Source organism: Bombina bombina, chromosome 7, assembly GCF_027579735.1.
Source record: "Bombina bombina isolate aBomBom1 chromosome 7, aBomBom1.pri, whole genome shotgun sequence".
NCBI classification, from domain to species: domain Eukaryota; kingdom Metazoa; phylum Chordata; class Amphibia; order Anura; family Bombinatoridae; genus Bombina; species Bombina bombina.
In genome coordinates, this window is record NC_069505.1 from 102168544 (window position 1) to 102312722 (window position 144179).

A 144179-nucleotide genomic window follows, 5' to 3' on the forward strand; every position below is an offset into this window, starting at 1 on the left:
TATATAGCAGGATTCTAAGATCAATGTATCCTCATAATGTTGATTTCAAGGTCAAGAGTTGATTATCAGCTCCTTATCCCACTCCCCTATTGGGGATACACTCTCTTGAACTTTGTGTGAGTTTTCCTTCCTTTTTGTTTCAAATTAATTAATATAATTGTTCACAAGCACGTAGCACTCCCCAAGCACAATCCCTATTTTCCTGGGGTCATACTGTAATTATTTTACTGAATCAATCACATCACATGCATCTAATATCATTTGTATTCATTTATTTTCACTTTATTCCTTCATACACTAAAGACAATCCACATCACATGGTACCACCCAACCTAACATAATTTGATACCTGGGTGAGTGTCATTTACCCAGTACACTTATTTTCATTTTCGCCCATTCACGAACTAGTATGGTTCTGGTAATTACCCAACTTATGGGGTCGGATATTAATAGATAAGGAACTGTCATCTTGACAACACGATTTACCCAGTCAACAACCATTATACCACATATAGGGATACTTAGAACCCGATATTCAGTGGACGACTGATGATATCCCACCTAAAATAATGATCTGATTTAGCTGCTCAACATTCAGGGAGGAATATTTAATTTCGAATATTTTATGCATTTACCCCATATTCTAACTGTATAAATAAAGTACCAATCGATCTACGATAAACACTGTCCTGGAAATTCCACGAAAAAATATGTTTCAAATATATCTTAACAAAGACTCTCATCAATTTTTACTAAATTGTAACATACATACAGTCACTCACGGGAATTGATGACATAAGATTAATTTATCTATTATTGCTTTACCAGAGGTATATAATTTGCAACCGGGACACATCTATGTTAAAAACTGACCCATGCAACACCATTACGATTGGGCAGAATTGACAGTAACAATATGTCCCTGAAATTAACTATTGACTCTTTACCTACATGCCCCCGAAATCAATTACTGATTCTCTATATTGAAATATGACTATCATTTATCCCGGATTGTCAACACAGACAGTATAAACAACGTGAGGGGTTGTTATGGTTGTTATGGAAACCCCTGAGAGCGTCACTCACATGCGATTGTGATTGGTCAGCCGCGCCCCTTACCTAGACCAATAGACGGCGCTTATTCTTCGACCTACCACTATTGAGAAATATACGTGACGTTATTTCTCTTTGGCCTATAAAACTCTTGATTTCAGCTGGCCGCCCCACCTTTGAAAAAGCCTCCGGCGAAACATGTTAGGGGGAGCGGGGACGTAATGTCTTGCTCCGGTTGTACTAAATAGTTGTTGTTTTTAAATTGCAGTAACGGTTATTGGGCTACTTGACTTAATTTAATTTAACTTAATGATACTTTGAAAAAAAGAAAAAAACAATATATTACTAAACTTGATGGTGGATGGCTATATATTAAGCCTTTATATGCTTTACTCTTCCTAAACCCAACTTTAACAGATACTGCTGTCCTGTATATATATTTTTTAAACGAAATGGAATAAAATTATGTTTTTACCCAGCAGTGGTGCTTATTCTTCATTTTTTGCCACTGTTATTTGCAGGTTTTTGCACTACGCTGGAATATTGTACAATTTGTGCAAACGAAGCCGCCCACGGATGGACTGAGAGCACACACCCCCAACACTAAAGTCACGTATTGATCACGGAATTTGGTGAGGGAGATCCAGACGGAGAATTATTTAGGTGAGCGGAAGGAAAAGGAGGGGGACCTGGTTCCTGTTACACTCCAGCTATACCCGCACACCGCTATCCGGAATGAGGAATTTAGAGCCGCAGAAAGATCCACACCCGGATGAGAGGTATGTGAGTTGGGCCCACCGTGGCATACAATCTCATATCAAGAAGACTTGAATTGAAAGTATTGGGCTATTGAGCCATATAGTACACACATGGTTTGCCTTATCATATGAGCAGCCACTTTTTGACAAACAAGTTTTGGGACACAACCATACCTCAGTAACGCCAGTATCAATCCGTATATACCGTGTAGCCTACCTGGATGGGATTTACACTAACAGGGGATAGTGCTCTCAGGAGGTCTTAACATATCCAATCACATATTGTGGACAGACATTTGTGACATATAGTCACATAGTATACCCCCAAGTATACTTTTCTTGCTAACCTTATATATTAAGACGGCCATAATTTCTTTTCCACCTTTGATATGGTTACCGGATAGGTACCTTTAAACCAGTAACGAATACAGCACAGAGTTTATTATTAGTTTATATCTGCTCCATAGAATAATAGCACCCGAGCCAATACTAGTAATAGTACATTTCAGCAATATAAAGTTTTATACTAAATACTAGGTACGAGTATTTACCATTAAAATAATTTATTTAGTAGAGGGATAATGCTAAAGTACTATAACTACACTAACTATACAATTGTCAAAAGTAAAACTGTGGAGGACGGTTCATCTAGACTGACCTAAAATCATTCACTGCTACATAGTAATTATTTCAGAATTCCAACCGCATAGAACGTACTTTACTTATTTGGAATTATATTCTAATATCGTAAAACTATAAAGAAAACAGGGTTGGCATTCAATATACAGACACATGGGGAGTAACATTCTGTAGCCAGTGATAGATTCCTAACAGAGTGATAACTTCTATCAAACTTTATTTTGAGTTATACAGATTAAATATTGGCAATCTTCACATTATAATTATTGAATATATATTCCAGCACTACAACTAAATAAAGGAACCTGTATAAACTAACTGATTATGTACTAATGTTTGTCAATATAGACAGCATTATAGCAAGATAAGCTATACAATTGTGTACTACAGTATAACAATCATCCTAGAATCCTGGCTACATAAATCAGTTCTGCCTTTGAGTAATACCGTAAAGACTATTTCTATAACGGTAAAACCTTGCTGAAACTAGCGTCAATTTTTTATATACAGCTATATGAATATTAGCACACCCTAGTCAATAATAGGAAATAACTATCCATCAGTTCAAGATTCAATTTAACAAATCAATAACATTGAATAATTTTACCTGATGTGATAAGAGTGAAAATATTGACAATCTCTATACCACATTTGTGGTGTATATAGTCCAATATTATAATAAAGAACTTGTATAAGCCTACTGACGGTGTACCAAAGGTCAATACTGTCAATACACATGTGAAGCACACTGATCTCCCTGTCAAGCACCCTATCCATGGAATATAGAGTCCAATGTCAAGAAAAATAAAGAGACCTATACAAGTTACTCATTATGTTGGAATCACACTATGAATGGTGGAATATTCAGACCATCTATATAATAGTTTGTTGCAGAACTACCATTATTTTTTACAAATCCCTGATGCACAAACTGACTTAAGTCAGTACACATGAACCTGTGAAATATTATTTTGAAATTTCATATTTCTTTATACTACATGGAGAGGTGTACATTGTAGCCATCTTTCTGAGTATATTGTTTATTATTACATCACATAGGAGACTACATTATCTCCCAGTAACCCTTTAGTTTGTTCTAGTAATAATATCCTGATAGGTGCTCTAATCTTATAGGGGCAGTCACCTTACCTGTGCTGTTCGCCCTCACATTCTTTAACCGGGACTGTGCTTTTAATACTTAGGATGTTGTTTGTGTTATTTTGTTTTTAAATTTACAGCAATAAAGGTTAAGTTTTATACATTGAAATCAGACATTTATATCATTTCCAAATGTATTCTGGCTAGTACTGTCAACTATAATTTAGCCCCAACGGTTGTTGAGTGCTATATATGTACACTCCTTTTCAGTCTTGGACTGAAACCTTTTCCTATGTATCAATTCTGTTAGGTGTACAGCACCCGCCCCATTGGATACTATTTTGAATATTTTTGGCCTATGTGAAAGGCGCAATAATATTTAAACTTAAGAGGGCAACAACCTTAGTAGTGCCATCGTTTGGTCCTTTTGTCTTGAACATTAAAACGATATTAAACATCGAAATGTGTAAAACATTTACTAATGTGAATGGATTATATTTAATAAAAATCAAATAAACAAATGTAAAATTAATATTTAACGGATCACGTAGTGCGTGGCATTAGAAAAATGTAGTAACAGCACCCCCCGGAGGTATGTGTATGGAAGTTACAAATATATGAAACTTTAAGGAACAGCCAATCAGAGTTCATCACACAAACCTAACGTGAGTCAGTATGTTCTCACAGACATGATAACAAAATTTCAATATTTTATCCAATCAGATGTACTGATACCATGTCCCATGGTGTATCTCATGTTTACTTCACCATATAAAAGTTCATTACACGTTGGCATTTTTGTCAGTTCTCTTATGCCTGCTGGCAGTTATATATATATATATATATATATATATATATTATTTGAGGGACTAGCAGGAATGACGTCTCCCAAGTTCACCAAGCCGGAGAGTGCAGCACTTGTCAACGCCGTTGAGGACTTCTATCCGCAGCTGTTTGGGAACAAGAAGAAGTTGACGAAGCAGAGCATTAAGAAGGCCCTCTGGGTGTCTATCACCAATGATGTTAATTTGGTGTGTGGCATCCAGAGGAAAACGGATCAAATCATGCAGAGGTTCGGGCATATGAGGTTGCGTCTAAGTAAGAAAGTCAACCTCATAAGGGAGTGGGTAAAAGCCCGTCGGAGGGATGGAAAGAAAGTTCCACCCCCACGGAAACTGTATCTGCTAACTTATGAGGTGACTTTCTGCGACCTCCTCAATCTCTGGGTCCCCCGCAGATTTAGATCCTCTCGCTCCTCGGCGAGGATTTGTATTAAATAACCTGATCGATATTGAAACATCATTAAAACGATATTAAACATCGAAATGTGTAAAACATTTACTAATGTGACTGGATTATATTTAATAAAAATCAAATAATCAAATGTAAAATTAATATTTAACGGTGGCATTAGACTAGACACATATCCGCATAACAGTCCGTTGCATTAGACTAGACACATATCCGTATAACAGTCCGTGGCATTAGACTAGACACATATCCGTATAACAGTCCGTGGCATTAGACTAGACACATATCCGCATAACAGTCCAATGAATTACAAAGAAGTCTACATGAAAAATGTAGTAACAGCACCCCCCGGAGGTATGTGTATGGAAGTTACTAAGATATGAAACATTAAGGAATAGCCAATCAGAGTTCATCACACAAACATAACTTGAGTAAGTATGGTCTCACAGACATAACAAAATTTCAATATTTTATCCAATCAGATGTACAGATACCATGTCCCATGGTGCATGTCATGTTTACTTCACCATATAAAAGCCCATTACACATTGCCATTTTTGTCAGCTCTCTAATGCCTGCTGGCAGTTATATATATATATATATATATCTTTATATATTATTCGAGGGACTAGCAGGCATTACGTCTCCCAGGTTCACCAAGCCGGAGAGTGCAGCACTTGTCAAAGCCGTCGAGGACTTCTATCCTCAGCTGTTTGGGAACAAGAAGAAGTCGATGAAGCAGAGCATTAAGAAGGCCCAATGGGAGTCTATCACCAAAGATGTTAATTTGGTGTTGGGCGTCAAGAGGAGCCAGGATCAAATCATGCGGAGGATCGGAGATATGAGGTTGCGTTTGCACAAAAAAGTCGACCTCTTAAGGGACTGGGTAAAAGCCCGTAAGAGATATGGCAAGAAAACTAAGCCATAACGGAAATTCTACCTACTCCCTTATGAGGTGACTTTATGCAACCTCCTCAATCTCCGGGTCCCCCGCAGATTTAGACCCTCTCGCTCCTCAGCGAGGATTTGTATTAAATAACATGATCGATATTAAAACATCATTAAAACGATATTAAACATCGAAATGTGTAAAACATTTACTAATGTGACTGGATTATATTTAATAAAAATCAAATAATCAAATGTAAAATTAATATTTAACAGATCACGTATTGCGTGGCATTAGACTGAACACATATCTGCATAACAGTCCGTGGCATTAGACTAGACACATATCCACATAACAGTCCAATGAATTACAAAGAAGTCTACATGAAAAATGTAGTAACAGCACCCCCCGGAGGTATGTGTATGGAAGTTACTAAGATATGAAACATTAAGGAACAGCCAATCAGAGTTCATCACACAAACATAACTTTAGTCAGTATGGTCTCACAGACATAACAAAATTTCAATATTTTATCCAATCAGATGTACAGATACCATGTCCCATCGTGCATCTTATGTTTACTTACACGTTGCCATTTTTGTCAGTTCTCTAATGCCTGCTGGCAGTTATATATATATCTTTATATATTATTCGAGGGACTAGCAGGCATTACGCCTCCCAGGTTCACCAAGCCGGAAAGTGCAGCACTTGTCAACGCCGTCGAGGACTTCTATCCGCAGCTGTTTGGGAACAAGAAGAAGTCGATGAAGCAGAGCATTAAGAAGGCCCTCTGGGTGTCTATCACCAATGATGTTAATTTGGTGTGTGGCATCCAGAAGACCACGGATCAAATCATGCGGAGGTTCGGGGATATGAGGTTGTGTATAAGTAAGAAAGTCGTCCTTATAAGGGAGTGGGTAAAAGCCTGTCGGAGGGATGGAAAGAAAGTTCCACCCCCACGGAAACTGTACCTGCTCACTTTTGAGGTGACTTTATGCGACCTCCTCAATCTCCGGGTCCCCCGCAGATTTAGATCCTCACGCTCCTCGGCATCTTCTTCTTCCCTCCCAGCTGCTGGATCTGAAAGTGCTGACCCAGAGGCCAGTGCAGCTGCTTCTCCGTCCGGTGGCCAGGGAGATGAAAGTCGAGAGGCTGAACCAGGTAAATATCAGACTTCATATGATATATTAATATTTGAGTATATATTTAAAGGGACACTGAACCCAAATTTTTTTCTTTTGTGATTCAGATAGAGCATGCAATTTTAAACAACTTTCTAATTTACTCCTATTATCATTTTTTCTTTGTTCTCTTGCATTCTTTATTTGAAAAAGAAGGCATCTAAGCTATTTTTTTGGTTCAGGACCATGGAAAGCACTTTTTTATTGGTAGGTGAATTTACCCACCAATCAGCAAGAACACAGTGTGTTCACCAAAAATGGGCCGGCATCTAAACTTACATTCTTGCATTTCAAATAAAGATACAAAGAGAATGAAAAGAATTTGATAATAGGAGTAAATTAGAAAGTTGCTTAAAATGTCATGCTCTATCTGAATCACGAAAGAAAAAAAATTTGGGTTCAGTGTCCCTTTAATCAATGTGTATATAGTCATATATTCAACCTAAATAGATCTCACAACACACGCTACATATGTTTAGATATCTGAATTTAGAATGGTCACACATGAAATAGGAATGATATTTCTTGCACTCTCCAGAATATGCGTCACAGAGCGAAAATGAAATTGCGCATCCGTAAAATCCCTATCATCCGCCATTTCATACATTGACTATCGAATCATACCACAGTTTCAAATATTAATTGTTATCATTCAATATTAACAAATATACGATTGGAATCTCGTAATACACCCAATTGGAAATATATTTGAAGTTATTTGAAGAATATATACTATATTTGAAATTATACTCATCACACTACTATATACAAATCAATTCAGAATCACGGATGCAAAATTACGCTTTGAATCATTGCGCAATGATCCCGAAAGATAGAATTGCGCACACACGTGAACATGTGTTTGCTGTAACAGTGGCATAACTTTAGACATGTTGGTCAAATCACGGATGCGCAATTCCGCTTTGAATCATTGCGCAATTCCGCTTTGAATCATTGCGCAATGATCACGAAAGAAAGAATTGCGCACACACGTGAACATGTGTTTGTTGTAACAGTGGCATAACTTTAGTTTATGAATGTGTGAGAGTAAAGCGCTTAGGTTCAGACCCACCTCTGTCGCTTCAATATAAGAGTGTTCTAGCTCACCCTAGTGCCACAATTAATAAACTGAATTATATAAAAGCGCCTATGAGGAGGTGTTTAAAACAAATCTTATTTATTAATACTAATCTTGTTTATTAATACAATATCCTATTATATTGGACAATTAATAGGTGTGACAATGTAGTTTGCCTTAATGGGTTAATACTGACCACACAAACCTATATATGGGAAGATGGGAACAGATATTTTGGGATTCCTGTCCAGCGAGCGCGGACCTGGTCCTCTATAAAAGATTCATAGATAACATCATAATCGTATGGAAAGACACATTAGATGACCTAATATACACCATACAAGTAATGAATCAGAATGAAGCAAATCAAAAATTTACCTATGAATGTAGCTCCAAAGAGATAAACTTTTTGGATCTGAAAATAAAAGTCAAAGATGGGATGGTGGAAACCTCAACATATTTTAAAGAGGTTGACAGCAACAACTACGTCCACCATTTAAGTTGTCACCACAATAAATGGAAAGCAAATATACCCAAGGGGCAATTACTTAGATTAAAAAGAAATTGCTCAAACAGTGAAACATGGGGAAAAGAAGCATTCATTCTGAAAGAAAGATTCTTAGAAAGGGGCTATGGGGATGATGAACTGAATAAGAGAATAAGTGAGGTGAGGGGCACAGATAGAAAAGACCTTTTAAGATATAAAAATAAAAGACACGAACAACGAGGGGAATATATCATAGATGTCCCTATGATCACAGAATACAGTGAAAATAGGCAGATCATAGAGAAGATCTTTAGAAAACATTGGCCAATATTGAAATATGACGATCTGATTGGAGAACATCTGACCAATCAACCTAATTTTGTGTATAGGAGGACCAGTAATTTAAAGAACACTCTAGCTCCCAGCATACCAGGAGTTAAGAGAAATACTGAAAGAGACTTCCTGGGCAAGAAACTAAAAGGTTTCTTCCCCTGCTCAAACTGCAAAGCCTGTAAATGCGGGATAAAAGCAAGTCATTTTACCGCAACAAACATGCAGTTAAAGATCTAATAAGGTGCCGTGATAGAGGGGTGGTCTACCTTATACAATGTACATGCAAAATGCAATATATAGGTCAAATATCCAGACCTTCTAATCGAAAAAGAGAATGTAGACACACCTCTATATAAACACTTTGCATTAAAACACCATGGCAACATCAAAGATATGAGCTATATGGGGATACAAAAAGTCAAAGAGAACTGGAGGGGGGGAGATTTTGAAAGAAAACTCAGAGCCAACGAATCCAGATGGATATTTGACATAGATTACCAACACCCAAGAGGCCTGAATCATAAGGAAGATCTTATACATAACAGTTCCCTAAAGACTACTATAGGAAGTAGTAAGAAAATTGAACAGCAAAGTAAAGTAAAAGTGGACAGAAAATTACCAATCCAGATATTAATTCAAAGGATGGTACTACGTTCCACTGAAAAATGAAAACTTTTTAAAACAATTTTATATTTCACATTTTTTTATACATTTTTTATACATCTACCCAAGAGGGAGACAAGAATTTTATAAATCTAACATGCAATAAAACAGTTGATATATCTGTACACAGGCAAAGTGTGTATAGTTTAGCATGTTCTAAGATGAATAAAGGTCAGCTCCATCGAAACGCCTCATGTACAATGGGGACAGTCACCTCATGGTCACCTTAAAGAATTGTAAAACTTCTGAAAACTTTTGGATATATATATCCCGGATAAACCATAAACATAGGATATACCCGGAGAGAAAAATATCTCAGGAAAACATCCCAAATATATGGGACAAGATCACCCCATGTGTCGAGGTAAAATAGCACACATATCTTCAAAAATTGACAACAAATATCTAATGTGTTCACATTGACAGCACATAAAAAGATACCTAATATGTCCACATAATTTTGACAGATTGAGCATGTAACAATCACTGAGACAGTAGATCAACAATTAAAATAGGGAAGCTAGGGATACATTTGGCGAATAGAACCTAGATTTATATGTGTTTTTACACTAATTTAACTGGGATATAGGAGCCAAATATGACATAGAACTATCAATATAGGAAAATAATTAATAATAAAGGAAAGGGACGGTAAAGAAAATTCTGGATAATATATGGGCAAAAGGACACAGACAGAATACCTGACAATACACAAGAAGAGAACAAATTTACAAAGAAGATAAGTGAAAATTTATCAGTAAGTAATTAGATACAGAATATAGGTTTTTAGTAATATAGATAGTGATACTACCCATCACTAAATTATATAGAAGAATAACACACACTTGCAAATCTGGGAATCATGTATGTACTTCTAATCAGATTTTTATTCAGATTTCTATTTTTTATTTTATTTTTCATGTTTTATATTTTATTTTTATTTTTTATGATATCACATTTTCACTACACTAAATATTTCACACTCCTCACAGTTTAACTTTTCATATCCAACACAAATTTATAAAGGAATTTTAAAAAATCTCATTTATTCTTTATTCTAAGTGGGGACTGGGAACACAAAAATGAAGAATAAAGGGGAAATACTAGATATTCTATAAGTTTATATGCAAATAGAACTTGGAAATAGGGTTCTAACAGGAAAATAAATATATGAGAATATATACAATCAGGACTTACGATATATAGGAACTGCTATGGGGTAGGTAAAACAGATCAATAGCAATGGAGCAAAACAGATGATAAGGAAATACAGTAAGAACAACGGGTTCTAAGTCACATGATGAGAGTTCCGGTCACAACATAGAAGGAACAAAACATGGGGAAAAGATTAATATAACACCTGATGAAAGTATCAGCCATAACTAAAAAGAAATGTAGGGAAAAGAGTGATGAAACACAGGAAATGACATCACGTAGTAAAACAACACCAAATGACAAGCTGAAGGCAAGAAAGGTATAGTGATGCCACTTCAGGTAGAATAGATGCAAGACACTTCCGGTATAAACAAATCCAACAAGGGGGAAAAGAATCACTGTAGCACAGGGAAATGAGGTAAACAAATACGAAATGGATAGTGAAGGAGTATGGGGAAGTATAACAGCGGACACCAGGAAACAATATGGAAACATTTTTGGCGCTAAAACTTAAACGAATTAACAATCCAGTAAGTGTATATAAGGCCACCAATAGGTAAGCAATTTAGTCTTGATAAAGGCCTTATGTAAAGGCCGAAACGCGTTGACGAATTGGTAAGCCTTATTTCAATCTTAAACATTGTCCATTAGCGTTATTGCACTATTTTTGTTTTTTATATATTAACAGATTTTGTCACTGCAACTGAGGGATCTGTATAAAGGACACCCACTGGAGGGCTGATAACACTCCACACGTATGGATAATCCATAAACTGGTGAAGTCAATTGATTCATTCTACTTCATATTATTGTTTGTGGACATTGATAAATAATATTGACACTATAGGAATACAAGTTTTAGGATTTTTTAGGATTTTTTTACACCGATTTTTAGACACTATTTTTTCTATTGCAAAGATTTTTTTATATTTTTTTATATTTTTTACACGGAGTACTTTTATTTTTATGCCTTTAGGCACACAATTTAATATATTTTTTTGGATCACACACATATTTTTTTGGATCACATGTTTGGAGCTACACTGCTGGACACCTGTTTTAAAAAAAACACACATATGTTGTCAATTGTTGTATAAATTCTACTGCTTAGGTGCATCTAGAATTCTTAGTGTTTGGTTGCTAGGCTACATGCAATGCTTATTAGTGATGTATGCTTGCTAACACCTGGTTTTGCACACAAGGTAATTAACGCTTATTTGAAACACATGTATGGTGAACAGGGTACAGGTATACCTCAGTCATACAGCGGGTTAGGGAGCGGAGCCCCGCTGTAAAGTGAAAACCGCCTTAAAATGAAAGAATGCGGTTTTAGTGTTTGTTCACTTGCCAGTGTGTTAAAAAACTTGAAAAAAATGTTTAAACTAACATATATTAGTTGTGCAATAGCGCTGTTTATTTTAACACTAGCACAGCATAGTATTTAATTCGTATTTAATAAAAACAATACCTGTAAAATAGTGACAATTACTGAAGTAAAATTTGCCAGACTATAACACGGAGACCCAGATTGCACTGTAATGCTGTAAAACAGAGTGAACTGCGCATAACAAAATGGTGCCAGTCACATTTCTCGCAATCTCACGATGAGTGCAGCACTGTTTTAAAATCCTTGGAGGTTGAACTTCAGTTCCACAAAGCGCTGTATTAGTGAAGCGCCGTAAAGTGAGGTATACCTGTATTTAAGGGAGGTTGTTGAGCATTTCATTGTTGTTTGAGTCTGAGGACGGGGGTAAAACCCCGAACCGTCACTCTGTTGGAATAAAGTTTTTTGCCACTTCAAACCCGGTGAGTGCCTGCTTTTGTTGGAGGTCTATGAAATATGTTGCTGAGCACCCCGGTCAAAAGGATTGTATCGTGAGTGCTAAACTGCTGTGTACTGGTTATATATATATATATTAGACTACAATGTGTGATTATGTAAAATTTTGGGATGGTGGTGTGCCGCAAGATTTTTTAATGTAAAAAATGTGCTGTAGCAAAAAAAAGGTTGAAGGTATAAGGTACATAAAACTTGGTGTTTCTCACCAATACTCAGTTTTTTTTACCTATTATTGGAAACCCCAGATTTTGCCAGGAATGAGTTCAAGTACATTTTAATACAATAGGGGATTTGTTAAACCCCCGAAGGAAAAATATATCTTTTCCAGAGCTTCACCTAACATTTAAAATTCCAGAGGCCCAGCATTTTGCTTATTGTCAGTTAAATCCTTATGGGAAGCACATCACATATTCAATGATTTATAAGACTCTGTTGGATTCATATGGGGGCAGGCATATATTAAATTTAATAGAGGATTGGACCAAAGAAACAGATGTCTGTCTGTCTATCTGTAGAGTAAGTGGACAAAAGTTTGAAATGTTTTCAAGTGACATGTGACGCATACCTGTCTCTTTCTACTTACTACGATTGTCAACTCCCAAATCTTGCCTATGTAACCCTCTCAATCACATTAGCTGCTCTTCTGCTAATACCCCATAATTTTCTTGTGCCCTTTGGAATGCACACTGTATGCAACACTGTAGGGAATCTCAAATTAAATTAGCACACCTAGGAGTGTTAGTAAATGGATGAATTGCAAAAATGAATGTATTAACTTTTTAACCCTAGCTTAAAACATTTTTGAGATTGTCCAAAGATTAAGCAACTCTAGGCCAAAGAAAGTTTTTGTCTGTCAAAGGTCTTTAATGAGAGCACAACTGGAGTTTACTAATATAGTTTATTTGGTAAATAAGGCCATGAAAAGATCAAGTGTTAACTTTTGCTATGGTGATTTTGTTGACTAGAAAATGCATCCTGAAGGCCTAGACTTCGACTAGCACTCCCAGTATCAAAGACATTTTAGCAATCTTAAAAGAACAAGTATCAATTCTTGTAGCTGTAGATGTCTCGCCTAACCCAAGTCCACTCTGTCTCTTTCTACTTACTACGATTGTCAACTCCCAAATCTTGCCTATGTAACCCTCTCAATCACATTAGCTGCTCTTCTGCTAATACCCCATAATTTTCTTGTGCCCTTTGGAATGCACACTGTATGCAACAAGCTCACCTCTATTCTTGACCAAAGTATTTCACAATCACTTTACCTGTTAGCCCTCACAGAAACTTAACTCTCCTCCTCTAAAACTACTGCTGCAGCCTCTCTGTCCTATGGTGGCCTGCACTTTAGTCACGCTCCCAGGCCAGGAGACAGGGAGTGGGAGTAGGCATTTTATCTATCTCCACTCTGTATTTTCAACTGCATTCTTTCACCTCCATCCCTTTCTCTCATCTTTTGAAGTTTATGCTACATGCCTCTTCTCCCTTATAGCTCTCTGTGTTGCTATTTTCTATCAGCCACTTCTAAAACGACTTTGAAGCTTGGCTCCAACACTTTCTCTCTTGTAATGTCTCTTCTCTCCTCTTAGGGGCCTTTAACATAGCAATTGACAATCAATCCCAACATGCCTGCTGCCTCTAAACTTCTATCTGTTACAACCTCTTTTGGCCTGTCCCAGTGTACATCTCCAACCCACTGTGAGATCAATTCAATTGACGTGGTCTTCATCAATATCTGTGACATTTACAAGTTTTCCTCTTTTCTGACCACATCTACTAACTTTCTCTTTTATTTAACTACAGCATCCTCATCTGCTCCCAAAAACCTACTACCTAACAGGAATGTAAATGACTTGGATCTTTCAGACTTTTCTTCTCAACTAAAAACTCTACCTCAACATTGTATCCCTCTCTTACCCAGACATTGTGGCCTTATAATAATGAATTCTTAATTAAAATACTAACTCCATACTTTTTAGATGAGATTGAGTTATGGAAATGTTGAGCATAAAGGGAACCCAAGTATTTGGAAACAGTTCTTGTATACAAGTAGATAACTTGAAAAAGTCTCAAGGTACATAGCGCAGAGGTATTTAACGTAAAGCTTCACTATAAACGATCATGGAGGTATAGGTTCCCTTTTTGAATCTGAGCTGATTTAGGATCTAAGAGTTCCAAAACAATGGTCTGTGGAAAAAGAGTAGCAGTCGGCTTTTTACTCAGTCATTCAATCTGCTACTTGCCACTTTTCAGTTTTGTTTTGTTTTTTTATGGGTCCCTTGTGGGGCCTCCTCCAAAGACTTAGTCCCAGAGAAGAGAGATTCAGGAGTATTGAGTCCTAAAACAGACATCTGGAATGTCTCCAATGCTTTGAAGGTTAGTTACTTGTGTGGAACAGTGTTAATTTTGACGGCAAATTTCAATTTAGTCTTATGTGAGGAATGAGCAACCTCTGCAAAAGGAGTCCCTGGGAGTGCGAAGTAACGGGAAGGGGCCTTGACCGTTGGAGGAATAGGCCTGGTTTGATCTGATTGGGTATTAAGGGGTAATGGGCGGGGTTAGCAAGCGCTACTGTGTACTTAAGAAAAGAGCGGGAGAATCTGTCATCAGCTTGTTAGTAAAATCTGAGTGGAAAAGTGCTTGTCGTTTTTCGTTATCGCTATGGCGCAGTTTTATGCTCTATTAGAGCAGCTTAAGGAGGAAGCTGTTAAAAGGGGCCCTACCTGGCTCGAAGAAAAGTTACGCCCCGCTGTTGGTTCCGGATACCGGAGAGAGTGCGGATAAAGAGGCTGCTTCTCCTAGACCGGTAAGGCGTTTTAGGCCTCCGGTTCGTCTGGATTCGGATTCTGAAGGAAGTAGCGGTGGCCGCAGGAGAACCAGCCCCAGTCCGGAGTTAAAGGCGACCATGAAGAAGAGAACAGGTTCCGGTTCTGGGAGTCAGCAGGTTGAAGCGGAGAACAGGCATCCTGCTATACCATCCAGCAGCAGTGTTTCTGTACCGGAGAAAATGAGAGTGTCTGAAAAGGAGGGGGATTCTTTGCCTAAGGGTAAGACGGCCATTGTAGGCCAGAAAGAGGCTAGTAAAGGAAGGAGGCAAGTTAATAAAGGTGACGGCTCGTTGAGGCCTAGCTTAGCGGGTGTTGGTAACGAGCAAGTTTGTAGTGTTAGGTCAGTAGGTGGATTAGAAAGACAGAGTGTCGAGGATAGAAGGGAGGCAGGGGTTCCAGGCTCGTCCATTTTATCTCAGGTGGTAGAGGCACAGGTACATAAAGTTTCAAGGACGGCCCAGGTTTTGAGGCCTAGTAGCAGTTTTGTGGGGCAGACTTATCGAGTATTAGATGAAAGAGTTAAGAGGGTTGAAGTAAGTGAGAATCAGCCTGATGCGGAAGCTTGTACTGGTGATGAGGAATTAACCTTCTATTTAGATTCCTCTGAGGAGGATTTTGTACCTTCTTATCCTCTCACGGTTGGTCCTCTTTGCCAGTTTAAGCCAAAAGTTAGGGCATCAAGAGATTTAATTTTAAGGGGTGAGTTAAGAAATTTGAGGGGTGGGAATGTTGATGTGGTTGAAAATTTGCCTGTTTCTAATAATGTTTATCTTTCAGAAGGGAATGAGATTGGGTCACGGCCTGTGAATCCTCCTGGTTTTCTGGTGGTGGGAAATGACGGCCTGAGTCGGGAAGCTTATGGCCTACAGGAATCCTGGACGGATATCAGGCTTGATATACAGGGAGTGCAGAATTATTAGGCAAGTTGTATTTTTGAGGATTAATTTTATTATTGAACAACAACCATGTTCTCAATGAACCCAAAAAACTCATTAATATTAAAGCTGAATAGTTTTGGAAGTAGTTTTTAGTTTGTTTTTTAGTTATAGCTATTTTAGGGGGATATCTGTGTGTGCAGGTGACTATTACTGTGCATAATTATTAGGCAACTTAACAAAAAACAAATATATACCCATTTCAATTATTTATTTTTACCAGTGAAACCAATATAACATCTCAACATTCACAAATATACATTTCTGACATTCAAAAACAAAACAAAAACAAATCAGTGACCAATATAGCCACCTTTCTTTGCAAGGACACTCAAAAGCCTGCCATCCATGGATTCTGTCAGTGTTTTGATCTGTTCACCATCAACATTGCGTGCAGCAGCAACCACAGCCTCCCAGACACTGTTCAGAGAGGTGTACTGTTTTCCCTCCTTGTAAATCTCACATTTGATGATGGACCACAGGTTCTCAATGGGGTTCAGATCAGGTGAACAAGGAGGCCATGTCATTAGATTTTCTTCTTTTATACCCTTTCTTGCCAGCCATGCTGTGGAGTACTTGGACGCGTGTGATGGAGCATTGTCCTGCATGAAAATCATGTTTTTCTTGAAGGATGCAGACTTCTTCCTGTACCACTGCTTGAAGGTGTCTTCCAGAAACTGGCAGTAGGACTGGGAGTTGAGCTTGACTCCATCCTCAACCCGAAAAGGCCCCACAAGCTCATCTTTGATGATACCAGCCCAAACCAGTACTCCACCTCCACCTTGCTGGCGTCTGAGTCGGACTGGAGCTCTCTGCCCTTTACCAATCCAGCCACGGGCCCATCCATCTGGCCCATCAAGACTCACTCTCATTTCATCAGTCCATAAAACCTTAGAAAAATCAGTCTTGAGATATTTCTTGGCCCAGTCTTGACGTTTCAGCTTGTGTGTCTTGTTCAGTGGTGGTCGTCTTTCAGCCTTTCTTACCTTGGCCATGTCTCTGAGTATTGCACACCTTGTGCTTTTGGGCACTCCAGTGATGTTGCAGCTCTGAAATATGGCCAAACTGGTGGCAAGTGGCATCTTGGCAGCTGCACGCTTGACTTTTCTCAGTTCATGGGCAGTTATTTTGCGCCTTGGTTTTTCCACACGCTTCTTGCGACCCTGTTGACTATTTTGAATGAAACGCTTGATTGTTCGATGATCACGCTTCAGAAGCTTTGCAATTTTAAGAGTGCTGCATCCCTCTGCAAGATATCTCACTATTTTTTACTTTTCTGAGCCTGTCAAGTCCTTCTTTTGACCCATTTTGCCAAAGGAAAGGAAGTTGCCTAATAATTATGCACACCTGATATAGGGTGTTGATGTCATTAAACCACACCCCTTCTCATTACAGAGATGCACATCACCTAATATGCTTAATTGGTAGTAGGCTTTCAAGCCTATACAGCTTGGAGTAAGACAACATGCATAAAGAAGATGATGTGGTCAAAATACTCATTTGCCTAATAATTCTGCACTCCCTGTAGAAGACGGCGTTTCGATGGCGGGACGTTCTAATTCGAGGGGAGAAGAAGCAGGGGTGAGTACGGCCAACAATTTTGGCCATCAGGGGAATTTGAGAAGGGGTCATAGCAATACATTTAATAGTTCGGTTAATTCTGTTCAACGTCCAAACAGGTCTGGGAATGGGAGAATACAATGTAGAGGTAGACAGCGCAAGAGGTATGGGGACTCAAGGGTGGAAGTGTCTGAGGTTACAGCTCCTAAGAAGGGTAGAGGGGTTTTGGTTGATAGCGGGTTGGGTATGGCTACGGCTAGTAGGGGTATTGGTGGTTGGGTATGGCTACGGCTAGTAGGGGTATTGGTGTTTGGGCACCATCGGGGGGTTTGTCACATGTTTCTGTTTTACAGGCTGAAAGAAGTCAACAAAGGATGGCTATTACGGAACCTAGCGCTTCTGGGTTCCAAAGTAGGGAGAAGGCCACGGCTGCATCTCAAGTGGATCAGTCTCCTGCGGCTCAGGATCTTGGAACAGGTAATGGGGGATCTAGTGCTGTGGAATTGAATGTTGGGGTTGAAAAAGTTGGGGTGAATGTTGATCCTATATCAGTAACTGTTGTAGCGGGTTTAAGGGAGTTGTTAGCCAAGTTAGAAGGTGCTAAAGTTCCAGGAGGAGTCGCCAATTCTTGGGTTCCTCCTGGATCTTCATTGCAAAATGTGTCAGGGAGTTCTGTTGAGGGAACTAAATGCGAAGGTTCAGTAATTCAGGTTCAAACAGTTGGATTGCCCCAGTCAAAAGTGGTTAATGTTGAGAATAAAGGGTTGGGGGGCCCTGAACTTAAAATTGCTGATACGGCTTTGGCTAGGTCTTGTTTGTGTTCTATCGGGCCTTTAGGTATGCATTTGACGGTTGAGTTAAGGGAAAAGATATGGAAGAGAGAATTTATTGAGTTATTTTCTCTGTTACCGCTTGACCAATCTTTTGAGATACTTGAGGATTCAAAGAAAGATGCGTCAAAAAAGGAGGAAGAGGAGAGGAAAAAACGGTACAGAAAGCTTCCTAAAACCTTTACTAATTGGTTTCAAGCTTTTGTTATTTATGCCAGTGTATTTGATGGTAAGTTTCCTGAACAGGGAGCAGCTCTTTTTTGTTATTTAGATGAAGTTGCTGCTGCTCAGAGAACATATGGGGGTATGGCTTGGTGGGTTTATGATGAGCAATTTAGGCAACGTTTGTCGGTTAAGCCTGAGATGAAATGGGATGATCGGGATATGGATCTTTGGCTCAAGATAATGACCCCGTTAAGGTCTTCGCAGCCTTTTCGAGGGGGAGCCGGCAGGTCGATCCAGAGTGGGTCATCGGCAACAGTTAGAAAAGGTTTCTGCTTCGCTTTTAATGAGAAGATTTGCAAATGGGGATCTGCCTGTAAATTCAGACATGAGTGTTCAGGGTGCGGGGGTGTTCACTCATTCTCCAAGTGTTTCAAAAAGAACAAATTGGGTGGAGCCCAGGAGTTGTCTGAAAAAGGGAGTAACTCCGGTGAGATTAAGCGGGATGGAGCTGTGGCTCATCCTTTACGCTAAACAAAAGGGTTTTAGGGAGAAAGCTTTGCTATTGTTTCATGGTTTTGAATATGGTTTTAAAATTCCATCTTCTGGCGGAGTTTTTCATTATAGAGGCAATCTGAAGTCAGCTAGGGAATGGCCAGATGTTGTTAAGAGTAAACTTGAGAAGGAGGTTTTGTTGGGTCGAATGGCGGGACCTTTTAAAGTACCCCCAATCCCCCATTTGCGTATTTCACCTTTGGGTGTGGTCCCTAAGAAAGATCCGGGTAAATTCTGTCTTATTCATCACTTGTCTTTTCCAAAGGGTGGGTCTGTGAATGATGGCATTCCAGATGAATTATTGTCACTGTCTTATGCATCTTTTGACCTGGCGGTTAAGATGGTTAGGGAAGCGGGTCAGTTTGCTTGGCTGGCCAAGGTTGATATAGAGGCAGCCTTTCGGTTGCTTCCGGTTCAGCCTTCTTCCCACTATCTCTTGGGTTGCTGTTTTGATGGAGTTTTTTATGTGGATCTTTGCCTTCTGATGGGATGTTCCATTTCCTGTTCATTGTTTGAGTGTTTTAGTTCCTTTTTGGAATGGGTAGTTAAAGTTAAGTCAGGATTTTCTTCTATTGTACATTATCTCGATGACTTTCTTTTTGTAGGTCCTCCTGAATCGGATGTTTGTTTGAAGTTGAGGGATTGTTTTTATGTAATGGAATCTGAATTTGGGGTTCCTATTGCAATGGAAAAATCTGAGGGTCCAGTTATGGCCCTTAATTTTTTGGGGATCACAATTGATTCGGCTAAGATGGAATGTAGGTTGCAGAGGGAAAAGATTGTGGATTTGTCGGAAATGATTCAGCGTTTTCTTGGTGTTCGTAAGGTGACTTTGCGTGAAATGCAATCACTGTTGGGGAAATTGAATTTTGCTTGCAGATTCATTCCTATTGGGAGAGTGTTTTCTAGGAGAATGTCATTGGCCACAACTGGTGTAAGCAAGCCTCATCATTTTGTGAGAGTTAAAAAAGGTCACAAAGATGATTTGAGGGTTTGGTTAGAGTTCCTTAAAAATTTTAATGGAGCTGCGATCTTCATGGAAGCTCAGATCTCCAACGTTCAGTTGGATTTGGTAACTGATGCAGCTGGTGGTGTTGGTTTTGGGGCTTATTTTCAGGGTCATTGGTGTGCGGATGTGTGGCCTCAGGATTGGGTGGGACTCGGTTTAACTCGAAACCTGGTATTTCTTGAACTATTCCCGATATATGTAGCTTTATTTGTTTGGGAGAGTGACTTGGTTAATAAATCTAAATTATTCTACACGGATAATATGGGTGTTGTTTCTGCTATCAATTCGTTATCTGCGTCCTCATTGCCAGTTTTGCGTTTATTGAGAGTACTGGTTTTGAAATGTTTGAGTATGAATGTTTTTGTCAGGGCTAAACATATCCCTGGGAAGTGCAATTTGATAGCAGATGCTTTATCTCGTTCACAGTGGATCTGTTTTCGGGAGCTCGCACCTCAGGCAGATGCAGTCGGAGCGAATTTCCAGGATCAATTATGGAGGCTTGGGGTGGAGGATTGGCTGAGTTAGTTAAGAATTCTTTGGCTCCAGGTACTTGGTCTTATTATGTGTATCAGTCTGGAGAGAGTGGGAAACGTGGTTAGATCAGGCTGATCTTAAGGAAGGGTCTGATGATGTCACAGGTTGTTTATTGGAATGGATGTGGCATTGGGGAACTTCGGGTTTGTCAGCATCTAATATGGATAAAAGATTGGCGGTCTTAGCTTTTAGATTCCGTTTATTGGGTATGTGTGACATTACAAAGGTTTTTTGGGTCCGTCAGGTCCTTAAGGGTTTGAAAAAGAAGGCGAAGTATACAGATAAGAGAAGGCCTATTACATTTACATTGAAGGAAAAGATTTGGGTAGTACTGGCTTATATTTGTTCATCAGCATTTGAAATAACATTGTTTCGAACAGCCTTTGTTTTGGCCTTTTTTGGGGCTTTCAGGATATCCGAATTAGTAAGCCCTAGCAGGACAGTTTCTGGGGGTTTGCAAAAAGAAGATGTGATATGGGATGAAAATAGGGTGGAAATTTTATTGAGGAGTAGTAAAACTGACATTTATAAAAAAGGCAAGAATATAGTTCTGTTCCCTAGTGGGACAGTGGTGTGTCCTTGTCAGGTATTGATGCATTATGGGTCTATACGGCCTTCGCAAGATGGCCCGTTATTGATTCATTCTGATGGTTCCTTTTTGTCACAGTATCAATTTAGAAGGGATCAATTAGGTTATTGGGTTTTAATCCATTAGAGTTTGGGTCTCATTCATTCCGTATAGGGGCCGCTACTGAGGCTTCTATTCTAGGTTTGAAGGAAGATATAGTTAAAAAGATTGGTAGATGGGGTTCAAATCGTTATAAATCCTACGTTAGGCCTGATTTGAGAGTTTAAAAAATAAATAAAATTGGGAGAATGTTGTGGGAATGCCTGAGCAAATAGTATCCTGAATGTTTTTTCTTTTATTTCTTGTATTTTCAGATGTGAGGATCGTATGGGTGATGGGGCATTCATTTATTTATTGGGCCAATGGCAGCCTGCAGCTCGGGTGTCCAGTTGGTCAATGGGAAGTCAAATGGTTTGGAATTAGGGGCATGTGTTGGGAGCTTTTGTTTCCAGTATTTGTTGAATACAGCAAGGTTTTCCACCATCCTGATGTTTTAGTGTTGCATTTGGGTAGGAATGACTTGGGTATTATTCCTCAAAAGGAACTAGTCAGAAGAATAAAAAGAGATTTGGGCAATATTTAAGATCTTTACCCGGAGATAAAGATAATTTGGTCACAGATTACTCCACGACTAGTGTGGAAATCAGAAGTTGCCTCTCCATGGGGTGAGCAGGCAACTGGTTTATTATAGGGACAAGGGGTTCCCTATTAAAGTGGAGGTGTGCTTGGTACGGACTCAACGTGGATATAGTTGAGTCCAGTTTTTTGAATGACGGCCATCTTGTTGTTTGTGGGTTTGGGAACTAGCACCGCTGTGGGGAATTGGCAATATGTTTTAATGTTTAATGTTAATTAAGAACATCAGGTATGTTCTGTTTAAAATGTTTAAAGATGTTTTAGTATATTTAATATTTAATTTATGTTATTAATAAAATGGCTGCGGCCAATTTTATACCAAAGTTATTTGTGTAAGTCTTATTTATATAAGTAATGTATTTTATAATGTTATTATGTTGGGGCCGGGGATTGAAGACTTTAAAGGTCAAGATTAATATGTGTTTTGTTTTATGAACTACAGCTACTGAGATACAATGTAATAGTTTTGTAGCAAGCAGTCAAAAGAAATGTCACATAAGTAACTGTTTTAAAGTTATGTGATATCTCAGCATGACTACCAAAGCATTTGATAGTTGGTTGGTTGAAATAAGATGTACTATGGCTGCCACCTGTGAGTGAATCACTTATACTTTGCAGCAGTACAACCTGTAACAACAGCCAATAATAATCAACTCATATAAATATAATATCGTAAATAAAGCTTAACAGAAATTACACAGCAAGCTTAGATTGAAAGAATGGTAGTTACCTGCAGGTATATATGTTAGCAATTGCTAGGAAGGAAGTATCAGAGGAGCAGGCAGCGTGTTTGACACGGATGAAAGTTATAGCTCAATAGCACAAAGGTGTCGGCATGTGACGTCACCGCAAGAAGATCCGATGTATCCTTGCACAACAGCTGTGTGAGTAGCGTGCAGGAGAAAGATAGGGCGATAATCTTCTGGAAGGTGACTAAGGTAGACTGAGAGTCAGAGCCAATCATGCAGATAGGTCAGCACAGGAAAAAAACAGGCAATTGGAGAGTGGATCCGTAGGCTGTTATAGCTGCTGGAAGGTGCATCACTTAAATGCGCAGTCGGTGGTATAAGGGAGCGAAGGAAAACATAATGATATGATGCTGAAAAGGGGTAAAACATGACATCTTAGTTTTAGTCTTTTGACTAAATTGCCATTTTAGTTTTAGTCGTATTTTAGTCATCTGAATTGTTTCGTATTTTAGTCATCTGAATTGTTTTAGTTTTAGTCTAGTTTTAGTCTAGTTTTAGTCGACTAAATCTCCAGTAGATTTTAGTCGACTAAAATCTAAGGGGTTTAGTTAAAGTGTAATGCATTATTTAAGCATTTCTCTATAATTTGCAAACTGATTATATACTCCAGGAGTAAACATAACACATGTTAATATTTATGGTATTAACAGACACAGATTTAGCCGTTGTGATAGGTAACATCTTTATTAAACTTAAAATTAAATAAAACCAAGTTTCATAAACAAACAGAAGTGCAACTTTAAAATATAAAAAAAACATGCAATACAGATTTAACAGATTTAACTGTTGTGGTATATAACGTGTTTATCTTAAAATTTAATAAAATTAAGTTTCGTAAATTTTACAAAAGAGCAGTAATTGGATATGGATTGATTAAAACACCTTGCATAAAATGTTTTTTGTCAGCAAATTTTGATTTAGTTTTAGTCAGTCTTTTGAATAAAATGTCATTTTGATTTAGTTTTAGTCAGTCTTTTGACTAAAATGTCATTTTTAGTTTTAGTCGTATTTTAGTCATCAGAATCTCTTTAGTCGACGAAATTAACACTGGCGTGGAACCAGCAAATGAACGAGAAAAATGCTCTCTCAAGGGGATCTTTTTATTTCTCAACATAGTAGTAAAGTAAGAGAACTTCTGTCTGTGCTGGAGGGTCCGTGATGAAAGATCATCATAAAACTGCAGAATATTCCCCTGAAAGAAAAAAAGTTGTTTATTAGAATATCCCAAATCCTTGTTTTGAAAGTTCTTGAATTTGATTATTATATCCCTATGAGAAGTTTTATCGGATGGTTTCAGTCGCAAGCACCTTATATGCACTCATTCCCATGTGATATATGTGATACCCAGAAGCCCAGCGTATGGATTTCATCTGCCAACTCCTCCCGCATACAAGTTCAGACAATTTCAGCAATGTCTTGTTTGGATGCAAGGGATGACAATACTGAAGCTGGGAACTGTTCTGCATCTTCTGCAGTTAAAAGAAACTGATTTATTTTATAAAAAAAAATGGGGGGGAGACTAATTATTTTTAAATGTTAGATTTGAATCCTATCAAAATTTGTTTATATATTATTCCCTGGCTCCACTATCTGCTGACTTTTCACCCACGCTAGGCATCTAAGGCTCTGTCCCCACCAGCCCCACATGGTTTCCAGGTACAAAAAAGCTAAATATTAGAGGAGGTATGCAACCACTTTTTAGTGTGCACCTAAATTTCTCCTTATAATGTTTTAATAGTTTCTTATCAGTCTCTGCATATGTTACTAAAGAGAAAAAAATTAGAAAATTAAATAGTTTTAAAAATATTCATGTAACAACTGTAACTAGAAAGCTGTTAAATTTTATATAGGATAATTAGGGACCGATTATCAAAAGTTATTAAGCAAAAAACACAAGTAGCCTCGCAGGTACAAACTTTGTGCAATTATCAAAGAAATTTGGCTGTCCCTGCAAGTGGTGAGATGCCTCCCACAGAAATAATAAAAGCTCTCTACTATGTAAATATTTGAAATGGAGAAAGAAATACACAGGAAGAAACCGGCGTATGTTTAAAAAGTAATATTACGCCTTATACAAATCAAAATATGCTGTTTTCAGTGCACTGTGCCCTAAATTCTCTGTTATTTTCATATGCAAAGGCTTTCCTGTAATTTGTGTTTTGAATATTTTGAAAAAAGCTTGTAACAATTTAAGCTGCAAGAAAAAAAAGAGAACTATAGGAGATAAAAAAGAGAACGTTTAGAGAATTACTCTGGGAAAAACAATTCCATACATGCGCATGGAACACCCAATTTACAAAAAACAACTATTACGCTTTGTATTTTGTACTTAAAAGTACAATTTCTATGGGGTTTTTTTGTTTGTTTTTGCACATCGAGTGTACTTAAATTACGATTTATGCTGTGCTTATTTAATACAATTCATTCCTGTATAATTTTCATACAAATTTAACGTTTTTGATAAAATATGATAATTGAACAATTTTTGACGCACCTTTACAGCACAATTTTTTCCTGTTTATTTTTATGCAAAAGGTTCAATTATTCATTTTGTATATTTAAAATTACGATTTTCATTGTGCACTTTTGTAATGTATCTCCTTACTATATGAAAATGCAGTTTTAGCCCAATTGTGAGACACCCTACTTTCAAGGTAAAGAGAGGCTTTTAGATAACTCCAACAGGAAAATAGAAGTACTGGCGAGCATTCTTAAAGGGATAGTAAACCCTAAAATTTTCTTTTATGATCCAGATAGAACATACAATTTTAAACAACTTTCCAATTTAATTCTATTATTAAATTTTCTTTATTCTCTTGTTATCTATTGCTGAAGGGACAGCATTGCACTACTGACAGGAAGCTGAAAATATCTATTTAGCCAATCACAAGAGACAAATGTGTGTAGGCACCAATTAGCAGCAGCTCCCACTAGTGTATGATATGTGCGTATTCATTTTTTAACAAGGGATACTAAGAGAACAAAGCACATTTGACAATAGAAGTGAATTTAAAAGTGTCTTAAAATGACATTCTCTATCTGAATCATGCAAGTTTAATTTTGACTTTCCTATCCCTTTAAATAATCTTGGCAGCCCAGAGACCTTTAGATCATCAGGCCCTTAGTGACAGTGTAATTGGCCAAACAATTATAACATAGAGTAGGCTATAAACCAATTACTTGGCAGGATTTAGGCTGTTCCCTGGACAAAAGTAAGGACAGCAAGACAACTGTAAAACCAGGACCACCCGGCAGATGGGAGCTCTGTGGTCATGTAGTTACCCTAATGTTTTCTCTTTGGTTTTAGCAGAAAAGGGTACTGACAAAGTACCTTAAAAAGCTCAATCATTTTGACACGAACATCCTGGCTCATTCCCACTGACAAGTTATTGTGTTGTAGAAGTTTTATAGTTACACTCACAAGGAAAGTGTAAAATATATTTGTAATTCATTCCCACAATAAAAGCAGCTTCAATCTCTTGATTCTTGTACCGATTTATAATAAAATGCTGCTATTCCCAGTACAAATTTGTAACTGTGAAATTACCCAGTTAACAGATTAAATTAGCATTAAAGGGACAGTTAAAGGGACATTAAACCCCATTTTTTTCTTTCATGATTCAGATAGAGAATGCAATTTTAAACAACTTTCTAATTTACTTCTATTATCTAAGTTGCTTCATTCTCTTGATATTCTTTCCTGAAAAGCATATCTAGATAGGCTCAGTAGCTGCTGATTGGTGGCTGCACATAGATGCCTCGCGTGATTGGCTGACCCATGTGCATTGCTATTTCTTCAACAAAGGATAGCTAAAGAATGAAGCAAATTAGATAATAGAAGTAAATTGGAAAGTTGTTTAAAATTGTATTCTCTGTCTGAATCATGAAAGAAAATGTTTGGGTTTAACCCCTTAATGACAACTGACGTACCAGGTACGTCATGCATTAACAAGCAGTTAATGACAATGGACGTACCTGGTACGTCAGTTGTCTAACAGAGTGCTGGAAGTGATCACAATCACTTCCAGCAGCTCTGAGGGTATTGCAGTGATGCCTCGATATGGAGGCATCCTGCAATACCCCTTTACAAGCCTCCGATGCAGAGAGAGCCACTCTGTGGCCCTCTCTGCACCGGTAGTGATGGTGCCGATGGTGCCTTTGCCCAGTGGGAGGAGGGAGCATGTGCGCGCGCGTGCACGATGCGCGCGCGTGCACGATGCGCGCTCGTGCACGATGCGCGTGCACGGGTGCGCGCGTGCACGTGTGCGCATTAGCCACACTGACACCAATGAAGGAAGGGGGGGAAAAAAAGTTAAAAAAAAAAAAGTTACATTTTTTTTTTTTTTTTTTTTACATATAAAAGGATCTGGGAGGGGGGGGGGGTGGGGGTATTGTGGGGGGCTGCTACACTACAGAAATAAATTTGTATAAAAAATACAAATAAAAGTTATAAATAAAATTTAAATAGTTTGGTTTGTGGGGCCAAACTGGGTACTGGCAGACAGCTGCCAGTACCCAAGATGGCGGTAATTAGGTAGGGGAGAGGGTTAGAGAGCTGGAGGGGGGGATCAGGGAGGTTGGTGCTAAGGCAGGGGTCCATCACAACTAAAATATTTTATAATTTTTATTTAAAAAAAAAAAACTCTTTTATTTAGTACTGGCAGACTTTCTGCCAGTACTTAAGATGGCGGTAACAATTGTGGGGTGGGGGAGGAAAGAGAGCTGTTTGGGAGGGATCAGCGGGTGGGATGTGTCAGGTGGGAGGCTGATCTCTAAAATTAACCCTGCAAGCTCCCTACAAGCTACCTAATTTAACCCCTTCACTGCTGGGCATAATTCACGTGTGGTGCGCAGCAGCATTTAGCGGCCTTCTAATTACCAAAAAGCAACGCCAAAGCCATATAAGTCTGCTATTTCTGAACAAAGGGGATCCCAGAGAAGCTTTTACAACAATTTCTGCCATAATAGCACAAGCTGTTTGTAAATAATTTCAGTGAGAAACCTAAAATTGTGAAAAATGTAAAGTTTTTTTTTTTTATTTGCTCGCATTTGGCGGTGAAATGGTGGCATAAAATATACCAAAATGGGCCTAGATCAATACTTGGGGTTGTCTACTACACTACACTAAAGCTAAAATTAAACCCTACAAGCTCCCTAATTAACCCCTTCACTCCTGGGCATAAAACATGTGTGGTGCGCAGCGGCATTTAGCGGCCTTCTAATTACCAAAAAGCAACCACAAAGCCATATAAGTCTGTTATTTCTGAACAAAGGGGATCCCAGAGAAGCATTTACAACCATTTGTGCCATAATTGCAGAAGCTGTTTGTAAATAATTTCAGTGGGAAACCTAAAGTTTGTGACAAAATTTGTGAGAAAGTGAACTTTTTTTTTTTTTATCGCATTTGGCGGTGAAATGGTGGCATGAAATATACCAAAATGGGCCTAGATCAATACTTTGGGATGTCTTCTAAAACAAAATATATACATGTCAAGGGATATTCAGGTATTCCTGACAGATATCAGGGTTCCAAAGTAACTAGCGCTCATTTTGAAAAAAAGTGGTTTGGAAATAGCAAAGTGCTACTTGTATTTATTGCCCCATAAATTGCAAAAAAAGCAAAGAACATGTAAACATTGGGTATTTCTAAACTCAGGACAAAATTTAGAAACTATTTAGCATGGGTGTTTTTTGGTGGTTGTAGATGTGTAACAGATTTTGGGGGTCAAAGTTAGAAAAAGTGTGTTTTTTTCCATTTTTTCCTCATATTTTATCATTTTTTTTAGTAAATTATAAGATATGATGAAAATAATGGTATCTTTAGAAAGTCCATTTAGTGACGAGAAAAACGGTATATAATATGTGTGGGTACAGTAAATGAGTAAGAGGAAAATTACAGCTAAACGCAAACACTGCAGAAATGTAAAAATAGCCATTGTCATTAAGGGTAAGAAAATTGAAAAATGGTCCGGTCATTAAGGGGTTAATGTCCCTTTAAGTCTAATATGTCCTCCTTTTTAATGTGTTCCCAATTATCTATTTTACCTACTTGTGTGTGTGTAAAACTGTTCACAAATTACTCCTTCACCATTATTATCTCAATTGAAATAGCTGATTTTGCCTGTTGTATCCCCACCCATAATGAACAATTCTGAACTTAAGTTCTGATTATAAAAAAAAAACATGAACAAAAATGTTTAGAAAAAAATAATACTCCCAGTGGGGGCTATGACAGAGGTATTACAATTGTTTACTTTCCATTGTTCTCTCTAAAGGCACGATGATCTAAAGGTCTCTGAGCTGGCAAGATTATTAATGAATGCTCGCCAGTACTTCTATTTTCCTGGTGAAATTATCCACTTTTTACCCTGAAAACATGGTGTCTCGCTATACAGCATTTTCGTATGAGATGCGTACATTACAAACGTGCACAACAAAATTCGTATTTGAAAAATCTTGCAAAACAAATAATTGAACTATTCACAAAAAAATATGCAGGAATAAATTACATTGTTAAAGGACCAGTCAACACAGGTGATTTGCATAATCAACAAATGCAAAATAACAAGACAATGCAATAGCACTTAGTCTGAACTTCAAATGAGTAGTAGATTTTTTTTCTGACAATTTTAAGTTGTCTTTTTCCACTCCCCCTGTACCATGTGACAGCCATCAGCCAATCGCAAATGCATACACGTACCATGTGACAGCAATCAGCCATTCACAAATGTATACACATTTATTCTTGCACATGCTCAGTAGGAGCTGGTGACTCAAAAAGTTTAAATATAAAAAGACTGTGCACATTTTGTTAATGGAAGTAAATTGGAAAGTTGATTAAAATTGCATGCTCTATCTGAATCATGAAAGTTTAATTTTGATTGAGAGTCAAATTCTTTACCAGAAATCGTAATTGATCAAAAATGTAAAATTTGCATTCAATTACACAGGAAAATATTGTATAAAATATGCACAGTGTAAATCGTAATTTAAGTACAATGGATGTGCAAAAATCACTTACAAATTTGTACTTATAAGTACAAAATACAAAGCGTAATTGGGAGGTTTTCATAAAAATGCGCAGAACATAGGCGTATATAAAATTGTCTCGAATTCCAGCGTAATTCTGTAAAGATTTTTGCAATACAGAGCGTAGAGCTAAGTGTCCTTTTCCAGCGAGCTCCATTACTTTCTATAGGATACATCACGACATTTGAAGGACTGCCTATTTTTTTAATTACACTAGGGCAGGCCCATGTGAGGGTCGGCATGAACAACCACAACTGAACTTGCAAGGTTTAAATTATGGGCTCTAAGAAAAGGGCTTTTGGTTAAACAGTAATACATAAGATGAGGACTATGTGTAAATAATTAGATAGCATACTGAAGTATTCTCTCCCTACAAGATCGGTCCACTGTATTGGGTTGTGGTTTTAGTTAGTAGAAACTGTTATTTCATTTACAAAAATATACATTTATTATAAACTCTGAAGCTGGCATAACAATAATTGTAAACAAGTTATGGAGAAAACTATTTTACAGTACACTGTCCCTTTAAACAATACATAAATGCTTCACAGAATGATGTATTCAAAGCAAAGATGAGCCTGAGAATAAGCAATTTTTAAAAAAAAATTTTTAACTATATTAGTTGTTTAAATATTGGGGGGAAAATAAGTGTAAATGTTTAAAGTTTAATAGTGCAGAATGTGAAAACTTTTTAAAACAAAATTTCCCCTTTGAATTTAAAAAAAAAACTGCCGTTTTACAGACCCGCTCTCTGTGATCTTCTGAGCGGGTCTGTTTTTTTCAAACAGCGCATCGGGCCAGCTGTATAGTCACAGTCCGGCCCGCCGGCGCCATAAGACTAAGTGCAGCTCGCTCCTGCTGTCTTACACTATGTGCAGAATTATATAACATTATTTTTAATGTTTACTGACACTTAAAGTGTCAAAAAAGCAATGAGCGCCATGTAATCTTCTCTGCTAAGGCCAATTAGGGTCAGTTATAAATGGTTCACTAGAGTGTGCAACCAATAACTTTCTGGAATATAGTTGTGAGATCTGGAGTCTGCACTTCCACTTCTGACATGAATCCTTATGTAGATTTATACAATCGTTTATTGAAGAACCAGTAGGCCCCAAATACAGCAGTTTTGTTTCCTTCCATTATAAGCTTCTTGTCATAAATGTTCAGGTGAATATAAAGCCACGGTTACCATGTCAAATTCCTGATACACACCCTATTCCAGTTATCAGACGTGGACTGAATGATTGCACTGATTAAATATAAAATGTTATCTAACTACCAAAACAAGATTGTATGTTATAATGTTTTACACCGACAAAACTATAAAAAGAGCTATAATATAACGTTTGTTGGCAACTGTGACACTTGGATCTGTGACAGAAACATTTCCACAAAGCAAAAATAAAAGTATTCCGCTTTAAGCTCCTCATTTAACAACAAAACCAGGCACATTTGTAATGGGACTATGCTGTATAGCTGTCTCCCGACCAATGACTTGCAACCCACCTGAAGTTAGACACTTTTTCATTATTCAAAAGCTTATGGGGATTTCAATGTTAAATAAAAAATATATAAAATAAGATTTGTGTCACTTAATGACTACTACCCAACCATACTCCTGACTGAGCATAACAAAATAATATCAAAGTTACAAATTTAACTTGGGGATAGGACCCCTCAGGAGCCCCTTCAATACACTGCCCCTATCCACTCTCATCAGTGATAATGCAAATACATACATCGTAGAAACATCTGCCCTATAAAAACTAGGTTTTGTGTCACTTAGTGACTACTGCACAAGTATACCCCAGACTAATCAGAATCCATTGACACCAAAGTTAAGACCCTAACTTGGGTATAGGACACCTCAAAAGCCCCCTAAATGCACTGCCCCTGACCACTCTCATGGGTGATAATGCAAATGCACACATCATATAAACATCTGCCTTATAAAAACTAGGCTTTGTGTCCCTTAGTGACTACTACACAAGTATACCCCATACTGAGCATAATCAAATGACACCAAAGTTTAGACCCTAACGTGGGGATAGGACCGCTCTAGAGCCCCTTGAATGCACTGCCCCTATCCAGTCTCATAGTTGATCATGCAAATACATACATCATATAAACATCTACCCTATAAAAACTAGGCTTTGTGTCACTTAGTGACTATTATCCAAGCAACCTCCAGAGAGACCAGAATCCAATGACATCAAAGTTAAGACCCTAACTTGGGGATAGAACCTTGAAAGAGCCCCCTACATGCACTGCCCCTATCCACTCTCATAGGTGATACATACATCATATAAACACATGCCCTACAACAACTAGGCTTTCTGTCACTTAGTGACTACTACACAACTATACCCCATACTGAGCATAATCAAATGACACCTAAGTAAAGACCCTAACTTGGGTATATGACCGCTCAAGAGCCCCCTGAATGCACTGCCCCTCTCCACTTTTATAGGTAATAATGCAAATACAGTACAGTATTGTATAAACATCTGACCTATAAAAACAAGGCTCTGCCTCACTTAGTGACTACTACACAAGTATACCCAACACTAAGCAGAATCCAATGACACCAAATTTCAGTCCCTAACTTGGGGATAGGACCCCTCAAAAGCCCCCTGAATGCACTGCTCATATCCACTCTCATAGGTGATAATACAAATGCACACATCATATAAATATGTGCCCTATAAAAAAAACTAGGCTTTGTGTCACTTAGTGAATATTATCCTAGTAAAACGCAGAGAGAGCCGAATGCATCAAAGATAGGACCCTAACTTGGGGATAGGACCCCACAGGAGCCCCCTAAATGCACTGCCCCTATCTATTCTCTTGATTTCAGATAGAGCAGGTTTGCTAAGTCCCTTATATATAGGCTTCTATTGTAGCTCTCTTAAAAACCTATGTCAGTTATCGTTCGAGTACTAAGTCAAAGGTTTTCTAAGCTGATTGTCAAATCAAAGATTTCATATATACTTACACACATTTATACACACATACAATAACAAACACACACACACATATATATATATATATATATATATACACACACAACTTAGCCCGTATATTGTTTAAATAATAAAAAATAATTTTACATTTGTGGTGAAATCTCTTCAGATTACCTCAACAAATTGACAACTAGAATGCCAAAGGTCTGCAAGGCTGTAATTGCTGCACATGGAAGATTCTTTGACAAAAGTAAAGTGAAGTGAAGGAAACAATTACTTAAATTCACTTAAAATTCATTATTTCTAACCGTGTCAATGACTATATTTCCCATTGTTTTCATGAAAATAAGGAAACATGTAAGTGACCTTAAACTTTTGAACGCCAGCATATGAGTGAAATATTTTAATTCCATATATTTTACATTTGTTTTGTTATGCATATATTCAAGCGTTAAACGCTTTACAGGTCAAGTTTTCCAGCGCTATTTTGTGTTGCACATGAGGAACACAGAACTCAGCACTTGTAATATGAGCAAAAAATAGAGCACTGTCCCTTCAAAGTATAGGGCACATTAAAATATATTGTCCACATTAAAGGAACGGAAAGGACAAAATTGAAAAGTGCATGGGTGTTTTAAAAATAGTAAAAAAAAATCTTAAAAGTTATTAATTTTTTTAGCACCATACTCACATATGCTGTGAGTGTCCGTGAAACTGTATTCAAGCTCAGAGAGCTAATAACTTTAAATAGAATAATTTTTGCTAAGTATAGTGCAAAAACCTATTTTACAACTTTTTTTAAGTCACTTTTAATAGCAAATTGTACACTATCCTTAACCCAGGGTCACAATAAGGATAACACAATCTGTGCTATAGGTTGCACTCCACTTGTAATATAGCTCACATCCTTATTTTCTTATTTTTTTGGGGGGGGAATTTAAGATTAGTGTTGTCTTATTTTTTTAATGGGCAGCAAAATAGCTGAATGCCCATTTTTAGGGGTAATTGTTTTATTTTTTTATGCAAAACAGCTTTTACAAGGGGCCCTTTTAAGGGCTATTGGTACTTTATTTGTAATAAACGGTTTTATTTTTATTTTGTGGGGGTTTTTTGTGGTATTTAAATAGCAATTTTTTTATTTTTTGTAAGGGTATTTTTTATTTTTTTGTAATGTAGCTTTATTTTTTGTTTTTAAAGTAATGTTATTTTTTTTTAGCTTAAAGGGACAGTCAACCCAAAAATTAATGTAACTTATTTAGATTCGTTAATTAATGATCTTTACAGTAAACTGTAGCACAATTTTCATGTAAATAAACTTTGGCAGAAAATAAACTTACTGATCTCATCTGGCAGTTTTGAAATGGCCGCCTGAGTCCTCCTCCTCTGTCTGCCAATAGCTCCAACTAGTACAGGATCCTTTTCTCTAGTCTCGTCCCTGCGCGCTCCTGTGTCTAATTCAGTTCAGTGAGACACATGCTGTTACACGCAGTGTCCGGGTAGGGGGGACGTGTGGTGGTGATACTGGATAAGATCACTCGGTTCCTCTTGTAATCTGGTCTGGGGGGCTGTGGGGGGCTCTTGGTTTTATTGTTACCCAGGCTGAAATTTATTTAACCATTTTGCCATGATCAGTCCGGACAGTTCCTGCTGTGTGATCTCTTGCAGCAGCTGATCCGCTGACACTCCTCCAGCACGCTGTGCGGGTCCGGGTGTAATCCCAGTAATGACATAGATTCCTGCAGAACTGGTTGATTTAATTAAACTGTAATCTGGAGCGTTTATATACCTGTGTCCATTTATAAAGGAGTTACCTGCTTTTCTCCCTCGGTAGGTTTACAGCTGAGACCTCACAAGTGTGCACCCACACCCTTTACAATATTACAACTGGAATTTAAAAACATATTGCCGCGGGTTACTAAGAAACAACCTAAAGATTGCACTGTAAAATGAGTATTCTGTGCACAGCGCTGTGCAGATGGCGCCTATGCACTGGTATCCCTGTATGAGGTACATGTGTGCACACTTTCGTCACTGAGCTAGTAAATTAAAGCATCTACTTGTTTTTTTCTGAATACAGGATATTTGTTATTACTTCACGACACCATCTAAAGTATGAATGTACCATCCATTCATATATACTGTTATCGACCCATTAGTTGTGTACACTGCAGTCCATTCCACATCCATCCGTTATAAAACTGTGTGCACTGACAACCATCCCTGTTATAGTAGTATACATGTGCAGTGTAATGATTACGTGTAATCGGTACTACATAGCCGTGTATATGTACCAGCTAGCCAGTGATTTGACAGAATGTATATGTGTTTAACTGTATACTAGGAATGGACTGCAGTGTACACAACTAATGGGTCGATAACAGTATATATGAATGGATGGTACATTCATACTTTAGATGGTGTCGTGAAGTAATAACAAATATCCTGTATTCAGAAAAAAACAAGTAGATGCTTTAATTTACTAGCTCAGTGACGAAAGTGTGCACACATGTACCTCATACAGGGATACCAGTGCATAGGCGCCATCTGCACAGCGCTGTGCACAGAATACTCATTTTACAGTGCAATCTTTAGGTTGTTTCTTAGTAACCCGCGGCAATATGTTTTTAAATTCCAGTTGTAATATTGTAAAGGGTGTGGGTGCACACTTGTGAGGTCTCAGCTGTAAACCTACCGAGGGAGAAAAGCAGGTAACTCCTTTATAAATGGACACAGGTATATAAACGCTCCAGATTACAGTTTAATTAAATCAACCAGTTCTGCAGTAATCTATGTCATTACTGGGATTACACCCGGACCCGCACAGCGTGCTGGAGGAGTGTCAGCGGATCAGCTGCTGCAAGAGATCACACAGCAGGAACTGTCCGGACTGATCATGGCAAAATGGTTAAATAAATTTCAGCCTGGGTAACAATAAAACCAAGAGCCCCCCACAGCCCCCCAGACCAGATTACAAGAGGAACCGAGTGATCTTATCCAGTATCACCACCACACGTCCCCCCTACACGGACACTGCGTGTAACAGCATGTGTCTCACTGAACTGAATTAGACACAGGAGCGCGCAGGGACGAGACTAGAGAAAAGGATCCTGTACTAGTTGGAGCTATTGGCAGACAGAGGAGGAGGACTCAGGCGGCCATTTCAAAACTGCCAGATGAGATCAGTAAGTTTATTTTCTGCCAAAGTTTATTTACATGAAAATTGTGCTACAGTTTACTGTAAAGATCATTAATTAACAAATCTAAATAAGTTACATTAATTTTTGGGTTGACTGTCCCTTTAAGCTTAGGTTTTAATTTAATTTTCATTTACAGGTATTTTATTATTTTTAAGGTAGTTAGTATATATTTTATTTAATTTATGTGTATTTTAATTGGGGTTAAATAAGGTGGTTATAGGTTCGGGGTTTAGTTATTAGTTTAATACTTTGCGTTGTAGGAGGGTGGCGGTTTAGGGGCTAATAATTTTACTTAGTCTTCGCGTTGGGGGATGGTGGTTTAGGGGTTAATCGTTTTATTTAGATACTTTGTGATGTGGCGGGATTGTGATTTAGGGGTTAATAAATGTATTTAGTGTTTGTGGAATGGGGGTGGCGGTTTAGGGGTTAATAGTTTTATTTGGATACTTTGCGATGTGGGGTGGTGGTGGTTTAGGGTTCAATTGATATATTTAGTTTTTGCAATGTGGTGGGATGGAAGTTTAGGGGTTAATAGTTTTATTTAGATACTTTGCCATGAGTGGGGATGGCTGTTTAGGGGTTAATTGATTTATTTAGTGTTTGCAATGTTGGGGGATGGCGGAGTAGGGGTTATTAGACTAGGGGTTTATGGTAGGGTGTTTTTGCTACACTTTTTTCCCCCATTGACTTCTATGGGTAATGCGAAAATGTGATGGCGATTTCACAATCGCGGGTGTTACGTTTTCCTAAATTTTTTCTCCAATAATCTCTATGAGGGAATACATGCACGCCAAGTCGGAACTTGGTTTATGCGCAGTATGCGTGTTCACGTGCGCGTTAATATGGCTGCGCAATGACAAATGTGAAAAAGCCATAACGCATGCAGGGTTTTTGCAACTGATTTGCCATGTGACTTGTGATCTTTCCTCAAATGTGCACAGCCTTAAAGCACACCCATATATAGTCTTAAAGGAACAGATCACAGCATACACAAACATATAAAGACTTCAAGTGGCAGCTCACTTCATTAGTCTAAGAGGCACAGGCACACACATATACAGTCTTTAAAGTAATATTATAATTATATTGTTTTATTATTAAAGTGTATATATATATATATATATATATATATATATATATATATATATGAGTATAATAGTTTATTTTGATATGTTTTTGATGTGTGTTGTAATTTATTTATTTTTTAACCCTTACACTTTACTTCATGTCTCAAGTTGTGCTATATTTTCTAGCAAAGTTTATTTATTACTTTCAATGAGTGTGTTCGCAATCTCCATTGAAAGCATAGGTTGTACTAGAGCCATATTGACTGCACTAACCCTTGTATGGTAAATGTCATTTACCATGGACTTGTAATCTTTATCAAGTTGTGCACAAATGTTAGCGTGGTCCAGCAATATTGCTTATGAGAACAAAGCCATCATTAGCGCACCACTTGTAATCTAGCCAATACTCTTAAATGGGAAGTACTCACAAACACCCACACACCCTTAAAGGGAAATCTCACACCTTCTTAAGGGATAGGTACAGACACATAATTCGCACAGCTTTTAAAGAGACTATTCATCAAGCACAGCCTTAAAGGCAAAGATCACAATACTCACAAACAAAGCACATACAGCCTTAGAATGCTAGCTTAGCCCACACTCACAATGCCTTAAAGGAACATGGACTCACACAATGTGCACCGCCTTTAATGGGACACATGTCACACGAATACCCAGGATTGTGTGTATGTAATGATCTGTCTCTATATCTATGGAATGCAGAGGTTCAAACGGAACCCTTTGAAGAACCTTAAGAACTAAATTTAAACTCCATGGCGGAGCACCAGGTTTAAACACAGGCTTGATTCTAACTAAAGCCTGACTAAACGCCTGAACGTCTGGAACATCCGCCAGACGCTTGTGCAAAAGAATAGACAGAGCAGAAATCTGTCTCTTTAAGGAACTAGCTGACAATCCCTTCTCCAATCCTTCTTGGAGAAAAGATAATATCCTAGGAATCCTGACTTTACTCCATGAGTAACCCTTGGATTCACACCAATGAAGATATTTACACCATATCTTATGATAGATTTTCCTGGTGACAGGCTTTCGAGCCTGAATTAAGGACGTTTTGATAAAATCAAGCGTTCAATCTCCAAGCAGTCAGACGCAGAGAAATTAGATTTGGATGTTTGAATGGACCTTGGAGTAGAAGGTCCTGTCTCAGCGGCAGAGTCCATGGTGGAAGGGATGACATGTCCACAAGATCTGCATACCAAGTCCTGCGTGGCCACGCAGGTGCTATCAAAATCACCAAAGCTCTCTACTGCTTGATCTTGGCAATCAGACGAGGGAGGAGAGGAAATGGTGGGAACACATAAGCCAGGCTGAAGGACCAAGGCACTGCTAGAGCATCTATCAGCGTTGCCTGGGTATCCCTTGACCGGTAACAAGGAAGCTTGGCGTTCTGACCAGACGCCATCAGATCCAGTTCTGGTTTGCCCCATAGTTGAATCAGCTGGGCAAATACCTCCGGATGGAGCTCCCACTCCCCCAGATGAAAAGTCTGCCGACTTAGAAAATCCGCCTCCCAGTTCTCTACTCCTGGGATATGGATAGCTGAGAGATGGCAAGAGTGAACCTCTGCCCATAGAATTATCATTGAAACCTCCAACATTGCCAGGGGGCTTCTTGTTCCCCCCTGATGGTTGATATAGGCTACAGTCGTGATATTGTCCGACTGAAATCTGATGAACCTGACCGCAGCTAGCTGAGGCCAAGCCTGAAGCGCATTGAATATCGCTCTCAGTTCCAGAATGTTTATCAGAAGGAGGGCTTCCTCCTGAGTCCACGAGCCCTGAGCCTTCAGGGAGTTCCAGACTGCGCCCCAGCCCAGAAGGCTGGCATCTGTTATCACTATAGTCCACTCTGGCCTGCGGAAATTCATTCCCCTGGACAGATGGACCCGAGATAACCACCAGAGAAGAGAATCCCTGGTCTCTTGATCCAGATTTAGTAGAGGGGACAAATCTGAGTAATCCCCATTCCACTGACTGAGCATGCAAAGTTGCAGTGGTCTGAGATGTAGGCGGGCAAATGGAACTATGTCCATTGCCGCTACCATTAGGCCGATTACTTCCATACACTGAGCCACTGACGGCCGAGAAGTGGAATGAAGAGCACGGCAAGAAGTTAGAAGCTTTGATAACCTGACCTTTGTCAGAAAAAATTTCATTTCTACTGAATCTATCAGTGTTCCTAGGAAGGAAACTCTTGTGAGAAGGAAGAGAGAACTCTTTTCTTCGTTCACCTTCCACCCGTGAGACCTCAGAAAGGCCAGAACAATGTCCGTATGGGACTTGGCGATTTGAAAAGTCGACGCCTGTATCAGAATGTCGTCTAGGTAAGGAGCCACTGCTATGCCCCGTGGCCTTAGAACCGCCAGTAGGGACCCTAGAACCTTCGTAAAGATTCTTGGTGCCGTGGCTAACCCGAAGGGAAGAGCCACAAACTGGTAATGCCTGTCTAAGAAGGCGAACCTGAGGAACTGATGATGATCTCTGTGAATCGGAATAAGTCCACGGTAGTCATATATTGACCCTCCTGGATCATAGGAAGGATGGTTCGGATAGTCTCCATCTTGAACCATGGTTCGGATAGTCTCCATCTTGAAGGATGGGATCCTGAGAAATTTGTTTAGGATCTTGAGATCCAAGATTGGTCTGAAAGTTCCCTCTTTTTTAGGAACTATAAACAGATTTGAATAGAAGCCCTGCCCCTGTTCCTCCCTTGGAACTGGGTGGATCACTCCCATAACCAGTAGGTCTTGAACACAACGTAAGAATGCCTCTCTCTTTATCTGGTTTACAGATAATTGTGAGAGATGAAATCTCCCCTTTGGAGATGAAGCTTTGAAGTCCAGAAGATATCCCTGGGAAACAATCTCTAATGCCCAGGGATCCTGGACGTCTCTTGCCCAATCCTGGGCGAAGAGAGAAAGTCTGACCCCTACTAGATCCGGTCCCGGATCGGGGGCTACTCCTTCATGCTGTCTTAGAGGCAGCCGCAGGTTTCTTGGCCTGCTTCCCCTTGTTCCAAAGCTGGTTAGGTCTCCAGACTGGTTTGGACTGGGCGAGATTTCCCTCTTCACACAAATGTTTAAGCTAAGCTTAAGGATAGACAAGTGCGCCTATAAAGGCTAAAAGTATCACAACACCAATATAAAAATATACATATATGTTTAATAGAATACAGTGTAAATACAGATAAAAAGGGACGTCTCCCTATACTATAAAGGCAAACAGATGGACTATAGCCAATAAGTAAAAACGAAGTTTGAAGTTAAAAGCAAATAGCATCTGATAAAAAACAACAAAAATTGGTAGACGTTATATAGCATCAAAGGATTATAAACCAAGCAATCTTGCACAATCCTTGCTAGATCATGGGTCTGGTAATAGGGCACAGTGTCCAGTTTGTGCAGCGTGTGTATCTTATACGGGGCGGCAATTGGTATGAAGACAAGGAGGAACACTCGTAGGTAAGACTCTTAGGTGATTTATGTAGTATAATAACCAGAGTTCATATAAAGCATATAGTTCATATATGATGAAAGTGTTCAGAAAGCACTTCAGGTATTGGTTTGTAGTACTTTACCGTATTCAGATGGTAGGTCTCGGTCAAGTCTTGGACCGTTAGTGCGGCTAACAGCCGCTCTCCCAAGCTATTCTCTGCAAACCTGCTCACGTGTCGGACGGCGTCGGACGTCATACCTTACTCCTCGAATTCAAAGAGGTGTTACTGCGCGTGATCAAACAGCTGTTTGGAGACTTCTACTTGGTAACTTTGTGTAATGAATTAATTCACTGTATCAATTCAATCCTTTGTATGGATCACAACTGTGGATGATAGGTTTTGTATCACTTAGCTGTAAATTAACATATGGATAAATGTTAATTTTAGGGCACAAAGTGAGTTTATATGGAATTCACAAACTTGGATTAATATGTGAATAGGTGTAGAATCTCTGACTATGTTTATACTTGCAAATTAATAAAGTATAAATTTTCCACACTGGAAAGATAGCAATGAAGATTTTATGCTGGAATATAATTCTAAGTACAGCCAAAATGTTTAGGAAACCTCTGAGACCACACTACCTGCATATAGAGACTAGCAGGGAAATGTTCTGTAGCAGCAGAGCGTGTGAATCAGTGAGACAGGCTGAGACAGAACGGTAGAACAGCTGATATGAGGTCTGCTTGTAAGCTGAGCCGTCTGGGATAGTTGTGATGTCACTGCTTAGGAATGTCTTGCAGTGAGCAGCTCCGTGTTTGCTGAAACTTGCAATGCAGAGTGGCAGTTGAATTAGAGGTAAACAGCTTACCGGGAATTGTAAGTATCAATCTTGCAAATTGTGACAAGCAGGTCACGCTGTTGTAGTGTCAATAAATCACTTGATAAACTTCAGCAGTAGCGGAGCAGAAGTAGCAAGTTCTGCCTAGGCAGAAAGCAATCCAGTTTCCTTGTAGAAATTCAGGTTAACGATTTAGGAATAAACTTTCTAAGGTTTGAAATAGCTGGAGCACAAACCATGTGCAGGGAGCTCAGTTAGGTTAATTTCTTAATCACTAAGCACCTGGCTGGCCTCAAGAGTAACTTTAAATAGGGTAAGGGGTTGGCCTGAGTTTGTAAAGGTGGTATAGAGAGAATACAGCTTTCTGTAAAGGTGGAACAGAATTCCTGACAGAATGCCCCCTTCAGGCATGCCGTCCCACGGCTTGCATGCGTGGTCTTTCGGGATTCCGTCGATGGAACCGAGAGATAAGTCTTGGGGCATTGACATGGTTAACGGGTTCCCATGTGTCCTCGTCAGAGGAATATACTTTCCACCTAACCAGGTACTGAAGTTGACCCCTGTTGATGCGTGAGTCTAGTATGTTACCTACTTCATAAATATTATCCTCTAGAATTTGTGTTTTTGGAGGTAATACTTGGGTGCTGTTAATAGCTGCTGGTTTTAGTGAGGATACATGAAAAGTGGGATGTATACTTAAAGATGAGGGTAAGCGAAGGGTTATAGCATTTTGATTGACGACTTTAATAATCTGGAAGGGTCCAACAAACAGAGTAGCTAACTTCTTACTGGGAAGTTGTAGTTTTAGATTTTTCGTGGAAAGCCAGGCCCAATCTCCTATGGAATATTGTGGAGATGGTCTTCGTCTGAGGTCGTAGTATTTCTTTTGTACAGCTTGAGCTGTCTGGAGGTTTTCTTGGAGTAACTTCCAATTCTCGTGTAAATGGTCAGCTAAATCTTCAATGTTTGGATTACAACAGGATTCCGTTGTTGTTAAGACCATCTTTGGGTGAAATGCGTAATTTGCGTAGAAAGGTGTCATTTTGCTAGAGGAGTTAAGGGAGTTGTTGTAAGCAAATTCAGCTAGAGAGAGGTATTTATTCCAATCCCCCTGATGGTAGGCACAGTAACACCTCAAGTACTGTTCAAGCCACTGGTTTAATCGTTCCGTTTGGCCATTAGTCTGGGGGTGGTAAGCAGTACTATAACGATGGTCGATTTGGAGTTTCTGGCATAAGTTTCTCCAAAAACGAGAGGTGAACTGCGTGCCTCTATCGGTGGTGAGAATCTCTGGAATTCCATGGTACTTTACTACATTATCAATGAATAACTGAGCTGTTTCGGCTGAGGTTGGGAGTTTGTGGTGAGGTACAAAATGAGCCATTTTAGTGAGGAGGTCTATTATAACCAAGACTGTATTCATTCCGGCTGAAGTAGGTAATTCAACAATGAAGTCTAGGCCTAAGTGAGTCCAAGGTCTTCCAGGGACTGGTATTGGCATGAGTAATCCGTATGGGGGTCTTTTTTCGGATTTTGATGTGATACATCTAGTACAAGCCTGTACATAGAGGCGAATCTCCGGAGCCATTCCTGGCCACCAGTAAGCCCTACTTATCAGCTCTTGAGTTCTCTGGATCCCAGGGTGTCCAGAGAGAGGAGTATCATGATGTTCTCTAATGATGTATTGTCTTAAAGTAGTCGGAACATACAACTTATTTTGTTTGTAGTAGAGACCATCCGATCCTATACGTAGATCAGGTGGAAGTTCCTGTTCAGTTTGCAAGGCTTTTCTAAACTTGGAAGCTGTGGTGGTAATGCTTCCAATGTATGAGTCGTGTGGAATTATAGCCGAAGGGTTTTCGCTACAATCGGGTTTAGGGTCTCTACGGGATAAAGCATCTGCCTTACCATTACGAGAGGCTGGCCTATATACTATCTGGAATAGGAATCTACTGAAATAGAGACTCCACCTCACTTGTCTTGAGGAAAGAGTCTTATTCCTTTGTAAATATTCCAAACTATTATTGGTAGTTGAGTTCCTTCTAGTAGATGTCTCCAAGTCTCGAAAGCTCTTTTGATGGAGAGTAGTTCCTTTTCGCCTATGGGGTAGTTTCTTTCGGCAGGGGACATCATCTTGGAAAAGAAGGCTATTGGATGTAATGGATGCATTAGGCTTTTTCTCTGAGAAAGAACTGCTCCCAAAGCATAATCAGATGAGTCTACTTCGAGGAAGTATTGGAGATCAGGATTGGGGTGATGTAAAATGGGTGCTGATGTAAAAGAGGATTTCAAATATTCAAACGCTTCTGCTGCCTTTTCATTCCAAAGAAATCTGGAAGTGCAACCAGTAAGCGAGGTCAATGGTTTAGCTATACCAGAATACCCTTTAATGAATTTTCGGTAGTAATTACTAAACCCTAAAAACCGCTGTAGATCCTTGCGGCTTTGTGGGGTAGGCCAGCTCTTTACCGCTTCTACTTTGTCTTGTTGCATTTGAATGCCCACGGATGAGATATTGTATCCCAAGAAGGAGATCTTTTCAGCATGGAATATACATTTTTCGGCCTTGGCATATAATCGATGTATTTGAAGTCTGGATAGAACCCAGCTGACGTGTTTGATATGGTCTTGTAAATTCTGGGAATAAATGAGAATGTCGTCCAGATAGACCACTACACATATGTCAAGGAGATCCCTGAAAACATCATTGATGTAATGCTGAAAAGTTGCAGGAGCATTACATAATCCAAATGGCATAACCAGGTATTCGTATAGGCCATATCTCGTTCTAAACGCAGTTAACCATTCATCTCCCTCTCTTATGCGAATGAGGTTGTAGGCCCCCCTGAGGTCCAATTTGGTGAATATCTTAGCTTGATGGAGTCGCTCGATAAGTTCAGGAATTAAGGGGAGTGGATACCTGTTTTTAACGGTAACTTTATTGAGCTCTCTATAATCAATGATCGGACGTAGTGATTTATCTTTGTTTCTAACAAAGAACATACCAGCTGCCGCAGGAGACACGGACGGCCTGATGAACCCTTTTTTTAGGTTTTCGTCTAAATAGCCTTTTAAATGTGCTAATTCAGGTTGGCTTAGAGGGTAGAGATGACCATGTGGTATTACTGAACCAGGTTTCAGATCTATAGGGCAGTCATAGCTACGGTGTGGAGGTAGTGTTTCTGCCTCCCTCTTACTAAATACTTCTGTATATTGTGAATATACTTCAGGTATATCTGTAGTTTGTTCAGCTATGTGGATGGTATGTGATGAATGGTAACAATTTGTTTTACAATGAGAGGAGTTCAAAGTGACTTTTAGGGTTTTCCAATCTATGGAGGGTTCATGGAGGCGTATCCACTGAATACCTAGAACGATTGGAAAAAGAGGAGAAGGTAAAACATCAAATGACATGTATTCAAAATGGCAGTTTTGAGTGGTAACCATTAAAGGAACCGTGTGGTGTGTTATCGGACCGCTAGCTATGTATGTACCATCCACAACACGAATGGAGACAGGAGAGCTCTTTTTTTCAAGTGGTATTTTATTTGCCTTAACAACCTCTATGTCTATATAATTCCCATGTGCCCCAGTGTCGAGAATGGCCTCAGAAGATAGGCGTCTACGGTCCCACTGCAAAGAGAGAGAGATGAAACAATAATTAGGTTTGTTCTGCTGTGAGGTAGTACAATTGGTTAGCAGACATTTACTTTTCTTGTTTTTCAGAAGAATGGGGCAGTCCTTGACTGAATGTGCTGGACTAGCACAATAAAGACACAACGAGAGAGTTTTTCTTCTTTGCTTTTCCTCAGTAGACAGAGGTCCCCTCAAGAGCCCTATTTCCATTGGTTCCTGAGATGTCCCACCGCTACCTATGGGTACTGCGGAAGTGGGGGTCTTACGATAAGTAGGTTCTGGACCATGGCGTTCAGACTTCCTCTCCCTTAGGCGCCTGTCTATTTGCATAGATAATCTCATCAATGCTTCCAATGTGTCAGGTAGCTCCACTCTGGCAAGCTCATCTTTAACACTATCAGAGAGTCCCAGTCGGAATTGATTTTTCAAGGCTACCCTGTTCCATTGAGAGTCCGTTGAATACTGTTTGAACTCAGTAATATACTGTTCAACTGGTTTCGTACCCTGTTTGAGGGCTCTCATCTTTGTTTCTGCTGTAATCTGTGAATTTGTATCAAGGTATAGCTCATCCATGGCCTGAAGAAAGTCTGGGAGAGAGAATAGAATGGGGCTGTTAGATTCATAGTATGAGTCTGCCCATATCCTGGGTTCTCCGCGCAGATAGGAGATCATAGTCAAAACCTTTAAATGGTCGGTAGGATAAGTCTTTGGTTTGAGTGTGAAAGTGAGCAAACAGGCATTTTTGAACTGACGATAAGTTCTTCTGTCCCCAGAGAATAAATCAGGACTGGATATTTGTGGCTCAGGATGAGTGTCTTGTGATGGTGTTTTGTGTCCTATGGAATCTCTAATAACCTTTCTTAGAGTTTCATTTTCTATTTGTAAACTGTTCATAGCTTGACCTAATTGGTCCACCTTCTGTGACAGTTCATAAACCACCTGTGGTAAATCCACTGGATCCATCTTACTGGCTTAGTGATTCTGTAATGAATTAATTCACTGTATCAATTCAATCCTTTGTATGGATCACAACTGTGGATGATAGGTTTTGTATCACTTAGCTGTAAATTAACATATGGATAAATGTTAATTTTAGGGCACAAAGTGAGTTTATATGGAATTCACAAACTTGGATTAATATGTGAATAGGTGTAGAATCTCTGACTATGTTTATACTTGCAAATTAATAAAGTATAAATTTTCCACACTGGAAAGATAGCAATGAAGATTTTATGCTGGAATATAATTCTAAGTACAGCCAAAATGTTTAGGAAACCTCTGAGACCACACTACCTGCATATAGAGACTAGCAGGGAAATGTTCTGTAGCAGCAGAGCGTGTGAATCAGTGAGACAGGCTGAGACAGAACGGTAGAACAGCTGATATGAGGTCTGCTTGTAAGCTGAGCCGTCTGGGATAGTTGTGATGTCACTGCTTAGGAATGTCTTGCAGTGAGCAGCTCCGTGTTTGCTGAAACTTGCAATGCAGAGTGGCAGTTGAATTAGAGGTAAACAGCTTACCGGGAATTGTAAGTATCAATCTTGCAAATTGTGACAAGCAGGTCACGCTGTTGTAGTGTCAATAAATCACTTGATAAACTTCAGCAGTAGCGGAGCAGAAGTAGCAAGTTCTGCCTAGGCAGAAAGCAATCCAGTTTCCTTGTAGAAATTCAGGTTAACGATTTAGGAATAAACTTTCTAAGGTTTGAAATAGCTGGAGCACAAACCATGTGCAGGGAGCTCAGTTAGGTTAATTTCTTAATCACTAAGCACCTGGCTGGCCTCAAGAGTAACTTTAAATAGGGTAAGGGGTTGGCCTGAGTTTGTAAAGGTGGTATAGAGAGAATGCAGCTTTCTGTAAAGGTGGAACAGAATTCCTGACACTTTGTTATCCAAAGAGGTATATGTTCAGCCCTTAGAGGTATCTTATGGGCTCACCGCATAAGATAGTATATACAGATTCTTCCTCACTTCCAATGAAGTAGTTCGAAGATTAACCCGGGTTAAAGATGCTGTATCGAGTATGCTTCAGATAAAAGCTGCAATGTCACTTAAACAAGCGACGCGTTTCGCCCTCCCTTGGGCTTTATCAAGATGTTTGTGACATGCAGTTCAGACTCTTATGTAGGATGTATTCTTGTGTGATAGGTTTGCAGGTTAATTGATAAGTTACACCTTCTTTTCTCTTAAGGTGGTATGTGTTCCTTTAATCCATTGTATTCATCGTTACACCTTTGATATAATGCTTTCAAGGTGGAATTGTGTAATTGTGTCACCCATGATCTAAAGTCTTAGTTACCTTGGCATACAAATAATTAATTCTGGTGTAATAAATAAGTTTGAAAAGAGAGTGATCCCTCATATGATATAAGAATTTGCGGATCCTAGATGTATTGCTATACATATATTTGACATTCTTCCTATTCATATGATATCTATGTACATATTACTTGGTTATTTTCACACAAATATACTTAATATTCCACTGTTGGCATTAACAGAATATAAAGATAAAACATGTATACATACAGATAAAAAAGGAAACGATAAAATAAAATAAAATAGAATTAAATACGAATAAAAATAAAAATAAAAGTTAAATTGGGATATATGTATCAATCTTTACTCTGTGTAACATTAATATCATATGGTAAAGTGTACCTTCTAAAAAAGTGATAGAATATATTATTCATTAAGAATATATTAAAATAGTGCCAGATATAGTGTCTCTATTTTTTCTTACTCATACCATATAGTTTATATTTATGTACTAAACAATATAAAACTATAGTTCGTGTGAATGTGTATATAGTGTACTATTTGCAACTTAGCTCCTAGTCACGTGTTGGGCCATAGATACTATACATAAGTGTAAGTGCATATAAAGTGCAATAACAGTGTAATTATTCAAATAAAAACGGTGAAAGGTCTAGTTCCGAATTAAGACCTTTAGGAAATAAAGTATCAAACTTATATATTAATTCGGCCTCTTTTATTAAAAGTGTCTTTTCTGTGTTACCCCCTCTCCAATGTCCCCTAAATGTATTTCATAGAGATTTCCCTCTTGTTTTGCATTAGAGGAAACTGAAGCTGCGCCACTCTTGAAGTTTCGAAAGGAACGAAAATTATTCTGTTTGGTCCTTAACTTATTGGACCTATCCTGAGGAAGGGCGTGACCTTTTCCTCCAGTAATATCAGAAATGATCTCCTTCAGACCAGGCCCGAATAGGGTCTGTCCCTTGAAGGGGATGTTAAGAAGCTTAGACTTTGAAGTAACGTCTGCTGACCAGGACTTAAGCCATAGCGCTCTACGCGCCAAAATGGCAAAACCTGAATTTTTAGCCGTTAGCTTGGCTTATTGAAAAATGGCGTCAGAAATAAAGGAGTTAGCTAACTTAAGAGCTTTAATCCTGTCTAGAATATCGTCTAGCTGGGTCTCCACCTGTGGGGTCTCCACCTGTAGAGCCTCCTCAAGAGACTCAAACCAAAAAGCCGCTGCAGCAGTAACTGGGGCAATGCATGCAAGAGGCTGGAGAATAAAACCTTGATGTATAAAAATTTTCTTAAGGAGACCCTCCAATTTTTTATCCATAGGATCTAGGAAAGCACAACTGTCCTCGACTGGGATAGTTGTATGCTTAGCTAGGGTGGAGACTGCTCCCTCCACCTTAGGGACCGTCTGCCACGAGTCCCGTATGGCGGCATCTATGGGAAACATCTTTTTGAAAGCAGGAGGGGGAGAGAACGGCACACCTGGTCTATCCCATTCCTTAGTAATAATTTCCGAAAAACCTCTTAGGGACTGGAAAAACATCAGTGTAAACAGGTACTGCAAAGAATTTGTCCATTTTACACAATTTCTCTGGAACCACAATAGGGTCACAGCCATCCAGAGTCGCTAAAACCTCCCTAAACAATAAGCGGCAGTGTTCAAGCTTAAATTTAAACGCTGTCATTTCAGAATCATACTGAAGTAACGCCTTCCCGGAGTCTGAAAAGTCACCCACCGATAGAAGCTCACCTGCCTCGGCTTTTGAGCATTGTGAGGGTATATCGGACACAGGCATTAAAGCGTCAGAAAGCTCTGTATTAGTTCTAGCCCCAGAGCTGTCTCGCTTTCCTTGTAGCCCTGGCAGTATGGAGAATACCTCTGAGAGGGTAGCATTCATAACTGCCGCCATGTCCTGTAAGGTAAAAGAATTAGACGCGCTAGATGTACTTGGCGTCACTTGAGCGGGGGTTATAGGTTCTGACACATGGGGAGAGTTAGATGGCATAATCTCCCTCTTTTCTGTCAGAGAATCCCCTGGAGATAAATTTTTAAGCGCCATAATATGGTCTTTATAGTTTATAGAAATTTCAGTACATTTGGTACACATTATTATTTATTTATTTATTATCGGTTATTTGTAGAGCGCCAACAGATTCCGCAGCGCTAAGAGGGGGTTCCACCATGGCTTCCAAACATATTGAACAAGGAGTTTCCTCTATGTCAGACATGTTTAACAGAATAGTAATGAGACAAGCAAGCTTGGAAAACACTTTAATAAATGTGAAACAGTAATTAAACAAAAACTTTACTGTGCCTTTAAGAGAAAAAAAAAACTAGCACTTAAACTGCAAAACAGTGTAAAAATACAGTAAAGTCTTTGAAATTTTTACAGTGTGTGTAAGGGACTAAAGCAACATTGCACCCACTTGCAAATGGATGAGTAACCCCTTAGGCCCCAAACCGAATTGAAAAACGTTAAAAAACGTTAAAAGTCAATTGAGCACCTTGCCACAGCTCTGCTGAGGCTCCTACCTGCCCTTAAATACGATTTTGTGCAGAAATAACCCCTTTGAAATGGTCCTCAGATGCCAGAGGACTCCTCTAGGGAAGCTGGATGTCTCAGTCTGAATTAAAACTGCGCATTTAGAGCACTAAAATAGGCCCCTCCCACCATGTACTGGATATCAGAGGGGCCTTAAGAAAATACTCCTGGGAATATCTGACTAGCCATGTGGAAACTAGGCCCCAAATAAAACTTATCTCCCTCAGAGAAAAAACGTCCTATTTATGAAGTCATGTAAACTTTTTGTCACTAAGTAATATGAATATTAACATGAGTATTACCCTGTTTTGTAAGCATGATCCCAGTCGCTGTTAAATCACTGCATCAGGCTTACCTCAAATACACAGGCTCTGTCAGCATTTTCTAGAACTTATTAATATCTCTAGAAATAAAAATACTGAACATACCTCAAAGCAGGTAAACTGCAGGCCTTTCCCCCAACTGAAGTTTTCCCATATTCATCAGTTATGTGTGAGAACAGCAATGGACCTTAGTTACAAACCGCTAAGATCATCAAACCTCCAGGCAGAATTCTTCTTCTAATTTCTGCCTGAGAGTAAAACAGTACAATGCCGGTACCGTTTAAAAATAACAAACTTTTGATTGAAGGTAAAACTACACTAAGTCACCACATATCTCTTGAAACTTCCTTTCTTGTCGAGAGTTGCAAGAGAATGACTGGGGGTGGCAGTTAGGGGAGGAGCTATATAGACAGCTCTGCTGTGGGGTGTCCTCTTGCAACTTCCTGTTGGGAAGGAGAATATCCCACAAGTAATGGATGAACCCGTGGACTGGATACACCTTACAAGAGAAATTATATTTAATTTCTACCCCCAAAAAAGTAAAAGCATGTAGGCTCTACGTGCGGTAGAGCCTACATGCCCATTATATACTCATATTACATTTTCCTGCAGGCGCCACTTCCAGCCTCCAACCCATCCCTATACAGGCTTAATCGCATAGTTCAGCCTGTGCGAGTGAGGTGGTGCTAAGCCTAACGGTCCGGATACGCCATAACTCCAGTCACATGATGACGCTTGACGAGGCTCCTCCCTCTCAATGGCGCGAAAACTCATTGTGGATATAGTCGTTAAGATGAGAGGAGCTCATTTATTTGCGCAGTTAGTTTATTGACCAAGTTGGTGGCGTGGACTGAACTCTTTGAGATATTGTTTTTGTTTACTTAACAGCATATTAATTTTAGACGGAGAGACTGAGGGAGTGGAGTGGACTGAAGAATATTGTTTTGGTTACAGTAACAGCATATTAATTTTAGACAGAGAGACCGAGAGGCTGAGCAGCAGACTAGTTTTAATTACTAGTTGACCGTTGACGGCTGTCACGGCTGCTGTCTGCTGTAATTATACTAGTTAAAAGTATTTTAGTTTAGAATATTAGCAGATTGCAGAGTCTGAGTTGTTAAAAACAATTTTAAAGTTTTTTTTTTTTGTTGTTTTTTTGTTTTTTAAAGCAGTCAACTGCTGCAGATAGGCAGTATTTTAACTTTTTATTTTATCCCCACTGACTCCTATATTTAACTTTATATTATTATGATTTAGTTTACCCCTGACTGCTATATTTAACTGCTGCAGTGCAGGAAGGAAGCCTTTTTGTATACTCTTTGTTGTTGGATGGTGGGACTGGAGGGATAGCTGCTGAGAGGAGCTCCTTTATTTAGCTGGTTAACACAGTTATTTTAAAGTACACCTAAAAGTTATATATATATATTATAACAGCAAAACTACTTGCTTAAAAGTTATATAATTTATAACCGCAAAACTACTTGCCTAAAAGTTATATAATTTATAACCGCAAAACTACTTGCCTAAAAGTTATATAATTTATAACAGCAAAACTACTTACCTACTACAAGTTATATATTTTATAACAGCAAAACTACTGTGAACCCCCATATGAATAACCCACGAGCCGCCACTCGAATATGAGGAAAGTGATGTTTTGATTAATACCAATTATGATAACCGGGAAATCCCATCATGCCTAAATGATATAACTGAAGCACATAATGATGATCCATGCTCCCAGAAAGAACACAGTGTTTGTAAAATAAAAGAATTTACCGGTGAAGAAATGATGGTGAAAGATAGAAGAGAAAATTATGTCTGAATATCATTTATCAAAATTAGAATGGAAGATAATGAGGTACTGGTACAAGAAGAGGTACGTCACATTCAAAGTCAAAGGCGAAAGTTCAAATTTATGTTAACATAAGAGGAATGGAAGTGCATAAAACCAACAGGTAAACAGAGATGCTTAAGGAAGGGCTGGTCAGATCTTTTTTATAAAAAAAATGTAATGAACACAATAAGTCCTGTGTATCAACTTTCACACAAAATTGTGCAAAGAAATCAAATAGCCGTAAAATAAATGTGCCATCCTATATTGTTGTGGGAAAATGCAAATTCATATTAATATACAGGTGGCCCTCGTTTTACAACGGTTCAATTTACACCGTTTCAGAATAACAACCTTTTTTCCCAGTCATGTGACTGCTATTGAAAAGCATTGAGAAGCAGTGCATTTATTAAAATAGCCAGTAGGTGGAGCTGTCTGTTTGTGTCGCAGCAAAGCCAAGCAAGCTGAAATTAATCAGTTTAAACAGACCTGAGCTATCGAGCAGCTTTCAAAATAACAAGGTCTTCCTGTCTATAAGTACAAAGAATTATAGGAGCGCCAATAGAGGCTAAAGTAAACTACAGGTACCTTAATATATAGATTACATAAAACGATGTCACCAATTAGATGAATCCAATAAGTTTAAAAACAATATCCCCAAATTGGATGAATCGATAAAGTTCAAAAATATAACAGAAGAATGAGTAAAATATATCCTTTTTAATAACACACACTAGTTTTAAAGTATAAAATCACAGTTTATTAATACGACCTGATCAGATAACTATACTGATCACTACTTTATTTATAACATAGAGGTCACTTATAGCATAAGAAAACTACTATTCTGGTTTTTTACAGCCAATTGGAGCAACTCTGTATGAGCCTAAAAAGTGCATAAAGATGATGATTGAAATAAATAATATAAATGATGATTGAGATAAAATAATATCAATTCTTAAGTGGGTGTGCAATAGACACGCAAATTTGTGAGAAAAAAAGGAGAAAACAAATATATTCACTTGTGAAAAAAACAGGTTTCCGGAGACCTTTGGACCCAAGAATTATCTTCATCATCTGGCTGTTATTTGGATTAGTTATTCATTGGACTATGGACTTTGCTTTTTAATATTTTGTTGTTCTCCCACTAAATTGGGTTTTAATATTGTCAAAACTTTGTTTTACTATTTCCTTTTTTATTTTATTTTTTATGTCATTCCTAGATGCTGGCATATATTGTATTGTGATATTTATAGCATTTAGAAATTTGTTTAGGATACTTACAGCTTTTGATAGTTATAGCATTCAGAAATTTGTTTAGGAAGCTTCTGATATAACCAAACCTGGTTCTTAGATAAAACAGCTAAGGACAGCTCTGGTTATCCACCTGGTCTCTCAGATACATATGTAATTCACATTTTTGTGTTTGATTTTATTCACAGATCATACCGGTATTAGATCGTATTATATATATATTTTTTTTTGGTATATATATATATTTTTTATATTTTTTGGTATATATTTTTTTTTTTGTACACACATTTTTTGGTACACATTTTATGGTACATTATTTTTTTTTCACAAGTGAATATATTTGTTTTCTCCCTTTTTTCTCACAAATTTGCGTGTCTATTGCACACCCACTTAAGAATTGATATTATTTTATCTCAATCATCATTTATATTATTTTATTTCAATCATCATCTTTATGCACTTTTTAGGCTCATACAGAGTTGCTCCAATTGGCTGTAAAAAACCAGAATAGTAGTTTCTTATGCTATAAGTGACCTCTATGTTATAAATAAAGTAGTGATCAGTATAGTTATCTGATCAGGTCGTATTAATAAACTGTGATTTTATACTTTAAAACTAGTGTGTGTTATTAAAAAGGATATATTTTACTCATTCTTCTGTTATATTTTTGAACTTTATCGATTCATCCAATTTGGGGATATTGTTTTTAAACTTATTGGATTCATCTAATTGGTGACATCGTTTTATGTAATCTATATATTAAGGTACCTGTAGTTTACTTTAGCCTCTATTGGCGCTCCTATAATTCTTTGTACTGTTAAACTCCCCAGGACCTATTAGGGGGTCCTTTATAGTGCAGCAGGTAAACAGATCTAGGCGCTGTTCTGAACTCCATTTCTACGGATCTTCCTGTCTATAACTCAGTCCAGATTGGAATGCATAGAAAGAACTGTTTGCAGAAAAATGCAAGTGAAGTCTGTGTTGTGTGATTATTTTATCAGGTTTATAATGCTGTCTGGCAAATGTTTTTGTTTATTTAACTTAAGTTTAATTATATATTCTGTGTTGTGTGATTATTTTATTAGGTTTATAATGCTGTCTAGAATTTAAAGTCTTCATTTCAAAGCTTTTAAAATAATGTATTAGGTGTTACTTATGACAATTTTGAGAGGGGCCTGGAACCTATCTCCTTCACTTCCCATTGACTTACATTATAAACTGGGTTTCAATTTACAACGGTTTCGATTTACAACCATTCCTTCTGGAACCTAACCCCGGCGTAAACTGAGGGCTACCTGTACATTTAAAATTATGCAAAACCCAAGAAAAACTTAAGATATCTATGTAAATGTTAATTTGGAAGACTATCACACAGACTGAAGTTCAAAAGCGTCACACCAAAAAACCTCAAAGAGAAAAAATTGCACAAGAATGTTTAGCATCTGGTACTGCTAATTGGTACTATCAAAAAATATTTGAAATGGATCAAACGTCAAAAAGTGCAGAAAATGTACATGAATGCAAAAAAACTTAATGTGCTCCATAAAATAATGTCAGATTATAAAAAAAATTATATCTGTGATGATTTGCTTCAAGAAGTAAAATTGCTGCAGGAAGTATATTGTGAAATAGACTGTTCAAAAAATATGCCTGGCTACATTCAATATTTTTCATGCAACCCAAAGTAATAATGTTTACTCAAAAACACATAGAGGAATTTTTAGAATCAGACAAAGTTCTCTATTTAGATTTAACTGGGTCTCTCATTCAACCCATGCCAGGCCAAAAGAAGCCAATATATTATTATGCTTTTGTAATGGAAAATCCAATAAAAAGTAGGAAAGCAATACCTCTTGCAGAAATGCTTAGTAACGACCACCATACAACTGAAATCCAACATTTTCTTTGCTGCATACTAGATGCATTAAATTTGATAACAAGAAATCAAAATCCAAGTCCTTTTGAAGTTTATTTTTCATGGCCAATGATGAATGCAGTCCAGGGGGGTATTTAATTTTTAAAATATATATCATTACTTATTCTTCTCGAGAATTTATTAACAATACTGATCAAAATAAGCTGAAAAACTGTTCACTTCCACACATATGTACAGCTCATATAATGCACAACTTTGTTCAAAATCTGAAAGAAGTTAAGGCATCAAAAAATATTTCTCATTTGGTGCTTCATACTATGGCTTAACTGATCCAATGTCATTCTCTACAAACTGCAGACACAATCTTTAAGGATCTATGCTGTATTCTCAGTTCTCCATCAGCAAGTGACCTGGTTAGTATGTCTTCCTAAACAACTGCAAGAGCTCATTAGCAATGGTAAGAGTGATGTGTATGATGATTATGAAAAAAACAGATGAAAAGGGATTCATTTCTGGAAAACCCATTAGAGAAAAATCTCCATTTTACCAACATTTCCTCAAAATAAGTCAAAGTTTTACAGAAAAAGAAAAAACATTTCAAACTCAGAATATTAAAAATGATTATTTTAATCCTATTATAATATTCCTCATTCTGTGTCATTATCTAAGTGTGTTTCCTCTGTGGAGTTTTCTATTGTTTGGCACACAAATCTTAGACAAAAATGTAAATGATATCTCATAAGAAAACTGAAAAAAGATTTACTAACAACCTTGTTGATAACTGGATTGATAAAATAAAAAAGACACCTTACCAAAGAAAAGATACAGATGCCACCCAGGGGAATTTGTAAGAAAGCAATATGTGTCTATTATTGCTAGACTGCATGAAAAAGATATATATTGCCCCTTCAGGAAAAACAAAAGTAAGTAAGTCAAGAGAGGAAAGGGGGTGTCCATGAAAAATGGCAACAAAAGTGTTTAAACACCCCCAAAAAAAATACTTCAAAGTTACTAATCTACAGCTCAAAAAACTCCCCACAAATAAATAATATAACAGAAGACATTTCAGTTACTGTGATACAAAAAAAAGGCTTTTTAAAACAAAAAAAAAAGTCAGGATACAGTAGTAACAGATTCAGCAGAAGCAGTTGAGAAAAAAATACAGTACATATACCACCCTAAAAGTTATTTTATCCAACCCAAGAAATATCACATATTCAACTTTAGTTGAACGCTCCAATCTGGGGAGGATCTGCAAAATATAATAATGATACTATAACACTAACAAATACACGCTCTATTGACAATTTGCTCTTTATTTTTTATCTCATTTTCAAATTTTATCCAGACATTATGCAGCTGATCAAAATTGAAAACAATTTTTTGTGATCAATTCACAAAACTGCATCCTCTAATGGAAAACGGACAGTGGGATCTGGTAAAAGTTCTGTGGCTAGAAACATTCTGCAACTTTAAAACTGAAGTAGGTGCACACACTAGGAATATCTATGGAAGTGAATATGAAAACGTTGTACAGCATTTGAGAGAAATACAGGCGTCAAAGCAAACTTCTAAATGTTCAAATTTCCACTGCCCCCAGCCATTGGGGAGCACTTCATATATGGATATTTCACTGAGGTGATAACATTTTTAAATGACTTAAATATTTTTGTAAATTTAGATAAATTTAAAGTCAATTATTGAATTACGGGCATAAAGAGTAGCATAGCTTCAAAGATTTCACATTTAATGACCAGGTATTCCTATGACATCCAACTAAAAACTGTTTATTGACTTCACTTTTTTGTTTCTACTAGCTATGAGAAATCTGAGAGGTTTCTGCATTCTGCAGTGGATGGGGGCAGTGCATTTAGGGGGCTCTTGAGGGGTCCTATCCCCAAGTTAGGGTCCTAAGTTTGGTGTCATTTGATTACGTTTAGTCTGGGGTACACTTTGGTATTAGTCACTAAGTGATTCAAAGCCTAGATTTTATAGGTCAGATGTTTATATGATGTATGTGTTTGCCATTATCACCAGAGAGTGGATAGGGGGGCAGTGCATTTAGGGGGCTCTTGAGGGGTCCTATCCCCAAGTTAGTGTCCTAAGTTTGATTTCATTGGATTCTGCTCTTCCTGGGGTTTACTTTGATAATAGTCACTGACACAAAGCCTAGTTTTTATAGGGCAGATGTTTATATGATGTATGTAGTTGCATTATCACCTATGAGAGTGGACAAGAGTAGTGCATTCAGGGGGCTCTTGAGGTATCCTATCCCCAAGTAAGGGTCTTAACTTTGGTGTCATTGGATTCTGCTTAGTGTTGGATACACTTGGGTAGTAGTCACTAAGTGACACAAAGCCTAGTTTTTATATGTCAGTGGTTTATACGATGTATTCATTTGCCATTATCTCCTGAGAGTGGATGGGGGCAGTGCATTTAGGGGGCTCTTGAGGGTCATATACCCAAGTTAGGGTCCTAATTTTGATGTCATTGGATTTTGCTCTCTCTGGGGGTTACATGAATAAGTCACTAAGTGACACAAAAGCCTATTTTTTATAGGGCGGATGTTTATATGATGTGTGCATTTGCATTATAACCTATGAGAGTGGATAGGGGCAGTGCATTCAGTGGGCTCTTGAGGGGTCTTATCCCCAATTTAGATTTGTAACTTTGATAATTTGTTATGCTCAGTCAGGGGTATGGTTGGGTAGTTGTCATTAAGTGACACAAACCTTATTTTTCATTTCTTTCTTTGTTTTTATTTAACATGGAAATCCCGTAAGCTTTTGAATCATGAATAACGAAAAAGTGTCTAACTTCAGGTGGGTAAATCAGGTACATTTGTAATGGGACTATGCTTTACAGCTGTATCCTTATTCCCATAACCAATGACTTGCACACATTTTCTGTTCTTAGTTCCTTTCCTCCTCTTGTCATCCCCTTGAACCCCTCTAGCATGTAGGAGGAATATAGCAGTTTATCTAAATAGTTCTATTTTCTATACAAATTACCCCACCCCTCATCCTTTTTTTAATTTTACTTTAATGCTTTTACAGTGCAAGCACTACAATCACAGACCCTTATACATTTCATAGAACATGTATTTATGAATGAATAAAGCCTAACAGTTTATCAACCCACTGAAATTTACCAGTAAAAAGAAAACATTTTATCTTTTTGGGGGGGGGGGGGGTTTGGACTTTCATTGCTGGTGCAACAGCGAGGCAGGAGCATAAACATCTATCACTAACATAAATGACTAGCATACTTTGTTGCTTCTTATTAGTAACCCCCCCCCCCAAAAAAAAAAAGTTTACTAAGGCATTATTAGTTTCCATAAGCAAGATATTCTTTGCCAAATTTGTTAACCATGGCATACTTCTGAACTAAAAAAAATATCTGCAATGTTTCTATGCTTACAAATTAATACTTTGCTTTCCCATTGCTTTGCCCTTATGCATTTTATACTTAATTTATTCCCTAATAGCTGTTATCACACAGCTTAGGTTTTCTTTATTTTCCAATCTATAGACAAAAACAGTTTTTGTTTTACTTCACTTCATATTTTTGCATCTTCAAAATCTTACTTCCCACCCACTTTTTAAAGATTAAAATAATTTGTCTTCATAATTTTCCCATTTATTCCCTTTTAACCTAAAGTGCAGTTTTCTTTCTCCCAGAAATGCTTAATTTTCCTTCTTCGTTTTTCCACTTCTTTTAAATTAAAATTAAGTTTTTCTTCATTTCCCCACTTCTACTCTATTAGATTAAAATGAACTATTTTTTTTCTTTGTCTTCATACGTCTATTTACATTGTTATCCCGCTTCTTTAACTTGCTGTTTCAACTAGTTTCTACTTTACTGTACTACAGTAAAGTATTTCCCGCCAGTTCCACGTTAACAAAATATGAGCCCTCCACCCATTACTACGATCGTCAACTGTAACTGAACAACTAACGCGTAACGATTTGCGAAAGGACTATTTATACTTACTTTCGCTTTTACTCGGAAACCAATTAGCGCAAAACACGAGATTTCCCTAGCCAATCACAACAGACTAAGGGGCGTTCTGATACCTTGTAACAGCGCCGACTCGGCTCGCCTGTGCTAGTACGCAAGGTTTCATTTTTTTTTCAACAATCTTTATTAAAAATACAACGGGGCTGTAATCCCTGTGCATATGCATTTGAGAATTTCAGTTTTCACCGTATCTTTTATCAATGAAGAAACGAATGCCTACAGGACCGGGTGGTGCTCCAGACCGGCTCACTAAACCCAGCTGTCTGATTGTGCTTAGCGCGGCCGCTGGAGGTGACATTTTGGGGCGTGGGAGTCATGTGACTTAAAACTGCAGGTTGAGGACTGAGGGGAGAGTGTCATATGATTGGGAATTGAGTCATGTGATGTACAATTATTGTTTTGTTGGGTCACTTGGGTGGATGACTATATTTAATGAAATTATTTACAGTTAATATGTTTTTTAAAGGATCATGTGACTTATTGCATTGCCCAACTTTGTGTTGAACACGGGGTTACAAAAATGCAAATAAAGTTGAGTAAATTACTATTTAAATGAAACCATGTGGTTTTCACAAACGTGTTTAGTCCTGCAGACAGCTTATAATATAAAATACAAAGACTTGTTTAGTTTATATATACCAAGGGGGAGAGAATATGTTGGGGTTTGAATGTCCTGTCTTTTTAAAAATGTGAGAGATACGTTTTAATACTTGAACAGTCAAGCAAACTTAATATAAATAACTTCTGTTCCAGATAACTATGATGCATGAACAAATATGACAGAAATTATTTATACTACATTCATAAAAGCTAAAATAATATTTTCAGTAGTTTATTACTTTGGTTTGTGTAAAGTTTGCCAGGTTTTTTGGACACCCTCAGTGACAGAATATGCTAAACATTTGCAGTTATTCAAGGGACATAATAGAGAAAAATTTAAATGTGAATGACTTCAATCCTATTTTTATATGTATTATTTTTCTATAGGGAAAAATACTTCTAGTAAAAGTTATACTGTTAAAGGGGCATTCCAGTTTAATTTTTTATTTATTTATTACAGAAGTCACAAATTTATTTTTAATGAGATATATATTAAACAAATTAGTGAAACATAAAATATTGTTCACTTTACACAAAATGCCTTTTCCAAGTCCTCACTACAATTTTCAAAATGCCCCTCCATGAGTAACCTTATTTTCAGTCTTTTGTAGGCTGCTGCTGTTGTCCAATCATTTTTAGTATATAAATTAGATACTATTAGCACGAGTGTGCGCATCTTCATGCGTATTAGCAATTGTTTTTCTTCATTTCTCTAGTTATATAACAGGAAGTGGTAGGGAGGTGCCATGACCACATTCTGATATATTTCTGTAAAAGTATGGTGTGTTTTTTCCATAGTATTAATAATCATATATTTACATTTTCTGCAAATCCCTCAAAATGCATCCATGACAAATAATAGATTAGAAGATCTGACTCGGATCAACAAACACTCTCCAGCGTTATATAGCACTTGAGTGTTTGTTGATCTGAGTCAGATCTTCAAATCTATTATCAGCCATGGATGCAGTAGTGGAAATTACAGTTTCATGTAGGTTTGTCATGGGTAGCAGGGGGGAGACAGTGCTCTGGAGTCCCTGTTATTGTGCTTTTTTGAGGTGCTGTTGATTGCAGAGGAGGAGATGCAGCATAATGATTTTACTTACTGCTGCTTTTTGCATGTCTTCATAATAGCGATGAGCCATGAAGCTTAAACAAGTTTTAAACCATTTTTAGCACGCCCTCTTTTTAGTCTGCACAGCCTGGGCATACAGTATTAAATTAAGTTGAATGATTTAACTAAATATTTACATAAAATCTGTAATTAACCTCTTAAGGACATATGACGGAATTTTTCCGTCATAAAACAATTGAGCAAACTGAAAGTTGTGTCCTTAAAGGGTTAAAAAGCACTGGAATGTTCTTTAAGGCATGATGCACACACATGCTACGTGTATCCAATGCACCTGTATACAAACACCATTTCTGTTGCTATGGCCACTCTTTTCAATGTTCCTAATGTGTTCTAGGATTAGACACATAAACATTGTATGTTTTGCCTACACAGAATGGTGGTCACTAAACATAGTCCTAGTTTACATTGTTGTTGTAAACTCTAAACCAGTGTTACCATAAAACATCTCCATAGACTTAAATGAAGATACTGACATACAAATCCCTCAACTGCACTGCTCCCCCCTACATCTCAGAACTTGTCTCCAGATACTCTCCCTCCCGTCCCCTTCGCTCTGCTCACAATCTCCTACTCTCCTCCTATCTTGTTACTTCCTCACATTCCCGTGTACAGGACTTCTTCAGACTGGCCCCCATCTTGTGGAACTCTCTGCCTCGCTCCACAAGACTCTCCCCTAGTTTTAAAAGCTTCAAGTGCTCCCTAAAGACTGTACTGTTCAGGGATGCATACAACCTACACTAACCTTTCTTACCTCCATTGCTTTCCTCCTGAACCCCATAGAATGTAAGCCTATGAGCCCAGCTGTTTGCAGATCGCCTTCATAAGAGCTGACTATAACAGTGCAACTCTCGGCAGGGCCCTCTACCCATGTGATCCCTATAAATGTTATCTTGTATACTGACTGTTTATAGCGCTGCAGAATCTATTGGCACTCTACAAATACCTGGTGATAATAATATTTTTTACCACCAGTTTTACACAGTTTACAAGAGCAGTAAAAAATAGCCCACAGGCGTTTTTGGTATATGCAGGATCTACAACACTTGCGAAGGAAACAGCCATGTTTCCATGGGATTTTAACTAGCCAATTGGCGATCACTTGTGTTCTCACATATTGACTACAGACCACTTTTTCTAATACTCAGTGGATCTGTTAGCAAGCGTTGCCAGTATTTTGTAAGCATACTCCTTATATTATTCCACCCTAATTTAAATTAAAGTGATTGTAAAGTTTTATGAATAAGTGCCCGGTATCTTAAAATACTCTTAAAAACAGGGGCACTATAATTCATTAAACTTTACAATGATGCTTCTTTTTTTTTAAATACTTACCTTTGATTTATGGAAAGCACACTGGCAATCCTCCACCCGCATCTCCTGCTGTAGTTAACACATCAATGACGAATCTGGCTTCCTCCAATCGTTGCATACCCCACGAGCTGGAAGCCAAAGGGGGCACACAACGATTGGAGGAAGCCAGATTCATAATCAATCATCTGCTAACTACTAAGTATAATACTGTACATTTTATTTTAATTTCTATACATGTTTTGGTTTTATTACTAAAATTACTGTGTCAAATGTTTGACCTTATTTAAGTCTGTATAAATGATTTCATTAGTATTTCCTCTTTTTATAAATCTTTGTTTAAATGTTTTTACTTCTGTTAGAAATTGCCTGTGTGAAGAATAAATATGCTTTATCTAGACAAACTCTCCCACATCTGTGTACATAAGTGATGGCTGTTGGCCCTGAAATTATTTTTAGGTCTCCTTTTATAATAGAAATGAGTAGATAACATATTTTTATATGTTGTTTTTATCAGCAGCCCTAAATAAGAAATTAACTTCTGATCTATAAATGTAAATTTGAGATTAAAATCTGCATTGTTCAGAATTGCTTCCAAGCATCTTATGAGGAAAGCTGGAATAGAGGGTTTCCACATTTACTGAGGCTAACCAGGTGCCATCATCAATCACTAGATTGATCTTTGTAAGTAAGCCGAGCATATATCTCATGAAAGGATAAAATGTTTGCACAAACTGCTGTAGGTGTGTAAAGGATTAATAAATACTTAATAAATCAAAATTACATAATCAACCAGAGACAATGCAATGACACTTGAGGCCCGATGAGCTAAACTTTGCCAGATCAGACAGTTTTTCTCGCCGAACTTCGCAGGGTTTGCCCTGGTGGAATTATCATACAAAAGGGTCAGTCCCTGCTAGTGGCAAGATGTCTCCTACTAAAAGTAATTGAGCTCACAGGAAATGGACTCTTCGCTCTGCTTTTTGCTCGCTGGTTGTTAAGGGATTGTGTTGCTATAATAGTGTGGGTATTTAAGGGGTTAATAATCTCGTCAGCCTAGAGACCTTTAGATCATCAAGCCTTTACTCTGAATTTCAAGATTAGTAGATTTTCTTTTCTTTTTTTTCTCACAAATTTAAAATTATTACCATTTTACCTGCCCCCCCTGAATTATGTGACAGCTATTAGCCAATCACAAAGCGTATATACTGTGAACTTTTGCACATACTCAGTATGAGAATGTGCCACAGAAAGTTTGTATATAAAGAAATTGTGGATATTTTGCTAATGGACGTTTTTTTAAAAATAAAACTGAATGCTTTATATGAGTAATTAAGTTTAATTTGACTTTAGTGTGTATATATGTGTGTGTGTGTGTATATATATATACTTTCTAATAAGCCACCAATTCCTATAATAACAGGAAGAACTCCTGAATGGTACTAATGTTCCTTAGAATTTTTTTTAATAGAATAAAATAATATTTAGTTAGAAGATATGCCTTCTCTTGTCTACAAATGGTACATTTACATCCCCCTTATTATGTATTATTATTATTATGTTTTCCGCTACTTGATAACTTATTATCTTATTATAACTTACTCATGTTTTAAACTGTGTCCCATCCCTCAGTTGTCAATAGCATTCCATGTAATACTTGTCACTATCCTTAATAGTCACATTGCCCCCTTACAGCAGCACTTTTATTGCAATATGGTCATCAGGAATAAGTAAATTAAAGGGACACTAAACCCAAAATTTTTCTTTCATGATTCAGGTAGAGAATATAATTTTAAACAACATTCCAATTTATGTCTATTATCTAATTTGCTTAATTCTTTAGGTATCTTTTGTTGAAGAAATAGCAATGCACATGGGTGAGCCAATCACACAACACATCTATGTGCAGCAACCAATCAGCACCTACTGATCCTATCTAGATATGCTTTTCAGGAAATTATATCAAGAGAATTAAGCAAATTAGATAATAGAAGTGAATGAGAAAGTTGTTTAAAATGACATGCTCTTTCTAAATCACAAAAGAAAAAAATATGGGTTTCATGTCCCTTTAACCCCTTAATGACTGAGGACGTGCAGGGTACGTCCTCAGAAAAAAGGCAGTTAATGCCTGAGAACGTACCCTGCACGTCCTCAGTCTGGAAAGCAGCTGGAAGCGATCCTGCTCGCTTCCAGCTGCTTTCCGGTTATTGCAGTGATGCCTCGATATTGAGGCATCCTGCAATAACATTTTTAAGCCATCCGGTGCAGAGAGAGCCACTCTGTGGCCCTCTCTGCACCGGAGATTGTTGGCTTACCGGCGTTGGTGGGTGGGAGGCGGGTGGTGGCCATCGATGGCCTTGGCGACTTGCAGGAGGGGCGGGATCGTGGGCGTGGGCGGTCGGGGGTGCGCACTGGCGCGCGCGTGCACGGAAGGGCGGGGGCGGGCGCGTGCACGGGGAGGGAGCGGGTGGGAACCGCTACACTACAGAATAAAGTAAAAAAAAAAAAAGCATACAAAAGGGAATACAAGTTTTTTTATTTATAAATCAATTAAGGTGTTGGGGTTTGTCTGTTAGGGGGGGTGAATCTACACTACAGAATTTATATTTTTGTTTTAAAAAAACACGTTTTTTTCTTGAAACTGGGTACTGGCAGACAGCTGCCAGTACCCAAGATGGCCCCCAATAATGCAGAGGGGGAGGGTAAGAGCTGTTTTGGGGGTGGATCAGGGAGGTTGGGGGCTAAGGGGGGATTCTACAAAGTAGCATATGTAAATATGCTAAAAAAAAAAAAAGAACAAATTAAAAAAACCTTTTATTTTAGTACTGGCAGAGTTTCTGCCAGTACTTAAGATGGCGGGGACAATTGTGGGGTGGGGGAGGGAAGGGAGCTGTTTGGGAGGGATCAGGGGGTCTGATGTGTCAGGTGGGAGGCTGATCTCTACACTAAAGCTAAAATTAACCCTGCAAGCTCCCTACAAACTACCTAATTAACCCCTTCACTGCTAGCCATAATATACGTGTGATGCGCAGCAGCATTTAGCGGCCTTCTAATTACCAAAAAGCAACGCCGAAGTCATATATGTCTGCTATTTCTGAACAAAGGGGATCCCAGAAAAGCATTTACAACCATTTGTGCCATAATTGCATAAGCTGTTTGTAAATAATTTCAGTGAGAAACCTAAAATTTTGAAAAATTTAACGTTTTTTTAAATTTGATCGCATATGGTGGTGAAATGGTGGCATGAAATATACCAAAATGGGCCTAGATCAATACTTGGGGTTGTCTACTACACTACACTAAAGCTAAAATTAACCATACAAGCTCCCTACATGCTCCCTAATTAACCCCTTCACTGCTGGGCATAAAACACGTGTGGTGCGCAGTGGCATTTAGCAGCCTTCTAATTACCAAAAAGCAACACCAAAGCCATATATGTCTGCTATTTATGAACAAAGGGGATCCCAGAGAAGAATTTACAACCATTTATGCCATAATTGCACAAGTTGTTTGTAAATAATTTCAGTGAGAAACCTAAAGTTTGTGAAAAAATTTGTGAAAAAGTGAACAATTTTTTTTATTTGATCGCATTTGGCGGTGAAATGGTGGCATGAAATATACCAAAATGGGCCTAGATCAATACTTTGGGATGTCTTCTAAAAAAAAATATATACATGTCAATGGATATTCAGGGATTCCTGAAAGATATCAGTGTCCCAATGTAACTAGCACTCATTTTGAAAAAAAGTGGTTTGGAAATAGCAAAGTGCTACTTGTATTTATGGACCTATAACTTGCAAAAAAAGCAAAGAACCTGTAAACATTGGGTATTTCTAAACTCAGAACAAAATTTAGAAACTATTTAGCATGGGATTTTTTTGGTGGTTGTAGATGTGTAACAGATTTTGGGGGTCAAAGTTAGAAAAAGTGTGTTTTCTTCCATTTTTTCCTCATATTTTATAAAAAAAATTAGAGTAAATTATAAGATATGATAAAAATAATGGTATCTTTAGAAAGCCCATTTAATGGCGAGAAAAACGGTATATAATATGTGTGGGTACAGTAAATGAGTAAGAGGAAAATTACAGCTAAACACAAACACCGCAAAAATGTAAAAATAGCCTTGGTCCCAAACGGACAGAAAATGGAAAAGTGCTGCGGTCATTAAGGGGTTAAGTGCCAACCTCTCATCTGAGTTAATCATCTTGATGGCAACCTGAGATACTTAGAGAGACATTAAAGGGACATGAAACTCAAATTTTTTCTTTCATGATTTAGAAAGAGAATGCATTTTTAAACATCTTTCTAATTTACTTCTATTATCTAATTTGTTTTATTTTCTTGATATTCTTTGCTGAAAAGCATATCTAGATATGCTCAGTAGCTGCTAATTGGTTGCTGCACATAGAAGCCTCATGTGATTGGCTCACCCATGTGCATTGATTTTTCTTCAAATAAGGATATCTAAAAAATGAAGCAAAATAAATAATAGAAGTAAATTGTAATGTTTTTTTTAAATTTGTATTCTCTATCTGAATCATGAAAGAAAGATTTTGGGTTTAGTGGCCCTTTAAACCCAATTTCTTTCTTTCACAATTTAGAAAGAGCATGCAATTTTAAACAACTTTCTTATTTACTTCTATTATCTAAATGGCTTCATTCTCTTGATATTATTTGCTGACAAGCATATCTAGATAGGCTCAGTAGCTGCTGATTGGTGGCTACACATAGATGCCTCGTGTGATTGGTTCACCCATGTGCACTGCTATTTTTTCAACAAAGGATATCTAAGGAATGAAGCAAATTAGATAATAGAAGTAAATTGGAATGTTGTTTAAAATTGTATTGTCTATCTGAATCATGAAAGAAAAAAATTGGGTTTAATGTCCCTTTAAATTCCGTAATACATAATTTTGTTCAATTCAGCTTTATTAGGAAAATAATTCATTACAAATCAATAAATACAATTTTTAGAAGAGCCTACTACTTGTACATACATAATAAAACTAACAAAGATTATTCAGTATACCTAATATGCTGGGGTTAAACACGTTTATAAATACACAGACGCGGGTACAATTTGTTTTATTATTTTTAATTAGGCTGTTTGATTCTACTTTATTGCAGGTTTTCAGTTTATCAAATAAACCATTTGTAACCCTTGTTTTTTTGTAGCTACTTTAGTAACCAAGGGGTTAAGTGGTCATTATGTATAATTAAATGTACGTTTATGTTTAGTGTGCTAGCTTGCTCCTTGCTGAATGAGAGGCTAATGTGTTAAAAAGTATTTAATTTTTTTTCTCTGCAGCAGTTGTAGAAAGAAAAAAAGGGAATATTCTTGCATTAGTTTAAAGGTCATAAAATCCCAACATGTTCTTGTATGATTCAGATAGAACACACAATTTAACCCTGGGCTTTAGCAACAAAGGACGAAATACAACGTCCTAACCGCTTGGCTTTCCTGAAGCCACTGGCACTTCCCTGATGGGATCGCGGTCTGGAGGGCGTGCCTAGCATCATAGGGACCCCCCCTGACGTCATCCTATCATGCACGATCGCGAGATTTCAGTTTGTTTACATCGCAACAGTTGTTCCGATGTAGACAAGTTAACCCCGGCACAAAAGGGTTAAACAACTTTCCAAAGTACTTTTATTATCGAATCTTCTTTGTTTTTCTGCTATGCTTTGTTGAAAAGCCAGGATGTAAGCTCGGTAGTGTGCATGTGTCTGCAGTAGTTGTGCAACAATGTTATATATTAGCAAGAGCACTAGATGGCAGCACTATTTCACGTCATGTAGTGCTTCAGGCATGTGCACGCTAGCTTCACCAAAGAATAACATGAGAATTAAAGGGACACTGAACCCAATTTTTTCCTTCTGGATTCAGATAGAGCATGCAATTTTCTAATTTACTCCTATTATCAATTTATCTTCATTCACTTAGTAGCTTTATTTGAAAAACAAGAATGTAAGCTTACGAGCCGGCCCTTTTTTGGTTCAGCACCCTGGATAGCGCTTGCTGATTGGTGGGTACATTAAGCTACCAATCGGCAAGCTTTACCCAGATGCTAAACCAAAGATGGGCCGTCTCGTAAGCCTACATTCCTGCTTTTTCAAATAAGATACCAAGAGAACGAATAAAAATTGATAACATGAGTAAATTAGAAAGTTGCTTAAAGGGACACTGAACCCATTGTTTTTTCTTTTGTGATTCAGATAGAGCATGCAATTTTAAACAACTTTCTAATTTACTCCTATTATCAATTTTTCTTTGTTCTCTTGCTTTCTTTATTTGAAAAAGGCATCTAAGCTATTTTTGGTTCAAAACCATGGAAAGCACTTGTTTATTGGTAGATGAATTTACCCACCAATCAGCAAGAACAACACAGTGTGTTCACCAAAAATGGTCCGGCATCTAAACTTACTTTCTTGCATTTCAAATAAAGATACCAAGAGAATGAAGAAAATTTGACAATAGGAGTAAATTAGAAAGTTGCTTAAAATTGCATGCTTTATCTGAATCACAAAATACAAATTGTTGGTTCAGTGTCCCTTTAAACACCTCAATGTAATGAGGTAACAAATTCAGCTTGTACTCCTCCAGGTTGTTTACACACCGTGAGTCAGCAATAGTTTCCAAACAGTTTACTAGGCAAGTTAAAGGGACATTAAACACTTTGTGATGGTAATATAAAATGATAAATTGTGCATATATAAAAAAAAAACTCTGCAATATGGTTTTATTATTTATTTTGTCTCCTTTTCCTGTAATTCCATTCTGAAATTGTGAGCTTTTCAGTTCCTGTTAGAAATGGAAGTGCAGAATACTGTTATATTCCCCACAGCCATTGGCTGCTTAATGTAGTCGCCTATAACTGTCCCTAATTGGCTACAGCAGAGAAGGTAACCTAAGTTACAACATGGCAGCTCCCATTGTTTTATAGACGCTAAAACATTACACTTACTTTGTCAATATTTAAACAGCTAATGAAACTTTAAATAAATCTGCATGTTATTCTCAGACTAATCTTTTCTTTGATTACTTCATTCTATCTAACATTTATTTAGTGTTTAGTGTCCCTTTTAATATAAAGTCAGTTCTTGAAAGAAGTTCCTTGGGCGTTTCGAAGGTGATAAAACTTTTTTCAGGGTAAGCAATGTTTCTTTATATTACTAATTATATTAGTAAAGAGTGTTTACCTAATTACCTTTTTTATTTATTCATGGGTAACTTTTTATTAAAATAATGAATTCATAGCTTTTCCTTTTGTTTTGTTCTTATACACTTTCTTTTTTCTCTTACATTTCTTTAGGTATCTCTGCTCAGTCTTTTCTCCACTCATTTAATCTAGCAAGTTCAGCGTTCAATCTACAAGTTGCAACTCCTGGGGTGAGTGAAGTGGTTAATGCCATGTAGAATTAACAAAAGATGGCAATCCCTGTACCCATGGCTATATAACAAATTACAGTATTCTCCACAGGGCCTATTTACTAACCACCTGGCTAAACAGTAAGCCAATATTGAGCTAAAATTACCTAAATATTGTTTTCAAATTTTCATACTCAAAGATGCTATCCACCTAGTTGTTGTTTTTTTTTTTTGTTTTTTTTTAACAGCTTTTGTCAACAAAATAACTTGCCTTTAATCATGTCAGTCAAAATCAATCTCTCCGCCTTTTTTCAATTGTCGGGCTTCAGCGATGTGACGTGCAGAGTGGGTTGCACTGCCATGCACGTCATTACAGGGTGGAGAAATTTCAAATTTGATAGACATCTCTCCCCAAACATTTTCGTTCCGTGCGTTCTGGATTCCAAGTAAACACTTAATCGCAGTAACTACGATTCAGTGTTCACTCTTACGTCACTGTGTGGTGCCCCAGACCGCTACCGCAAGTGTCTGTAAATCACAAGAACGTGCATATGGAATGATTAATATTATTGGACGGTTGGATTTGATCCAAAAGATTGTTGAGCGCATGTGTGTAAAGAGCTATTTACTTTTACATTAAGTTTAGCCTGTAAGTTGCCATGCAATTTGATTGGCTGGTAATAAACACCTGACAAAAAAAAGTTCTATAGAGTGGGGCTGGAGCGGAAACGATGCAGAGAAATAAATACCAAGGTATATTGTGAAACATGTAGGGTACAAAAAAAACCCAGTAATTTTATTTGTGATCTACTTTATACTTTATCATCGTTTACCATCACTTTAAATTTATACAAATAATCCGCTCTTTGGTTAGCTTAAAACCCAACATTTATGATTCAGAGCATACTATTTTAAACAACTTTCTGCTATCAACTCAATGCTCTGTATCATTTGTTGCTGGAGCAGCAGTGCCCTATTGGAAGCTATCTGAACACATCGGGGAAACCAATAACAAGAAACATATGCAGCCACCAATATGCAACTAGCTCTCAATAGTGCATTGCTGTTCCTGAGCCTACCTAGGTATCCTTTTTTATTAAAAGATACCAAGAGAACAAAGCAAATTAGATAGCAGAAGTGAATGGGATTTTTTTTTTTTTTTTAATTGCATGCTCTAGCTGAATAATACAATTTTAATTTTGACTTTACTGTCCCTTTTTAAAGTAAAATTTTATAAATAGTATAATATGTTATAATATTGCAAAGTGTTACACTGTACACACCCAGCTGCTTCATAATGCCACTTAGCTTCCTCTGAACAAGGGAAATGGCTACCCCAGACAATCATTTTGGCCTTCTTTGGATCTCGTCAGTGAGGTGCAGCAATTTAGCCCTAAGCACATTGGGCAAGGAGTCCATGTCTGGTTTCCCCATCACCCCCAGGGTCAAAATACAAACAGGAGGAGAAAGCAGTTTGCCAGGATGAACAACAGCTCAGTGGCTTGTTCTATGGCCGGTTACCCTTTTAGCTTAACCCTTTCATGACAGGGTTAAAGTGTCTACATCGGAACACCTGTTCCGATGTAGACAAATTGAAACTACGCGATCGTGCATACGATCGCGAGATTTCAATTATTGGATCGCATCTGGGGGGCGTCCCTACAACCCTAGGAACACCCTCCAGACCGCGATCAAGTCCTTGAAGCACAGAAGGCTTCAGGACAGCCGTTTGTTATGACGTTCTATTCCGTCATAACGGCTTTAAAGCCCAGTGTAAATATGACGGAATAGAACGGCATAACGGCGTTAAAAGGTTAATTGTACTTTTCACATAGGAAACCTTTCCTGAAGTACATCTGTCTGATCCCACCTAACAAGGTCAGTCCATCCCCGAAATACCAGGCAATTCTACTCTGAACATGGACCTCATCAGTGGGGTTTTGCTGTTTCTCTCGTTCAGAGAGGGATTGCCTGGTATTTCGGGACTAGACTCTACTGTTTAGTCAGGATAAGACTGATATACTACAGAAACGTTCTTGTCTGTGAAAGGCACATGTTGAGCAAAAAGAGACTGCTCCTAGGAAGGTTACTAGCCATAGAACAAGCTATTATGGCAATGTTTGTTCCCACGTTAAGCTCCTTCTCTTTTTTTGTATATGCAAATTAAAGTGAATATTCAAGTTTGATGAATCAGTGCCCGGTTTTTAAAAACAGGGGCACTTTCATTAATCAAACTTTACATTTTACTTGTTTTGTTAAAATACTTACCTTTTTAATCTTGAAAGCCGCACCAGCACTTCCCCCGCCCGTCGCAAGCCTCTTCATATGTCAAAAATGACGAATCCGGCTTCCTCCAATCACGGCGTTGCCTCAGGCAATGATTGCCCTGGGGGGAAGCCGTGATTGGAGGATGCCGTATTCGTAATTGCTGACATATGAAGTGACGAGTGGCAGGAGGGAAAATCTGGAGCCGCTTTCAATATTAAAAGGTAAGTATTTTAACAAAACGAGTGAAATGTAAAGTTTGATGAATGAAAGTGCCCCTGTTTTTAATAGGATTTTTAAAAACCGGGCACTGATTCATCAAACTTGACATTCCCTTTAATTTATCAATATTGTCCTAAAAATGTTGCATATTTCTTTCAAGTATAATACTTTAGTTTTAAATTGTTGTTTTGTATTACCCATTTTGTTGTGTAATCTTAATTTATATCAGATCCATACATGGCAAAGAAAAAATGATTTCATCTAAAATATTTGCTAGTTGCCCTCTTCTGTGGCAAAAAAAATAGATATACCATTAAATTAACAAAATAAGAAGTAATGAGAACAAACTATTAAGCACTTAAATTATAGTTTGTTCTCATTAGTTGTCATATTGTTAATTTCATGGTGTACATGTTTGAGTCTAAAAAGGACCACCTATAACTAATTAATATTTTAACTGAAAACCTGTATGTTGTGACTGGACCTAAATTAAGATTTCATATTGCACCAAAAAATGGGCAATAAAAAACAAAATGTAAAACACTGTACTTCTCTGTTAAAGCGTTTAACCATTTAACCCAGTTCTGATACTAAAATCCACAGGAACTCTCTTCTTCATTCCTTCTTGCTGGTGTTCTTTTTGGTCTCTGGTTAAATCATTGCCAAAAGGTTAAATCAGTCTTGCCATCCAACCAGAGGCAAGAACAAAACATTATTTTTGTTTTGTGAACAAACAAGGGCACAATGTTCTTTTAAATATTTAAAGAACCTCTAGAACATATGTTAGATTTAAATCCTGATAGGGCCTCACTTAATCACCATGATACCCAAACTATTTATGTGTAACAAAAGTAATCTTCTGGTTCTCCATATCTCCAAAAAACATAGTCTCATCTACATTACTTGCAATTCTGTCTGGAAAAAAAAAATACTATGTTTATCTTTCTGGGTAAAATAAATAGATTGAGAGGGCAGCAATACAAAGTGATAAAATATTTGTTTTTTTTGTATCCATTTAGGGAAAACCTTTGGATTTTGTTGGTATCAGTGAATCAGATGCAAGATGGATCCAGGATTTCCAACTCAAGCCGTATGCAAATCCTGCAAGACTAGAGTCAATAGATGGTGAGGCATGAGTCCATTCCATTCAGGACATATTCATTTCTTGATGTACAGTGGAATAGCTCATTAAACATTCCTCTCTTGACCTGCAGTAAAAGAACTAATAAAACAGCTCAAAAATTAAAAATGGTTGTCTTACATTGTTTGTCAGTAAGGCAGAAAATGGTACTGAAGCAGTTTCAAATAAGTGCTTCCACTCCATTAAAGACATCTTAATAGCTAGTAATTCTGTATTTGCCACATTGTAATTCACGTATAGATATGGAAATTCATCTTAAAGTCAATATGCTCAGGTGTGCATCATGGGCACCCGTTAGTCCATGATGGGTCACATTGTGTCACCTACTCTGGGTCCATAGTTGGCCTGTATGTAATATAAGACCTGGAAGGAACCCAACGTTTAGGAAGTGACTGTATACACACTGTCCCAGTTGCCAAGGATGGGGCCTATCAGATCAGGGTTATACAGAATTCACTGTCAAAGTCAGCTATAGCTCACTAGATCAAGTACAGAATCAAAATCCAGAAGCAGACAGAATTCAGTAACAGGCTGAAAACTATAGTACAAAATCAGAGTCGCCATAAGCAACAACATAATTTATTATTTAAAGGGTAGTATATTCAGGAATTATTTGAGGAAGCACTTCTTAACAGGAAGGGTTATTGATTCATGGAATAAACTTCCACAATAGGTAGTAATGACAAACACTGTGGGGGACTTTAAGAACGCCTGGGGAAAGCATACGGCTATCCTATAAAGCATACGGCTATCCTATATACTAATTAATGCCTGGAATGAGCATAAGACTATCCTATATACTCATTAATGCCTGGGATAAGCATAGGGCTATCCACGTACTAGATACGTTTATACTTTTAGGAAATATCGGGCAGACTTGCTGGCCTATAGATCTTATCTGCCGTCAATAAATATATATATATATATATATATATATATATATATATATATATATATATATATATATATATATATATATATATATTATAGTGTGTGTGTTCAAAAATTATTTGTATATGACAAAAAAAAATGCACTTCAGTTTTTTTCTTTTTCCTTTATTAGGCTCTCGATATCATGCACTTCTTATCCCTCACTGCCCAGGGGCATTGACAGATTTATCAAACAGTGGATACCTGGCCAAGATCCTGCAGCACTTTACAGCTGAGAAGAGTACGTATTGGCGGTTGGGATGTATAACATACAGGACATTTTGTTTGTCTCTTGCAGTACTTTGTTGCACAGACATTCCTATCTTCCCATACTACGGGGTTAGAAAAGCAGAATCTAGTCCTAAAATTAGACACTGACATGTAGAAAGGACCCGCAGAATAATTAGGATATGATACTTAAAAGACTGACACAATCCATTTTTCTGAATAACATTAGTAATCAACTCATAACTGCAACAAAATTTGGAAAATAGCGTTTTAATAAAATAATACATTTTCTTTATTTGCGTATCATTTTAAAAAAAAAAGAATTGTTAGCCTGACCTGTATTGGTCTCTTACATCTGGGCTTTTTATTTGTTTTATTTTTTTTATTTTTATCTAGGAGGCAGCCAAAACACGTAGGAGACAGAAACCTTATTTAACCTAATTAATTTTCAAGAACACATGGTAGTTAAAGGGACACTGAACCCAATTTTTTTTCTTTCATGATTCAGATAGAGCATGAAATTTTAAGCAACTTTCTAAATTACTCCTATTTTCAAATTTTCTTCATTCTCTTGGTATCTTTATTTGAAATGCAAGAATGTAAGTTTAGATGCCGGCCCATTTTTGGTGAACAACCTGGGTTGTTGCTGATTGGTGAATAAATTCATCCACCAATAAAAAAGTGCTGCCCAGAGTTCTGAAGCAATAAAAAAAGCTTAGATACCTTCTTTTTCAAATAAAGATAGGAAAAGAATGAAAAAAAATTGATAATAGGAGTAAATTAGAAAGTTGCTTAAACATGCATGCTCTATCTAAATCACAAAAACATAATTTATGTAAGAACTTACCTGCTAAATTCATTTCTTTCATATTAGCAAGAGTCCATGAGCTAGTGACGTATGGGTTATACATTCCTACCAGGAGGGGCAAAGTTTCCCAAACCTCAAAATGCCTATAAATACACCCCTCACCACACCCACAAATCAGTTTAACGAATAGCCAAGAAGTGGGGTGATAAGAAAAAAGTGCGAAAGCATAAAAAACAAGGAATTGGAATAATTGTGCTTTATACAAAAAAATCATAACCACCACAAAAAAGGGTGGGCCTCATGGACTCTTGCTAATATGAAAGAAATGAATTTATCAGGTAAGTTCTTACATAAATTATGTTTTCTTTCATGTAATTAGCAAGAGTCCATGAGCTAGTGACGTATGGGATAATGACTACCCAAGATGTGGATCTTCCACGCAAGAGTCACTAGAGAGGGAGGGATAAAATAAAGACAGCCAATTCCGCTGAAAAATAATCCACACCCAAAATAAAGTTTAAATCTTATAATGAAGAAAACTGAAATTATAAGCAGAAGAATCAAACTGAAACAGCTGCCTGAAGTACTTTTCTACCAAAAACTGCTTCAGAAGAAGAATACACATCAAAATGGTAGAATTTAGTAAAAGTATGCAAAGAAGACCAAGTTGCTGCTTTGCAAATCTGATCAATCGAAGCTTCATTCCTAAACGCCCAGGAAGTAGAAACTGACCTAGTGGAATGAGCTGTAATCCTTTGAGGCGAAGATTTACCCGACTCGACATAAGCATGATGAATTAAAGATTTCAACCAAGATGCCAAAGAAATGTCAGAGGCCTTCTGACCTTTCCTAGAACCGGAAAAGATAACAAATAGACTAGAAGTCTTTCGGAAATTCTTAGTAGCTTCAACATAATATTTCAAAGCTCTAACTACATCCAAAGAATGCAATGATCTCTCCTTAGAATTCTTAGGATTAGGACATAATGAAGGAACCACAATTTCTCTACTAATATTGTTAGAATTCACAACCTTAGGTAAAAATTTAAAAGAAGTTCGCAACACCGCCTTATCCTGATGGAAAATCAGAAAAGGAGATTCACAAGAAAGAGCACATAATTCAGAAACTCTTCTAGCAGAAGAGATGGCCAAAAGAAAACAAAACTTTCCAAGAAAGTAATTCTATGTCCAGTGAATGCATAGGTTCAAACGGAAGAGCTTGAAGAGCCCCCAGAACCAAATTCAAACTCCAAGGAGGAGAAATTGACTTAATAACAGGTTTTATACGAACCAAAGCTTGTACAAAACAATGAATATCAGGAAGAATAGCAATCCTTCTGTGAAAAAGAACGGAAAGAGCAGAGATTTGTCCTTTCAAGGAACTTGCAGACAAACCTTTATCCAAACCATCTTGAAGAAACTGAAAAATTCTCGGAATTCTAAAAGAATGCCAGGAAAAATGATGAGAAAGACACCAAGAAATGTAAGTCTTCCAGACTCGATAATATATCTTCCTAGATACAGATCTACGAGCCTGTAACATAGTATTAATCACAGAGTCAGAGAAACCTCTTTGACTAAGAATCAAGCGTTCAATCTCCATACCTTTTTTAAATTTAAGGATTTGAGATCCTGATGGGAAAAAAGGACCTTGTGACAGAAGGTCTGGTCTTAACGGAAGAGTCCACGGTTGGCAAGAAGCCATGCGGACAAGATCCGTATACCAAAACCTGTGAGACCATGCTGGAGCCACCAGCAGAAAAAACGAGCATTCCTTCAGAATCTTGGAGATTACTCTTGGAAGAAGAACTAGAGGCGGAAAGATATAGGCAGGATGATACTTCCAAGGAAGTGACAATGCATCCACTGCTTCTGCCTGAGGATCCCTGGATCTGGACAGATACCTGGGAAGTTTCTTGTTTAGATGAGAAGCCATCAGATCTATTTCTGGAAGTCCCCACATTTGAACAATCTGAAGAAACACCTCTGGGTGAAGAGACCACTCGCCCGGATGTAACGTTTGGCGACTGAGATAATCCGCTTTCCAATTGTCAATACCTGGGATATGAACCGCAGAGATTAGACAGGAGCTGGATTCCGCCCATACCAGTATTCGAGATACTTCTTTCATAGCCAGAGGACTGTGAGTCCCTCCTTGATTGATATATGCCACAGTTGTGACATTGTCTGTCTGAAAACAAATGAACGATTCTCTCTTTAGAAGAGGCCATGACTGAGGAGCTTCTGAAAATTGCACGGAGTTCAAAAATATTGATTGGTAATCTCACCTCCTGATATTGCACAAACCCCTTGTGCTGTCAGAAACCCCCATACAGCTCCCCAACCTGTAAGACTTGCATCTGTTGAGATCACAGTCCAGGTTGGAAGAAAAAAAGAAGCCCCCTGAACTAAGCGATTGTGGTCTGTACCACGTCAGAGGGTGTCGAACAATCAGTTTTAAAGATATTAAATGAGATATCTTTGTATAATCCCGGCACCACTGGTTCAGCATACAGAGCTGAAGAGGTCGCATGTGAAAATGAGCAAAGGGGAACACGTCCAATGCAGCAGTCATAAGAACCTAGAATTTCCATGCATAAGGCTACCGAAGGGAATGATTGAGACTGAAGGTTTCGATAAGCTGAAACCAATTTCAGACGTCTCCTGTCCAACAGAGACAGACTCATGGACACTGAATCTATCCGGAAATCTAAAAAAGGTTACTCTTGTCTGAGGAATCAACAAACTTTTTGGTTAATTGATCCTCCAACCATGTTCTTGAAGAAACAACACTCATAAAAAGCTGGAAAGGATCTTTCCATTGAAAATGAGCAAAGGGAATTGAATCCAATGCTGTTAAAACTTATATGCATATATAGCAACTGAAGGAAATAATAGAGACTAAAGGTACCGACAGATGGAACCCAGGACAAATTGTCCCTTGTCTGATAGAGACAAAGATAGTGACATAAACCATCTGGAAACCTAAAACAAAAAGGTGACCCTTGTGTGAGGAATCAAGAGCTTTTTAAAAAAGATCCTCTAACTATGTCCTGAAGAGCAAGTGAAACATATGAGAATCCGCATCCTCAGGAAATAATCTGAATGAAAACAGAAAAATGAAGAATACGCATTTATTGTATCTAAAGAAAACAAATAATGCTATCAATGACCACAAAAAGGCAAAATAGTTTGAATAAAACTCCAAAACCCAGTTCCAAGAAAAGGAACTGGAATAAAAACCCCAGAAGATTCCAGGTCTGAGCAGCGCTTGAACCCCATGGGTACCCAGCCATGCCTCAACAGTATCCAAAATATATAGGACAGAAACACACTAAAAGTAAGTGTTAGCCTTACTGGAATAAAATCAAAGAAATTTGGACAAAATAGAACCAAATAATTTTCAAAGAAGTCTTAACCTGCCCCTTACCAGCCAAGCTGGAATACGGCACATGCATCGCAATACTAGTGAGCTAATTTCGAACCCCAATTAAAAACATGTTACTTGGGAAAGAACTCAGGATTTGTTCCTTAATAAGAACAACCAAACTAGTATAAGCTTAAAGTTTTAGTCTTAGAACTCAATCTTGAAGCCCATAGTAACAGTTAAGAATTGAATCCAATTATAATTGATTATCTTAGAACAAAAGAAATATGGATTTTCCTTTTTTTTTTTTTTTTTTTTTTAAAAAATCACAGAATTCTTCTAGCTAAAATAGCTAAAGACATAGATTAACCCTCATTTGCGAATATATTCAATAAAATGAAGACACAAATGAAATCATTAGCATGATAGTCCAGTTTAAAGGACCAGTCAAAACAGAGGACTTGCAAAATGCAAAACAACAAGACAAATGCAACGGCACCTAGTCTAGTAAATGTTGTCCCTTAACAATGCTAAAATAAATCATGATCTGATACTTGATCTTAAAGTAAACAGAAAAAATGAAGCAATTGCAATATCACAGGACCAAGAAAAGTACCTGATACTAAATAATTTTCCAAAAATAAGATACAACTATATAAAGGAAAATAAATACTATTTTGCTATAAAAACAATAGCATAATTAGTAGGAGTAGAGATAGCTCCAATAAATTGGAGAACCCTCCAAATTGAATTTAACTGCTGACAAAGAATATAGTTTAAAAATAAAAGAAAATTCTCAGCCTATTCCATTCCCTAGTATGGGGAATTGGAAAGAAAACCTCTGAAATCACAGAAGAAATAAAAAGGCAGAAATAGTGTCAGCTAGTCTTAAAGAACTAGTTACCTTAATATCCAAAATAATCAACACCTCTTCAACAAAGAACAAATGTACTTTAATAATAAAAAAAATATATAAAAAAGTAGATTTGTTAGTGTCAATATCTGATGAAGAGAATTTCTGAAAGAGAAAAAAACATCAGAGAAGGATAAATCAGTATGTTGTTGGTCATTTGAAACTTCAATAAAAAAAAGAAGTGAAAAAGACCTAAAAATCATATTAGAAGGCACGAAGTCAGACATAGCCTTAATCAGAAAAAATATTTCTTATAAATCTTCTAAACATTTCTTGCACTTAAGAATGGAAATGTATAAAGCATAAATACTAATGGAATCTGCATGTAAAAGTATATCATAATAACTTATTACAAACCATAGCTAAAGATAAACATTTATAACATTTAAAATAAATGAACTTAGCTTTGGTAGAACTGAAACTCAGTTAAGCATTTTTCCAGAAGTGGCTTCTGACTCAGGGACAAACGGAGACATCTTGCAATATGTAATAGAAAAAACAACATATAAAACAAAATTGATCAAATTCCTTAAATGACAGTTTCAGGAATGGGAAAAAATGCCAGTGAACAAGCTTCTAGCAACCAGAAGCAATAAATAATGAGACTTAAATAATGTGGAGACAATAGAGACGCCCATATTTTTTAGCGCCAAAAAAGACGCCCACATTATTTGGCGCCTAAATGCTTTTGGCGCCAAAAATGACACCACATCCGGAACGCCGACACTTTTGGCGCAAAAAAACGTCAAAAAAATGACGCAACTTCCGGCGACACATATGACGCCGGAAACAGAAAAAAAAATTTGCGCCAAGAATGACGCAATAAAATGAAGCATTTCAGCCCCCGCAAGCCTAATAGCCCACAGGGAAAAAGTCAAATTTTAAGGTAAGAAAAAAATTGATTAATTCATATGCATTATCCCAAATATGAAACTGACTGTCTGAAATAAGGAACGTTGAACATCCTGAGTCAAGGCAAATAAATGTTTGAACACATATATTTAGAACTTTATATAAAAGTGCCCAACCATAGCTTAGAGTGTCACAGAAAATAAGACTTACTTACCCCAGGACACTCATCTACATGTAGTAGAAAGCCAAACCAGCACTGAAACGAGAATCAGTAGAGGTAATGGTACATATGAGTATATCGTCGATCTGAAAAGGGAGGTAAGAGATGAATCTCTGACCGATAACAGAGAACCTATGAAATAGACCCCGTAGAAGGAGATCATTGAATTCAAATAGGCAATACTCTCCTCACATCCCTCTGACATTCACTGCACGCTGAGAGGAAAACCGGGCTCCAACCTGCTGCGGAGCGCATATCAACGTAGAATCTAGCACAAACTTACTTCACCACCTCCATAGGAGGCAAAGTTTGTAAAACTGATTTGTGGGTGTGGTGAGGGGTGTATTTATAGGCATTTTAAGGTTTGGGAAACTTTGCCCCTCCTGGTAGGAATGTATATCCCATACGTCACTAGCTCATGGACTCTTGCTAATTACATGAAAGAGAGAAAACATTTGGGTTCAGTGTTCCTTTAAGGTTAAAATATTGTTGCCAATGAAAACAATGGAAAAATGTTTAAATAATGAAAATACCAAAAAGAATTATAAAAAAACTCAGAGGTAAATTTCAGAAAACTTAGGGAACGCAAATAATGAAAATACACTGCAGTAATTTTTTTTACTAGGCATTATTTAACTTTTTTTAGGGAATTTTGTTTTACATTTTATGTTAAATTTTAGTAATGTTCTTTTACTATCTTTTTTGTAGAAGCTTGTATTTGCCCCAATAGAGGAGATAACATTAACATATTGCAGTGCGTATTTGCTGCTATATACAATGCATATTTAAATACTTTATATAACATCCAAGTTTACAAACCATTTAAAACAATGACTTCTTGCAACCAATAAGTATATTTAATGTAGAAAATAATGGGAAATAATTTCAAGGGCTAAAGAAAGTACTTATGCAGAAGAGGCCACCAGGGTTCCATATGTGTCAAACAGTAAAATATATCTACTTTTTGGGTAACAAAAATATGTCCCTAGTGCACAGTATTTAAATGTTAACCATTATATGGATACAGAGGACGATTTGTTTCCTGCATTTGTTGTTAAAAAGCCACAATCAATTTCCTCGATACTTTTCAACAGGTTATTACACACTTGATACTTTTGCACTTGATAAAGTCCTGAAATTACATATATATATATATATATATATATATATATATATATATATATATATATATATATATATATATATATATATATATATATATATATATATATATATATATATATATACAATACATGATATCCCATACAGCTAACAAGATTTGTTGGAAAAGAGAGAACATAGAAATCATAACCTCAACCAAAAATATGATAACCGAAAAGAAGGGTTGCTAGAACTCTGCGTTGAGAGAGCCTAAAAACACAGTTTTCATGGCACTCTATGCATCGGATTTAGTTGTAATATGTGCCTCTAGCTGAGATAGACTGGGCCATTATAGCTTAACTGCCATCTTTTACCTTATCAGACTTCTTTACTAAATTGATTCAGATATATACAGCAAACTGATATCTGAATACGTTGTTTGTAGAGTCTGGGAAGTCAGTATAGCATTTGGTCTTAGGAACTGTAAGAACAGAAAATATGTTCCAGATAATACTAAAATGTAGCACTCACAATAAAATAGCAGTATATGCTGCACAATATGTCCTATGTATTAGCTCTTCAGCTGCGTAAATTGTGCAACAATGAAGATGGATGAACTTCACTAAAGATACATAACAAACTTGCAGAGAGCACAAGCGCACATAAAATATCCCATCTCTAGCTATACCATCCATGAAGTATTTATCTTCAAAAATATTTTTAAAGGGACATTAAACACTAAATACCATTTTATAGAAATAGTATTGAGATTTTTCCCCTGCCTCCTCCTGGTCAAAGGTGCTGCCATGTTGAAATATGTTGACGTGTTTGCACATATGCAGTAACTCTCCTTCAGATACCTGCAGTGTAACCTAGGTTCCAAAATGGCAGCACCCGTAATTAGAGGGAGGTCCGTGAAATGTATTTAGTGTTTAGTGTCCCTTTTTAAAAGGGTAAAGTTCATATTAATCACTAAACCTGATTCTACACAGTGCAGGTGAATGAATGTCTGCACTGATCATTTTTAGCATACTGACACATGATTAAAGTACCTTTTGGGTGCCACAGTTAGAATCCTTAACCCCTTGAGTGCTAACGACGGCTCTGAGCTATCGCAGAGTTTCCCACTCTGGTGCTAACCGTCGCTAGCACTCTCCCACCTTGAGGAAGATCTGGGGGCTTCCACCCGCTCCTACCCCGGTGATCGGGCCTGTATAGTGACAGGCATCGCCGGGACTTCACGTTTTGCGCAGTGTGTCACGCGCAATGATGTGATGATGTCACCGCACAACTTTATTAAAAAATGACAAGAATAGGGAAAGGGGGCATGCTGCTTAGAAGCCTGTATCTCAAGCATCTAAGCAGCTACAGACTCCTAAGACCCACAGTTGGAAAGGTTATCGCCTAACCTTTCCAACGGTGTAAGTCTTGGGGATTTGAAAAAAAAAAGTTACGAAAAAATATATTTTAAAAAAAAAACTTAAATCAGCTTAGCACCCAGGTGGGTAAAGTGCTTAGGACTCAAAGGGTTAAACCAGGTAGACTATATTGATCTTGATTAATATTTGCCCGGAAAAAAGGTGTCCATGAGTTTCTCTTCACTTTTTGTGCGTTTTTTTTTATATTATAGTTCAAAGTTCAGATAATTGGGCATATAAACAACTCTCCACAACAGCTTGTAGAAATATAGACAGTTACATTGATATTGTTTTGTTAATGATACAGCAAGGTGGCTAATTTCAGCTTTTTTCTTCTCTTCCCAGAACCCATCTGTGCAGTTGGGCATGGAGTTTCTGCTCTTTGTTGTGCCACAAAAGAGGACAGAACATGGGTGTTTCAAGATTACAGCCTAACTGGGGTGAGAGCAGTCAGAGATGAATAGTGTCTGTAAACACTTTTAGTTACCACATGCTAGATTGTAAAACCTCTCTTAAAATAAATATTTAGCATGGTTCATTTGTGTTTAACACTGAAAACTTTGAATCTGGTATCTATTAAATCTGGGAGAAGAGTATCAGAGCATAAGTATTCCGTAGAGGGACCATATTTAGTGTTCCACCAGGACAATGTGATGTTAAATACAGTTCTGGATTTTTTTAGCTGAGGGTTTTATCGTACAGGTGACAAGCTATTATATAGGCAAGATTTTTCAGATACTTACAAATGTATTTAAAGAGAGCAACTAAATGGAGAGAAAAAAAAATTGTCAGCTAATGCTACCATTTCAAGTACAGATCAAGATATATCAGCAAAATGGGAGCTCCAAACCTAAACCCGTTTAGGGCTCATTCTGCAAGGACAGTTTCACCCTCCTGTTTCATTTGAGACAGATGCATCTGTTTCTTAACTTTAATGACACAAACAGAAGCTGCCTGATGGTTTAGCAGTAAGATGTACAAAAAGAGAATATGACAAATTGAAACTCAATACAATATGATGGTTAAAGCAGTATGATGACTCTCGGTGACTCGGCTTACGATTGTATTAAATTTTAAAAATGGTACCAAAAATGGCTTAGATTTGTTAATCCATGGATGGACACGTGCGGACATCTCTGCCCCTGTTTGCCCAACATCGCAGCTAATGGGCAGGAATATGCTGGCCGCATTTATGATTGCTGCTTGCGCACATCGGCCTTCTACTTGAGTGCGGCCTATCACCCCGGGTCGGAGAAGTCCGGGGGATTGAGAAACACCACTTTATAGTTAGCGTAGTAGGTTAAGAAGCCGCTTCTTAACTAGCGGCTGCAGGCTTGATCAAGGCTGCATTTTCACCTTCTTAAATGGAGCCCATCTGTGTAACTACAGTTTTTTTATACGGCAAAAAACACAATTAGACATGAATTATCTTTATATGCCAATTACAACCAATCAATACAAATTGAATATCATTAAGTCCCAGATGCTGTTCTGAGCTTAACTCCTAAAGGAGAAAACTATATAATTAAAATGAAGCAAACCAATTTCTTTCATGTAATTAGCAAGAGTCCATGAGCTAGTGACGTATGGGATATACATTCCTACCAGGAGGGGCAAAGTTTCCCAAACCTCAAAATGCCTATAAATACACCCCTCACCACACCCACAATTCAGTTTTACAAACTTTGCCTCCGATGGAGGTGGTGAAGTAAGTTTGTGCTAGATTCTACGTTGATATGCGCTCCGCAGCAAGTTGGAGCCCGGTTTTCCTCTCAGCGTGCAGTGAATGTCAGAGGGATGTGAGGAGAGTATTGCCTATTTGAATGCAGTGATCTCCTTCTAAGGGGTCTATTTCATAGGTTCTCTGTTATCGGTCGTAGAGATTCATCTCTTACCTCCCTTTTCAGATCGACGATATACTCTTATATATACCATTACCTCTGCTGATTCTCGTTTCAGTACTGGTTTGGCTATCTGCTATATGTAGATGAGTGTCCTGGGGTAAGTAAGTCTTATTTTCTGTGACACTCCTAGCTATGGTTGGGCACTTTGTTTATAAAGTTCTAAATATATGTATTCAAACATTTATTTGCCTTGACTCAGAATGTTCAACTTTCCTTATTTTCGGACAGTCAGTTTCATATTTGGGATAATGCATTTTGATTTGACCATTTTTTCTTACCTTAAAATTTGACTTTTTTCCCTGTGGGCTGTTAGGCTCGCGGGGGCTGAAAATGCTTCATTTTATTGCGTCATTCTTGGCGCTGACTTTTTTGGCGCAAAAATTCTATTTCCGTTTCCTGCGTCATACGTGTCGCCGGAAGTTGCGTCATTCTTTGACGTTATTTCGCGCCAAAAATGTCGGCGTTCCGGATGTGGCGTCATTTTTGGCGCCAAAAAGCATTTAGGCGCCAAATAATGTGGGCGTCTTATTTGGCGCGAAAAAATATGGGCGTCGCTTTTGTCTCCACATTATTTAAGTCTCATTTTTTATTGCTTCTGGTTGCTAGAAGCTTGTTCTTTGGCATTTTTTCCCATTCCTGAAACTGTCATTTAAGGAATTTGATCAATTTTGCTTTATATGTTGTTTTTTCTTTTACATATTGCAAGATGTCTCACGTTGCATCTGAGCCAGAAGATACTACAGGAAAATCGCTGTCAAGTGCTGAATCTACCAAAGCTAAGTGTATCTGCTGTAAACTTTTGGTAGCTATTTCTCCAGCTGTTGTTTGTATTGATTGTCATGACAAACTTGTTAAAGCAGATAATATTTCCTTTAGTAAAGTACCATTGCCTGTTGCAGTTCCCTCAACATCTAAGGTGCAGAATGTTCCTGATAATATAAGAGATTTTGTTTCTGAATCCATAAAGAAGGCTATGTCTGTTATTTCTCCTTCTAGTAAACGTAAAAAATCTTTTAAAACTTCTCTCCCTACAGATGAATTTTTAAATGAACATCATCATTCTGATTCTGATGACTCCTCTGGTTCAGAGGATTCTGTCTCTGAGGTTGATGCTGATAAATCTTCATATCTATTTAAAATTTAATTTATTCGTTCTTTACTTAAAGAAGTTCTAATTGCTTTAGAAATAGAGGATTCTAGTCCTCTTGATACTAATTCTAAACGTTTAGATAAGGTATTTAAAGCTCCTGTGGTTATTCCAGAAGTTTTTCCTGTTCCTAATGCTATTTCTGCAGTAATTTCCAAAGAATGGGATAAATTGGGTAATTCATTTACTCCTTCTAAACGTTTTAAGCATTTATATCCTATGCCGTCTGACAGATTAGAATTTTGGGACAAAATCCCTAAAGTTGATGGGGCTATTTCTACCCTTGCTAAACGTACTACTATTCCTACGTCAGATGGTACTTCGTTTAAGGATCCTCTAGATAGGAAAATTAAGTCCTTTCTAAGAAAAGCTTATCTGTGTTCAGGTAATCTTCTTAGACCTGCTATATCTTTGGCTGATGTTGCTGCAGCTTCAACTTTTTGGTTGGAAACTTTAGCGCAACAAGTAACACATCGTGATTCTCATGACATTATTATTCTTCTTCAGCATGCTAATAATTTTATCTGTGATGCCATTTTTGATATTATCAGAGTTGATGTCAGGTTTATGTCTCTAGCTATTTTAGCTAGAAGAGCTTTATGGCTTAAAACTTGGAATGCTGATATGGCTTCTAAATCAACTTTACTTTCTATTTCTTTCCAGGGTAACAAATTATTTGGTTCTCAGTTGGATTCCATCATTTCAACTGTTACTGGTGGGAAAGGAACTTTTTTACCACAGGATAAAAAATCTAAAGGTAAAAGTAGAGCTAATAATCGTTTTCGTTCCTTTCGTTTCAACAAAGAACAAAAGCCTGATCCTTCATCCTCAGGAGCAGTTTCAGTTTGGAAACCATCTCCAGTCTGGAATAAATCCAAGCCAGCTAGAAAGGCAAAGCCTGCTTCTAAGTCCACATGAAGGTGCGGCCCTCATTCCAGCTCAGCTGGTAGGGGGCAGGTTACGTTTTTTCAAGGAAATTTGGATCAATTCTGTTCACAATCTTTGGATTCAGAACATTGTTTCAGAAGGGTACAGAATTGGTTTCAAGATAAGGCCTCCTGCAAAGAGATTTTTTCTTTCCCGTGTCCCAGTAAATCCAGTAAAAGCTCAAGCATTTCTGAAATGTGTTTCAGATCTAGAGTTGACTGGAGTAATTATGCCAGTTCCAGTTCAGGAACAGGGGATGGGGTTTTATTCAAATCTCTTCATTGTACCAAAGAAGGAGAATTCCTTCAGACCAGTTCTGGATCTAAAAATATTGAATCGTTATGTAAGGATACCAACGTTCAAAATGGTAACTATAAGGACTATATTGCCTTTTGTTCTGCAAGGGAATTATATGTCCACAATAGATTTACAGGATGCATATCTGCATATTCCGATTCATCCAGATCATTTTCAGTTCCTGAGATTCTCTTTTCTGGACAAGCATTACCAGTTTGTGGCTCTGCCGTTTGGCCTAGCTACAGCTCCAAGAATTTTTACAAAGGTTCTCGGTGCCCTTCTGTCTGTAATCAGAGAACAGGGTATTGTGGTATTTCCTTATTTGGACGATATCTTGGTACTTGCTCAGTCTTTACATTTAGCAGAATCTCATACGAATCGACTTGTGTTGTTTCTTCAAGATCATGGTTGGAGGATCAATTTACCAAAAAGTTCTTTGATTCCTCAGACAAGGGTAACCTTTCTGGGTTTCCAGATGGATTCAGTGTCCATGACTCTGTCTTTAACAGACAAGAGACGTCTAAAATTGATTTCAGCTTGTCGAAACCTTCAGTCACAATCATTCCCTTCGGTAGCCTTATGCATGGAAATTCTAGGTCTTATGACTGCTGCATCGGACGCGATCCCCTTTGCTCGTTTTCACATGCGACCTCTTCAGCTCTGTATGCTGAAGCAATGGTGCAAGGATTACACGAAGATATCTCAAACAATATCTTTAAAACCGATTGTTCGGCACTCTCTAACATGGTGGACAGATCACCATCGTTTAATTCAGGGGGCTTCTTTTGTGCTTCCGACCTGGACTGTAATTTCAACAGATGCAAGTCTCACGGGTTGGGGAGCTGTGTGGGGATCTCTGACGGCACAGGGAGTTTGGGAATCTCAGGAGGTGAGATTACCTATCAATATCTTGGAACTCCGTGCAATTTTCAGAGCTCTTCAGTTTTGGCCTCTTCTGAAGAGAGAATCGTTCATTTGTTTTCAGACAGACAATGTCACAACTGTGGCATACATCAATCATCAAGGAGGGACTCACAGTCCTCTGGCTATGAAAGAAGTATCTCGAATTTTGGTTTGGGCGGAATCCAGCTCCTGTCTAATCTCTGCGGTTCATATCCCAGATGTAGACAATTGGGAAGCGGATTATCTAAGTCGCCAAATGTTGCATCCGGGCGAATGGTCTCTTCACCCAGAGGTATTTCTTCAGATTGTTCAAATGTGGGAACTTCCAGAAATAGATCTGATGGCGTCCCATCTAAACAAGAAACTTCCCAGGTATCTGTCCAGATCCCGGGATCCTCAGGCGGAGGCAGTGGATGCATTATCACTTCCTTGGAAGTATCATCCTGCCTATATCTTTCCGCCTCTAGTTCTTCTTCCAAGAGTGATCTCCAAGATTCTGAAGGAATGCTCGTTTGTTCTGCTGGTAGCTCCAGCATGGCCTCACAGGTTTTGGTATGCGGGTCTTGTCCGGATGGCCTCTTGCCAACCGTGGACTCTTCCGTTAAGACCAGACCTTCTATCACAAGGTCCTTTTTTCCATCAGGATCTGAAATCCTTAAATTTAAAGGTATGGAGATTGAACGCTTGATTCTTGGTCAAAGAGGTTTCTCTGACTCCGTGATTAATACTATGTTACAGGCTCGTAAATCTGTATCTCGAGAGATATATTATAGAGTCTGGAAGACTTATATTTCTTGGTGTCTTTCTCATCATTTTTCTTGGCTTTCTTTTAGAATACCGAGAATTTTACAGTTTCTTCAGGATGGTTTAGATAAGGGTTTGTCCGCAAGTTCTTTGAAAGGACAAATCTCTGCTCTTTCTGTTCTTTTTCACAGAAAGATTGCTATTCTTCCTGATATTCATTGTTTTGTACAAGCTTTGGTTCGTATAAAACCTGTCATTAAGTCAATTTCTCCTCCTTGGAGTTTGAATTTGGTTCTGGGAGCTCTTCAAGCTCCTCCGTTTGAACCTATGCATTCATTGGACATTAAATTACTTTCTTAGAAAGTTTTGTTCCTTTTGGCCATCTCTTCTGCTAGAAGAGTTTCTGAATTATCTGCTCTTTCTTGTGAGTCTCCTTTTCTGATTTTTCATCAGGATAAGGCGGTGTTGCGAACTTCTTTTGAATTTTTACCTAAAGTTGTGAATTCCAACAACATTAGTAGAGAAATTGTGGTTCCTTCATTATGTCCTAATCCTAAGAATTCTAAGGAGAAATCGTTGCATTCTTTGGATGTTGTTAGAGCTTTGAAATATTATGTTGAAGCTACGAAATCTTTCCGTAAGACTTCTAGTTTATTTGTTATCTTTTCCGGTTCTAGAAAAGGCCAGAAAGCTTCTGCCATTTCTTTGGCATCTTGGTTGAAATCTTTAATTCATCTTGCCTATGTTGAGTCGGGTAAAATTCCGCCTCAGAGAATTACAGCTCATTCTACTAGGTCAGTATCTACTTCCTGGGCGTTTAGGAATGAAGCTTCGGTTGACCAGATCTGCAAAGCAGCAACTTGGTCCTCTTTGCATACTTTTACTAAATTCTACCATTTTGATGTATTTTCTTCTTCTGAAGCAGTTTTTGGTAGAAAAGTACTTCAGGCAGCGGTTTCAGTTTGAATCTTCTGCTTATGTTTTTCGTTAAACTTTATTTTGGGTGTGGATTATTTTCAGCAGGAATTGGCTGTCTTTATTTTATCCCTCCCTCTCTAGTGACTCTTGTGTGGAAAGATCCACATCTTGGGTAGTCATTATCCCATACGTCACTAGCTCATGGACTCTTGCTAATTACATGAAAGAAAACATAATTTATGTAAGAACTTACCTGATAAATTCATTTCTTTCATATTAGCAAGAGTCCATGAGGCCCGCCCTTTTTTGTGGTGGTTATGATTTTTTTGTATAAAGCACAATTATTCCAATTCCTTATTTTATATGCTTTCGCACTTTTTTCTTATCACCCCACTTCTTGGCTATTCGTTAAACTGAATTGTGGGTGTGGTGAGGGGTGTATTTATAGGCATTTTGAGGTTTGGGAAACTTTGCCCCTCCTGGTAGGAATGTATATCCCATACGTCACTAGCTCATGGACTCTTGCTAATATGAAAGAAATGAATTTATCAGGTAAGTTCTTACATAAATTATGTTTTCTGCCGTATATAGGGCAGGCTGAAATGTATTTGCTTTATCTTACTTTACTTTCCATTTGCCAACTTCTTTCTTTTACTGCTGTGTTCGCTCCCCTAACTGATGATGAAGTTCCAGTGTATCGGCCAGGAATACTAGGGAGGGGCTTTAAAGACAGGTGTTTTGTGAGGCTTTTCAAAAAAATCTCTTTACGGAAGTTAAGCCATCTTTGTTTTGTGCCCCCTTTTTTAGGGATTCATTTATTTAATTATTTTTCCTAGATTATAGAATAAAGGTGAAGATTTAGTTGGTTAACCAGGTATTTTCATTTTTCTCCTTCATTTTCTCTAATTTAAGATGTTTTAAATATGACTCGTCAAAGTTGCCCACCATGCTTAGATGATAGGATGTTTAGCACATGTCAACTACAATCACAGCTTTGAACAAAAATGTGCTATTCCCCCCCCCCCCCCCCATTTTTTATGAGATAACTGTTTTCTGTATGTTTTATTTTACTAAAGAAATAGGCCTCTCATCTTGTTGCATTTCATTCTTCCTTATCCAGCCCTCAGTATTTGAGCTAGTCCGTCAGCCAGAATATGCCAGCTTGCCATTAATTTTGGAGGATTTTGCAAAAGATTCTGGGGCAACATTTAGTGGTAAGTTTTTGTATTTGTTTTTTATTATTTTTTATATTTATCTTTCAATTTTGATTTATTTCGAAAGTTATGAATAGCCATATTTCTGCTTAATATTGTCAGTGTACTATATACAGTGGCATGTTGGATCATAGCACACTGTGTTGTACACCCTTTCTTCTTGTGTGTGTGTGTGTGTGTTTTTTTATTTATTTTTTTTATTGTCTTATTTGAGATTTGGTAATCTAGAGTAGTTACTAATAGATGATTTTTTTTTTTTTTTTTAGTTTACCGTTGGGCAATTTCAGCTTTGATTTTGTATTCTCCTACCTATATTTAGACTTTCTTTTGTGGACTCTTGTTTATATTCAAGTGCTAGTTCTGTAACTGTTAGTAATTCTCTCATTTTGACAATAATAAGAAAGAAGGTTTCACCAGGAATTGACATCTAAAAGGGGTTTTATATCTTATTAAAAGCCAAAAAGAAAATCTATACATATTTTAACCCTTTAATGTGAATGACCACAGATGGTCATCAATGTGTTTATTCTGGATGATGACCATGTATTGTCATCCGGGGGGCACTGTAGGAGCTAATCATGCTCCCCCCCTCACCCTCATATGAGGTAGCCAAGTGGCATGGCATCACCGGGTTTGCACCAGCCCTGGTCACCCAGAAGTGCAGGCTACAGTAAGAAATGTAATTGAGCTGGTTGGAGGGGTAAGTATTCAAACCTCTCAACCTCAGCACCCTCAAGCACTAGAAACCCCCTAGATCCACCATTTGAAAGGCAATTGGTGTGTGCCTTGGGTATGTAAAGTTAAAACATAGTTTAAAAAATAAATAAAACCAAACATATTTAAATACATTTACAATTAAAATTGGCTACCAAAAAGGCCTAGAGACCCCTAAGACTACTTGTTTTAAAGCACAAAATAAAATAAATGTGCACTTGTTTAAAAGGACATAATACCCAAATGCTGAAGCACATGAAAGTGATGCAGCATAGCTGTAAAAAACGGACTAGGAAAATATCACCTGAACATTTCTATGTAAAAAAGGAAGATCTTTACCTCAAAAAAAGTATTCACACCCCATTGTAATGTCCCAGGACTTGCAAGGGAGTGAGCATCTGGCATGTGCAGACACAGGTTATTAGCCTATTCTGTTTAAGGAAGTTTACTGTCAAATCTCATGAGAGCACAGCATAGCATGAGCTCAGCCCTGCTGATGCTGATTAGCTATTGTTATTTTATTTGTTCATTTTTTGTTTTGTTTTTTCAACTTGCAGCTTTACAGCAGCTCTAACTGTTCACAGAGCACTTATTCTGGTGAGCTGAAGAAATGTATAAGTAAAATATCTTCCTTTTCTCTTGTTAAGTGTATACAGTCCACGGATCATCCATTACTTGTGAGATATTCTCCTTCCCAACAGGAAGTTGCAAGAGGATCACCCACAGCAGAGCTGCTATATAGCTCCTCCCCTCACTGCCATATCTATTCATTCTCTTGCAACTCTCAACAAAGATGGACGTAGTAAGAGGAGAGTGGTGTATTATAGTTAGTTTTTTAACTTCAATCAAAAGTTTGTTATTTTTAAATGGTACCGGAGTGTACTGTTTCATCAAAGGCAGTATTAGAAGAAGAATCTGCCTGTGATTTCTATGATCTTAGCAGAAGTAACTAAGATCAATTGCTGTTCTCACATATTCTGAGGAGTGAGGTAACTTCAGAGGGGGAATGGAGTGCAGGTTTTCCTGCAATAAGGTATGTGCAGTAAACATATTTCTAGGGATGGAATTTGCTAGAAAAATGCTGCTGATACCGGATTAATGTAAGTTAAGCCTTAAATGCAGTTATAGCGACTGGTATCAGGCTTATTAACAGAGATACATACTCTTATAAAAGTGTAATATAAAACGTTTGCTGGCATGTTAATCGTTTTTATATATGTTTGGTGACAAAACTTATTGGGGCCTAGTTTTTCTCCACATGGCTGGCTTGATTTTTTGCCTAGAAACAGTTTCAAGAGGCTTTCCACTGTTGTAATATGAGTGGGAGGGGCCTTTTTTAGTGCTTTTCTGTGCAGATAAAAATACTGACAGACATTCAGCTTCCCTCTGCATGATACAGGACATCTCTGAAGGGCTCAAAAGGCTTCAAAGTCGTGTTTGAGGAGGCTAACAAAACTGTGGCCGTTGTGACTGTTTTTAAAAAAAAAAAAAAAGTTTTTGTCATTTATTATTCTGTTTTTGTTATTAAGGGGTTAATCATCCATTTGCAAGTGGGTGCAATGCTCTGCTGACTTGTTACATACACTGTAAAAATTTCGTTAGTGTAACTGCCTTTTTTCACTGTTATTTCAAATTTTGTCAATTTGTTTCTCTTAAAGGCACAGTAACGTTTTTTATATTGCTTGTTAACTTGCTTTAAAGTGTTTTCCAAGCTTGCTAGTCTCATTGCTAGTCTGTACAAACATGTCTGAAACAGAGGATACTTGTTCATTATGTTTAAAAGCCATGGTGGAGCCCCATAGGAGAATGTGTACTAAATGAATTGATTTCACCTTAAACAGTAAAGATCAGTCTTTATCTATAAAAGAATTGTCACCAGAGGGGTCTGTCGAGGGGGAAGTTATGCCGACTAACTCTCCCCACGTGTCGGACCCTTCGCCTCCCGCTCAAGGGACGCACGCTAATATGGCGCCAAGTACATCAGGGACGCCCATAGCGATTACTTTGCAGGACATGGCTGCAATCATGAATAATACCCTGTCAGAGGTATTTTCCAGATTGCCTGAATTGAGAGGCAAGCGCGATAGCTCTGGGGTTAGACGAGATACAGAGCGTGTAGATGCTGTAAGAGCCATGTCTGATACTGCGTCACAATATGCAGAACCTGAGGACAGAGAGCTTCAGTCTGTGGGTGACGTCTCTGAATCGGGGAGACCTGATTCAGAGATTTCTAATTTTAAATTTAAGCTTGAGAACCTCCGTGTATTGCTTGGGGAGGTATTAGCTGCTCTGAATGACTGTGACACAATTGCAGTGCCAGAGAAATTGTGTAGGCTGGATAAATACTATGCAGTGCCGGTGAGTACTGATGTTTTTCCAATACCTAAAAGGCTTACAGAAATTATTATTAAGGAGTGGGATAGGCCCGGTGTGCCCTTTTCCCCACCTCCTATATTTAGAAAAAAAATTTTAATAGATGCCACTACACGGGACTTATGGCAGACTGTCCCTAAGGTGGAGGGAGCGGTTTCTACTTTAGCAAAGCGTTACCTCTATCCCGGTTGAGGACAGTTGTGCTTTTTCAGATCCAATGGATAAAAAATTAGAGGGTTACCTTAAGAAAATGTTTATTCAACAAGGTTTTATTTTACAGCCCCTTGCATGCATTGCGCCTGTCACTGCTGTGGCGGCATTCTGGTTTGAGGCCATCCATACAGCTCCATTGACTGAAATTGTTGACAAGCTTAAAACTCTTAAGCTAGCTAACTCATTTGTTTCTGATGCCATTGTTCATTTGACTAAACTAACGGCTAAGAATTCCGGATTCGCCATCCAGGCACGTAGGGCGCTATGGCTCAAATCCTGGTCAGCTGATGTGACTTCAAAGTCTAAATTACTCAACATTCCTTTCAAGGGGCAGACCTTATTCGGGCCTGGTTTGAAAGAAATTATTGCTGACATTACTGGAGGTAAGGGTCATACCCTTCCTCAGGACAGGGCCAAATCAAAGGCCAAACAGTCTAATTTTCGTGCCTTTCGAAATTTCAAGGCAGGTGCAGCATCAACTTCCTCTGCTTCAAAACAAGAGGGAACTTTTGCTCAATCCAAGCAGGCCTGGAAACCTAACCAGTCCTGGAACAAGGGCAAGCAGGCCAGAAAGCCTGCTGCTGCCTCTAAGACAGCATGAAGGAGCGGCCCCCTATCCGACAACGGATCTAGTAGGGGGCAGACTCTCTCTCTTCGCCCAGGCGTGGGCAAGAGATGTTCAGGATCCATGGGCGTTGGAGATCTATCTCAGGGATATCTTCTGGACTTCAAAGCTTCTCCTCCACAAGGGAGATTTCACCTTTCAAGATTATCTGCAAACCAGATAAAGAAAGAGGCATTCCTAAGCTGCGTACAAGATCTCCTTGTAATGGTAGTGATCCATCCAGTTCCGCGGACGGAACAAGGACAGGGGTTTTATTCAAATCTGTTTGTGGTTCCCAAAAAAGAGGGAACCTTCAGACCAATTTTGGATTTAAAGATCCTAAACAAATTCCTCAGAGTTCAGTCATTCAAGATGGAAACTATTCGAACCATTTTACCCATGATCCAAGAGGGTCAGTACATGACCACAGTGGACTTAAAGGATGCCTACCTTCACATTCCGATTCACAAGAATCATCATCAGTTCCTGAGGTTTGCCTTTCTAGACAGGCATTACCAATTTGTAGCTCTTCCATTCGGGTTGGCTACAGCCCCAAGAATTTTTACAAAGGTTCTGGGCTCACTTCTGGCGGTCCTAAGACCGCGAGGCATAGCGGTGGCTCCTTACCTGGACGACATCCTGATACAGGCGTCAAGCTTTCAAATTGCCAAATCTCATACAGAGATAGTTCTGGCATTCCTGAGGTTGCATGGGTAGAAAGTGAACGAAGAAAAGAGTTCTCTAGCTCCCCTCACAAGGGTTTCCTTCCTAGGGACTCTTATAGATTCTGTAGAAATGAAAATTTACCTGACGGAGTCCAGGTTATCAAAACTTCTAAATGCTTGCCGTGTTCTTCACTCCGTTCCGCGCCCCACGGTGGCTCAGTGCATGGAAGTAATCGGCTTAATGGTAGCGGCGATGGACATAGTGCCATTCGCGCGCCTGCATCTCAGACCGCTGTAATTATGCATGCTCAGTCAGTGGAATGGGGATTACACAGATTTGTCCCCTCTACTAAATCTGGGTCAGGAAACCAGAGATTCTCTTCTCTGGTGGTTATCTCGGGCCCATCTGTCCAAGGGTATGACCTTTCGCAGACCAGATTGGACAATTGTAACAACAGATGCCAGCCTTCTAGGTTGGGGTGCAGTCTGGAACTCCCTGAAGGTTCATGGACTCAGGAGGAGAAACTCCTCCCAATAAATATTCTGGAGTTAAGAGCAATATTCAATGCTCTTCTGGCTTGGCCTCAGCTAGCAACACTGAGGTTCATCAGATTTCAGTCGGACAACATCACGACTGTGGCTTACATCAACCATCAAGTGGGAACCAGGAGTTCCCTAGCGATGTCAGAAGTCTCCAAGATAATTCGCTGGGCAGAGACTCACTCTTGCCACCTGTCAGCGATCCATATCCCAGGTGTAGAGAACTGGGAGGCGGATTTTCTAAGTCGTCAGACTTTTCATCCGAGGGAATGGGAACTCCATCCGGAGGTGTTTGCTCAATTGGTTCTCCGTTGGGGCAAACCAGAATTGGATCTCATGGCGTCTCGCCAGAACGCCAAGCTTCCTTGTTACGGATCCAGGTCCAGGGACCCAGAAGCGGCAGTGATAGATGCTCTAGCAGCGCCTTGGTTCTTCAACCTCGCTTATGTGTTTCCTTTGCCCCCTCATCTGATTGCCAAAATCAAACAGGAAAGAGCATCAGTGATATTGATAGCGCCTGCGTGGCCACGCAGGACCTGGTATGCAGACCTAGTGGACATGTCATCCTTTCCACCATGGACTCTGCCTCTTAGACAAGACCTTCTAATACAAGGTCCTTTCAATCATCCAAATCTACTTTCTCTGAGACTGACTGCATGGAGATTGAACGCTTGATCCTATCAAAGCGTGGCTTCTCCGAGTCAGTAATTGATACCTTAATACAGGCACGAAAGCCTGTCACCAGGAAAATTTACCACAAGATATGGCGTAAATATCTTCATTGGTGTGAATCCAAGAATTACTAATGGAGTAGGGTTAGGATTCCTAGGATATTGTCCTTCCTCCAAGGGGGTTTGGACAAAGGATTATCAGCTAGTTCTTTAAAGGGACAGATTTCTGCTCTGTCTATTCTTTTACACAAGCGTCTGGCAGACGTTCAGGCATTTTGTCAGGCTTTAGTTAAATTAAGCCTGTGTTTAAACCTGTTGCTCCTCCATGGAGCTTAAACTTGGTTCTTAGAGTTCTTCAAGGGGTTCCGTTTGAACCCCTTCATTCTATTGATATCAAACTTCTTTCATGGAAAGTTCTTTTTCTGATGGCTATTTCCTCGGCTCGAAGAGTCTCGGACTTATCTGCCTTACATTGTGATTCTCCTTATCTGATCTTTCATTCAGATAAAGTTGTTCTGCGTACAAAACCTGGGTTTTTACCTAAGGTGGTTTCTAACAAGAATATCAATCAAGAGATTGTTGTTCCATCATTATGTCCTAATCCTTCTTCAAAGAAGGAACGTCTTTTGCATAATCTAGATGTAGTCCGTGCCTTGAAGTTTTACTTACAGGCTACTAAAGATTTTCGCAAAACATCTAACCTGTTTGTTGTTTACTCTGGACAGAGGAGAGGTCAGAAGGCCTCGGCAACCTCTTTCTTTTTGGCTTCGGAGTATAATCCGTTTAGCCTATGAGACTGCTGGACAGCAGCCTCCTGAAAGGATTACAGCTCATTCTACTAGAGCTGTGGCTTCCACCTGGGCCTTTAAAAATTAGGCCTCTGTTGAACAGATTTGCAAGGCTGCAACTTGGTCTTCGCTTCATACTTTTTCCAAATTTTACAATTTTGATACTTTTGCTTCTTCGGAGGCTGTTTTTGGGAGGTTCTACAGGCAGTGGTTCCTTCCGTTTAATCCTGCCTTGTCCCTCCCATCATCCGTGTACTTTAGCTTTGGTATTGGTATCCCACAAGTAATGGATGATCCGTGGACTGGATACACTTAAAAAGAGAAAACATAATTTATGCTTACCTGATAAATTTATTTCTCTTGTAGTGTATCCAGTCCACGGCCCGTCCTGTCCTTTTCAGGCAGGTCTAAATTTTAATTAAACTACAGTCACCACTGCACCCTATGGTTTCTCCTTTCTCGGCTTGTTTCGATCGAATGACTGGATATGCCAGTGAGGGGAGGAGCTATATAGCAGCTCTGCTGTGGGTGATCCTCTTGCAACTTCCTGTTGGGAAGGAGAATATCCCACAAGTAATGGATGATCCGTGGACTGGATACACTACAAGAGAAATAAATTTATCAGGTAAGCATAAATTATGTTTTTTACAGAGTTGTTCAGGGTATATTTTCACGTCGGCTTTTTACAGTTATGCTGTAACACTTTCAATTGATTTAGCAAATGAGTATTATGTCCCTTTAAGTAGAGACTCATGGGAGTCGCTATGTGCAGAAAGTTTATATAACTATACACCAAGGAATAAACACCTACTGTGGTTTACAATCTTGTTTAATAAAATGTTATTGAATATGTACATATAGTTTGTAATGTATGGCTTCGGCAGGTTTCACGTTGACAAAGTCTGTCCATCCTTTATTTTCTTTTTCTCTTTCTCTATATATTTTATTTTCAAGACTGTTATCCAATGTTCCAGGAACCTGATTACCCTTTACAAAATATTAAATGTTTTCAAATTCATTCTTTTTTTTTTTTTTTTTTTTTTTTTTTTTTCTTCCAGCATACTGTTTTTAAAATGACCACTCTAATGCATAAAACAAGTATTTGAATAATTGTTTAGATAAAATGTTATTATATACTCTTTGTAGCAATATGTCCACTAGGCACACAGTTTTATCCTTTCCATTTAAGGAATCTAAACTATTCTCTTCCAGTAACTTAATTTTTATTTATTTATTGTACCCACTGCAGTAATATAATTTGTTTTTATTTTAAAAAATAAAACTATTTAAAAACTTTAGTTTGGAATATATTTACCCTGATCAGTCTATACTGTGCATTGCCTTGCAATATCATATTACTAATCATTTATATTTTTACATTCTTCTATTACCGCTTACACGCTAATTCACTATTGCTGAATGCTTTTATTTCTGAGTGCTCCGTTTTTTTATTTATTTTTATTTCTCTTCATTCTGATGAGTTTTATGTCATCGGGAGCGAAATTTAATTTCCTTTTTCAATCACTGGAAATGTAAACCATTTTGTTAATCTTTCTATTGTTCCTGATTTGTAATCTTGGCTTCCTGTATTTTAGCCAGCGAGCCCGATGCTGTTCACGTGGTACTTGACAGGCATCTAGTTACAGGACAGAATGAGAACTCTACAATGGCAGCTGTTCAGAACCTCATCCTGCTCTGCAATGGAAGGTTGGTGCTGTGCTCACTGTTTTGCCATTGGCACATTGATGCAAAGGTTTCTGGGGATATCTCCAGTACACAGAATGCATGTAGTTAGGATCTCTAAATAGGTTAAAAGAAGTAGTAAAAAGAAGTACATTTAAAGGGATACTAACCCCACCTTTGTTCTTTCGTGTTTCAGAGAGAGCATGCAATTTTAAGCAACATTCTAATTTACTCCTATTATCAATTTTTCTTCATTCTCTTGTTCTCTTTATTTTAAAAATCAGGAATGTAAGCTTAAAGGGACAGTATACTAGAAAATAGTTTTTCCCTGAATGTGTTTCCAATTACTTTACCAGCTGCAGAGTATAAAATGTATGAAATTTGCTTTTTAAGGTTTATCTGTGTATATGAATTAGCTGATTTTGTGTTTTGAAGCCACAACCTAATAAAATGGGTTGAGCTTAGGAGCTAACCGCCGACATGGATGGCTGCATTCCTACAGAGCTCCTGACCCAAGACTCTCAAAAAGGAATATAAATATCAAATCCGCCTGCCTGAAGTAACTAAAGTAAAGTCCTACTTAGTGGGGATGCTATGTGATCGAGTTTGGGGAACTACAAAAGCCTCTTTATGCTACTGCAGGTCCTAATATGAGCAATCAATGAGGGGATCTTGGAGCCGGAAATATTCAATATGGCGACCTAAGCATTAAACAGATTGGTGCAGAGAGATCAACGGAATAAGTTGGAGCGAGTCTGACACAGAAGACAGCTGCAGTAAGTTGAGGTGGAGCTGCCCGCATATACTACAGCACCATATGAGTGGCTTTGTGCACACAGCGGGAGGAATCGTCGCAGCACTTACAAGTCTATGACCATTCTCCAGACCTCTGCTGTCCCATTATGCCTGGGGGAGGCTACGGAGCACCGCCACTCAGAGTTGAAACCCGAATATCTTACACCGCTGTCAGGGACCTCCTGGTGGCTCATGGGAAGAGGATCTGCGAGAGACTTGATGCTCTCATTAGTACTGTACAAACGGCGCACACGCAGAATGACAGCGTGGGAGAAGAGCGCACAGAAGCACAGGAGCCGCAGAGAGCCACAGTGCCTACAACTTCACAGGTGCGTCCCTCGCCATTGGCGCTAGCAGATTTAGGCCTTAGACCGGAGCCTCACTCTCTCTCGACTGGCACGAGTGGCCTGCACGCACGGAGGGAGACAAAATATAACCGCTTGTACATGTCGGTGGACACCCCAAAGCGCTACAGCGCTCACGCATCTCCAGACTCTCCCCTATCAGTCAATAGCATGGCTCTTTTATATCTGTTTGTCCTGTTCTCACAGGGCCCTGGATTGCCTATCTGTGCCAGCATAAAAACCGGAGTAGGGTGAGAACCGGGCAGTAGCAGCGGATACCAACTGGGTTGCAGCAGCGTTTTGCATACTCTGCATGCTCCTTCTTAAGTTTGATATTCGGACCCATTCACTAACTATACTATGATTTAATATTCTGCATTCATGAAGAATATAACTGATTATTGTGCAGATTGAGTACTTGATTTCTGGACACTGCAAGGAATATATGACTCTAGGTTTGCCCAGTTTATTACGAGGGTTGCTTTGATATCTCTACATTCCTCCCCTTCCTTTTTTCTTGCATTTATTAGCGATGTATTTCAGCTCCCACTCTGTTCATTCAAAATGATTATGAAGCGTGTTTGATAATTTTAATATTACTTGAAAAGCTAAATATTGCTCTTACACACATATTTTGTCTACTTGCATAGGATAGTACCTACATCAAATATTCCACTTTATGACAGGTGGATATCTGTGAGTTAGTTTCTCTTTGTGCCTATACGTGTCTCCCCTTCCCCCCCTCTGTACATAATAACAGTTTATTTGAGTTACTGCCCTTCATGTTCATGTTGTCTGTGCAGCCTGTTTGTTAAAGTGAAGGTTAACTTACCTTGTTTGCAATCAACAGTAATAATCTTTTGCCATAAATAATATAAGTTTCATTCATCATTTTTTTTTTATGTGTCTGTAAAAACAATTATCCCCGTAATAAATATCTTTTTTTTCTTCTGCAAATTCAGCCCGTTATATTTTTTTTTTCCAATTTCCTGGTCACATGTTTTACATACCCAATTGAAACTCTGGCCGATAGGCGGCCATCAAACCACGTCATCCCCACACATGTTATTCTGCGCATGCCCAATAATTTTGGAGTCAGTATTAGTTTTGGAGTGCGCTCCCGTTTCGCGCATGCGCATTTGATTCTTAGGGAAAAAAATATTTGTCATCTGCTTTCATGGACCGCTGAGAAAGTTATGGACCGTAACGGAGAAGCACATTGCCTTACTTGTCAAATAACATAGTACTGAATGAATATATTAGTGTTATTCATTGAGTACTATGTTTCTTGCTAGATTAACGCATGCGCATTGGATGCCGGTATCGGCGCGAAGCGCATGCGCAGTAAACAGGGCATTGTGAACGCGCATTTTCGGTGACGTATAGAGCGGGTGGAACCGCTCTATACATCATCGAACAGAAAGATAGGAAGTAGGGGATGGGAGGAGTTTGCAGTGTAACGGTAGGAACAAAAGATAGTGAGTAAAAGTTTAATTATTTAAATAAATTTATCAAATAGAGTTAGCGATCATACTATTATTATTATAGTGGATGCATTGATGAATTGGAAATATATTAACTTTACCTTCACTTTTAATGTACTTGTTTTCTCTAATGCAAAAGTACTGCTCTATATACATAACCACAGGGAACAGCTATTTATTGCTTAGATGTGTGATTGGGGAAGGAAGTACAGTGTAGGGCCATACATACATAAGCTAGCCACCTAGTTACCATGGCGTGCAGGGTTTATGTTTAATTGCAATGCTGGAGGCTGGGGTAAATGCTTTGCTAGGCAGACTATGAACCTCTTAATGCGGAGGAAGCTCTCCTAACTCTGCAGCCATTTTGGGTCTATTATCTTTTTCGCATAACTAATTTCCCCAACGCCGAGCTGTCAGCGGCCGGGATAGTAAGGCATATACACTATTTTTCTACATAGATCATAGGGGATTAATACGACTCCTTTAGATAACTGACATTGGGTCCCAATGGAGCGGCGGCCGCAGAGGTGCATTGCACTCTATAAAGTTCTTCAGTGGGGCGCATAGACGCTGTAGGAAGGCCTGCTTGTGAGTGGCTCCCATTCAATAGTGCCGCAGCTTATCTCCCAGAAGACCTAACTTTTGATTGACTAATAATTCTGTCCCTGTGGTTGAGTTTTCTCTATATTCGCAGACTGTACTCTTATTATGATAGTACGCTAGATGATCACTACTTTATCTACGATCATGAGTGTTCTCCAGAGACCCTTGATGTTATTATAGATTGTTGCTTATAGTGAGTTACCCGATTGCTTAAGCTTTATAAAGTAAAAAACCTGAGGTACCTGTGACGGGATCCAAGAGCGGTCCCTTTATTCTATTATACCTTCCCCTTTCTTCGGCAATGCTTCTCCATATAAGGTCCAAGAGTGGCCTTTAGAGTTTATAGGGAAGGTTAACTTCTATATAGGCACTGTATATGAATATGTCATGGAATGTTATCACGTAATGTAATACAATATTCACTGTTTGTTTGTGATGCTTGTTTGCCTATCCTGAATACCTCAATAAAAATATATTAAAAATAAAATAAAATGGGTTGAGCTTGTACGCATAATCAGATCTCATTACTGTATCACATTGTGCACATATACCTGCTTCTTTCTCTTATACCTGTCCATAAACCAATCACCAATACTTGGAGAGAACAAAGGAAAATTAACATTTTATTACCTTATCTCTTCTATACCCCACTGGGAGTGTAATTTCTCCAACATAGGTGTGTCCGGTCCACGGCGTCATCCTTACTTGTGGGATATTCTCTTCCCCAACAGGAAATGGCAAAGAGCCCAGCAAAGCTGGTCACATGATCCCTCCTAGGCTCCGCCTTCCCCAGTCATTCTCTTTGCCGTTGCACAGGCAACATCTCCACGGAGATGGCTCAGAGTTTTTTGGTGTTTAAATGTAGTTTTTATTCTTCTATCAAGAGTTTGTTATTTTAAAATAGTGCTGGTATGTACTATTTACTCTGAAACAGAAAAGAGATGAAGATTTCTGTTTGTAAGAGGAAAATGATTTTAGCAACCGTTACTAAAATCGATGGCTGTTTCCACACAGGACTGTTGAGAGGAATTAACTTCAGTTGGGGGAAACAGTGAGCAGACTTTGGCTGCTTGAGGTATGACACATTTCTAACAAGACTTGGTAATGCTGGAAGCTGTCATTTTCCCTATGGGATCCGGTAAGCCATTTTCTTAATTTTCAATATAAGAATAAAAGGGCTTCACAAGGGCTTTAAAGACTGGTAGACATTTTTCTGGGCCAAAACGATTACTTTATAAGCATATTTAATGGTTTATAACTTTGGAGAGTTATTTTAATCTTGGGAATTTTATTAAAAAAAACGGCAGGCACTGTATTGGACACCTTTTTCACTGGGGGCCTTTTCTAGTCATAGGCAGAGCCTCATTTTCGCGCCACTAATGCGCAGTTGTTTTTGAGAAGCAAGGCATGCAGATGCATGTGTGAGGAGCTCAGACCCACTGAAAAAGCTTATTGAAGGCATCATTTGGTATCGTATTCCCCTCTGGGCTTGGTTGGGTCTCAGCAAAGCAGATACCAGGGACTGTATAGGGGTTAAATGTAAAAACGGCTCCGGTTCCGTTATTTTAAGAGTTAAAGCTTTCAAATTTGGTGTTCAATACTTTTAAGGCTTTATGACACTGTGGTGAAATTTTGGTGAATTTTGAACATTTCCTTCATACTTTTGCGTATATTCAGTAAAAAAGTGTGTTCAGTTTAAAATTTAAAGAGACAGTAACGGTTTTATTTTAAAACGTTTTTTGTGCTTTGTTATCAAGTTTATGCCTATTAACATGTCTGAACTATCAGACGATGTTCTGTATGTTCGGAAGCCAAGGTTCCTCTCCATTTAAATATATGTGTTGAATGTGACAAACAAAGTAGGGACAATGATGCCACTGATAATAATGTTGCCCAAAATGATTCCTTAAGTGAGGGGAGTAAGCATGGTACTGCATCATCTCCTTCTATGTCTACACCAGTCTTGCCCACTCAGGAGGTCCCTAGTGAATCTAGTGCGCCAATCCTCCTTACTATGCAACAATTAACGGCTGTAATGGATAATTCTATTAAAAACATTTTAGCCAAAATGCCCACCTATCAGCGAAAGCGCGACTGCTCTGTTTTAGATACTGAAGAGCATGAGGTCGCTGATGATAATGGTTCTGACATGCCCTTACACCAGTCTGAAGGGGCTAGGGAGGTTTTGTCTGAGGGAGAAATTTCAGATTCAGGAAAAATTTCTCAACAAGCTGAACCTGACGTTATTACATTTAAATTTAAATTGGAACATCTCCGCGCTCTGCTTAAGGAGGTGTTATCTACTCTGGATGATTGTGACAATTTGGTCATTCCAGAGCAATTATGTAAGATGGACAGGTTCCTAGAGGTCCCGGTGCCCCCCGAAGCTTTTCCTATACCCAAGCGGGTGGCGGACATTGTAAATAAAGAATGGGAAAGGCCCAGCATACCTTTTGTCCCTCCCCCTATATTTAAGAAATTATTTCCTATGGTCGACCCCAGGAAGGACTTATGGCAGACAGTCCCCAAGGTCGAGGGGGCGGTTTCTACTCTAAACAAACGCACCACTATCCCTATAGAAGATAGTTGTGCTTTCAAAGATCCTATGGATAAAAAATTAGAGGGTTTGCTTAAAAAGATGTTTGTTCAGCAAGGTTACCTTCTACAACCAATTTCATGCATTGTTCCTGTCACTACAGCAGCGTGTTTCTGGTTCGAGGAACTAGAAAAGTCGCTCAATCAAGCATCCTCTTATGAGGAGGTTATGGACAGAGTTCAAGCACTTAAGTTGGCTAACTCTTTTACCTTAGACGCCACTTTGCAATTAGCTAGATTAGCGACTGTTGCATATATCAACCATCAGGGGGGAACAAGGAGTTCCCTGGCGATGGAAGAAGTGACCAAAGTAATTCAATGGGCGGAGCTTCACTCCTGCCACTTGTCTGCAATCCACATCCCAGGAGTGGAAAATTGGGAAGCGGATTTTGAGTCGTCAGACATTTCATCCGGGGGAGTGGGAACTCCATCCGGAAATCTTTGCCCAAATAACTCAATTATGGGGCACTCCAGACATGGATCTGATGGCGTCTCGTCAGAACTTCAAGGTTCCTTGCTACGGGTCCAGATCCAGGGGGGATCCCAAGGCGACTCTAGTAGATGCACTAGTAGCGCCCTGGACTTTCAACCTAGCTTATGTGTTCCCACCGTTTCCTCTCATTCCCAGGCTGGTAGCCAGGATCAATCAAGAGAGGGCTTCGGTGATCTTGATAGCTCCTGCGTGGCCACGCAGAACTTGGTATGCAGACCTGGTGAATATGTCATCGGCTCCACCATGGAAGCTACCTTTGAGACGGGACCTTCTTGTTCAAGGTCCGTTCGAACATCCGAATCTGGCATCACTCCAACTGACTGCTTGGAGATTGAACGCTTGATTTTATCAAAGCGTGGGTTCTCAGATTCTGTCATTGATACTCTTATTCAGGCTAGAAAGCCTGTAACTAGGAAAATTTACCATAAAGTATGGAAGAAATATATCTGTTGGTGCGAATCGAAAGGATTCCCATGGAACAGGGTAAAAATTCCTAAGATTCTATCCTTTCTACAAGAGGGTTTGGAGAAAGGATTATCTGCAAGTTCTTTGAAGGGACAGATTTCTGCTTTATCTGTTTTACTTCACAAGAAGCTGGCGGCTGTGCCAGATGTTCAGGCTTTTGTTCAGGCTCTGGTTAGAATCAAGCCTGTTTACAAACCTTTGACTCCTCCTTGGAGTCTCAATTTAGTTCTTTCAGTTCTTCAAGGGGTTCCGTTTGAACCCTTACATTCCGTAGATATTAAGTTATTATCTTGGAAAGTTTTGTTTTTGGTTGCAATTTCTTCTGCTAGAAGAGTTTCAGAGTTATCTGCTCTGCAGTGTTCTCCTCCTTATCTGGTGTTCCATGCAGATAAGGTGGTTTTGCGTACTAAACCTGGTTTTCTTCCGAAAGTTGTTTCTAACAAAAATATTAACCAGGAGATAGTTGTGCCTTCTTTGTGTCCGAATCCAGTTTCAAAGAAGGAACGTTTGTTGCACAATTTGGATGTAGTTCGTGCTCTAAAATTCTATTTAGAGGCTACAAAGGATTTCAGACAAACATCTTCCTTGTTTGTTGTTTATTCTGGTAAAAGGAGAGGTCAAAAAGCAACTTCTACCTCTCTCTCTCTTTTTGGCTTAAAAGCATCATCAGATTGGCTTATGAGACTGCCGGACGGCAGCCTCCTGAAAGAATCACAGCTCATTCCACTAGGGCTGTGGCTTCCACATGGGCCTTCAAGAACGAGGCTTCTGTTGATCAGATATGTAAGGCAGCGACTTGGTCTTCACTGCACACTTTTACCAAATTTTACAAATTTGATACTTTTGCTTCTTCTGAGGCTATTTTTGGGAGAAAGGTTTTGCAGACCGTGGTGCCTTCCATCTAGGTGACCTGATTTGCTCCCTCCCATCATCCGTGTCCTAAAGCTTTGGTATTGGTTCCCACAAGTAAGGATGACGCCGTGGACCGGACACACCTATGTTGGAGAAAACAGAATTTATGTTTACCTGATAAATTACTTTCTCCAACGGTGTGTCCGGACCACGGCCCGCCCTGGTTTTTAATCAGGTCTGATGATTTAATTTCTCTAACTACAGTCACCACGGTATCATATGATTTCTCCTATGCAAATATTCCTCCTTTACGTCGGTCGAATGACTGGGGAAGGCGGAGCCTAGGAGGGATCATGTGACCAGCTTTGCTGGGCTCTTTGCCATTTCCTGTTGGGGAAGAGAATATCCCACAAGTAAGGATGACGCCGTGGACCGGACACACCGTTGGAGAAAGTAATTTATCAGGTAAACATAAATTCTGTTTTTTTCTACTGGCTGTGTTAACACAGCTTGGCCTTGAGGCCAAAAAATTTCAGGACGGGTGGGGATACCAGAGGCTAAATAAACAATTTAAAATGCCAATATAAGGGTAATGAAAATACTTGTAAACAATTTAATACATTCCAGCAGGTAAAGTGGATCATTGGAAACAAATTAAAGGGGAGAAAATGTTGGGTAAACTGTCCCTTTAATAGCCGGACCATTTTAGGTTCAGCACCCTGGGTAGCCCTTGCTGATTGGTGGCTACATTTAGCGCTACCCAGGTACTGAACCAAAAATGGGCGGCTCCTAACTAAATAAAGATAGCAAGAGAATGAAGAAAAATTTATAATAGGAGTAAATTAGAAAATTGCTTAATATTGTATGCTCTATCTGAATCATGAAAGAAAAAAAATGGGTTTAGTGTCCCTTTCATAATCTCTGAGCCTATAAAATAAATCAAAGAGAAAAATGGAAAACAAACATTATAAAATCTCTGTCCATCCCCCTGCTGGGAGCGTGATTTCTTCTAGACTCTTTTGTTTACACAGCTTTTCTATAACAAGAACATGGGTGTTTAAATGTTTAGTATATTTAGGGATACAGTAAGCAAAAACAGCTATTTCAAATGAAAAATAAAGATAAATGAGATATTTGTAAACCATTTAATACACTCCAGCAGGTAAAGTGGATGATTGGGAAATACGCTAAAGGGGAGAAAAAACAAATCACAGTACACTGTCCCTTTTAAACACTGCATTGCAAACAAAAAACATTTACATCAGTAATTTTATTAGTAGAATTTGCATTGTATTTAGTTGAGTTGCACATCCATTGGAAAGGCTCTTTAGTATGTTTCTTATCTCATTTGCTGCGGTCAGAAGTTATCACTTATGAATATGCTCCTGCACTGATCAAGCAATTGCAGTAATTGTTGAGTCAGGATCCATTCTACAAGGTGCATTCTAGCTTCTTTTAGGGCAGTGACAAATATAATTTTCAGATTTAAAATACTTGAAAATGAGGCAAAATAAATAAAGTATGTTGCATTTTTCTCTTACAACACACATTTAGTTTGCTCTCATTTGGAGCCTGCACACCCCCCCCCCCAAAAAAAAAAACTAAAACAGAAAACTCTTAATTTAAAGAAAAATCTTTAAAACAGAAAACTTTATATAATTGTTTTTAAAGAAATCCTAAAAACAGAAATTATCAGCACCTGGGTAGCGCTTGCTAATTGGTGGCTAAACCAGCAAACACTATCCAGGGTTCTGAACCAGCAATAGTTCGGCTCCTAAGCTTACAGTCCTGCTTTTTAAATAAAGATTGCAAGAGAACAAAGAAAAATTGGTAATAGGAGTCAATTACAAAGTTAAGAATTTTTTTTTTTAATAATAATCTCACCAACCAAGAGACCTTTAGATCATCGGGCCCACAGTCCCTTAGTAGAACAATGGCACAGTTTCTTATAAGCCAGTAAACTCTTATCCCACAGACCAGTTGATCACTTCCTGTTTATAAATCAAAATAAATAGCTTTAACTTTTTTGGATGCAAGAACTTTATCATTACACTGTTTAAATACTGCTCTTTTATGTCCTAAAATAGATCTTGCAGACTTCAAAAGCCTGACTCTGTAAAACACTACATTGTGACTTGGTCAGTACAGAAACTCCTGTATATTCGTCCCTAACTGATTGCACAGGTTAGATAGAACTAATGAAGGCTTTTTAAAGGGGTGCATCCTGGACTGCAAAACAATGCATTTTTTTGCTAGTAAATGCTTTATTTTGTATGCAGATCTTTTGCAGTGCCTTGCTTAAGATTAAATAGCCTATGCATACATACAAACAATTACTGTCCTAACGCAACCTTGAGGCTTAGCAGCAATGAATTACATAATGCATAGAACACTTTTATCTGGCTTTGCCGTCTGTAATTGGTTGAACCTTTATACAACTATCTGTCAGCTTGGCAAAGGGATAGTCTTGGAAATATATAGATATAATAAATTAAAATCAAATATAAAACGAAACAGGTTTAATAAAAAGCTTTCTAATACTGTAGACAATGTAAAGCTCTGTATTACGCTCACGTGCCGTTTTAGAGAAGGGAGTACAGAAGTGTGTAACAGAATAGTAAGGGTTATTATGTACAGCAGTTGTCTATGAATAGGGTGACCATATTGCCGCTTTAAAAAGGGACACATGAAAAATACATATGTCAGGGCTGTTTTAAACAAATGTTTTGTACAAGAACCCGACATGTATTTTTCATATGTGTCCCTTTTTAAAGCGGCAATATGGTCACCCTATCTATGAATGTAAATAGTCAGGGAAGAGACACACGAAGGTGATATAGAAAATAATGGGGTTCCTTTAATTACTGGGAAATGTGTAGATTGCATTGCAAAGCTGTCAGCTATTTGTTTCTTGTGTAATTTGTTTGTTAATGTTTTTTTCTATGCAGGAAATAAGGTTGGTCTTCTGGAAAACACAAACCTTTGTAATATTATGCTAAAAGGCCCACAGAGGAAGGGTAATGGAGAAAAGCTTAATTATCCAAGGCAGACAGCAAGAACATTCTGTCCTCTCATCCATTCCACTTCAGCAGCACACACCATCCTTTAGTTCTCGCATCCAGTGGAAGCTGCGTGCGGCGAAGGAGAGTTTCCTGAAGATTAGAATTAGCCGGGACTTTTTCTGAAGAAAACCATACTTAAAGGGACACACTACCCAATTTTTTTCTTTTGTAATTCAGATAGATCAGGCAATTTTAAGCAACTTTCTAATTTACTCCTATTATCAATTTTTCTTCATTCTCTTGCTATCATTATTTGAAAAAGAAGGTATCTAAGCTTTTTTTTGTTTCAGTACTCTGGACAGCACTTTTTTATTGGTGGATGGATTTATCCACCAATCAGCAAGGACAACCCAGGTTGTTCACCAAAAATGGGCCGGCATCTAAACTTACATTCTTGCATTTCAAATAAAGATACCAAGGGAATGAAGAAAATTTGATAACAGGAGTAAATTAGAAAGTTGCTTAAAATTTCATGCTCAATCTGAATCGCGAAATATTTTTTTTTGGGTACAGTGTCCCTTTAAAGGGACATAAAACCTTAAAAAAAAAAAAAAAAAATCATGATTCAGATAGAACACACAATTTTAATCCGCTTTCAAATTTACTTCTATTATCATTTTTTTTATATACTTTGTTAAAACTGCTTCCATATAGTGTGCATATGTCTGCAACACTATATAGAAGCAGTTTTACAACAATGTTATACATTAGCAAGAGCAATAGATGGCAGCACTATTTCCTGTCATATAGTGCTGCAGACATGTGCACGCTATCTATCTAGATATCTCTTCAACAAAGAATAACATGAAAACAAAGAACATTTGATAATAGAAATAAATTAGAAAAATTGTATGCTCTATCTGAATCATGTGAGGAAATATCTGGGTTATCCACAGGAAATTATAGAGCATGTTTAAAAACTTGTGGCTGAACATTTCATGTTGTATAGGGAGCACATGCTGAAATAAATGTTAACAATAATATTGATATTGATTTATCATGTAGAGTTGTTGTGTGTGTTAAATAGTCTTGTTTATCGTTGCAAAAATGGACAATGTAAATGTATTAAGAAATTTCTTAAATGAAAGAACATATTTGATTAAATTGATACAATCAGATTCAAGTCATTCCAATTTTAAAACAAATTGGCTGTAAATACCTTTTTTACATTGACACATTTCTTGGAACTATGGTGATTGGTCAGAGGATTCAGCATTTCCTTTTTTACAGAACCTATGGACAACTTCATTTATTTTTGTGATGACAGAGCTAACAGAGTTATACATCGTAGTCTGATTCTGTTAGCCCTGTATAAGTCTTCCATTTACTTTCTAATAAAAAGGGAGAGGCACATTTTTTTATATTGCCCACCTAAATATAGCTTATTTTTTTTCAATCTTCCTGCCACTCATTTAAAAAAAAAAAAACTAATTTGCATTTTATCTTTTCTTAAAGGGACATAATACTCCTAGGCTAAATCACTTCAAAGTGATGCAGCAGAACTGTAAAAAGCTGACATGAAAATATCACCTGAACATCTCTATGTAAAAAGGGAAGATGTTTTTACCTCGGGTAAGTGCTCTGTGAACAGGTGGAGGTTTTTCTAGTCAGCTTTGTATAGCTATGCTGCATCACTTTCAAGTGCTTCAACATTTGGGTATCATGTCCGTTTAACTTGTATGTCATATCCGGTTTTGCCTGTACATGGTTTTTAGTTTGTTCTGTATTTGATCAGTTTTATGTAAGCTACACTTCATGTATAATAGTTCTAATCTAGTTAAAGCGTATCACGTTCACAATATCTAATTCTCCATCTGAAGTAGGGATACAGTGACAAAGACATTTAGTTATGTGAAATCTTACCCTCCGTTAATATTATGTTGATCATTTTCTTTATGCTTTAAGCTTATATTTGTTTTGTCCTGTCTATTTTTTAAAGTTACTGTAGCTCTTTTGTTTTAGCTAGACCACCGATTGGAAAACAGTTCCGACCGTTAGCTCACAAAAAATTTTAGTTTTGAAGTGGGCGTCTGGATCTTGGGTATTTGAATTTCATATTTATGTTAAAGGGCCATAATACCCAAATGTTTAAACACTTGAAAGTGATGCAGCATAGCTGTAAAAAGCGGACTAGAAAATATCACCTGAACATCTCTATGTAAAAAAGAAAGATATTTTACCTCAAAAGTTCCTCAGTAGCCACATCCCATTGTAAAGGATTTCTAAGCAGCATATTAGTATGTCTGTCCTGGGACAGCTGAAAGGATGAGCCTTGTGCACTCTCATGTTATTTCCCTATTCAGTGTAAGGAAGTTTACAATGAAATCTCATGAGTTAAGTCAAATCTCATGAGATCACAGTAAAAGAGTTCATGACCTCAGCACTGCTGATGCGGATTGGCTGCTGTTCATTTCTTCATTTTTTTTTTATTTTTACCTGCAGCTGGGAGCAGCTGAGTATAACTTTTTACACAGAACTTACTCTGCTGAGCTGAGGAAATTGTGAGGTAAAATATCTTCCTTTTTTACATAGAGATTCTCAGGTGATATTTTCCTGTCAGCTTTTTACAGTTAAACTGCATCAGTTTCAAGTGATTTAGCCTATGAGTATTATGTCCCTTTAAAAAGTTATAGCGCATCTTTATTACTGATGAATTAAACTCCATCTAAAATATCACTAACATTCCGATCTGTTTATACAAAGGGGAAAGTTTACCATCACTATTAAGTATTCTGACCATGCAATATCCATTTCAGACATTGTTTTCTCTTCATTACCGTTATATGTTAAAGGGCCATTATAGTCGAAAAATGTCATGATCTAATCCTGCAGTACTGTGTGTTTAACCCCTGCAATGGTGTTAAACGCACAGTAGCAAAATAACTTGGGACTCATGGTGCACTGCTGGTCCCAAGTGGAACTTGCCACTGATCCAATCACTAGCACTAGTTGCACATCTGAGTCGTGCGACTAGCGCTGCTAATTGGAGCAGCCGCTAGTTCCATTCGGGACCAGCAGTGCGCCGCGAGTCCCGAGCGGCATTTCTACTTTGTGTTTAATTCCATTGGTATGGTCAAGCACACAGTGCTGCAGATCGATAGTCTTAAAATGACATGCTCTAATGGGTTACAGCATGTAATTTTTCAATTATAATGGCCCTTTAAAAGGACATTAAATACCTTCTAATTACAAATTATTTTGCAGTGTTTCAGTAGAATAATTCTAATAGAAAAATTCCAATGGCACTACTCATATTGTTTACAGGAATATATACACATCTGTGATGATTAATAATTATATATTTATCATCAGGTTTCAGGTGCTATGTTTCAAGTGAAAATATTTACTAAACTTTTATTTACTAAACTAGCGATACTAGGTCCACTAAAAGGGATACATATGTACAGCACTCTTAGTCCTAAAGTGTTATACTTTTAATAAAATGTGTTCAACATTGTCATGACGTGTTTCTTTGTTTACCTAAAACATAACATTTATTGTACTTTTGATTAAAAAATTGGAAAAACAACCTCTTTGCGCCATTAGGATGTTCCATGCCGCCCTAACTGCGCTGGGCTTTAGCGCCGTTTGGATGGCATGGAATGTCCTAGCCATTTGGCTGTACTGAAGACAACTGCACTTCCAGATTGTGTTTGTGGCATGGAGGGTGTGCCTAGCATCATAGCGACAGTAGCAACAGTAATATTATATAGTCTTCTAGGTGTTTTGGTAAGTCTCCGAAACAGGAAATCATTATTGGGATAGATGGTGATATATACTTATTTATATCATCACTAATGGTGAATTAAATTGTATACATACAGGCACTTTTTCTATACTTGAAATAAAAAAGAAGCAACAGTGTGACTATTCCCAATCTATTTCAGTAGATTAACATACTAGCACAGACTGAACTATATTAGAACATTTTAACACTTTGCTGCAATAGTTTTTCTTTCATACCAGTGGTGAGAGCCCACGATAAATTATTCTTGGGAATTACTCTTCTCTAGGAGGAGGAAAAGATTCCCAAACCAAAAATGCCCTATAAAACCCCTCACACATACCTTAGTCTTTACTTTGCCTCTGTTGGGGGTGGTTGAAGACGAGCATTTGATTCTTCAGAGTGAGGGTTTTTCAGTTTATATTGAGGACCGGTTTCCTGGCAGAGTACAGTGCTTGTCAGAGGTATGTATATGGGTTATAGTTTGTGATTCTTTTTTCACCTCATGGAAATGTTTTCATAAACCTTCCATAATTGGTTGCAGGGACTTCTCTTTTGCCTCCGCTTATGGATCTACAATACACTCCTATTCCTTAACCTCTGCTTATGTTTCAGTACTGGTTTTGTTTTCTGCTGCTTATTTGCTGGTGGACGAGTGTCTATTGGTAAGTATAATTTATTAAACATTGTATAGACTCTAGAGCTATGTTATAGGCACTCTTAGTTTGTATATCTATTTGCTAATATATATGTCCCTTGGACAAAATCCTTTTCACTATTCCCTTGCTGTTTTGGGCGCATCAGATTGTTTTTTTGCTTTCTTATATTAAATTTTGCTCGTCTTTATGGGTTACACGTGTCACAGTTGCGCATGTCTGTTAACACTTGTTTGGTTAGCGCAGGTCCCGTTAGTCTTGCTATAGTTCCTTGGCACGTCGGGTTTGCGCACTTCCGTCCTCGGCTATGCGCACGTTGGGTGTTTGGCATGCTAAATTCCTTATAGCTGTTAGCTATTTTCGTGTGCTTTAACTCTCTCTGATGAGCGTTTTCTGCTCTTTGGATGTTATATTAATATTTCCTGCTTTGTTTTGCAGTTTGACTTAGCATGTATTGTACCTGTGAGTTTATTTAAAAAGCTGCTTAGGAGGGGGTAAGTGATATGGTTTCACCTACTGGGAAAATGTTTATCAAGGCTGCAGTTTTTGAGGCGCTGGCTGCTCTTCCGTCTTCAAAGAAGCCTAAAAAGTCAGTTCAGATTTCACCTTCTACAAGTTCTATGTGCCCTGAGGTTTTTCCTATTCCTGATGCTGTCTCTGACATGATTTCTATGGAATGGTCTAAGCCAGGTAATTAATTTACTCCATCTGCAAGGTTTAAAAAGTTATATCATTTACATGCTGCTAATAATTACACTATCTCACAAAAGTGAGTACACCCCTCACATTTTTCTTCATAAATGGAAAGAGTCCACAGCTGCATTTATTACTTTTGGGAATTTAGAGCCTGGCCGCCAGGAGGAGGCAAAGACACCCCAGCCAAAGGCTTAAATACTTTTCCCACTTCCCTCATCCCCCAGTAATTCTTTGCCTTTCGTCCCTGGAGGTTGGCAGAGAAGTGTCAGAAGTTTTCGATAGTCTCTTATGGAGGGTAGTACTCTTCGGCATGGGACTGGAGTTTTAAGTAGTTCTGTCAGCCTCTCAGTGAGAGCATGGGTGAAAGTTGGAGTCGGAATCGGGTGCCCACTGAGCCATCCGTCTCTGGGGATTCTATTTCTCACGAGACGAGTTCCATACCATCAACTCTTACTGCAGGTAACCCAAACGCTACTTATCCTTTCTAGGGAGTGTGGCCTGTTCCCACCGGAGGTTATGAAACGGTTCCGCATGGCCATATCTTTGGCGCTGGTGCATCTGCACCTCCCGGGAGTGTGCTTACGATATTCTCCGTGTTTCGTTAACCGGGGCTCATCAGGCGTGGGATCGCCTGGTCCAGTTCAGCCTTCCTGGGGAGCGACTGCCCCTGAGGCCTCTGGGGGTCAACCTTCGGGGACGGTTTTCCTTTTGTCCCGGCGGAGGTATGTTTGCGCCTTTTGTTATAGACTAGGGCGCCTTTGTATCCTACTAAGGCACATTTTTGGCCTTGCTGGAGGATCCCACTCTTAATGGGTCTGGGAATTCTCAGTCTTACTCTTCGACTGGCTTGCATACATAGACATAAGTGGATGAAGTAATCTTCTTATAGTCTTTATTTGTGTATCCCTTTTTCCAGTTCTGAGCTTGGAAGTCTCGAACCCCGGTTGGGCTGGTCCTGCGGGTCTGTCCGTTCTTCCTGGGCGATAACCTACGGGTTGCCTTATCTTTAATTTTCATCCGGTGAGGATCATTTTTATTTGATTTAAAGCTCATGTTGTGGTGTGATGTTTCCTTCGGGAACTTTCCTCTCTGGGATTGATACTCACGATTTTGTTCGCTCTATTTACATAAGTCTGTCTGACTGTTCTTTATCCCTCCATCATCGGGGGACACTCTGTGGCCTTGACAGTGCTGGGGCCTTTGGTTTCAGGCTGGTCCTGATTGGGTACAAATCCTTCTGTCTTTGAGGCCTAGTTCAGACACATGGCACCTTTTTATGTCCGGTTGGTTCGGTGAGGGCGCCCAGTGATCACAATATGATTGTTTTGTTTTCCAAACTTTAACTAGCATCCTGAGAGGACTTGAGGGTCCGTGGTTGCTTAGGGGCATGGGGGATTGGTTCAGTCCTCATTTGCCGTTCAATCTAGTGGGCCGGAACTCTGTTGAGATCCGCGGCGAGATACTCAGTCGTTCCCAAATTTTTCGGGAACTAGAGTGTTCCTTCCCCTGGGGTTGGAGGCTTGGAGGATTTAGGTCCTTCATACCGCCATTCTTACGGTTTTGCCTTTCATGGTCTCTTTGGAAGTATCCTTTTAGGACTTATTCCTTTTAGAGGTTGTCTTCCTTTGGGTCGAGACTTTCTGGACTTTGTCCGGTTTTGTGGCGGCTTTGGCCGCTTAATTAGGAAGTGAAGGCCGTGAGGCTCTGTCTGCCTTTGGGAGTTAGTCATCTCCATATCAGGGGCAATAGGAGGTGTTGTCTCTTTTTCCAAGCTTTTTGCTTAGGGGATGTTTTTCTGCCTGGGTTCGGGATGCTTTGCATTCTTCTCCCTTGGGTGTGGTTCTCTGGAACATTAATCTGAAAGGATTATGGAGGCTAGCCTTTCTTCTACTCTCTTTCGGGTGACTCTGTTCTCGTTTTCATTTCCCTTAGTGCTGCCCTTGGGGCCTTTGGACTCTAGAGAAATTGTGTGACTTTGTTGCGGCCTAGTTCCTTGCTGGGGGGGGGGGGTGTTGACCTCCGGCGAAGGGTGTTCTCTTCCCTTTGAGTCCTGTACCGTTCTCCAGGTTTCCTGGTTCTCATCCCCTGTGAGGTCTGATCGCTTCAGACTGGGTATCTTGTGTTCCCTGAGGATGTCGTTTGTTCTAGGACGATTCTGGGCCCCGGGTCTGGAGTTCTTGTGTTGGATCCTTCTTGGGTGCCTGGAGACTTATGATCCGATGGACTGGTTTGTGACATAGGGGCTAGCAAGCAGGTAGGCCAGAGTTCTTATCCACCTTCGGGTACTGGTTATAAACTTTAAGGCCTGACTTGTCCTTCGTACGGAGTGTGCTCCTCTATGGGGAGTTTTTTTTTCTCTGTTGGGTCAACAGTGGTGTCTGGATGATTTTTCATTCGGTCCGTGTTTTCATCATACTATGGCTTCATGTCTTGTGGACATGTACGCTGTTCTTAACTGTGCCCTTCCCTTTGGAGGGGATAGTTTATCTTCCTTATGAGTTGGGGTTTCCTCTCTGTGGAGGGTCCTTGTCCTGCCCTGCGTGTAAGAGGTTGGATCAGGTGGCTTATTTCTGTAAGGGCCAGCATCTGCTGCTCTGTGGGCTCTGTTCCACCTGTTGGGAATTGGTCTCTCTACGTAGAGACTGTCTAAGAGAATTGTGACAGGTCTTCCTACTGATCTATTGCACTTTTTTCTTTTCCAGGTCCTAGGGGGTTCTCATTGGGAGTACCTTATTTTGGAGGAGTGGATTGGGTTGGCACCCGAGCTCTGTTGGGGTGGGTGAGTCCCCCCTTTTTTCTTCCATTCCCTGGGGGCTTGTGGTTGGGGTCTTCTGTCCCCCTGTCTATTAGACATGTCTGTCGCTTGGGCTTGTCTGTTGTTGGAGCAGGATCTGAGATCTGTTGCTCTATTTTGTCCTCGAAGCATTCGAGGTACAGTAAGCCTTTTTGAGGTTTCTCCACATTCAAGATTTGTGGGAGGGACTGGCGGCTCTTAGCCTGTGACGTTATCCGCTGGTTAGTGGATACTTAGCAATCTGAAGGATCCTATCTTCAGCTGCTTTCTACTTGCCCTGCAAGTATTTTTAAGTTTCAGAGTCATTTTAGATGACTGCAGCGTGCAGTGTTTTTGCTTCAGGTGTTGTTCCTCAGACCTATCTGAGGTTGCTGCATGAGGTTTCGTTCTGAATATTTTTGTATGCTGAGATACCTTTTTGTGACTTGGGGACCTTCATCTTCAGTTGCTTTCTAGAGTGCGGTTGCTCTTGTTAGGGGAAGATCCTCTCTCTGTTTCAGACTCCCGGCCTTATCCTGTGGTTTCTGTATTTCTGGGGTCTGGGCTTTGCCTCCCCTTGTTTCTGAGATTGGTTGGGTCTGTGTTAGCCTGACCCGGTTTCTCTGGTTTTTGCTCTATGTTCTTGTTTAGGACTCAGCATACTAATGCACTGTAGCAAACCGTGGGTTGCAAGTTTGATCCCTGGCAAGGTCTACTCAGCCTTTCCTCCTTTCGAGGTTGATAAAATGAGCCTTGAGTCCCTTAAGAGGGATTAGCCGCGCTTCAGACGAAGCAGGATTTTGTTGGGTAGGGGTTTTCAGGCCAGGTGCCCTCAGAATGGGCCGCCTCTTGTACCTTCCCGATTTTACATTCAGTGTCCTCTATAACTTGGGTATTGTTTTCCCAAAAGCCTGTATAACAGTATAAATTTGCTGTCCCCTCAAAATAACAACACCCAGCGATTTAATGTCTAAACCGTTGGCAACAAAGTGAGTACACCCCTAAGTGGAAATGTCCAAATTTGGCTCAATTAGCCATTTTCCCTCCCTGGTGTCATGTCACTTGTTAGCATTACAAGGTCTTAGGTGTGAATGGGGATCAGGTGTGTTAAATTTGGTGTTATCACTCTCACACTCTCATACTGGTCACTGGAAGTTCAACATCGCTCCTCATGGCAAAAAACTCTGAGGATCTAAAAAAAAGAATTGTTGCTCTACATAAAGATGGCCTAGGCTATAAGAAGATTGCCAAGACCCTGAAACTGAGTTGCAGCACGGTGGGCAAGACCATACAGTGGTTTCACAGGACAGGTTCCACTCAGAACAGGCCTCGCCATGGTCGATCAAAGAAGTTGAGTGCACATTCTGAGCGTCATATCCAGAGTTTGTCTTTGGGAAATAGACACATGAGTGCTGCCAGCATTGCTGCAGAGGTTGAAGGAGTGTGGGGGGGGGGGGGTGTCAGCCTGTCAGTGCTCAGACCATACGCCACACACTGCATCAAATTGGTCTGCATGGTTTGTTGTCCCAGAAGGAAGCCCCTTCTAAAGATGATGCACAAGAAAGCCAGCAGTTTGCTGAAGACAAGCAGACTAAGGACATGGATCACCATGTCCTCTGGTCTGATGAGACCAAGATAAACTTATTTGTTTCAGATGGTGTCAAGCGTGTGTGGCGGCAACCAGGTGAGGAGTACAAAGACAAGTGTGTCTTGCCTACAGTCAAGCATGGTGGTGGGAGTGTCATGGTCTGGGCCTGCATGAGTGCTGCCGGCACTGGGGAGCTACAGTTCATTGAGGGAACCATGAATGCCAACATGTACTGTGACATACTGAAGCAGAGCATGATCCCCTCCCTTCGGAGACTGGGCCGCAGGGCAGTATTCCAACATAACGACCCCAAACACACCTCCAAGACGACCACTGCCTTGCTAAAGAAGCTGAGGGTAAAGGTGATGGACTGGCCAAGCATGTCTCCAGACCTAAACCCTATTGAGCATCTGTGGGGCATCTTCAAACGGAAGGTGGGGGAGCGCAAGGTCTCTAACATCCACCAGCTACGTGATGTCATGGAGCAGTAGAAGAGGACTCCAGTGGCAACCTGTGAAGCTCTGGTGAACTCCATGCCCAAAAGGGTTAAAGCAATGCTGGAAAATAATGGTGGCCACACAATATATTGACACTTTGTGCCCAATTTGGACATTTCCTCTTAGGGACGTACTCACTTTTGTTGCCAACGGTTTAGGCATTAATGGCTGTGTGTTGAGCTATTTTGAAGGGACAGCAAATTTACACTGTTTTACAGGCTGTAAACTCACTACTTTACATTGTAGCAAAGTGTAATTTCTTCAGTGTTGCCACATGAAAAGATATAATAAAATATTTACAAAAATGTGAGGGGTGTACTCACTTTTCTGTATTTGTAGGAAACCTTTCCCTAGATTGATGGGGCCATTTCTACTCTGGCTAAACTTACTACTATTCCTTTGGTAGACAGTACTTCTTTTAAAGACTCTAGATAGAAAATTAGAGTCTTTTCATAGAAGGGCCTTTTTACAAGCAGGGTATTTGCTCAGGGCAGCTATTTCTTTAGCTGATGTGGCTGCTGCTTCTACAAACTGGTTGTCTATTTTTTTAAGAGCAGTATTCTGATGACTTTGCTATTGCAAATCTTTTGTGTAAAAGGGACACTGACCTCAAATTTTTTCTTTTGTGATTCAGATAGAGCATGAAATTTTAAGCAACTTTCTAATTTACTCCTATTATCAATTTCTCTTCATTCTCTGAAAAAGAATGCATCTAAGCTTTTTTTGGTTTAGACCTCTGGACAGCACTTTTTTATTGGTGGATGAATTTATCCACCAATCAGCAAGAACAACCCAAAAATGGGCCGCCATCTAAACTTACATTTCAAATAAAGATACCAAGAGAATGAAGAAAATTTGATAATAGGCATAAATTAGAAAGTTGTTTAAAATGTCATGCTCTATCTGAATCACAAAAGAAAACAATTGGGTTCAGTGTCCCTTTAACCTTTTAAAGCCGTTATGACATTCTATTCTGTCATAATTAGACTGGGCTTTAAAGCCGTTATGATGGAATTGAACGTCATAACTAACGGCTGTCCTGAAGCCTTCTGTGCAGTCAGGACTTGATCGCGGTCTTGGGGGCGTTTCTAGGGTTGTAGGGACGCCCCCCAGACGCGATCCAATAATTGAAATCTCGCGATCGTGTGCACGATCACGTGGTTTCAATTTGTCTACATCGGAACAGTTGTTCCTATGTAGGCACTTTAGCCCAGGCTCGAAAGGGTTAACTAAAGAGTGCCAATTCTTTCATTTGTGATGCTTTTTTGGATATTATGAAGATTTATGTCAAATGTATGTCTTTAGCAGTCTTTGCCAGGAGAGCCTTGTGTCTTAAATCCTGGTCTGCTAATGTGGTGTCAAAAATCCAGATTATTATCTCTTTTCAGGGAAATAAGTTGTTTGGTTCTGTTTTAGATTCTATAATTGCTACTGTTTCTGGAGGTAAAGGAGCTTTTCTTCCTCAGGACAGAAAGTCTAGAGGGAGATCTAAAGCTTCTAATAATTTTCATTCTTTTCGCCAGAATAAGGAACAAAAGGTTGACTCCACTGCTCAGAAGCAAGGCACCTCTGGCACAGTCTGGAGATCTAGTGCTAACTGCAACAAGTCAAAGCAGGGTAAGAAATGTATCCCTACTACCAAAACTGCATGAAGGTGCGGCCCCAAATCCAGAAGTTCCGGTAGGCGGCAGATTAATCCTCTTTCAGGAGGCTTGGTTTCCGTCTGTTCCAGATCCCTGGGTTCTGAATATAGTTTCTCAGGGATATCAAATAAGATTCAGAACAAGGCCTCCCAGGCTTGGACATAAAAAGCTCAAGTTTTTTTCAACTTTGTCTTAGAGCTCAAAGTTATGGGAGTGATTGTTCCAGTTGCAGGAACAGGGGATGGGATTTTATTCAAATCTCTTCATTTTTTCGAAAGGACAGGATGTACTTTCACACTAGTTCTGTATCTGAAAGCCCTGAACAAATTTGTATGTATTCCATCTTTCAAAATTCGGATAATTCTGCGTTTTGTATAGCAAGGTCAGTTTATATCCATAATATATTTAAAGGATGCTTACCTTTATGTTCCAATTCACAAAGAACATTTCCAGTTTCTAAGTTTTGTCTTTCTCGACGGGCATTTTCAGTTAGTTGCTCTACCATTTGGTCTGGCTACAGCTCCAAGAATATTCACAAAGGTTGTGGGTGCCCTTTTGTCTGTGATCAGGTCTCAGAGTATTGCAGTGTTTCCATAACTGGACAACATCTTAATTCAAGCTCAGTCTTTTTCTTTAGCAGAATCTCACACAAACCGACTCTTGTTGTTTCTTCAACAGCATGATTGGAGAATCCATTTTCCAAAAAGTTATTTGGTTATTTAAACAAAAGTAATCTTTTTGGTATTTCAAATTGATTATGTTTTCATGGGGCCGATTTACTAAAGTGCGGACGGACATGATACGATGTGGCGCATCATGTCCGCCGCACATCGATAAATGCCGACAGCATACGTTGTCGACATTTATCATTGCACAAGAAGTTCTTGTGAACTACTCATGCAATGCCGCCCTCTGCAGATTCCCGGCCAATCGGCCGCTAGCAGGGGGTGTCAATCAGCCCGATCGCATAGGATTGGGCGGATTGCAGTCCGCAGCCTCAGAGGCAGCGGATAAGTTATGGAGCAGCAATCTTTAGACCACTGCTTCATAACTTCTGTTTCCGGCGAGCCTGAAGGCTCGCGTGTAAACAGGAGCATCAAGCTCCATTCAGAGCTTGATAATTCGCCCCCCATGAGTCTTTCTCTAACAGAACAGAGAAGGTTAAATTTTGATTTAGCGTGTCTGAACCTTTAGTCTCTGCCTTTCCCTCTATTGCTCTTTGTATGGAATTCTAGGTCCTATGATTGCTGCTTCAGATGCAATTCCGTTTGCACGTTTTCATATGAGGTCTCTTCAGCTTTGAATGCTACATCAATAGTGCAGTGGTTATACTCAGCCGCCTCACAGGATATTTTTGGATTCCAGTTCAAGTCAGTCTCTAACTTGGTGGCTGGATCATCAGTTTATTATTCAGGAGGCTTATTTTGCTCATCCTACCTGGACTGTAATCACTACATATTCAAGTCTTATGTTGGATAGCTGTTTAAGGGTCTCTTGATTTATCTTAAGTACATTACTTTTTTTCTTACCTCACTTTGCTTGGCTATACGTTACACTGAGGTATGTGTGAGGTGGGAGGGGTTTTATAAAGCTCTTGGGGTTTGGGAGTCTCTGCCTCCTCAGTGGTAGAAAAGAGTAATTCCCATGAGTTATTTATTGTGGACTCTCACCATCATGAAAGAAATTAATTTATCAGGTAAGCATAAATGATGTTTTCAAGGGTCAATTTTGACCTGCTACTTTCCTTATTTGGAGGAGCCAATCTGGAATTAAAAGGACATGAAACCCAAATATTTTCTTTTATGATTCAGATAGAGAATACAATTTTAAAAAAACATTTTAAATTTACTTGTATTATTACATTTGTGTCGTTCTCGTGTTATTCTTTGTTAAAGAGATATCCAGATAAGTAGTGTGCACATGTCTGCAGCACTACATGACAGGAAATAGTGCTGCCATCTAGTGCTCTTGCTAATGTATTACATTGTTGCAAAACTGCTGCCGTATAGTACTGCAGACACGTGCACACTACTGGACTTACCTTTCAGCAAAAAATATTAAATACACTGGGCATTAGGGAGAGTATGTGGCAGGGCTAGGCTAGTGAAGTATATTGCAAAGTTTTGTATGCATAATTAAAGGGATAAAAAAGTGCTAAAAAGGAAATGCTTAATTATTTTATAGCATTTTACTATTGCTTTTACATAACTATTCGAGCCAATGACAGGAGACATAAATATGTAACAACCAATCATCATATGGCTCCCATTAGTATAGGATATGTAAATATTTTTCAATAAAGGATGCCAGTAGAACAAAGTAAATTTGAAAATTGAAGTGAATTTGTGTCTTAAAAGGACATGCTCTATCTGAATCATACAAGTTGAATGTTGCCTTGCATATCCCTTTAAGCATTTTAGATTGCAATTTTACTTTATTGGCCCTTTAAGGAAATCTGTCTGCCTGACTATCACTGTGGGATTGGAAACCAATTTACTTTTACCAGTGTTGCAACTTTTCTCATCAATCTGATTACAATATGTGATACTCTTCAGAAACCTCTTGGAGACGCAATTATAATCCTTCATCTTTTTCTCTATATGCACAAAACATGTTAGGTTATGTTGCTTCTGTGCCATACTCATATCTAACTGTTCTGTTATTGCATTTTGTCCCCGAAATTGTCATATTAATTGCAAGAGAAGCAGAGTAGTCGCTGCTGCCCAGACTTTACCCCAGTCTAAACCAAATAATATCATCTCTCTTTGTTACAAAGTGCGTATTATATGTGCAGAATGCATTAGACTACTATACCTGGTATGGCATACTGTCGCCTCTAATTATAGTATTTATGCAGTTTGTCAATACAGCCCTATTACTTGCATGAGTTGTGAGTTCTTTTCACTGCCCAAACATGTACTCCAGTGAAAATCAAATAATTTCATATTTCACCACTCTAGAGTTCACTTAACTTACACTTGATTTGAAATATTAGCTTGTCAAAAAAAGCTGCCATCTTTAGCCCCAGTAAAAGTAATTTCCACTTCTATACAAAAACTCCATGTGACTAATCGTATTTTGGAATGGGGACAGGTTAACCAAGATTTCCATATTGTGTTGTTAATATATATCCAGGATACTGTCGCTCAAATGTGTAGATCCAGGTAATGAATAATGATGAGGTTTCGACCAGGACATCAAGCCAGTAAAAGCATAAGATGCAAAGCTGCAATGGGAGAACACTCCGTGAAACCATGCAATGCAAAAAATTCCAGCAGCACTCGCCAGTCCATGAAGTAAAAAACACTTTATAATATATATATACATTGATGATTAAGTGTAACAATGTGAAACGTGTCAGATGGAGTCCCCCCCTACATTGTGAATATGTGTAAGTTTTATTTACATTTATCAATAAAGTGTCTTTTTACTTCATGGACTGGCGAGTGCTGCTGGAATTTTTTGCATTGATATGTTAATATATCCCTTCCAAATCCAATAAAAGGATATTAAACACTTTTAGCTTATATATATTTATATATGTAATTAAAAAAAACTTTGCAGTATACGTTCATGATTTATTTTGTCTTTTTTCATGTAATATAATTCTCAAATTTGTGGGTTTTCCAATTGCTGTTAAAAGTGTAGACTCCATACTTAACGCTTCTATATTACACACAGCCATTGGTGGCACACTCTAGTGACCTATTTATAACTGTACCTAATTGGCCTCAGCAGAGAAGAAAGCATAGGTTTCAACATGGCAGCTCCCATTAGCTGGGCACATTGGTAACCCAATGACAAGAGGCATATATGTGCAGCCACCAATCAGCAACCTAGGTATTCTTTTGAACAAAGGATACCAAGAGAACTAAGCAAATTGGATAATATAAGTATTTTTGGAAAGTTATTTGAAATGGTATGCTCTATCTCACTGGTTTTCAAACCTGTCCTCAGGCCTCCCCAGCAGGTCAGGTTTTCAGGATTACCATGGATGAGAGCAGGTAAAATAACATTTACTAATCATCTGATTGTTTCACATCCCTTTAAATATTATTATAGAGTGATGGGGGTTGGCAATAAACATTAAAGGGCTATAAATGTGCAAAAACTCCTCGTAAAATAATTGATCCCTATTCTCAGAAGACACCACCAATCCTAAGTATAAATTTTATAGGCCTTGTCAATGAGGTAGAGAAAGAGGCTGTCCTTTTTCTGTCATTGAAGAAATATGTTACAGCAGATTTGTAGTATATAGATGAAAGCCCATTCTCATATCTTTGTTTTTTTTTTTTTTTTTAAATAAAAAAATGATTTCATAGTAAATTAAAGTGCAACTTAATCATGAAAGTATAAATAAAATGGATCACTTTTAACATTAGTGTGTACATTATATAAAGTATCAAATGTTACCCCCCCACACACACACACACACACACTGTTTACCCTCCAAAGGGTTAACTTGCATCCACGCTATATTCATGACTAATGTCTTGCTATGAATGAGTTAACATAGATGATATATTTAAAGGGACATACTAGAAACCATGAAATATCCATAAGTGCATTTCAGGTTTGAATAGAAGTAAATTTGTAGTATACTTACAGTATATTAGCAAAAATCTGTTTTTGTATTTAAAACTGAAATTAATTTGTGCTCATTTCAATTTTTACTTTTCTGTCCTTTTAAAATGGCGTTTTAGCAATTGGGCAGCCTCATATTGAATATATTAGCATATTGCGTAATGACACAAAGACACGTGACACTCAATGAGTTTTGAATTGACTATTAAAAAAATATATCAATTTTCTGCAGTCTGTAACAATTCAGTAAATTGTTTATTTGCAAAACAAAATAGTGATTATAATGTTGGGTTTTGTTTATTTTACATAGGCACATAAAGATAAGCACATCCTGTCTATTGAACAATATTACTCCTTTAAAGAGGATATTACAAACAATATCTACAGTATACAATAAAAGTGAGTACACCCCAGTGCAATATCATTTAAAGGATCATTCAATGCAGTAGAATTGCATAATTAACAAGTGCATAATAAAAAGACAAGGCAATAACACTTAATCTGAATTTCAAATAAAAAGTAGATTTTTTCTGACAAATTTATTTTTTCTCCCATTTTCCTGGCCCACTGTATTATGTGACAGACATCAGCCAATCACAGACTAGTATACCATGTGATCTTGTGCACATGCTCAGTAGGATCTTGTTCCCCAGAAAGTGTGAATATAAAAAGACTGTGCACAATTTGATAATGGAATTAAATTGGAAAGTGTCTTAAAACTGCTTCTCTATCTGAATCATAAAAGTTTATTTTGACTTGAGTGTCCCTTTAAATTTGAAATGATTCCACATTGTATCACTTTACAGTAGGGTATTTGCTCTTATTTCAAATGAAAAACTAACAGTTTAGATTTACTATATTAAAATATCGTCCCTACGGTAGGAGCTGGATATTCCAGTTAAAAATCAACATTATTATAGTTAAAAAAAAAATACAAAAACTGGTATCTTGTATCTTATTTTTGGAAAGACTGAAATTATGTTAAAGAATAGTTGGATCTTTCCAATTCTGTGATTTACAGAGGCATTGTTAATACAAAAATAAAATGCTCTTATTTTGTTATTTTATTACTAATGCCACTTGCTTAGGGTTTAAACGCAATTTTAAAAAGTCTTAAAAAAGGACATTAAACAATAAATACATATCATATGCACCCCTTCTAATCATGGGTGCCACCAATTTGGAACTTAGGTTACACTGCAGGTATCTGAAGGAGAGTTGTTGCACTTGTGTAAACAGGTCAGCACTGGAATGTAATGAAAGACAAATTTCAACATGGCGGCAGACATGACTAGAGGGAGCTGGGGAATATCCTCAATACTATGCTTATAAAATGTGCTTAGTCTTTAATGTCCCTTTAACTGTGAAGCTGCTATCCATTGCAGCTCGTGAGCAAGGCTAGTTGGCGAGCCAGTTAGAAACCGCATCCACATGCTGACATTCACAAACCAGGTAGAGCATTTTAACTTTGCATTACCATGCCCCTTAACCCTATATAAATTGATGGCAATGAGCACACACAATTTTATCATTTTAAAAGTTTAATTGTATCTTAACTGAAAAGTTTTTTTAGATTCTTTTTTTTTTTTTTTTTTACCAAATTCTGAAGAAAAGATCTAATAGCTGTCTGAGTCATATGCATTCTTACTCTGAAGGCTCATTATTACTGCTGTTCTCATTATTTCAATTATAATTCAGAAGTGCTGCATGTGCTGAGTTTGTACAAATACCCTAATAGAGCATGTCCTGATATTCTGCCTGACTGCCTATATATTCTCATGCAGCAGTGATCCTTCTTATAGACTCCTCAAAATCCATGAAAAATATTCCCAGAATGCCAACTCCACACATTTGTGTTTTTCCACTATATCAGGTCCAAAGTCAACTGCCATTCAAAAGTTTTCAGGGGAAAACATTCTTGTAACATATTTAAAAGATAATTGAATTAATTTTATGGCACTGTCGTAATAGTAGCATATTTAGCTTTGATTCCAAGCTTTGCATCTTTTCCCCCACACTGCATGTTCATGTTATAGCAGACAATAGTAAATGCTAAAGCAATTCTGTTGTTATTTACTTAACAATTAATACAACCCCAGGCGTAAACTGAGGGCTACCTATATATACATATATACACATACATATACACTTTGGAGCCCTTTCCACTCAAATACCTTTAAACATTACAAATATTTTCTATTTCTTTTTTTATATATTGTTATGTGTGTTACTGTGTTTTAATAGAAATATTTAACATTACAATGTTCTTTACTTAAAAGGCAATGTCCTTTTTATTTTGAAATATTTATTTATGTATACTCTATATCTGCATATATAGCTATACCTGTATATATTCATATAGATATATAGGTATAGATATTTACTTTCTAAAAAATATTCAGATATCTATAGAAATATATATTTAAAAATATAAAGAAGGGGGAACTTCCGGGCGGCGGCCATGACAGGTCGCAAGATACCATCCTGCTCCAGCACTTCTAACAACTTTTGACTCTTATAGCATCCCAGCGGCTCTTCTGCCTGGTTCACACCTTGATCCCTAAAATATTAGCGCTCTTGTATCAGCTGAGCCCAAAACTACTATGACAGAGTCTACTGTGAGCTCCTGGAACAAACTTTGAGGTTGCGGCCTTTATTTTACCCCCCGGCGAGGCCTGTTAGGGCCTCGTCATTACGCTGCATACTGTGCTGATCGCAAAGTACCCTGTAGGTGCTAGTGCCAAACACCTTGTGAGGAATCAACGCTTCTACTTTCCAGATGGAGTCTTACTTTACCCAACTGCACAACCAGTTAAAAGACCTTTTGTATGAACATTTCCTGCGCCTCGCGTGTACACTGGACACAGCAACCCAGAATGGTGCCTTTACACTGAGGATACAGAGCACACCCTAATCGAGTATGTCGATTAGGAGCAAGGGATCGAGCATGGAGTGGCGACCTGATGATCCCCCCACAGGTAGTTGCCCTTTAAACGAACCAAGCGCAACATCCTATTTAACTCGCAGCATAGAGATCATTGCACCTACGCATCATCACTCTCCTCCCATTCTCGAAATTGGTTCCCGGTTCAGATATAGACAATTACTATATGAGCGCTCAAAGTGATAAGGGCATTATTATCCAACCGCTTACCGTGTTCCCACAACTGGCAATATCACTGCGGGTCAGTGACAAGACCCAGCTCTGTGGGAGACACTAGTTGGGGATCTAATATGCGGGGTCCTGGGTATCAGGATTGCGGACAATTGTCATCTGGATTTTCACGTAACAAAATTGGAGTGGGCTAGACATTGATTTACATGTTGCCTAAGGTGAGGAGCCTTATATCTATAAAGGTCCCAGTGTGAATGAACATTCCGGACTATATAGACCTTTATAATCGTTACCGGGACTTCAGTTGTGTATTTCCACACATTTAAAAAAAAATATTTTGCATTGTAAGGTTGTTTTATCTTATGTGTTCTGATATTTGCAAGTTCGATAGGGGGTATATTCTCTTTGTCCATAGCGCTAAAGCAGGGATGAGACTGATATCATGGTACTCTGAGGGTACCTAGTGTTTGCCTACTGTATATTAACAGGAATAACTTGTCTCTTATTTCCTCTCATACTAGTACTGTCTATGCTTTGATGCTCACATCTCTTATACTTTTTATATTGCATCATTCAGCCTGAGATTTAATAGGACAGCCAGAGATGCACACTGTAGTTACTTCTTATACATGTGGGCAATTATCAGTTATTGCATTTCAGGACCATTGCTTGACAAAATGTATACTCGCAGGTTCAACATGCCCTCAGCATTTCTGATGTATGGCTATTAGCTATCCCCCATATATTCTGCCGTTTCCGCCATTATAGCGTTTTTTTTTTTTTTTTTATTCAATAATTTTTATTAGATTTTTTACACGCATCAATACAACATTGAATTCGATACAGAAGAAAAAAGGAACAGTAATAACAATGGATTTTCAATGTTATCAAAATTATTAACAACTTTACACCTTCCCATACAATACAACCATATATGTAAGTGATTGTTCTTTTAGTCACTGTCTATCGTTTCAGTCTGAGATCCAGTAAGGGTAGCGGGGGGGGTAGTGGAAGGGAAAAAGAAGGGGGGAAAGATAAAGGAGGGAAAGGGGGGGCATAGCAATGTCTCGTTCACTGCCCTTGCTCCTGACTCCAATATTAAGTTGGGCTCCCTATCATCTACCCTATATTGGCAAGACCATGTTCCCATATAAAGAGGAGATCAGAAAAGAAATCATATTTTCCCATGTAGTAGAAGTAGTGTTTTTCCAGTGTTAATATGTGCTCTACCTCTGAGCGGTTTTTATTTTTACTAGTTTGGGTTGTCACAAAGTAATCAGAGCAGAAATTTGTAAATACTTCTTTTAAAGGAGCCTTTTGGTCTTAGTAATAGAAACTAAATGTTTATTTAATGTTTCATTCATATATTTCTGCAGGACAAACATAGATAGGTATTCATCCTAAATAATACCTATTTATATTTTTACGGCTACTGTTAGGCTGAGATTTGATAGGAGAGATAGAGAAGCAATCTATAATCACCGCTGGTAGAGGCAGCATTCCATAGGAACTAAGCCCTCACCTCTTCTCTTCCAGCTGGTAGTACTAATTTTGCCAATGTTACTCCTTATTCTGACTCCCACAGTTACGCCTAAGAATGTTTGCTTCTGGTCCCCTGTTAGCATGTTTTAGGGTCCCGCTGTCTACAGCCGGGATGGTGAGATCCTATCTCTCTATATTGGCATATAGTTAGATGTTCCATACCTGGACATACGCTTGCGATGTTTGTTCTAATAGTGCTCCTAGCCGAGAAGCTTTCATTCACTTCCAGAATAAGATATGAGTGTAGTGTAGAATAACCCCTTATCTCTTTTTTTTGCTTTATACTCCCATTAATAAATTCAAGCCTGCAATATATGACTTAAAATGGACTGCGTAGCTAAAGATCTGAGTTGTATTGTTTTACCAGTTAAAACATGCCCCCTGATAACCAATAGCTCCTTATTTACAGTACATGTCTCTCAGGACCTATTAATCAATATTATGCCCTTGACCTAGGTTATTTCCATGACCCTAACTCCCCATACTTTAGCAAATGTGCACTCACCTGTGACCCTATGTAATTGTTTGGATGTTGGTGGGTAGTGTGGCTCTAGTTATGTCCTTCTGTATTAGACTCCTAAGGTAAATCCATCCTGTTAAACAGTCAACTCTATTTTTTCCTCTATTTCATAATTATACCGAACCATATTAGATAAAAGTAATAAAAATAAAAATAGAAGTTCAACATATGGGATCCAAGAGTGGTCTCTCCCAGTTAGAAGGTACCTCCTGTAGCTTTGCACTCTCCATAGAAATAGGGGGTCCAAGAGCGGCCTTAGTCGTCATCTAGGAGGTATACAGTTTTCTTTCATGTAATTAGCAAGAGTCCATGAGCTAGTGACGTATGGGATATACATTCCTACCAGGAGGGGCAAAGTTTCCCAAACCTTAAAATGCCTATAAATACACCCCTCACCACACCCACAATTCAGTTTTACAAACTTTGCCTCCCGTGGAGGTGGTGAAGTAAGTTTGTTCTAGATTCTACGTTGATATGCGCTTCGCAGCAGGCTGGAGCCCAGTTTTCCTCTCAGTGTGCAGTGAATGTCAGAGGGATATGAAGAGAGTATTGCCTATTTGAATTCAATGGTCTCCTTCTACGGGATCTATTTCATAGGTTCTCTGTTATCGGTCGTAGAGATTCATCTCTTACCTCCCTTTTCAGATCGACGATATACTCTTATATATACCATTACCTCTACTGATTCTCGTTTCAGTACTGGTTTGGCTTTCTACTACATGTAGATGAGTGTCCTGGGGTAAGTAAGTCTTATTTTTTTGTGACACTCTAAGCTATGGTTGGGCACTTTTATATAAAGTTCTAAATAGATGTGTTTAAACATTTATTTGCCTTGATTCAGGATGATCAATATTCCTTATTTCAGACAGTCAGTTTCATTATTTGGGATAATGCATATGAATAATTAATTTTTTTTTCTTACCTTAAAAATTTACTTTTTTTCCTGTGGGCTATTAGGCTCGCGGGGGCTGAAAATGCTTCATTTTATTGCGTCATTCTTGGCGCAGATTTTTTTGGCTCAAAAATTTTCTTTGTCATTTCCGGCGTCGTACTTGTCGCGGGAAGTTGTTCGTGATTGCGTAATTTTTTTGATGTTTTGCACCAAAAATGTCGGCGTCGCCGGATGTGGCATCATTCTTGGCGCCAAAAGCATTTAGGCGCCTAATAATGTGGGCGTCTTTTTTGGCGCTAAAAAATATGGGCGTCATTATTGTCTCCACATTATTTAAGTCTCATTGTTTATTTGCTTCTGGTTGCTAGAAGCTTGTTCATTGGCATTTTTTCCCATTCCTGAAACTGTCATTTAAGGAATTTGATAGATTTTGCTTTATATGTTGTTTTTTCTATTACATATTGCAAGATGTCTCAGATTGACCCTGGATCAGAAGCTACTTCTGGAAAAACGCTTGACTGAGTTCAGTCCTACCAAAGCTAAGTTCATTTATTTTAAATGTTATGAATGTTTATCTTTAGCTATGGTTTGTAATAGGTTATCATGATAAACTTTTACATGCAGAATCCATTAGTATTTATGCTTTATATATTGCCATTCTTTTTACATCTTATGTACAAGAAATATTTAGAAGATTTTTAAGAAATATTTTTCTGATTCTATTTTAAAGGCTTTGTCTGACTTTGTGCCTTCTAATAAAATGTTTAGGTCTTTTTCAAACTTCTTTTTTATTGAAGTTTCAAATGACCAACAACATACTGATTTATCCTTCTCTGATGATGTTTTTTCTCATTCAGAATTTTCTTCATCAGATATTGACACTAACAAATCTACTTTTTTATTAAAGTACATTTGTTCTTTGTTGAAAAGGTGTTGATTATTCTGGACATTAAGGTAACTAGTTATTTTTCAAGACTAACTAATACTATTTCTGCTTATTTATTCTTCTGTGTTTTCAGAGGTTTTTTCCAATTCCTTATACTAGGGAATGGAATAGGCTGAGAATTGTATTTTATTCCTTCTTCAAAGGTTTTAAACTATACTCTTTGCCGGCAGTTTAATTCAATTTGGAGGGTTCTCCAATTTATTGGGGCTATCTCTACTCCTACTAATTATGCTATTGTTTCTATAGCAAAATAGTATTTATTTTCCTTTAGATGGTTGTATCTTATTTATGGAAAATTATTTAGTTTCAGGTACCTTTCTTGGACCTGTGATTTATTTGGATGTTGCAATTGCTTCAGTTTTTCTGTTTACTTTAAGATCAAGTATCAGATTATGATTTATTTTAGCATTGTTAAAGGGACAACATTTACTAGACTAGGTGCTGTTGCATTTGTCTTGTTGTTTTGCATTTATTGATTATGCAAGTCCACTGTATTGTCTGGTCCTTTGACTGGACTATCATGCTAATAATTTCATTTGTGTCTTAATTTTATTGAATATTTTGAGGTTTAATATATGTCTTTAGCTGTTTGAGCTAGAAGAATTTTGTGATTTCTAAAAATCCATATTTCTTTTGTTCTAAGATAATCAATTATTTGTTTTATAATTGGATCCAATTCTTAACTGTTACTCTGGGCTTCAAGATTGAGTTCTAAGACTAAAACTTTAAGCTTATACTAGGTTGGTTGTTCTTATTAAGGAATGAACTCCTGAATTCTTTCCCAAGTAACATGTTTTTAATTGGAAATTTTTTCAGTCCGAAATCAGCTCCCTTAAATTGCGATGTATGTGCCGTATTCCAGCTTGGCTGGCAAGGGGCAGGTTAAGACTTTTTTGAAATTTATTTGGTTCTATTCGGTCCAAATTTCTTTGATTTTATTCCAGTAAGGCTAACACTTTCTTTAAGTGTGTTTCGGTCCTATTTATTTTGGGTACTGTTGAAGCATGGCTGGTCACCCGTGGGGTTCAAGCGCTGCTCAGACCTGGAATCTTCTGGGGTATTTCTTCCAGTTCCATTTTTAGGAACTGGGTTTTGGAGTTTTTATTCAAACTATTCTGCCTTTTTTTGGTCAGTGATAGCATTATTTGTTTTCATTAGATACAATAAATGCATATTTTTTCTGTATTTATTCAGATTATTTTCTGAGGATGCAGAATCTCATATGTTTCACTTTGTTCTTCAGGACATAGTTAGAGGATCTTTTTTTCAAAAGCTCTTGATTCCTCTCACAAGGGTCACCTTTTTAGGTTTCCAGATTGTGTCACTGTCTTTGTCTCTATCAGACAAGGGACAATTTTATTGGGTTCCGTCTGTCGGTACCTTTAGTCTCTATTATTTCCTTCAGTTGCTATATATGCATAGAAGTTTTAGGTCTTATGGCCACAGCATTGGATTCAATTCCCTTTGCTCATTTTCAATAGACAGAACCTTTCCAGTCTTTTTGTGCTGAATTATGGTGCAGGGATTCTAGGATTTCACATTTTAAATCTTCAAATCCTAATATTTATCTCTCTTGATTTGGTGGTTAAGATCACCATCATTTAGTTCTCAACCTGGACCATGATCTCTACAGATGTGAGTCTTTTTGGTTGGGAGGCTGTCTGAGGATCTCTGTCAGCACAAGGGGTTTGGAAATCTCAGGAGGTGAGATTACCATTTGATATTTTAGAACTCCGCGTTTTCTCAGAGTTTTTCAGTTAGTTTCTTTTTGAGGAAGAGACGTTTATTGTTTTTCAGACAATATCACAACTATGGTGTATGTCAATCATCATGGTAGGACTATCAGTCCTTAGGCTGTGACAGAAGTGTCTCGGATATTAGCTTAGGCTAAATCCAGCTCCTATCTAAATTCTGTGTTTTTTTTCCCAGGTATAGATATTTGGGAAGCGGATTATCTCTGTTAATCAAGCTTTACATCCGGGAGAATGGTCTCTCATACCCAGATATGTTTTTCAATTTTTCAGATGTGAGCATTTCTAGAAATAGATCTGTTGGCATCTCATCTGAATAAAGAACTTCCCAGGGGCCTATTCAGGTCCGGGGATCCTCAGGCGGAAGTAGTGTATGCATTGACATTTATTTGGAAATTATCTTTTTGCCTATTTCTTTCCGCCTCTAGTTCTTCTTCCAAAATGATTTCCAAAATTCTTATGGAGTATTTGTTTGTTATGCTGGTGGCTCCAGCATGGCCTCTCAGGTTTTGGTATGCGGATTTCATTTGGATGGCCAGTTGCCAACCTTGGACACTTCCGCTTAAACCAGACCTTCTTTCTCAAGGCCCATTTTTTCCATCAGGATCTCAAATCATTAAATTTGAAGGGATGGAGATTGAACGCTTGGTTTCAGGCTCGTAAATCTGTCTCTAGAAAGATTTATTATTGAGTCTGGAAGACCTACTTTTCTTGGCATTCTTTTAAAATTCATAGAATTTTATTATTTTTTTCAGGTTGGTTTGGATAAGGCTTTGTCTGCAGTTCTTTGTTAGGACAAAACTCTACTCTTTCTGTTCTTTTTTCACAGAAAGATTGCTAATCATCCTGATATTCATTGTTTTGTTCAGGCTTTGGTCCGTATCAAGCCTGTCATTAATTCAATCTCTCCTCTTTGGAGTCTCAATTTGGTGCTGAGGGCTTTACAGGCTCCTCCGTTTGAAACTATGCATTTTCTGAACATTAAATTACTTTCTTGGAAAAGTATTGTTCCTTTTGGTTATTTCTTCTGCTAGAAGAATTTTTGAGCTATCTGCTCTTTTTTGTGAATATCTTTTTCTGATTTTTCATCCGGATAAGGCAGTGTTACTCATCATTTTTTTCAGGTTTTGATTCGTATCAAACCTGTCATTAAGCCAATTTCTCCTCCTTGGAGTCTTAATTGGGTTCTGAAGGTTTTTCAGGCTCTTCTATTTGAGCATATGCTTGCTCTGGACATTAATTACTTTCATGGAAAGTATTGCTCTTTCAGCTAGAACAGCTTTTGAATTATCTGTTCTTTCTTGTGAATCTTTTTTCTGATTTTTTTCATCAGGAAATGGTGGTTTTTGCTGTCCTCATTTCAATTCTTACCTAAAGTTGTAAATTGTAACAAACATTAGGAAGGAATTATTGTTTTCCTAAGACTTCTTTGGTGAGATTATTACTTTCTATGTTGAAGCTATTCAGATTTCAGATAGACTTCTAGTCTATTTTTTATCTTTTCTGGTTTTAGGAAGGTCAAAAAGCTTCTGCCATTTATTTGGCATCTTGCTTAAACTTTTGTTTCATCATGCTTATTTGGAGTCGGGTGGATTCCCGCCTCGGAGGATTATGGCTCATTCTACTAGGTAAGTTTCTTCTTCCTGGGCTTTTTAAAGAATGAAGCTTCTGTTGATCAGATTTGCAAAGCAATGACTTGGTCTTCTTTGCATATTTTTACTATGTTCTACCATTTTGATGTTTTCTCTTCTTAGAAGCAGTTTTGGTAGAATGGTACTTCAGGCAGCTGTCTCAGTTTGATTCTTCTGCTTATAATTTCAGTTTTTTTCATTATAAAAATTGAAACTTTTTTTATTTGGGTAGTGGATTAATTTTTCAGCGGAATTGGCTGTCTTTATTTTATCCCTCCCTCTCTAGTGAAAGTTCCACATCTTGGGTATTTATTATCCCATGCGTCACTAGCTCATGGACTCTTGCTAATTACATGAAAGAAAACATAATTTATGTAAGAACTTACCTGATAAATTAATTTCTTTCATATTAGCAAGAGTCCATGAGGCCCACCCTTTTTTGTGGTGGTTATGATTTTTTTGTATAAAGCACAATTATTCCAATTCCTTATTTTTTTGATGCTTTCGCTCTTTTCTTATCACCCCACTTCTTGGCTATTCGTTAAACTGAATTGTGGGTGTGGTGAGGGGTGTATTTATAGGCATTTTAAGGTTTGGGAAACTTTGCCCCTCCTGGTAGGAATGTATATCCCATACGTCACTAGCTCATGGACTCTTGCTAATATGAAAGAAATTAATTTATCAGGTAAGTTCTTACATAAATTATGTTTTTATAGGCAAGCATTATATATATATATATATATATATACTTCCACGATGTGTAATTATAACAAACTGTTTATTTTAACTCTCTATTCTTTGTGTGTTTCCTACCAGTTATTCTATATGTTTACTTTTTGATGATATGACATGTATGTATGCCTTTAACTGAACTTCAATAAAAAAAAATTATAAAAAAAAAATATAAAGAACATTTTGTTCTGTGTGAAGAATATTGGAATGTTAAATATTCATAACTATCTTCGGCTTTGGGGCAGTTAGTCTAATGCAGTGTCAGGTTAGCACACAAGCGCTAAGTGTTACGGTAAATTAACAGAAGTAAATTGGAAAGTTGTTTAAAATGTCATGCTCTATCCAATCCATTTAAGTTTAATTTTGACTTTACTGTCCCTTTAATTTAAACAATTACAATAGGGTTACATGTAAATGTACTGGATTTCAGATCATTTATGTTTTGTTAAATGGTTTCTGTTGGTACAATCAATATACTCCCTATTAGATTATGTGTTTTGGACACAGGAGTGAGGAAGTGATCTAATCTAAATTCAGTTAAATACTTTTATAACAGAAAAGAAAAATGTGACTATACGCTATATAAATTTTGTGCAGGTGATTTCTAAAAATGGTTTAAGGTGTATTGTGCACTATATATGTGGGTGGTTTATTTTTTTATTTTTTTATTAAATAATCATTGAAAATATTGTTATACACGAAACCAGTGGGAGCTTTAAAATTAAAAGATGTAATTTATACAGAACAAGACCAAATCTCACAATTATTTCATAAATTCTATTCTGATTTATATGCATCGCAATCCCCAGACCCAGAAAATATTAAAAAATTTCTAGATGAGGTTCAATTTCCTAAAGTTTCAGAAAAAGAATGTGAAGCACTGAACCAACCAATAACAGAAAATGAGGTTCAAAAAAGAATTAATTCTATGGCTAGAGGGAAAACTCCAGGCCCGGATAATCTACCTCTTGAGTTTTATCAAACTATGCGAACAGAAGTAGAGCCTGTACTAACTGACTTATTTAATGCATATTTTAGTACAAACAACAAGATATCTGAAAGTTTCAAAAGAGCTAATATTATCTTAATTCCAAAGACTAATAAAGACCCTTTGGGTATGACTTCATACAGGCCTATCTCTTTGCTAGGCCTGGATTATAAAATTCTTATGAAGCTATTAGCTGAAAGACTGAAGCCTTTATTACCAGCGATTGTTCACCAGGACCAAGCAGGGTTTATCACTGGAAGAGCCTCAGAGATGAACATAAGAAAAATATTACAAGTAGTCTGTCGTTATGGAGGAGACCGCTCTGCCCTGCCTGAGGCCTTCCTGCTATCTCTGGATGCAGAGAAGGCCTTCGACAGGGTAGAGTGGCCCTTCTTGATCCAGGTTTTGGAGAGATTTGGGTTTGTAGGCTATTTTAAAGAATTTATTGTTAAAGTTTATTCAGATATTAAAGCCTCTATATTGATTAATAACTGTATTTCAAACTCTTTCACATTAACAAGAGGGACCCGCCAGGGTTGTCCGATGTCCCCTCTATTATTCGACTTGTTAATGGTGCCTCTAGCCATTAGATTGAGGACATTTTTGATCGGAATTAATATTGGTCAGGCAAGATTTAAAACGGCCTTATTCGCGGACGATCTTTTGCTTTTTGTTGCAGATCCAAAGAGTCAAATTGATGCGGTTGTGAATCTACTTGACCAATATAGTATGGTTCAGGTTACAAAACTAACTTTACAAAATCTAAAATCCTTTGGCTTAAACAAAATCCAGAGGGTTCACAGTCCCATCAATTTATAGAAACTAAAACAGAGTATTTGGGGTTAAAAATCTCTGCAAATACAACTGATTGGTACAAAGATAATTTTTCAACAATCTTAGGAGATAGTATAGATAAACTGAAATCGTGGACATTGCTCCCAGTCTCCTTATTAGGTAAGATAGCTCTTTTTAGAATGTTTATTATCCCTAAAATTCTTTATACCCTGAGAATGCTTCCCTTTTTGATAAATAAAAATGATCTTTGGCGCTTTAATCAATCATTAAGAATTTTTTTATGGAGTGGGAGAAAACCAAGAATGAAACTAGTTGAGCTATATCAACCTTATGATAAAGGAGGGCTGGCTCTACCAAATTTAGAATGGTATAACCATGCTTCTATTTTACGATTCCCTATGGACTGGCTATCAAGATCCTTTTTATATTCGGACGAGGTCTTAGAGAACCAGGTGTGTTTCCCGCTTTTCTTAAATTATGTTATGTTTGCATCAAAAAAGGATCTGGGGGAATCTTGAAACATCCTTTATATAAGGATATATTATGGGTTTGGAGAAATCTTTCTAAGCGTATTGGTACTATGCAAAATATTTCAAAGTGGCTACCGGTAGGCGGTAACACTCATTTTCCTCTAGGTAATACGGTGGACATCTTTAAAAGATTGTCGCTAGAGAAACCACTGATAGTGATTGATTTCTGCGACACCAATTCGGGTAAACTATATACATTCGATAAATTTCAAGAAAACTTCCCCGCAGCACAAAGAAAACACTTATTTTTATTCATACAAGTAAAAAATTATATTCTTAAACTAATAAACTTAGCTCCCCAGATATGGGGACATCACCCTCTTGTTGATTCAATAAAAATAGGGAAAGGTTCACTGTCTTTAATCTACAAATTTTTGCTATCCTTAGAAGAAACCTCTTTGGTGTCATCTGGCTGGGTTTTAGATAAAACATTGTTAAAAGGTTTAAATACTATCCAAAAACTTTTTTCCTCATCCTATTATAGAGAATCCCAATTTAGAGTAATACCTAGGGATTATTTAATCCCACGTAGAGTGGCCAAATGGAATAAAACTGTGTCTAATTTTTGTCCTAAATGCCGTTTTTATGACCCAGATTTAGCCCACTTGCTATGGGATTGCCCTAAACTGAATCAGTTTTGGGCAAAGATGGAATATTTTCTTTCAAATATAGTCAAAAGGAAAGTACAACTGATGAAAAACTCTGTTCTTTTTCTGATAGTTCATACTTTTTCTGATAGTTCATACTTCTTGGGATAGTAACGTGAACTTTATATTATCAGCAATAATAATTGTTAGGACACTCATCTTTAAGAACTGGATTACTTATAAAATACCTTCCATTGCAGAAGCAAATAAATTGTTACTAGACTCAGCAATTAAAGCGGCCTATGAACTTAAATTAGAGGGGGTGACAGGAAAATCTTTTTATAAGACGTGGAAAGATTTTATATGCTCCCAGGGTAAGGATGTTGTACTTTATATAGAACAAATTGTTAATATGAACCTGAATTAGGGAGGAAAAAAGGGGGCCCTTTTTTTTTTTTTTTTTTTTTTTTTTTAAATAGATATAAGGAGAGGAGAGGCGAGGCATGGAGGGATTAGATTAATCCAGGCTACTTTATTGGAGGATTACGAACAATGTTTTTTTTTATGCTGTGTTTTGTTTCTTTCGTTTTTGGAATACTACCAACAAATCTTTGATGATTATGTTGTTTGTTTTTATGTATTGTATTGTGTTGTTATTGTATTCTTATTTTTGTAAAATAAAGTTAATAAAATAAAAAATAAAATAAAAAAATAATAAAACTTTTATAGTCAAAAGAAAAAGCTGTAATTTTTTTTATAAATTTTATTCTTCCACATTCATGAGAGATAAATGTCTATATCTAAATGATTGGCAGCTATGTGGCCTGCATACAGTAATATGCGTTTGTTAGATTACATACTGATGTGTATATGATAATATGTAGGCACTTGACTCCAATGGTAGCCACGAGAAAGCTAAATGTATAACTTTTTAGTTATAACAAGTTTAACTTTTTAACCTTTACAAGCTATTCTTACGGTTTAGAAAAGTTTATATGCCCAGCATGTTACTTTAGTCATTGTACACAAGAAGCGTTTAGAAATTATTTTAAAGATACAGAATTAGACTTGGTTATTGTAATAGTGTTCTTTGCTGTATACTCAAACCATGGATGAAATAAGCAAGGATTGCACAATGGTCTTCAGTGTGGGCTTTTCAAGATACTGCCTTCTGTTATATCACTATACTATATGAAGCACTTCTCCAGAAGCCAGGGATATAATAGAGGAAACTGTAAATCAAAGATCCCGAATTTCAAATTCATATAAATATATTTGATTAAAATCGTGCTACGGTATTACAATTTTCCAGTAATTATTCCTTGGTTTATCTTATATGTGGATTCATTCCTCAGGACATCTATTGTTAAACCATCTCATTCTCCTCTCTAGGATAAACATCTCATAGGCTCTGCAGTCATCCCAAAGGCTCTAGTGTCACATGTCCACAGCAGCACTGCGTCTACGCACACTAGCAAAAGACTTTCTCACCAGCAACACTACCACAGCCACAACGGTGCCACCCAGAACCAGTCCAATAACCAATGCTGTATAATTAGTGGCTGCTGCTGTAGAGGAAGAAGAGACATGATGAGTAAGTGTTCTCTCTACAGAAGTCCACATTTTATATTTTTATTCAAGATGACAATGTCAAAGAGGTCATAGATCTGTTTGCTATGGGCAGGAAAATAGTGAAATGCATCACACTACAGGGTTGAAAAGCATTGACGGTTAACATTCACCACAATCAATGAAGACAGCTTCTTAAAGTGCTAGCAAGATATTAGGCACCACTGTAAGATGACCACTGTTATTGGTTTTGCAATAGAAAAATTATGCTACCTGTACACTGCTGCTCCATGGAGTTTATAGCCAGCAAGCCACCTTTTTCACTTAGGACAGGTTTCTAAAAACTATGCAGGAGCTGCCCTCTGGGAATTCACTAAAAAGGGGGGCTTTCCCTTCAAGATATCTCTGTATTCTGATAAATTGTGAGGCCCCAAGGCATTTTTCTACCCATGCTTTAGTCTACGATAAGAATGGCTAGAGTGACAGCAGTTCTGCAACCCAAAGAAGCTCTAAGGACAGCGCTATATTTGTTGGACATAGCACAGGGTGTAACGCTATTTAGGACTCACTGTGTGCTAATGTCCAAAAGAGGTTCATGAAAATATAAAAGGTACCTGAGAATACTTTTTGGCACTAGCTTATTCTTTGATGATGTTCCTAGTGTTTTTTTGTTCTTAACCTCCCTTTCCTGGGGTAACCCTGGCTTGTTTCCTGGACTTAACTTCCTGTCTGATACCTTGCTGCACTGCTTGTTCTTGACTAATTACCTGGCTACTGACCCTTGGATGTGTACTTTCTTCTGGTTCCACATTTTACTTCCTGACAAGGGTATGGATTTATGTATTGGTTCCTGACCTTAGCCTGAAACCTGACTATTCTCCTACCTTCTGCTCTAAAAAAGAGACTTGATTCCCGATTGTTTATAAAGCTACAGACATTGGCTTGTCCCAGATTACTCCTTCCAGTGTCCTGCACACAATAATCCAGTAAATAACAAAGGCAACCAAAGGCAGAATTTGAAAAGCAGTGCTGTGGGGAATAGGGTCAGCAGAATCATGTAGTTAGTGTTCAACATAAACAAAACAGTATCATGTTTATTAGTAACTAGAAGATAGTGGACTCAGTGTTAAGAGGCATCAAGTATATACTGACCTTTCCTTAACTTTTGAACAACGTAGATGAGTTCAGCTGTTACTGAGTGAGCATCAGTCTCCTGTGGTATTATACTTGGCTGGTGAACAGTCGGAGGACACCCAGATCTACAGTCTTGAGACTTGTTACTACTTTGGCATAACTTTAGCTTACAGGTTACAAAGATCTGAGGATATATGAGAATATAATAAAAGAAAATGTGGAGACATAAGCAGTTTTCCTGAAGTGTGATAATAACATCAAAAAGTAGCTGTATTGAACAAACATTTGTATAGTATTTGCTCTAAATTCCCCACATGCCAGTGGCTTTAAAATGTGTCCAACAGTTGTTTTTTTCAACACTAACTGCTAGTAAGTCACTTTTACCAACGTTACAGTTAGAAGCCATGATTTAGCTAGATATCTGTCTGTTCTTTATTGGGCCAGATTATAAGTGGAGCGCTAACAGTTACACCCAAGCGAAAAGAGGTTTATCGCGGATGTTTGCGAGTGTCGGCTTTAGCACTCGTATGAGCTCTGGTTAACTTTTTTGCAAAACAAACAAAAATGTCAAGAATAGACTTTGTGTGTGGACAAGCTGTATATTTACCTCCATGGGGTAAATACTGTATAAACACAACCAGTGCACTTTCATGGATGCAGTAGGAGGCATATTCTGCTTATACAAGAATGTTAAAAGTACATTGTGAAAAAGAAAATACAGTTTAGTGTCTCTTTAAGTAGGAAGTTACCACAAACGTAACATCTGCTTAGTAAGAAACAGAAAGAAAAACGACAGCACATAATGAGGCTTTAATGTAATTCTAAGCACCAATTAACAAATAAAAAAACTCCAATGTGAACTAATTAAATAACTGAGAACCTGCATTCATGTTTAATTGACCAATCAAAATGCACCACTTAGCTTTAATTAATGAATTAAAGCTCCCTTGAGGACCAATTAGGGAGAACACAACACTTTTCTATGTTATCATTAGGAAGGCTATAAATGACAAATTGAAAATATCACAAAAAAAACAAGATTTATCAATATTCTGTTCCTTTTTTGAAAGAATGTATCTAATACTCAGTAATGCTCAGATTAGCTCCATCCTTAACATTTCTAAAATCTTCTATTGTCTAAGAATTAACCCTTCTTCTAAAAATGTTAAAGTATATTTAATAAATTATATATGAGAGAGCAAAACATAAACAAAAATAATCACAATTCTAATGTCCTCTTCAAATGGATAAAAAA

The 144179-nt window shown here is 38.1% G+C and overlaps 1 protein-coding gene across 1 annotated transcript; it reads left to right on the forward strand.

Moving 5' to 3' along the window:
- The first annotated feature begins 59162 nt into the window (after positions 1-59162).
- Positions 59163-113491, forward strand: GATD1 (glutamine amidotransferase class 1 domain containing 1). Its single transcript, XM_053720218.1, has 8 exons — positions 59163-59448; positions 69514-69590; positions 73076-73181; positions 74261-74368; positions 83379-83473; positions 90994-91087; positions 99251-99362; positions 109918-113491. The coding sequence occupies exons 1-8, from the start codon at positions 59358-59360 to the stop codon at positions 109922-109924; spliced, it is 690 nt and encodes a 229-aa protein (XP_053576193.1). The 5' UTR covers positions 59163-59357; the 3' UTR covers positions 109925-113491.
- Positions 113492-144179: the final 30688 nt, after the last annotated feature.

Coding starts and splice junctions, on each gene's coding strand:
- GATD1 (XM_053720218.1), top strand. CDS start 59,358: ATGAAGAAACGAATGCCTACAGGACCGGGTGGTGCTCCAGACCGGCTC. Junction 69,591..73,075: donor TACAAGTTGCAACTCCTGGG/GTGAGTGAAGTG, acceptor GTATCCATTTAG/GGAAAACCTTTGGATTTTGT. Junction 91,088..99,250: donor TTCTGGGGCAACATTTAGTG/GTAAGTTTTTGT, acceptor CCTGTATTTTAG/CCAGCGAGCCCGATGCTGTT.